General features: G+C 45.2%; 2 protein-coding genes across 2 annotated transcripts; one reads left to right on the forward strand and one right to left on the reverse strand.

Moving 5' to 3' along the window:
- Positions 1-2,948: 2,948 nt before the first annotated feature.
- Positions 2,949-34,173, reverse strand: TACR2 (tachykinin receptor 2). The gene is made up of 7 exons (XM_048506872.1): positions 33,797-34,173; positions 26,074-26,268; positions 12,217-12,373; positions 10,764-10,960; positions 8,292-8,430; positions 3,090-3,221; positions 2,949-3,002 (listed from the first exon to the last, which is right to left on the reverse strand). Exons 1-7 carry the CDS (start codon positions 34,171-34,173, stop codon positions 2,949-2,951), a joined length of 1,251 nt encoding a protein of 416 aa, XP_048362829.1.
- Positions 34,174-44,577: 10,404 nt separating this feature from the next.
- TSPAN15 (tetraspanin 15) lies at positions 44,578-74,805 on the forward strand. Its single transcript, XM_048507072.1, has 8 exons — positions 44,578-44,803; positions 55,005-55,190; positions 59,523-59,597; positions 62,120-62,215; positions 67,070-67,186; positions 70,157-70,204; positions 71,959-72,075; positions 72,738-74,805. Exons 1-8 carry the CDS (start codon positions 44,708-44,710, stop codon positions 72,888-72,890), a joined length of 888 nt encoding a protein of 295 aa, XP_048363029.1. The 5' UTR covers positions 44,578-44,707; the 3' UTR covers positions 72,891-74,805.
- Positions 74,806-144,179: the final 69,374 nt, after the last annotated feature.

The following is a 144,179-nucleotide window of genomic DNA, read 5'->3' on the forward strand; positions in this document are numbered from 1 at the left end:
AATTTGATTTCTTTGAACAACCTGAATTGTCTTCTGTTCATATTCAGTCATGGGGTATGTGTGTGGGGAGACTCTTCCTGTACATCTGATATCACTGGCATTTCCCACAGCTCTGGTGACTGATGTCATTTCCATGCAAGACAGGCATTGTTTCAAAGAGAAGTCTTCACTATACAATCAAGTGAATGCTTGGCTCTAGGATAATCCAAATCTCTACCCATGAAAAACACATGTGTTTCTATGTCTTGATCTAGGTTTGGGTATATTCTATACAGTTTGGGTTAGGGTGGGATTATCCCAAATTCTAACTTTATCTTATTAAAAGTCACTTGTAGCATAACATCGTTAGCTCTTGGACAGACTTCATGAAACAATCCAGTGAGCCCATGGAGATAGAAATGGGATATGGTGACTGTTACATTTCACTTGATGTATTTGAATACTGGATCCTTGATTTCTATTGGGTCCAATTCATGGATGTGTTTTCTGGAAAAATGGTTTCAATGGCTAAACCTCATGTAAGGCTTTCAAATGGTGATGGTCACTTGACAAGGCTTTTAATACACTCTTGGCAACACTGAATCTGTGGCTAGACTGGCAGAGAAGAACAAAATAAGATATTCCATTAACAGCAGTAGATTCTACTGGGTGCAAACCCACTGTGATTTTAATGGCACCAGATTATATCCATGATATTCTGGAAATGAACACTCATCTAAAGTGGCATCACTTTAGAACTACATGATCAGTGCAGTATAGTAATTTCTAGCTTAAAGGAACAGTTTTGGGTTCAGTCCTACCCATGGTATAGAAAAGATGGAAGTTGTTTGGGGAAGCAGTCTGAGATAGTAATACCAAACAGACCAGGAGCATAAACCAAATACATCAGATTGCACACTTAAGTTGAGCTAGCCAATGAAAGTAGCTACCTTATATACTCATGTATAAATCTACTTTTTCAGCACATTTTTGTGCTGAAAAAAGCCCCCCCCCCCCGACTTATACGCGAGTGAGGGTCCCACTTAATTCTTGTGTGGCATTCCCCTTCTCCCGTCTTCGCTCTCTCCTGCCTTTTTCTCTGCCTTCCCCCTTTCAGCCGCTTTCTCTGCCTCCTTCTCTGCTTCGCTCTCCTCTGCCTTCTTCTCTGCCTCTCCCCTTTCAGCCGCTTTCTCTGCCTCCTTCTCTGCTTCGCTCTCTCCTGCCTTCTCTGCCTTCCCCCTTTCAGCCGCTTTCTCTGCCTCTGCTTCGCTCTCCTCTGCCTTCTTCTCTGCCTTCCCCCTTTCAGCCGCTTTCTCTGCCTCTGCCTTCTTCTCGGCGGTGGCCAGCCCCTGGCTCTCGGCGGATGACAGCCAGCCGACCTGGGGGAGCTGGACGAGCTGCGGAATGGAGAAGTCGGTGGCAGAGATGTTGGGATTGGTGAGATGGGGGGTCAGTGGCAGAGACCCCCAAATAGCCCCCGACCATATCTATTTTTATTTTTGAAATTTACCAGTAGCTGCTTCATTTCCCACCCTAGACTTATACTCAAGTCAATAAGTTTTCTGAGTTTTTGGTGGTAAAATTAGATGCCTCGACTTATATTCGGGTCGACTTATACACGAGTATATACGGTATGTGGCAGTCAGTTTCTCTTGGGAGAAGCTGTTTGACCTGTGTTAGGCCGTGAATGTGAGTCCCAGACAATAACAGCCATTGCCTGCTGCAGTCGTGGTTTCTTTTTCTGTTCTCTGAGGCATGAATTGATGCTGTTTGCAAGGCCCTAACCTCTGCAATTGGCAAAGGGGGGATTTGTGTGTCCTGTTCCTTATTTCCTGCTCCTGAAGATTTGGATTGCCCTAGCTACGGATAAACATTTCAATATGCATTATGGTGCACTGTGATCGGATGTTGTATGGTAATGTGAGTCACAAGCAGTAATCTCAGCTTTAAGTGTGTGTGCGCGTGTGCGTGTCTATCTGAAGAATTGCATGATTATTTGGTTTTTTGCAACGCTAGAAAGTCTTTTTACATTGCCCACTAGTAGCAGTGATGCTAGTGCAAAATGGATATTTGTGACATTATTAAACTTTTTTTGATGTGTGTTTATTCGTGTCTGGTGATTCTTTCTGGAAAGAAGTTGATTAGTTCTTTTTTTGGGGGGGAAGGCATTGATGCCCTGCAAAAAAAGCAGCAGAAGCAAAATAGTTAAATTTAAAATGTAATTTCCTGGGCCATTCTACACTACAAAGCAGCATGGAGGTGTATCAAAACCGTGTATGTTTATGAAACTGTTATGTCTCACCATGTTTCAGGCAATGGCTTGAATCCACTGGAGCGTTTCTGGGGACAGAAGGGTTTCCATCCATGCAGCGCAACTTTCTTGCCTCTCTCACAGCAGCTCAGAGGGGGGGCAGTTTGTGCTTCCGGGGGGGGGAGTTATTCTACATAGGCAGAAATCCCCCCCCCCCCCCCCGATCTAAATCATTGATATAAAATTGCAAATAGATAGGTATCAACTGAGACAAAAAAGATTGTTGTGGTCTATATGTGTTGTTGTGTGAAGTTTCTGATCTTCCCCTTTGTACCAGTTGGTTGGGGAGAAGTCGTGGGTCAGGGGAGGGGCTGTCTCAGTGGCAGAACGTCTAATTGACATACAGAAGGTCCCAGGTTCAATCCCTGGCATCTCCAGTTAGAAGAATGAGGTAGGAGATGATGTGAAAGAACTTCAGCTGAGACCCTGGAGAGCAGCTGCTAGTCTGAGTAGACAAGACTGGTGACGAGGGATGTACCGCCCACAGGAACATGTAGTGTCACATGTCTTTGGGTGCATGCCATCTAATCCTGGGGGGGAGGGCACTGGCCGCTGGCCGGGTTCTTGCGCGTGGCCTCTCCTGCAGCGACCGGCAGCTCCCTCTGTGCCCGGGCTGTGCTTGCTGGCTTCAGGCGTTAGACTGGGCGCCATCGCCAACCTAGGGCTCCTCCGTGAGATCGACAGACAGCTCGATGTCTCTCTTCCCCCATATCTAGGGAAAATGGAGCCGAGGGGGCGGGGGGCTCAGATTTTGTCCTGGGCTCCATTTACCCTTGATACTGCTCTGCTGGTGACTGACAGTGATCTGATGTAGTAGAAGGCAGCTGCATGTGTGATCAGCATAATTCACCATCTCTTTGTGGCTGCCCACGGGGTCAGTGCTTGTGCCACTTGTGATGCCAATGGGGAGGTGAACAGTGTCAAGAGGAGCCTTTTAAAAAACCAAAATGAGGTACAAATGATATATTTCATCATTTGAATCTTGAGGGAGCTTGAGATGAAATCATGCTTACTTTCTTTTGTAAGATGTGTAATAAATAGAAGGGGGTGTGAAATTCATGCCTAAAACTTAGCATTTTGAAATTGTGATTTGGGTGCCTTCACAGAGTGTATAGAGATGAACATGGAGGTGAGTTCACACTTGTAAATGGAGCGGAAGACTTGTTAGGTACAATAAGCACTTCAAGGTCTGCCACTTTCTATTCCTCATTAGACATGTATTTGGGGTAAAACAGAAAATTTGACTGTTTTTAAAATGCCTGAAGTTCCCTGTTGAAGTGCAGGCAACTGATACATCTGGGGTGGGGAGAGATGTCGCACTGATTTATAATATACAGTAAAGATCCCTTAGTTAGGCAAAGTTTATATTTTCCCAGGGAAAACTGCCATAAAACTATCTGTGTGTGTGTGCGCGCGCATGCGCGCGCGCGCACACACACACACACACACAGATTACTGTGTCCTGCCTGTCTTTGAAGGGTCTCCTGAACATTTCTTCTAGTATGCTATTATAATGTTTTGAAATTAAAAAAAAATGTATTGTCAAAGGTTTTCACAGCCAGAATCAACTGGCTGTTGTAGGTTATCCAGGCTGTGTGGCCACGGTGTGGTGATTTTAGCTCCTCATGTTTCACCTGAATTGCTGGCTGGCATCATGGTAATATGTTTTCTCTTCATGGTACACACATGCCTCTGAAGAGGCCAGCCACAGATGCAGCTGGAATGGTGGGAGCTAAAACCAGTGGCCTCACAGCCCAGAAAACTCTCAACAGCTAGTGTTTTTTTAAAAAATTAAGCACCAGAGGGGAAAGATAAATTTCCTAACCATTGAAACTTTTTTGTCCTCTTCCTATTTTCTTTTTGCTGGAAGAATGGGAGTATCTGAAAATTATTTCCAGAAGACAGAGATGCTTCACTTCTATTTATATGTAAAGAGATCAGTAACTGTTTATTTTTAGAATATAAACTGATAGCCAAGAATTTTATTTTGGTAATATTATACTTTCTTAAGTAAAATGTTCTTGTTACCTCGAATAACAATAAATATTTGAAATATCTGTATATTTGAAACATCTGCACAATGTTTTATTAATAGGTCTACTGAAAGTTTTCATTCTGATAAATTGGGATCCCATTTTTGAGAGAAATTTAGATGCAGTTCAACAAGGCAGCTCTTCTCCCATTGTCACAACTGGGCCTATATAGTGCTTGTCAGTGAATTAATGCTGGCAATTCACATGTCACAATGTTCCAGTTTCTCCTTTGTGTCCTCCATGGGACCCATCATCCAGATGCACTATGGGAATTCTGTGCTCAGAACGAAACCGTGAGCCGCATGAGGGCCTGATTGAACTTGGTTCTCCCATAAGCTTCCTACCCATGTGCCATTTTCATTTCCATTTTTTAAAAACATAAATGCGAAATAAATTTGCATGATGAATCTTTGTATACTGCATCTTGGGATTTGGTTTGCCTCACGTGTCTCTTTCTAGTGTAGGTAACTGTATTAGAGATCCATCACTTGGCATATGGCAGGGGTCTGAAACCTGCGGCTCCCCAGATGTTCATGGACTACAGTTCCCAACACCCCTGCCAATTGGTCAGGGTGGCAGGGACTGATGGGAATTGTAGTCCATGAACATCTGGAGAGCCACAGGTTGCAGACTCCTGGCGTATGGCAACAGGAACAGTAACTAGAAGGAATGACCGACAATGGAAGAGTTGAATGAGCAAAGAAGGCACAAGGGAAAGGGGGGCTCCATGTTTCTTATCTGAAACCCAAAAGAAAGCCTGACAGGACCCCATGGAAATGGGAAGCTGGGGAGCAGCAGCATAACAATAGCTGAGAAAAGGAACTGCCGTGAGATGACCAGGCCTATTTGGCTAAGAGTAAGTGAAATGAAGGGTCAAGGCAAGGCTACATTCTCATCCTCCCCACCGAAAGTTCACATTTCATTTCCCAACAACAAGATAAATCTTCAGGCTTCTGCATGTAGAGATATTGTATCACGAAAAACCGTATGCATTGATTTTATTTAATAAATTAATCACATCAGCTACAAAAACATCATCCCCTTTTCCTGCAGGTACTGCTCTGGGCAGGAATTTTGGTGAGAGGGATAGAGGAATGATTATATAGGGAGTAACAACTGGCTTGCAATAGTCTGTCTGAAGAGGGATGGAAGGGGGCTGGGGTGTCATTCAGTGGTGGAGCATCTGCTTAGCATGTAGAAGGTCTCGTGTTCTGTTACTGGCATCCCCAGCTAAAAGGCTCTGGTGGTAGATAGAAATGCCAACTCAATCCAGACCGAGCTAGGAGATCTGGAATGACAACTGATCTCTAGAGTATGGTGTTCAGTTCCCCTGGAGAAAACGGCTGCTTTGATAGGTGGAGTCTATGGCATTATACACAACTGAGGTTCTCCCCTCACCAAACTCCACCTCCAATCTCCAACAGAGGTGGTGACAATGCTAGTAGCAAGTGATGTGAAAAATTTCTGCCTGAGAGCCTCTGCCAATCAGGTGCAGACTAGACCGAAGGTCCAACCCAGCAGAAAGCAGCCTCTTGTACTGAGCTGAAGGCTAAACATTCCCAAAGGGTAGAGCTGAAAGTGGAAAAGGGATCACACATCCACTATACTTTTAGAGGTTTTCAACAACCTGTATTTATATTTATATTTTTTGCAGGACCAATGATGCCCCTCTGTACCCTTAGGCCAGTGATGGCGAACCTATGGCACGGGTGCCAGAGGTGGCACTCAGAGCCCTCTCTGTGGGTACGCGCACACAGAGTTCGTCATGTGGGGTGCAGAAAATCACCCCCCCCACACACACACACATCTAGGTCGGCCTGGGCTACTGAGCACGACATGCGCGCACTGCGGTGAGGGGGGTCGCAGAGGAGGCAGAGATGCTAGAGAGGCACAGAGCGGTGTGCACGGGACTTGCTGGAGGCTAGAGCAGGCTGGCCCCTGTTCGAGCAGGTGGGCAGGGGAAGAGGGAGCCAACCGTTTTTTTTCTAAACTAAAACCTCAGCATTCAGGTTAAATTGCCGGGTTGGCACTTTGCGATAAATAAGTGGGGTTTGGGTTGCAATTTGGGCACTCGGTCTCAAAAAGGTTCGCCATCACTGCCTTAGGCCTACCTGACACAAATCTGGGGACTGGCAGGGTCTTGTACTTCTATTACTGAGTCAAGATCTGCGCTGGCCTTTGGGTACCCTGAGATTAGAATGCTGATTTTTCATCACCACTACCCCCTTGTGTGGTTCTCTTTTAAAGTCTTTAAGCAATTAGCCCATTTTTTTAAAAAAAATAACAAGATCATTATAAAAACCAAAGCCACAAAAATGTGTCACATCGAATTATTTAGTTACAAATTGGCTCATAGGTATTTGACAAATAGATAAGGAAAAAGTGAAATGGAAACCATTGTCTGAAGCAGAGTGCTGGTGCAGCCATGTCTGTGCTGAAGAATGGAAAAGGAAGAGTATATCTATGGGGGCCAAAGATTTTTAATTTTGTTAACCACTCAGAGCCTCAGTAGCAGCCAGTAACCTTTTCCTGCTTTCAGTTCAGATGAAAAATATAAAGGTGAGTGGAACCTAGAGAACAACAGCAACAACAACCAAAATTACCACTATTTTCTAGCTAAGAGGGGTTGTTTGCTATCTATATATATAAAAATCTATCAGTGCGTTTTTCTGCTGACAGGTAATCTCCCAAACTACTGGACCGATTGCTTTGAAATTTTCATACAACGTCACATTCGCGTGCGGCCAGGTTTCCATGCTGTTTCCACATCTCCTGTTGTGTACATGTCACAACTGTGCCAGTTATTGTGTACATGCCACACATGTGACAGTTGAAACCACAGTTCTGTTCCACAACAGCGCCATCTGCTGGCCGTCAAAGCAACACCCTCTGATACAAGGGAAACAACCATGCCTTCCTTGAAAACCACTTCCATCTGGAGTGAAAGGGATGGGGCGGGCCATCTGCACATGGCCCACCCATCCTAGCGGAGGAAGGGGAAGGTGAGGGAGGGACGGGGCGGGGTGCCATGCAAGGGAACGGGAGAGAGGGAGGGGAGCGAGGGGCCCCTTGCCCCTCCCCTCCCTTGCAATCATTGTGCAATGAAACATGTTCGAACTGTTCGCTTCCCCTTTTCTTTCTTTTCCACTTCACCAGACTCAGCCACAGCAACGCGTGGCCGGGCCCACTAGTTAATACTAAAAAACTTATTCAACAAAATATAATATCACCTCAGATACAGATTACAAATAATACAAAGCGTATATCTGTGTTCACAAATTAGTAGTTCTTAAATAAATGGTTTCGTAAATATCCGCTGATTGTACTCTCACTGTATTATTTGTGACTGTATCTGAGATGACATAAGGATTATGTTTTGTTGAATATATTTTTCAGTATTAACAGTAGGCAGTCATTCTTAGCTATGAAACAGTGGCACTTGTTGCTGCTGCTGTTCTTTCAGTTCAGAGCTGAATTACTCAGTCTCAAATGTACTTTGGACTGTTAGGATTTAAAACAATTGTTTATACACTAAACAGTGCAACAATAACTGCCAAGGAATGGACTTTGTTTGATGAGGCAAACCCAATACATATTTTCTGTTGTATGGGTGATTTGGCCACATGAACGTTTTTAGAGGCTTGTGCTTTTCAGAACTCATTTGAGAGTTGTAAATATTCAGAATCTGAAGAGGTGGACATTATAGGGAAACGCATGAAGTTGTTGATAAAATCAAGGCACCTTTACTCTGTGGTATGAAAAGTGAGCTGGAAAATGACTATTTCAATTGTCCCCTAGTGTTGCTGGCATCAAGCATAGGAAAAGATCACCCCAAATATGCCACAAGCTTCAGCAGTCATTTTAAACCCACAACAAAGGAATATCCTTAGAAGCAATTCAAACTATTCGCACAAAAATCAAAATAGTAAATTCATCAATACGTATGATACTTTGTCATTACTAGTTACATTTGTTCCAGAGCTTGTCCGAAAGTTGGAAATATGTTCCTTGTGTAGGGGTAAGGGGTAGGTCAGGTTAAGTCTGTCTGCGGGAGTTGCTTTGATGAACGGGCACCATTGAAAAGCTATCCGGAAACCGGAGCGGAACCTGTACATAGACACAAACAGGAGCCATTTATTACATGATAGATGTGGACCAAAATGGGCTCTGTTTCCCAAATAATTAAAAACACGAAGGGTTTCCAAAAGACTTCAGAGCAAAGCAGGTTTGGAAGGGTCAGAGAAAAGTTGGGGAAACCATGGGAGGTAAATGAAGGCACCATGATGCTGTGGGAAAAACCCACTTTTCATCCCTTGGAATTACAGTTTCTCTCCAGACGACAAAGATCCATTCCCCTGTGGGAAAAATTATGCTTTGGAGGGTGGACCCTATGGCACTGTACCCCCAAGCTCTTTAGTTTGGAGAGGAGACGTCTGAGGGGAGATATGATTGAAGTCTATAAATTTGTGCATGGGGTAGAAAATGTTGACAGAGAGATATTTTTCTCACAATACTAGAACCAGGGGGCATTCATTGAAAATGCTGGGGGGAAGAATTAGGACTAATAAAAGGAAACACTTCTTCATGCAACGTGTGATTGGTGTTTGGAATATGCTGCCACAGGAGGTGGTGATGGCCACTAACCTGGATAGCTTTAAAAAGGGTTTGGACAGATTTATGAAGGAGAAGTCGATCTATGGCTACCAATCTTGATCCTCCTTGATCTCAGATTGCAAATGCCTTAACAGTCCAGGTGCTCAGGAGCAACAGCCACAGAAGGCCATTGCTTTCACATCCTGCATGTGAGCTCCCAAAGGCACCTGGTGGGCCACTGCGAGTAGCAGAGTGCTGGACTAGATGGACTCTGGTCTGATCCAGCAGGCTAGTTCTTATGTTCTTATCTCCAAGCTCTACCTCCCAATCTCCATGAGTTTCTCAACCTGAGGCTGGCAACCCCCATTCTCAACAGTAGCCAGGGAAAACCTGAAACCCTACTGGAACTTGTAATGTCTGCCATATTTCTTTATTTACTAGTACACTGATATAGGCAAGACAACGGTAGGTAATTGAAGGCGGTGCATTTCATAAATATATCAAACCACAGCAGTGAACATGGCCTTTCAGTCCTCCTCTGAAGCTTACTTGGAAAGAAGAAGAAGAAGAAGAAGAAGAAGAAGGAGTAGTAGTAGTAGTAGTAGTTTGGATTTATACCCTGCCTTTCTCTCCTGTAAGGAGACTCAGAGAGGCTTACAAACTTTGTTCCCTTCGTCTCCCCACAACAGACACCTTGTGAGGTAAGTGGGGCTGAGACAGTTCCAAAGAACTGTTCCAATTCACCAGATAAAAAAGCCCACCTCTCATGTGGAGGAGTGGGGAATCAAACCCAGTTCTCCAGGTTAGAGTCTACCTGCTTTCAACCACTACACCATGCTAGCCCTCAATTATAAATGCTCACAAGTATTTTTCCTTTCAATATGACTACCCTATGTCAAGAATTGCTCAGCATTGGCCTGCCCCTCAGACTTCTTGAGCCCGTCCCCCTTCCGCCAGAAAGCCCAGGCTGCTCAATGGCTTCTGTTCTGAGCTGCTTAGTCATGCCTCCTCTTTCTGCAGTGTCTTGGTTTGCTCCGCTCTGGCCCTCCCTGAAGCTTATCTCTTCTCTGTCTCCCCAGGCCTGTTTACTTTCCCCCAGTCTGTTTGCCTTTGTTATGGTATTGCATCATAAGAACATAAGAAGAACATAAGAACATAAGAACTAGCCTGCTGGATCAGACCAGAGTCCATCTAGTCCAGCATTCTGCTACTCGCAGTGGCCCACCAGGTGCCTTTGGGAGCTCACATGCAGGAGGTGAAAGCAATGGCCTGCTGCTGCTGCTGCTGCTGCTCCTGAGCACCTGGTCTGCTAAGGCATTTGCAATCTGAGATCAAGGAGGATCAAGATTGGTAGCCATAGATTGACTTCTCCTCCATAAATCTGTCCAAGCCCTTTTTAAAGCTATCCAGGTTAGTGGCCATCACCACCTCCTGTGGCAGCATATTCCAAACACCAATCACACGTTGCGTGAAGAAGTATTTCCTTTTATTAGTCCTAATTCCCCCCCCCCCCCCAGCATTTTCAATGTATGCCCCCTGGTTCTAGTATTGTGAGAAAGAGAGAAAAATTTCTCTCTGTCCACATTTTCTACCCCATGCATAATTTTATAGACTTCAATCATATCCCCCCTCAGACGTCTCCTCTCCAAACATCTCCTGATTTAGTTATACCACCCATGTCTGGGTTTGTCCCTGAGTGTTTCGTTTTCTGAAACATAATGTTGGAAACATGTAAAATAATTCAGGAGGCTTTAGTCTGTGGTATAGCGAATGTGCAGAGAAAAGTCTTTGTATAAATGGCTGTACTTTCATTTAATGCGCACCCCTTCCGTGCATTTATTACTAACCTTTGATTTAGACAGCAATAAATAATTGGGTTGTACATCGAAGAGCTCATGGCAAGCAAAAAGACTGCTAGATACACTTGTTGAATGTACTTTTGCTCATAGATGTCCTTCCAGAAACAATTCAAGATGAAGAAGATGTGATAAGGAAACCAAGATATCGCAAATGTTATCACAACAGCAACCATCGTTCTGACAAACTGGAAAAGGAGAGGAATATTTTATTGCCGTGTCATGCTAGCCGTCTGATTTGTGGGGTTTTTTGCATATGCCATGGAGATAATCTAAGAAGCTGTCAGTCTGTGATAGTATACCACTACTGCTGTTTGAGGAATATATTGGATGGATTAACATGGTAATTTACAGTCATGGAATGCATATATACAATGCTGGATATTTCGCTATCATTATGATACAGAAATCATTTGTAACTGAGGTTCCCCTTGTGGACAAGCCAATCCAGAAGATGAATGATTAAATAAATGCAACATAAAACATCCAGTGATGTATAGAAGCTACCTTCATATTTGGAAAATGAAGGGTAGTTTTATGATGGCTCAGTGGGATGGGGGTAAATTTTAATTTCCCCATTCATCCTCTTCACTTACTGCAGCTTCCCTTCTCCTGGCACCAGTCTGGACACCCCACCCCCTCCATACGTGTAGGCTCTCCTTCTTCCACTTGCCTGTCCCTCCGCATTGGCTCTTACCCTACCCCCCCGCACCGCCCTGCTCTGCCTCTTCCCTTTGCACTGCCTGGTCGTTGTTATGATTTTGCACCATTTTGGGCTGCTATGGCAACCCAAAATGTGCTATGGCAATCCAAAATGTTCCTGATCTGTGGCCCTTAGTCATTGTTCTTGTTGTGATGCAGAAATCACTAACATTTTTAAGCCTCCACTAACCCTTTAGTGTGAATTTGGAAAGACTACTCAGGAAGCACTGGGCAGGTTTGCCTAAAGGGAAGTCCGATTTAGCCATTAAAAAGACTGATTCTGTACAAAATGTCCAGCATTTCTCAGGACAAGAGAATTATGCGTGAGTGGAAATGAACTTGTCAACACTGCACCTCTGCAAAAGTATGAAATCTCTCTTGTCTATGATGCCCTTGTGCCCATAAATGCAAGCAGATGTGTGACCTACACTATATTAGACCAGTAGTCACAATCCCATAAGAATCAAGGTCCAATATTTGCGTCCCCCTTTCTTGCAGACAGAGCACTAAAACCTGTTTCCTTGCCACAAATGCTACGTTGGTTACAAGGGATATTCCTGTGATGCCCATCAGAGGCACAAGAGGGAAGCGACTAAAGAGAGAATGAAAAAAAAAGGGCCTCTGACACTACTATTTTGTCATCCTTTCTGGGAATGGAAATGGAAATGGAACCACACAGTACTACAGTCCTCAGTCCACAATCATTAAGTGCAGTTGTAATTAGTTCATAGTAACTACTAACCTTTTTTTTGGCCAGAATCTGATGCTGGTAGTAGACTCTGTTAGTGTGTTCTCCAGGAACAGAATTATTCCACAGAGTAATTCCTATTATACTGTATGTGGCAAACATCACCATGAGAGGAATCAGGTAAGCCAAAACAATCACTGTAATTTGATACCTGAAAAAGAAAGAGGAGAGTGAATTATCAAGGAGCTTAAAGCCCCCACAAATAGTTGGATTGTTTTCTGTGGTAGGAAACAGATGTCTGGGCAAAGCAGCTGATTTACCAGTGATATTTCTGCAGCAGTTCCTGGAGTCATTATTCCCAACATGGTATCCTTGAGCAACTTTTTCACTGATATGTTCCTGGCACTCATTTTGCTCCCCCCGCAAGTAGAGCCAGTCCTGGCCTTTCTCTCAATCATTGGAGGAGCAAGAGTCTTCATACTTTTTGAGTTCATAAAGAGCATCCATTCAGAAATCATAGATTGATGCTTGATTTTCCAAGCATTTTATGTTTTCTCCTCCATCTTGCTCAATTCTTCACTTCCCTGCAGCCCCCATCTCACACGGCTTTTGTTCATCCTGGCCCTGTGATCCATGGTCAAAAGGAGCCCCTCCTCTCCCTTTGTCATCAGTAAAGCTGGTAGGATCCAACTGTCTGATCTGCGTGCCACCCCCTCCAATGGCAGCCATTTTGTGTCTGGTCTCGCTTGCCATAGGAACTGTCATGAGCCAGCCCTTGGGTACTGACCAGGGCACTGAGGACTCTGATGTGGAGCCTGAAGACACTGTGCATTCAGGGTTGGCTCCTCGCAAGGAAATGCAGGTAGCAGAGCCAGTTCCAAGCTCTTCCTTGCAAGCTCAGGCAGAGCCTGATGCCCTGCAGCTGGGAGAGCCTTCAGACATCTCAGAAGAGCCAAGTAAGGGAGCAAAGACAGAGGCTACAGTGGCAGCATCAAAGGAGTAGTGCTCGCATTGCTGCAAGGTATGGTAGAAGGCTCTGTGAAATGGAGACATCTGTATCTGAGGAAGTTTGAGTTCTTGCAGGATCCCAGCCTCATTACCCAGGACTTCCTGTATAAACCCTCTGCCTGGATACAGTGAGTGTACTTTTTGGAAAGCTCCATATGCTTGGTCTTCTGTTCAACAGAGCTGCAGACATTAAAACATTTATTGCTTACCCCCCACAGTTAAAAAACAATAATCTCTTGGAATGTAGAAAACTGGGCTTCAGTGTGGAGGCTTCTTTTTAATGACATGCTGGATTTCTTTCTGCAGGGACTTCCTTTTTCTGTGGGGAAGCAGTGAATCCCCAATTGTAATCTAAAGTGATTCAGTCCAAGATAACTTTTAACCATACACTTTTTTTACTGTTTATATAAACTTGTCCTGAAATGCAGGATATGCTTTTTTGGTGCCGTTTCCATTGATGGAACACAGACCTAAATCCTGGGTAGTACTCTGTAAACTCCACGGGGACTATAAACTGTAGCTGAGAGGTGTGGGAAGAAAAATAATCGCTTCACTAAAAGTGTTATATGCAAATATTATGGGCAACTGCATTAGCCCATTTTAAACAAATTCAAAACCACCAATCATAATTACTTTCATTAGGGTAAACCAAAAAGTCATAACCTACTGAGCAAAGTTGTTACAAGCTAACCAGTATCTTGTTTTCATAACCCCTCACCAAGTGAGATGTTAAGCAGAAGAAAAGAGGAGAGTGTAGTCGACCCACGCGGTCAGCGTAAGAACGAGACGAGACGCGGAGATAACATCTGGTGGAGATCGCCAGCAGCGGGAGACCGGAGGTCCGTGTTCCTAGCGAGTCTCCCGTCTGCCGGTTCCTGGCACCTTTTATTGTTATTCTATTGGGGGCGTGTAGGAGGGAGAACCCGGGGGAGTTCCGGGAGAGCGGGGAAGTCCGGGGAAGATCATCATGTGATGCATGATCTCATCTGGCTACGTGCGGAGAGGAGCGTAAGCGTCTGAGCCTAATCCTCACCTGGGGGCAAGACCATTGTCCCTGCGCCCGGTGATTGAGCCAGGCAGTTCATGACCTGTGACTCATGGGGGGATGAGAGGTAGAAGTGCAGTGCGACCAGCAAGGCCCGTGGAGTCCGTTAGCATCCCAACGTTCTACCACCCAGTGCTGCTGGGTCCAGCAGTCACATTACTACATCTCCTCCCTTTTCCTGACCCCAGAAAGGAGGGGCCGAAACGCTAAGAGGCGATTTAAAGGGGCGGCTTGTCTCCTCCGCCCGTCTGGTCAAGCTGACCAAGCTGCTTGTGTAACATTAGGGCAGCTGCTTGGGGTAAGGGAAATTCGAGGGGCTTCTTACACATGTTACAGGCAATATTGAACCCGCGTGGAGCAGAGCAAGATCCGATAATGGAGGCACACAATTAAACCAATGCAGAGCTGTACAATAGCACTCAACCATCCTCCCGGCAGCCAGCTCCAGAGGGCTGACCACCAATTGGGAACCAAGACATCGCTACTTCAGATTAGATACAACTATGCAGCTCCACGCACTTTCCTTGTGGATCAACTGGGAATTATCAGAAAGATTAAAACAACACATATTATGTACATTCTCACAACCTTGGTGGTGTAACAACAACAAGTAATCAGCCATGACACACGATTGTCTAGGGTAGAAGCAGCGGGGACCCTGCTGCTTTCCCGGAGGCCAGAGGCGTCCAGAAGCGGTGGAGGTGGAGTTGATGGACTTACGCAAAGGGGGCACAGGCCAGCCTTGACCAATAGTCTTAGCATTGTAGGAAGAGTAGTCCGGGGACTCCCACCTAGGGAAGTTAGAGGGAGACGAACTCTGCCCGGAGGGAACAGCAGCGTCAGCTCCGACAGGAGGGGTCGAAAGGCAGAGCTGTGAGCCTTGTGGCGATCGAGCTCCCGGGGTGGAGCCTGGGGTAGAGACGATGGTGAAGCTGACTGAGGCAACAAAGAGTTCCGGCAGAGAGTCGGGTGGGAATATAGTCGCGTTCTCTCCCCGCGGGTCCCAGAACCAACCCCTGGGGAGCAGGATGTTTCCGAACATGGGGGGAATGTCCTCCGTGTGTGCAGTTCCAATTGGCCGAGCCGATGAATGGGCAGGTCGGTTCCAGCTTAGCTGCGCCGGTGATGCTGGCGCAGGTGTTAGGTTCATGGTTAGCAGCAGTCTTGGTGACAAAGGAGAGAGCTTCGGCCGGGAAGGGTTGGGCGACAGGTCCCCAGTCGGCGCTCATAAATTTACCTGATGGATGAGGCATTCCTTGAAGGGGCTTAGCCCAGACTCCGCTGGGAAGTCTCCGAGCGCTTTGCAGGCGGGGAGCAGGCAGGAGCTTAGCAGGCTCTCCCGACTCCCTAGGAAATACTAGCCCAAGGCAGAAGGATGAAGGCGTTGGCAAAAGCGGCAGCAAACTGCTCCCAGATGTTGGTCTGAGTGAAAGCTTCGTCAGAGGGGGTGGCCCGGTCGCCATCGGCAGGAGAACATGCAGAGCGAACAAGGGACGGTGGCCGCCCGAGTTGGCTGATGATGATATAAAGAAGGCGGCACAGAGGTTCTCGGGTGTCTCGGGGTGGTCTTGCTGGCGCAGCGACTCTAGGAGCTTGGCTGGTGAGTGCGCCTTGGCGTCTCCCCAGGTCATTCGGGTCTTTGGGCATTGGCAACTGGCGTTCCTGTTGAGATTGCTGGGCGGGATCCTCTTAGAGAGATGCGTTCCATCTCCGGGATGGGGTTGGTTTCCTCCTGGCGCCATTCCATGGGTTGGCCTGTCATGTGATCCGGAGTCCACAGGAACCTGTGGGAAGAGGGACTGAAACACACACCCCTTTTCCCAGGTTACGGAGACTTGAGTCCCGCCAGGCTCAAAAGCGGATGGCGGGAGATAAAGGGATCGAGTTTAGTGTTTAGAATTCAGTATAAGCAGGTAGAAGGATCGTTTTGCAGCCTGTGAAGGTTGCTTTTACTGCACTCCTCCTGGGGGCCGCCTACCTCTCTTTCTTTAGTTGTTGCTTGGCAGGAGAGGGCAGGAGGTAGAAGAAGCGACCCTGGTGGGGAGTGGCTTCAGAGCGTCATCAGGAGTGCGTCAGGCCGAGGAGTCTGAGCCTCGAGGGGAGGAGGGAGCAGGCCCGGGTCCTAGGGGGATTGTGGGTATGCATGCTTAATCAGCAGCTCAAGAGGGGGAGCTTTGGAGGCGCCTTTTGGGGGGATAGGCGCATCGAGGGAATGAAGCAATAAAGGCGATTAGAGGCAGATTTCTCGCATTTCACACAAAAGGAAAGAGAAAAAGGGGGGGAGTTCTTTGCAAGTGGATTTGCACTTACCGTGGACCTTGGTGGCTAAGCAATGCAGGAAGCTGGATGGTGCTAAAATTTTGTGATCGAATGATCTTGGGGAATTGCCGTCCCCATTGGGGCCATGCTCCTTAAGAGGCGGCTTGACCGAAGCCAGCCTGGCCTTGCACAGCCAGCCAGAGCACTGGGGTAAAACACCCACCCACCCAAATCATGAGTGGATCTGTGTTTGCAGCAACCCCTTAGAAAGCTGGGGCCCTGTCCCACAGACAGTGCTGGGCTTGGGTATCGTGGGACGGGCCCAGATTTTAATCCAGGAGGAGCCAGTCCAGCCAATTGGCCCTCCCGCCTCTACTGGTTGAAAAAACAGAAAGAGAAAAAGGGGAGGGGAGAGAGGGAAACAGTTTCCTTACGGAGATAGAGAGTGAACTTCTGAGGTCACAATTGGGATCAATGATCCCGTGATGGCCTTACTCCATCCCAGACCAGAGTCGTTTTGACCCTGACTCCATGAGGTCCCTTCCCCAGAGATTGACGTGGATGTCTAAGACGACATGGGCCCGGACTGTGAGCTGCCACGCTTTCGAGCTCCTGGGCTGTCCCCGGACCGTGGGAGCGGGCGGATGCTTCCGTCTCTGCGGTTTGTCTCCCCCCCCCACCCCCCCCAGATGTGCTGGGCAAGCCTCGGTCGGTGCCACTGGTCGGACCACTTCCGGCTGCGCTCTGATGTACGGTAACATCAGCGCGGGTGTCCACCGAGGCTCCCTTTGAACTTACATCCCTTCTATGGCGCAGCTCCAGGTATGGGCGGGAGCTCCCGGATAGGGCGTTTCCACTGCTGCGACGGGTGGTGTGGGCTGCGCCATGTTGGCTGCTGGGGCTCCGTGGCCTTTATTGGGTCGGCAGCGGGCAGCGCTATGGGCAAGAGGATCAGCTGAGCGCAGCTGGCTCCGGCAGGCAACTCCTGTGGGATGTTTGTCCAGACCTGGAGATGGATGGGTCCTTGGTGCGTGGAGTCGATCACTCCGGGGACGATGAACAGTCCCTGTTCAGCTGCAGAGGCCTTTGGCAGCCCTAAGCCCAATAGTCCCGGTAGGGATAGGCTGGAATTGGCATACTGGGTTGGGGTGACAAGAACCTCGTGGGGAACTTAAAGGAGATGGGCTGGGTGCATGCTGTGAGATGCCACGCAGAGGGGGGGGGTGGGGTGGTTTTGGCAGGGGGGCCTTGGTGTTTGGGTCTGCTCTGGTACTCTCCTCCTTGGTCCTGGGCTGGGGAGACGCCCGGGCGGGAGTTTCCCGACGGGCAGTCAAGTTTCTCCCAGTGGGAAGCCTTTCTGGCAACGTGGGCACCCGGTTTTAGGGTGGCCTCACTCCTGGGGGAGGACCACTCCTCCCATCCCGGGGTTGTAGAGCCCCCCGCCCACTGGCTGCCTACACTCCTCTTCGGAAGTGTCCGGATCTGCCGCAGTTAAAGCAGTCATCCCTGAGACTGCCTCCCGCCGATGGAGAAAGTGCTGCGGCGAGGAGGCTAGGGCGAATGGTGGGCTGGAGGATCCGGGATGTCCTAACAAGCCTTAAGCATGTCGGACCAGTTCAGGATTTTTTTGCCCAGGCCCGTGATCGCCCTGCTGCACTCCGTGGAGGCGCTTCTCCCTTTGGCAGGCGCGTGAGGAGCCTAGATTTTGGGCCTCCCTCGGCTATCTACACCTGCCCTCTTGAGCGCTTCCTGGAGCCTGTTCACAAGCTTCGGCACTTAGGGCTCTTGGGGTTTCCTTTTGCCGGATGGAGGAGAAACTCTGGGTTGGCTGGCCCGGCGTTGGGGACCTTAACAAATGCCTTATAGGCTTAATCTCCAGAGAGGCGGAGCCGTGGCAAGGGGTAGCCTCAGGCAGGACAATCTGATCGTTGGGGTTTGGCCGAGCTGCATCGAAGCCCGCAAAGCTGCTTAGCTGGCGGTGTAGGCGCCGCCGGAGGTGGCTGCTCTGTTGAAGCACTGCTGGCGGAACTCACTTTCCCAGACCACAAATTGTGCAGGGCTCAGGAGGCATGCGAAGGTGGTCTTCCAGTCGTCCTGGAACCATTAGGTGGTTCCCTTGCGATGGCCTCCAGCATGCCTCCTCTCACGTAGGGGCTGAAGTGGACTCCCATGTCCCGCATTGCTTCTATGGAGCTCCAGTGAGGGGATGTTTATAGCTTAAAGAGGCAGGTACTCGACAACCTCGCCCGAATGACGCCACCCTCCCCTCAGTATCTGTGAAGTGGACGGGGCACAATGCAAGAATCTCGGCATGATCTTCCGCCAGGGTTTCTTTCTTCTGCCAGATCGCATTGGGCTAATACGTTCTCTGCGAGAGTTTTGAAACCAGCCATTACGCATTGGCATTGACGGGAGGAATGCAGTGGCTTCGGAAAATGAAGGCGTGAACAAGGGGAGGGGCGGCTGAGCCGCTGAGGAGAAGTTTGAATTGGGTGAAGGAGCTGAGGGGCAGAAGGAGGGACAGGCGTCCCAATTTAGTGGGATAGAGAAAATTCCGGGGTTGAAATTGGAAGGTGAAAGATCGAAAGGAGGGCGGCCTACAGCAAAGGGCAACCATAGGTCTGCACCAGGCTGATGATGCGACAAAACATTGTCTCCCGCGTCAGTAGCAGAGACATCGGCGCGCGAGGCTCTGTGCGAAGAGTGCGCCCGATGTTTTCCCAGTCCTTAAGATTCAATGTCCCCCCCTCTGGGTACCCATGCGGACACCTCGAGCTTCAATCTCCTCAACCAATTTGCGCGAGCTCCCTTCTCCTAGCAGGGGACCTCTGGCCGCATTTCGATTAATCAGCTTTCAGTTAGATCCAACGTGCTTGTCATAAGCCCTGCTTTCTTTGCAAGCTCCCATACTCACCGATTGTTCCGTCCGGACGAGAGAGAGTGTCCTAGGACGCGTGAAACCTCTGGATGCGCCGATCCAGAGGACAGGCGATACCCGAAACGGGTGGTCCCTGGATGCGCTCCGATCCAGCCCGGACTTCGGTATCGCGGCCCTTCCCCAGGCTGCACAGTGAGCAGGGTGGAGGTCTCCCGAGGATTCCCGGGTTTCGGCACCAGCTTGTAGTGGACTCCACGCGGTCAGCGTAAGAAGCGGTCCAGATCGAGACGCAGAGATAACATCTGGTGGAGGGGGTCGCCAGCAGCGGGAGACCCGAGGAGGTCCGATGTGGTTCTAGCGAAGTCTCCCGTCTGCCCGGGTTCCTGGCACCTTTTATTGTTATTCTATTGGGAAGCGTGTAGGAGGGAGGACCCGGGGGGAGTTCCGGGAGAGCGGGAGGTCGGGAGATCATCATGTGATGCATGATCTCATCTGGCTACGTGCGGAGAGGAGCGTAAGCGTCTGAGCCTAATCCTCACCTGGGGGCAAGACCATTGTCCCTGCGCCCGGTGATTGAGCCAGGCAGTTCATGACCTGTGACTCATGGGGGGATGAGGAGTGGGGGTGCGGTGCGACCAGCAAGGCCGTAGGTCCGTTGGCGTCCCAACGTTCTACCACGGTGCTGCTGGGTCAGCAGTGCATTACTACATCGAGGAAAAGATATTTGGGCCGTGACCCAGAAGCCTCTCAGAGGGCTGGAAAAACTGCCCCTGCAGTGGCGGCAGCAGCTAGTGAGGTGGAGGGTGGTTGAGGATGAACTTTGCACTCCCTGCTGCTACACTACTTGCTGTTGTCCATGCCCCGCCCCCCACTGTTCCATTGTCATGTTGGCATAAAATGCCAACGCACCAATCCACCTGGCAACCCTTTTCTTCCTTCACAGCTGAGAGCCAAACGAGATGCAAAGATGACCTCATGGCTGCCATGAAAATGCTGCTGCCATTTAAAACTGGCTTAAAAATGCCACAGAGGCTTGATAGGTCTGGGGCAAGTGCTAAAGCATGGGCTCAGCAGGACCCTCGCACCAGCTATCTACCAGTCTCCCCCTTTTCCTGCTGCTTGCCACACCATGCTTGGCAGTCTGGGGTGGGGTGCAGGGAAAGTTAACAACTTGAAGGCGGAGTTCAGCTTCAGCCCCTCTCTCCAGATTGGCTGTGAGGGGACCCTCCACACGGACCTTCCGTCTGCGTGCACACGCGCACCCACCCACGTTTACTCCTTTGAGCAAAGGAGTTCTTCCTTGGGCTCAAAGGCAAAAACCCAGGGAGCCCCATGTGTTGTGCCTGGAAGGAGGAGTACAATATCATGTGGAAGCCCTCCCCGCACTCTGAATATGTGGGCATGCCCTGTCTGGGAGTACCTTCAGTCTGCCAATTATTACAAGCTTCAGATACAGCCTGTTGTGCGGCCTATTAAATTAAGCTATTCTATGTGCATGAAAAAAAGAAGAGTTGGATTTATATCCCCCCTTTCTCTCCTGCAGGAGACTCAAAGGGGCTTACAATCTCCTTGCCCTTCCCCCCTCACAACAAACACCCTGTGAGGTAGGTGGGGTTGAGAGAGCTCCGAGAAGCTGTGACTAGCCCAAGGTCACCCAGCTGGCGTGTGTGGGAGTGCACAGGCTGATCTGAATTCCCCAGATAAGCCTCCAAAGCTCATGCGGCAGAGCAGGGAATCAAACCTGGTTCCTCCAGATCAGAATACACCTGGGAAAGGGGTTTTTAAAGCTTCCACCTGCATCAATTCCCCAATCAGAAATACACCCCAGATCTGATTTGAGTTCCACCTTTTTTCTCTTGTGGGGCTTAAAGCAGCTTTATAAGGGAAGGAGATTTCCAGTTAGGGAATCATGTGGAGGATATGCTAACCTCCTTGCACCTGCTCTGGCATATCCATATAATCTCTCCCCCCCCCCCCCACCCCCCGCTTTTTGCAGTTCTCTCATACATCTGGAAGTATGAATATGGGTTCCTAGTGTTGCATGTAGTTGGGCCCAGTATTGTTAAAAGGGTGTTGTGTTTATCTAAAACTGGCTGCAAGTTTTCAGCAAACCTGATCTCTGTTTATAGATTTAAGTACTTTTGGAGGAAGATAAATCTAGCTATTAAATAACTGCATTCCATCTCTCAGAGGAGCTAAGATTTCTCCTGAAATCCATAGAAAGTTTCTGTCCCTTGACTCTGCAAGCCCCAGTTTACTAAACAGGACAAAGGGCTGTGTTCTTTGTTAGCTCAAGCTTTGGCTTTCCTTGAACTAGAAGGGAAAAGGGGTGTGACAGATTCTGGAAGACATGACCCTGCTTGCACCCGCCAAAAAGATTTCCGAGGCTTCCCTTTGCCACAAATAACAAAGTGACCGATCACAAGGTTTTGAGAAATTCTGTATTTCCTCCTCCTTACCTAAAGGACCAGGAGCAAGAGTTATGACCGGAAACAAGTCTTGATTTGCATTTTGCATAGTTCCCACTTCTCCTTTTGCATTCACACATTCCCAATTGCTGCATTTTCTCTGGCTATTTTTTCATCACCACTTTTTAAAATCATGGTATTAGAGGTGGCGATGTGAGTCGCGTACTCTGCCTTTTTATATTCTTTGTTAGTGTAAAGACTGAGAACTACCTGCACCAGGATTTTTGCCGGGGGTGTGTGCGGGTTGTTTGTTTTTTTGTTTTCCTGGTATTTTTTTGTCTGTACTTTTTTCCCCATTTTCTCTGCCTGCTTTTGCACCTAAAATGAGGCTGGAATCAGACATAACATCAGGTAAAGGCCTGCTGCTGTAAACGACGGACCTGTGTCTTTTTTTCCCCATTGTTTCCTTGTAATGTCTAGGGATATTCTGCATAATAGAGATGTCAACCTCCAGGTGAGACCTGGGGATCCCCTGGAATTACAGCTCAACTCCAGACTTCAGAGAAAAGTTCCCCTGAAGAAACTGATGTTTTGGAAGGTAGTCTCAATGGCATTGTCCTCCTCTGAAGTCCCTTTTGTCTGGAGGATCCATCCCCAAATCTCCAGGAGTCTCTCAACCCAGATCTGAAAATACTTCCCCATCCACCACCAGTGGCCAAGGGGACCTGGCAAACCTACTGTATAATTTATTTTATTTATTTATTTATTTGATTTATTATACCGCCCTATCCCCGTAGGGCTCTGGGCGGTGTACAATACAATGCATATATACAGAATAAAAATGCACGTATACAAGTAAAATAACTAAAACCATTAAAAGCAGCAGTAAAGTGAAAACTAGTATAAAGATTAAGACTAACACGCAGTGGCGTCTGACAAATCCAGTTCTAAACCCTCTTTCAGAGGGAAGATCAGCAAACCCCAGATGGCAAAGGCACAGATGTATGAGGAGGCCATGGAGACACCATCAGCGGCTGGATCCTCCAAAGGCCCGAAGGCGGAACAACCTCCGTCTCTACAGGCCCCCCCCTCACGGAATTCAGTAAGGTCCCGGGTGCAGGGGCCCGAGGACAGCTGGTGGAAGGGTGTTCCCACCAGGCTGGGGAGCCCAAGAGCCGTAAAAGCCCTGGCCCGTGTGGAGGCCAGGCCCATTATCCGTATTCGAGGGAGCCAGGGGACCACCAATAGATTGGCCTCCATGAAGCCAAGAGGCCGCGACAGGGACATATGGGGCGTCATGCGGTCCGAAGATACCGAGGAGTCCCAGGTCAGCCAGTGAAGGTCTTAAAGGGTCAGCACCAACACCTTGAAAAATGATTCCGGAACTCTACTGGGGAGCCAATGCCGAAGCTGGCTGCAGCACAGGCTGGATATGATCCCAAGGTGAAGCTTGCCTGTGCTAGCAGGCGCGCAGCTGCATTTTGGACCAGTTTCAGCCTCCGAATCAGACGCAAGGGAAGGCCAGCGTAGAGCGAGGGGTTTAAGCAATAGTCTAGTCTAGGAGATGACCGTTGCGTGGGATCACTGTGGCCCAGGTCGGGTCTGGGAGAGAAAGGGGTAGCCAGCCACTGGGCCTGGCGAAAGGTGGAAGAAAGCAACCAGGTTATATGAGGCCACCTGGGTCTCCATTGGATAGAGACGAATCCAGGTGGACCCCCCAGGAGGAATTAACGTATCGGAGGGGGGGGTCGGTGCCAATGCTTGTGACCCCCCTCCCACACCGGTGGCTGAAACATCCCCTCTCCCCTCACATGGCCCAGCCAAGAAGGGATCTCTCCGTCTTCGATGGATTCAGTTTTCAACCTACTCTGTCGCAAATCCAACCAGCTGACCGGGCCTCCAAACATAATGCTGTAGAGGCTGCAGGGGCGGTGGCTGTTCCCTACCCCCCCTCCATCAACAAGAGATGAGCTAGGGAGTGTCATCCGTGATACTTGATGACAGGACAGCCCAAAACTCCATTACCAGCTGAGCAAAGGGGGTCGCATGTAGATGTTAAACAACAAGCCCGGGGATAATGAAAATGCCCCTGGGGTACCCCCAATCAGTAATCAAGCGGGGCACTTCCGAGGCCTCATCCCCGCACCTCACTTGCTTGATGCCGCACTTCCGGAGGAAGCAGAGGCAATCCATTGAAGGACAGTGCCCTGCACTCCAGAGGCAGCCAGGGCGGTGGGTCAAAAAAGGGTCGCATGATCGACCAAGCATCAAACGCTGCGGTAAGATCTAACCAATACCAGCAGCGCCGGATCCGCCTTTGGTCAAGCTGCATGCAGAGTGTATCTGTGGACGAAGCGACGAGAACAGTCTCCGTCCCCATGCTCCAAAGTAACGGGAAAAGCCTTTTGGGACTGGAAGGGGTCCAAAAGCCGATGTGTCATCCAGGGGAAACCTTGAAGCTGCTCCAGCACCACTTCTCTCAATTACCTTCCCCAGAAGCGAAAGATTCCGACAAACGGAGGCAGGTAATTGGCCAGATCCCCAGGGATCTAAATGATGGAGGTCTTTTTAAGAGTGGGTGGACCACTGCCTCCATTCAAGCTCCACATCTGGGAAAAAAAACTCCTTGCTCCAAAGGGGAGTTATTGATGATACTCAACAGATGGGGTCAGTAGCTCCGCCTCGGCAGGCTTTTCACTACAGCCAAGACGAGGTACACGGATCCAGAAGGACAGGTAGTAGGTCTAACAGCAGCTAAAGGTCCTGTCTACAAGCTGGACTTCACAGAGTAGGGAAAAACTAGGGCCAAACCACCGGGCCAGAAGAGCGGCAAGGGAGTCTCCAGTTAAGCTAATTGTAGCCAATGTGGGATGGAAGGTCACGGCGGAGTGCAGCCACGCGACCTTATCCATAAGCAAAAAAAGCCTCATAAATGCTACTCTACAGCTGATATCCAATTGAGAGTTTGATGACCTCTCCTGACTTAAAGGGAGGTCAATGACCGAATCTATACTGAAACAATTGAGCTGGGCGAGCCTAGCCAGGATTTCGGGAATGGATGGAGGAGAAGAAAGCCCTCTTCAGCTTCCTTTGTACCGCCATCTCATAGGCTTTCATAAGCGTCCTATGCCAAGATGTTACCTTCGCCTTGGCCATTCGTGCGTTAGAGATTTCCTCCACACCATCCCCGCCTCTCTTAAGAAGCGTCTAAGACCCTCGCTTCATCTGACGCAACTCACTCCAGATACCATGGGCCAGCTACCGAGGCAACGGGGGCGTAGAGGACGCCGGGGAACAACAACATCGATGGCATCGGAGAGCCGGGCATTCCAGTCCTCCCACCTGCTCATCCCGAGGTGTATGCCGGTGGAGTTCTAGGGTCCGAAGAAGCGTTCAGGAAAGCCAGAAGTGGATCCATAAGTCTCCGCGGGCGAAGACAAAAAATGCGGCCCGGGTCGCCTGGAGGCCAGGAGTGTCTGCGGACAAGTCCATCCAGGACCTTCAAGGCATAGTGAGGGTCGGACCATGGCACTCTATACCCGATAGAGGATACGCACCAGGTTCATCCCTGACCGAAGACCAAATCCATGCGTGTAGACCCGGCCTCTTCATGGGTGGGAGCCAAGAGTTAATTAGAGGAGAGCCCTGGGCATGTTAAGCCATGGATGACGCACTCCAAGAGTCCGTTAGCCGCCGTACATGAGGCGTTTCTTGGGATAGGTGTTTCTTGGGATAATGCTGTTCAGTGCAATGCTATGGCCAGGTACGTGAGTGTACTGGCTTCTTGGAGGTTTGCTGAATGTGTATTTGGGGACTATGGCATGCTTTTTGAAGTGATAGACTGTTCTCTTCCAGATGTTTTCTGACATGTGCATCCATGCTGTGACAAGTAAAATAAGAAGATACTATTAATTACACTTGGGGAAGCTTAAAGGTCTTTTAATTGGTTTTCTGAGGGATGCCTGACCAAAGTATGAGAACCTTGGTCCTTTCTGGATGCCTTCTTATTTCAAGGATGCTTTCCTATTGCAAAATATCACAGTCTTAGGAAAAAGCATAGACCTCTCTCGTTTTAGAAATCTGCCAAGGTAATAAATCCTAAAAAACAAAGACAATGAATTTGTAGTGTCTCTTGTTATTGAACGTCGTGACCCATTCCATTCTATAATCTACAAAAAAGTGCAGACCTGTTACCAGTTCTTCTAACAGGTACTACTGACAGTAGATATTTTCAATGACACCACTCTTTCTTGAAATAAGGAGTATCAATTAGCACAACAGATTTCTGGTTAAATTTTTTGGGAAATACTTACGTCTTCTTACACTTTTGCTCAACACCATCTGGCCAGGCAACCATACATTTAGCAGTTCCATTATCGATGATAACTTTTGAATAAAAGAACGGTGGGAAGGCAAGTCCAAAAGCAATCAGCCATATTGCCCCTATAATCATTTTGATGTTCCCAGCAGAAAGCTTTCGCTTGAAGGGATAAATTATTGCCATGTACCTAAGAGTTTTTAAAAAGGAATTCAGTCAATACGCAGAAAAAAACCACACCAATTTACAATATCACGAAAACAAATTCAATCTGTGTCAAAAATTTTTTGCATTCATTAACATTAGTGAAGTTTTATGCTTAACTTACACAAAAATAAGTATTGGCGTTTGCATTGTTGTGTGGCCAAACCTTTTCAAACTGTTTCTGAAACATTAAGAAGTTGCTGCTTACTACTTGCGTTTAATAATAATTCCCAGAAACCGTTGCTTGAGGCAGAAACCTGTCTCTACTGCTACCAAACATTCCAGAGAGAAACACGGAGATAAATGAGGTAGGGTGTATGTATTGGGGCTAACTTTCTGTAGGGGACCTAGAATGGCTTGCTGTACTCAGCAGCTACTACAGGGAGGCCATCTCCAATAGCCTTCATATACAAGTTCTATTGAGTAAAGAAACGGTCAATGAAACTGGACAGCATTCACTGAAATTAATTCAGAACCTTGGCCGCTCAAATCACTTTGACGTTTTCCAGACTCTTTTAAAAGTATGCCCCATACAGTTTCTCATTCGATTTATAGCTTAATGCTATCTCTGCAGGCTCAGAAGAGTGGACTAAACTGCAATTTGGATGGCCTTCAAAGCTTGTTTTCCTGTCTGTTCCTAACAGGCCTGGTTTATGTATTTAGCCATGGAAATGTTATGAGTCACTTTCCCCTTTCCAGCTCTCTAGCACTTATGCCCCGGCAGTTGCAGTGACACACTAATACTATGCTTTTTTCTCTCTCACACCTGTTCTGAACAGTCGTAGTAGACTGCTGACTGATACATTACCCAGAGGGCAACGTCCACTTGTATAAATGTACTCTGCAAAAGTTGTAGCGCCTACTGTTTTGCAACCCACAGGGAGCAAGCCTAAGCAGGTCTATTCAGAAATAAGTCTTATTTTAATCAAGGAGCCTTACTCCCAGGAAAGTGTTCCCCCCCGCCCCAGGGGATTTTGTTTATCAAAAATGCAGTTGAATTATTGGCGCTGATAACTCTCCCTAGACGCTTTCACTAAAGCTTTTGCTTTGCTGCCAATGCTTTTGTGCTTTGTGCACTCACAATGGGGGAAGAGCATTCTGCACCTACTGGGGAAAAGAAATAGGCTACCATAATCAAAACAAAAATAAGTTATTGTGCATTTTTGTAAAATGCTCCAACAAAGAACCAATGGCTTCCTATTTTCTTCAAGTGGGTTGACAGCTGTAAAAAGGCAGAAAATAGCCAGTGCAGCTTTCCAGGTATTATTAATGTAATGGCTCTGGAATGTTTTGACATTCACAGGTTAATTCTCTAGTTACTGCTGTGTTACTGCTATATCTGTGCCTCTACACATAGGTGTGTTTGCATTAATCAGATTTTTTTTATTTATACACACACACCCTGCAGGGCGACAGCAGATTTTAGTGTGATCCCACACCGCAAAATGAGATATGTGAGAATAATGGACCGGGCCAGTCTTTCCCACCTGATCTGCATCTACCTTCTCAGTTGGACGAGAAAGGCCTATGTGATTTGTCCTGGTCACATGTGTGCCTTTGCCGCATGGGATTGCAGCATGCAGATGCAGCTCTTGTAATGCAAAAAGTGCAAATGAACGATATCTCAGAGCGGGCTTCGTCAGCAAGCTCTGCATTGTACAATATGATAAGAAAAATATTTTGTCTAATGATTATCCACACACAGTTTAGTGCTACGTTATTACAAAAGCGACAGGGAGAAAATGCTTTTGTGTGGGAATTATTAACCAGAAGAACTATGAATTTAAGTATTCAGCGTTTTAGGATTTCTCATCAAATTAGATATTAACACAGGAGATGTGTGAATAGGATCTCCCTGCCCCCGCCCCCCGCTCCTTATGGAGGCTGTGACTGTGAGCAGAAAAGTGGCATTAGGGAGGGTGCTTAACCATTTTTATTCTTGTACCTTCCTCCTCCTTAAAGCTGCTTCCTCCCCTCCAGGAGCTTCTCTCCCATCCACAAGTAAGAGTTCCCTTTGTTTATTTTTTTCTTTTCCATGTTGGGAGAGACCAGCTAGAACTGGGAGGCAGAATGGGATTTTGAGAGGAGAGAGGGTTGCCATCCGCATTGCCATTCTCTGTTCCAACTAAAAACATCACAATCTTCATTCATCTCCTACAAAAAGTGCTTCCTAGTAGACCTGCTTAGTGTGTGTGTAAAGGGTCATCGACTCTGGTTTCTCTTCAGATCGTGTAAACTCAGTAGCGTATCTGCAATGGAGACATGGGGAGTCAAATGTCCCTGAATGCCTCCTTGTGGGGACGCAAAAAAATGTGTTTGAGGGTCTTTTTGTATTTTTAGTGTTTTTTCAGTTTGTGGTCTGCAGGGGCTGCTGTTTTTAGGCTAGCAGCACCAAAATTTCAGGGATTTTTCGGGAGACTCCTGATGATATCACCCAGGTTTGGTGAGGCTTGATTCAGGGGGTCAAAAGCTATGGACTCCCAAAGGGGGTGCCCCATCCCCCGTTGTTTCCAATGGGAGCTAATAGGAGATGGGGGCTACACCTTTGAGTGTCCATAACTTTGGACCTCCTGAACCAAACTTCACCAAACCTGGGTGGTATCATCAGGAGGGTCTCCTGAAGATACTCTGAAATTGTGGTGCTGCTATCTTAATAATGGCACACCTGACAGCAGGCACCCCCCAAATTTTTCCAGGTTCTCCTTTTAAATCCACCCCCTTTGGCATGGATTTAAAGGGAGACTCTGAGGTCCCCAGTTTAAACATTGAAAGTGATGCTGTTTCAGGGTGGGGGAGAATCCACCCCAAAACAGCATCACTTTCAATGTTGTTTAAACTGGGGATCCCAGATTCTCCCTTTAAGGTGGATTTAAAAGGAGAATCTGGACTCCCTAGTTTACACACCATTGAAAATGATGCTGTTTGGGGGTGGATTCCAGCATCACTTGTTTAAACTAGGGAGCCCAGATTCTCCTTTTAAATCCAACTTATGGGCCCTCAAAGTGGGGGGCAAAACTCAGATTTTGTCCTCGGGCTCCATTTTCCCTAGATACACCTCTGTGTAAACTAATTGCAAGCCAAGCCTGGCTCCACTGAAGGCACATTTCAAATGATAGATGAAAAAATGTTCATTTTTTCAGATTTTTGTAGCAGATTGTCAGCCCAGTTTATTTTGTTGTGAAAGCAATTCTTGTGGAGCAGTAATACGTTGGGCATTTTCCAAAGGGGATTTTTAAGTGCAGGATGTTTGGGCAGAAATTGGCAGGATATTTCTAAACTATCCTTTCCTGATGAAGGACAAAGGTTAGTAATTAGTATTGTTCTGTTATTCTTGCAATGTAGGCCATGACTCACTGAAATGAAATCTGGAATCAGATGAAGAGAACTTTGACTTTTGAAAGCATACACCCTGGAAATCTTGTTGGTCTTCAAGGGGCTACTCATCTTGAATATTATAAATAAATGATTTACATGTGATCAAAGACTCAAAAATTCTAAAAGTGGAAAACTCAACGATATTTTAATGCCTGGTGAAGGTTAAAGGAGCTGTGGTGTTTAATAGAATTTTCTGTGGAAAATATTAAAAATGTTGATATGCTGGAGTTATATCTACAGTATAGCAGTCCTGTCAAATTTCTGTTAGTGCCACCTTTTTCATTATTGATTTCTGAAAAACCATTTGCATTGAAGTTATGTTAAAGACATAAATTTATGTTGATAATAATTTCACTTTATAGATCTCTGAAACTGAGAATTCAAACACAGGGACTCCTCAAAGCCCAACTGATCATCTTTGGGTGCCCCTGCCATCTGAGGCTAGATGGGTGGCAATATGAGAAAGGACTTTCCCAGTCATGGTGACAAAACTTTGGAACTCTCTCCCATTATGCTGGCAGGGGCTGATGGGAATCGTAGTCCGTGAACATCCGGAGGGCCAGAGTTGGACACCCCTGCTCTATTGTTTTCCGCCAGCATACTCTATTGTTTGTTGGTTTCCAGCATACTCCCAATAACTGTTATTGGCCCTTCTGCCTGTTTGTGTGGTGTGTGTTTTTTTATTAGGTGTGTTTAAATGTTGAATTATTTCTCTCTCTCTCTCTCTCTCTCTCTCTGTGTGTGTATACACTTTATTTTAAATGTTTTTAATGCTGAAATGTTTTACTGTTTGGTATTTTCCACTTTGGGAACACTATTTGGAGGGAAAGGTGGCATAGAAATGTTTTAAACAGCCATATAAATAGTACATCTTGTCCCCCGTGCTATTAAACATCTACACGATACTGCTGGGTTGCAGGGCTTGGGGCAAGGTGCTATCGATATATGAACAAAATCAGCTCTGTTTCTTTTTGAGTTGTGAGCCTGTAGAAGTCCTGAACAAATGCTTGGAGATGAGGGGCAGTACTGAGACTGAAGTGCTGTTGGGCCATGATAAAGAAGCTTAATCCCCCTGAAGCAACAGTTCTGGAATGTTCCTGAATCCTGGTCTACAATGGAGCATATCACCTTTTTTCAGTTTCAGCTGATATATTAGCTTATTAAGCCGGTTTCTTGCACATGCAGAGCCCCTGTAGGTTTGCATCGGTGGCATGATTGAGTGCCGATGATTACAGAGCCCCTGGGGCCGCTTTGCAATGAACGGGCCCACAGGCTGCGTGAAGTTGGCAGACATACTCCGCTTTACAGCCCCCCCCGGCGTGTACAATGACCTACCTTTTCCCTGCCTTTTGTTGCTCTCAGGAGGGAAGGGGACATGCTCCCTGGCCAGAGCGACGGCTGAAGCGACGGAGGTAAGGAGGCATGCCCCCCTTCCCTCCTCAGAGCGACGAAAGGCAGGGAAAAGGTAGGCAGCTGTTCGGGAGCCTCACGGGAATACGCCGGCTTCCACCAGCTGCTGTTCGCTCGGCAACGGGTGGCAACTGGTGTATTCAAAAAAACTCGCCCCCCCAAGCGAGTTTCGGAAGTGGTGGCTTCACGCCACTTCAAGGGAGCCAGGATGACGCTGCTGCAATGCCCCAGTGACCATTTTTTTCCTGCCCCTGGAGCGCTGTTGTTTCCCCATGCGTAAACCACCCATGCCAGTTCTTTGAAAAATCGTGATTTGGTCATGCTCCATGTGCTGATTATCTACAGGTTATATTACTGTAATGTACTTTGTGTGGAGTTACCTTTAAAAACTGTTCAGAAATTTCAGTTAGGCAAAATACATTACAGAATACTCTTGGGGGGGGGGGGGGGTTAATTAAAGGGATCTTACTATCCCTGTGCTGAAAGATGTGGAGTTGCTGCCTAGTTGTTTCTGGACCAGACCCCAAGCGTTGGTCTTTAAGGCTGTAAACAGTTTGGGCTCAGGGGACATGGAAGGATGTCCTCTCCCATATTTTCTGGACTGCCAGTTAAGATTCTCCTCACAAACTCTGCTTTCTGTGCTTCTGCTGCCCAGAGATAAAACAGGCTGTGATTAGGTTTTTCTCAGAGGTAACACTCCTTGTTCAGTTTGCCAGGTTGTTTGCCATGTGCCTATCCTATTTTTGTTTATGCACCAGATGTTTCATCGTATCTGTGGTTTTAATTGTTTGATGTTTTAAGATTTTCTGCTGAAATTGCCTGTCTTACTATTGGGTTTTATGTTCTGCATTGCTTTATGATTAAACAGTTTTTACTTTGTTAGCCACCTTAATCAGGTTCATAGAGAAATGTACATTTTCTAAATAAACTGATTTTTTAAACAGAGGCTGGATGAACATATTAACATATGTCAGGAGTGCTTTGATTGTGTGTTCCTGCATTGCAGGGGGTTGGACGATGGCCCTTGGGGTCTCTCCCAACTCTATGCTTCTAATTCAGGATCAGCATGCCATTTCTTCTACATTTCTTAGCACAAGTTCAGATTCCTAAACAAACTGAAGAGTTTCTGTATTGCACACAGAAATTACATTATTGTATGAATAATCTTATTCATTACAAGAATGACATTTAAATTTTCTCATGCAAACTAGAGGCAAAGCTACCGGGGGGCGGGGGGGGGGGGCATGTTGCACAGCGCACCCCCTTGTGGGGGGTGCAAAAATTGCAGGTTCGTTTGTGTTTTTTGGTATTTTTTAGTGTTTTGTCAGTTTGTGGCCTGCAGGGGGAGCAGTTTTTAGGATAGCAGCACCATAATTTCAGAGATTTTTTGGGAGACTCTCCTGATGATACCACCCAAATTAGGTGAGGTTTGGGTCAGGGGTCCAAAGTTATGGACTTCCAAAGGGGTGCCCCATCACCCATTGTTTCCAAGAATCTGAGGTCCCCAGTTTAAACATTGAAAGTGATGCTGTTTCAGGGTGGGGGAGAATCCACCCCAAAACAGCATCACTTTCAATGTTGCTTTAACTGGGGACCCCAGATTCTCCCTTTAAGGTGGATTTAAAAGGAGAATCTGGGCTCCCTAGCTTAAACACCATTAAAAGTGATGCTGTTTGGGGGTGGATTCCAGCATCACAGCGACTGTCCATGCGGGGGTGGGGGGAGAAGGGGCACGCACAACACTCAGATTTTGCACCAGGCTCCATTTTCCCTAGCTACGCCTCTGATGCAAACTGATCCACTTGATTAAAATGTGTCAAACCAGTTGCTTTAGCTCCGTTATTTTATTTCCCATGTACAATACTCATGGGTCACTTTATCTAAAAGTATAAGAAGTTCCAATAACTTAACCTGAATCAGAATTAAATAACTTTGTTCACACCTGAAATATACTCCTGAGTTTAGACCTGTTCAGGATTACACTTTTGGTATGGTACCATTTGTGGGATGGTAGGTAAGAATCTCATTTCTCCAAAAAGAGCCTGCCAACTAGCCTACAATTCCTTCCATGGTTCTCTTTCACTTCTGCAACGGAGGGTAAGAGTAGGCTGAACTATTCTAGAGGTCTGATCTGGTAGAGGAGGGGGTTCCTGTGGCTGACTTCCTTGGGTATGTTCTTGTACATGGACAGAGTTTGTTTCTGGGCTAAAAATTCAGCATCTTAGAGATCTCAGTGCACTTGGTTGTAGGCAGCAAAGTTCTAGCCACTGTGGCTCCCATACAGGCTGGGAACAGAAGATTGTGTAGCCAGGGTACAGCAAGTCTGCAGTGCTCTTAAGGCTGGTCACCTCCCAGTATGACTAATGAAATAAACTATTCAAAAATAAGAAGGTATACATAATATGTACTAGGAACATAATTTAAATTACGCTGGAACAGACTGATGTATCTACAACTATGGATAGGAAAGGTTTCATAAGATACAAACTTTAGGATAAAGTAATTTTTTTGTTTTAGCTTACACATTCTAAAAAAAGGTCTCTATCTCAAACAATCTGCATATGTAAATACTTGACTGCTAAAAATATTAGTTAACATTTATCTTTCTAAGAACAATATTGATAAAAATTATCCAGTTCCTTAGCCCAGCCTTTTTAGTATAAAAGAATCCTGGGAGAGAAATGATAATAATAAAAATGTAGCTCAAATATAAAACTTGTAATTCTTACCTCTCAGCAGCGACAGCAGTCATAGAATAAATGCTCACAAACATTGCTGTAATAGGAACTAAGTTAATAAACCGACAGAATCCCTCATCAAAATACCAAACATTATGGCAGGCGTAAATGAAATTGAACACTGTGTTCAAAGCAGCATTGAGCAGGTCAGAAAGAGCCAAATTAACAATAAAGTAGTTGGTGACAGTCCTCATCCGTCGATGAGAGAGGATAATCCAAATGACTATGCTGTTGCCCACAATTGACGCAATGACTGTGGAGAAGTAGGCGATAGCCCAAAGTGCTATTTGCCAGCCAGGCTGAAAAAATGTTGTCTGATTCCCATCCAAGGAAAAATTTGCAGTGTCCAAGGAGGAATCTTTCTTCATATCTTTCTTCAGCTCTGTGTTAAAAAGCTGCTCCAAAGTTGAATAACTTTCCTTCCACAATCATAACACTACAGCTATGAACTCCTGGATCAAGTTAATACATCACACGCCGAGTTCCAAACATGAAATGAAGTTCCAGAGAGCACTGATTAGAGCTCTTCTCTACCCAGTCACATCACGGATCCTCCAATATAAATCATGACATGTATTTGGCAATAATGATAATTAGTATCTCTGATGGGGAAAGCCTTCATAAAAATCAAAGCATCAATTTATTGGAGCTCTAGAAAAAACTATAAACGTTCTTTTTTAAACAGTTTTTGAAGGTATCAAGGACAGCCACTGCGGCTTTGAATGAGAGGTTAGCTGCCTCTTCTGTAAATACTAAAACCTGAAATAAGCAGCCAAACAGAATAAATTTCCCAGAGGCTTATAGGATTCTAAAGAGGTTGGCAACGCCTCTTTATAAAGCTAGCCACATCATGCTTGACCCTAGCAATGGAATCAGTATTTCTGCCCGTTTCCCCCACACCCCATCTTTCAGCAATCTTCATAATTCAATTGCTCTCAGGTTTTTAGCGAACATGGTAGTAAATATGCCCCTATTGGGAATAAAATCTTGATTCTTTCTAAATTCACATGTCACAGTTGACTTCAGTGGGAGTTTCAGTAAGTAAAGAAATCAGAACTTGGACTGTAGAATGCCATAAATTTTATGAAGAACTGAGAAGGCACCACTAAAGCAACTATAAAGAAGGCACCATGATGATTTAGTAGCAAAAAAGGAACAGTGTTTTTAAAAAACCTGTCGAGTTCTCTGTGTTCTACACAGAAAGGTAGTGCATATGTCAAAAAGTTTACACACTGTACTAGGAACGACGGCTGGGATCCCGATCATGGTACACAATGTTCCACTCACATACTATGACTCTATAGTTCCCCTTCAGCAACAGCCCAGTGTCCCTAAAAGCTTTCCCATCAGGGCCCCTCTAAAATAACCCTACAAGCAACACTGGGAATTGTCCCCTCTCCCATGCACAAGGAAAAGCACTTTCTGTTCAAACATGGGGTGGGGTGGAAGTACATCTTATGCAACACTTTGTCTTAATAACTTGGTCTTATGCTGATGTACTAAATGTATTTCAAAGCATTTGACATATACACTTTTTATTCCTGTCTCTATAATCTAAATTTTATAATCTGCTTTTTAAAGTAAACTATTATTCAGAGTACCAGCCCTTTTGTGACTGATCTCCTCACTTGGTTTCACTTATTCCAAATGTTCTGGATAATTCTGATCAGGCCCGATTTAAGTACAGGCATGCAATTAAGAAACCCTAGGGATCTAGTTAGCTTTCCTGTACCAGATCATTGAACTCCTAGCTGACCTCAAACATGCTATAGGGTTGTTTTGCGTATAGTACACAAGTAAAGATTATTAGAGTCTCTACTTCCGTTCTAAATTTGTTTATTAAAACCTAATTATTGCATTCATAATATAAACTAAATACACAAAGCATTATACCATCCATCTGGTTCGCCACCACTTTCTAGCATTACATAGACAATTAAAGGACAGCAGTTACATGAGTCCATAGGACTTTCTCACCCCAAAAGTAAGCAGGTCACACGCAAAAAGCCCTGCAGAGAAGAAACTTACAATCAAAACAACGTCCCCTATTTACAGGATTTAAAAATCGCCTCCTAACAATAGCTCACAGCCCAATCCGTGGGGTGGGGGGCTGAAGGGACTCCTGGAGATGATGTGACCTGCGCAGGCAGAAATGCCCTTCCTGGGGCACTCACCTCAGTGGGGGGACAAATCCACCAGTAGGCAGCCGTTGCAGCCTCCTGGGATACTGAAATGAGGCACTGAGAACTACGTCAGTGCACTTGCACTGCGGCTGGTGTACTGGGGCATTCCAGAGGCAAAGCTGACATTAGTTGGCTTCCACCCTGGTTTCCCTCTGAATGTGCCACAGCCCCACAGGTCCATGAATCCCTATAGAGGGCTTTCTGGGGGCAGGGATATATTTTCTGTGTTTTTCTTCTCTATGACGCCAAAAAGCCCTCTGGAGATGGCACAGTGGCGCGGCAGCAGCGCTTTTCTCGCCTGCACAGGCCTCTTGATTAGGCTGCCCCTGTCCCACTTGATAAGGATGAATATTCGAGGCTATTCTTATTAGTTATTACCTTTAAACTGCGAACACCATACAAGGTTATTTTTCTTAAAATAATTTGTTAAAATATATCAAAATATGTCCGTTCATTCTAGCTACTTTTTATCATCAACAAAACTTACTTAAAAATGATTATACATTTCTCATGCCTATGAATATTTTTTGTCCCTAAACCAGTGTTCCCATAGTTGAATCATACCTTCACTTCTATGAAGTTGGACATACTTGCAATTCTCAGGTGCTTCTGCACCTGAGCCTCAATGATTTGTATCTACTGATGATGGGTTAAGATAGGCTCTAACCTACACAAGGCCACATGATTGTTACTACTCTGCATTCTTCTTTCTGATCTTCAAGGCTGGGGCCCTAGTCTCCTTTGTTGGAGACCACTCTGCATTCTTCTTCCTGATCTTCAAGGCTGTGGCACTATTCTCCCTTGTTGGCAGACTTCCCTGAGAAACCACATTTGTTCTATGTATGCCACAACATCCTCTGTGACTTTTTTGGTCATCCAACAACTGTTCCCCTATATTTCTGGACTTATCCGTGACACAAGATTATCCCTAACGCCCAGTGGATGACTGTTTTTAACAACACTGACTTAACAGCACAATGTATTGATCTCTTGTTGTTTTGACTCTTCATTTAGCTGTGTAGAGATTTCTGCAGGAGCAGCAGCATGACATCTTTTAAAAATATCTGATAAGTATCCAATGACAGAAAAGCTAAAGTATGTATAAGAAAGCCACCTCAAATGTAGTTATTTGAGTGTGTATCAGGTGCTATAAAACCTTAATCTTAATGAAATAGTGTCCAGCTGTCAGTCAACATATCACTCCAGTTTCCCATATGCTAATTTATATCTGCATTCTATACATTTGGTTTGATGCTGTAGTCACTGTACATTTTCTAAAGACTCCACTTACAGAAAAGTTAGATTTGAGTCCAGTAGCATTTTAGAGACCAACAAGGTTTTTTGGGGGAATAAGCTTTTGAGAAAGCTCCCGTCATTGGAATCTCAAAAGTTTATGCCTCCCAAATCTTGCTGGTCTCTAAGGTGCTACTGGACTGGAATCTAGCTTTTCTACTGCAGACCAACACAGCTGCCTTCTGAAACCACTTAAACAAAAAGACAGGCAACCTCATAGCTCAGCAAAAATTTGGCCTGTCAAATGTGGAAGCACCAGGGAATTACTTACTGATACAATAACTGAGGTGAAAAAAGAGATTTCCATTATTGGACCACTTGAGAACTTCCTCCCTCATTTTAGGTTTGTTTGAAACCTTGGATGTATTCCAAAGCACAGTTAATGCTGAAGAGCTTTAAAGGGCTGTCATCTCAGAAGTAATTCATGTAAATACATTCTTAATAGATAAACAACTTTACAAATGCAACACTTACATTTTAATTCCTGGAATATTAGTGTGGATCATAATACTGCAAACAGCCTTTGAACTCCTTCATACCTAATCAAACCTTCCTTTATGGCTGCATATGAAAAATTCAGCATAGGAAAAAAGAAGAGACCAAAAGCATTTGATATTCTTTATGTGACCAAAGATAATGCTTAATTAGGAAAAGTTATTTAATGATGATTTTAATATTTCTACATTCATGAAGAAAAACACTTTCCTTTAATATGGTGGATGTATGCAGTTGCGTTCTTGGTATGCTAGTTTTACAACTAGAATTCTTGGTGCTTTATAAGCTGAACAAATGTTTATTTAAAAGAGTATTTATAAAAGAGATTTTTATGCATATGATTTAGATCCTTATAAGGGGCTGTGCTCTTCTTTGGATAGCAGGAAGGTTCTGTTCTCTTCCTAGAAACAAGCACAAAAGGTCATTTGTAGGAAGACCACAAAATTCCGGGTAGGACACTGTAACTTCACACAATGAAACAATTTATAAAAATGCACAACAATTCAACTAGTGAGTCTATGGTTTTAAGAAACTATTATTTACTGTCTATATATAAGTAAAAGCAAAATAACTACATTGGTAACATAGGCTATTTCCCCCAAAGCACAGGACTGCAAAAACTGTTAGTTCACAAAGTTTGATGGAGAAAGGAAGCAAAGACAAAAACCCTTGGAACTTTTTAATATCAGACACTGAAACGGTTCACAGCTTGCGCGTTGTGAGTCATTTATTCTCAGTTGTTTCATTTATTTGCTGCTGGCAAACGAGCAAGAACAAATTTGGCACTTGCTGGCAGTGTCAATGAACTATTCTCTCTCAAGAAAATAGCTTTCTTGTGTAGCACTTGGAGCATGCATTTTCACTCGGCTAGGTTAATGTCAACTGCCCAGGGATTGTAGACAGGACAGAGAAGAAATTTTGACTTCTACTGCCAGCCATAGTTCCAGGAGCAACTGGGAGTTTGCATCTCCTGTCCCCAGTAGCACAGTGAAGGAAAGAGGAAGACCTACCTGGCTCATGCATCGGTGAGAAAGAAACCTTACTTCTCCTTGCCCTGCCAGAAAGAGCAGTGTTTTAACTGTCAGCTGGGCAGGAACTGCAAGATGTAAGAGGAAGGACATTGTATGGTTTCAATCTTTTGTAAACTGGTTTGACAAACATTTGGTCAAAAGGCAAGTTCAGGTTTAAAATGAACAAAATCAATATACTCCCCACTTGCAAACAATAATAATTCACATTTTCCTTAGTGTCTTAAGAAAAGTTATTTCAATTAAGAGAGGGTCCATGATATCACTTTATAATTTTTATGCCATGCAACAGAACTAGAACATCTACAAACTACAATTTGTTGACTTTTGAAATTTTCAGTTTGATCCCAGGTTTCTAGGTGCAAGCATATTACATGTACTACAATCATGATTATATAGTACTCTTAGTTATTTACTTGTTATGTATGCATCATCATCCCATATTGCCTGTGGAGGATGCTTTGGTCCTCCAATACAAATCTCCTGGTAATTCCCGGCCCTTGGCCTCTGTCATGACCTGGTCTTGTTCTGCCCTGATCCTGTCATTTCTCCTGACCAGGATGTGGGAACCTTATATTGGGATGCTTCTCTTTACTGGCTTGTTACTTTTGCTTTAGACATGGGTCAAACAGTTGGGTACATATCTGCTTGCTTTGCACTGCAAAGTGCTGAGGGGGTATGGATTATTTTGACTTGGTGAAGGTAGCAGGTGAAGGTCTTCCTTCCCCTGGGAACGATGGAGCACGTGACCCCCCTTGAGAACTGACACCAATGTGGTATTTTGGTGAAGGTAGCACCTCTGCCTTCCCCTGGGAACGATGGAGCACCTGATCCCCCTTGAGAACTGTTACCAATGTGGTATCTGATGTGGAACTTGGGCTTTGAGGAAAGGGGGGAAGGAATAGGGGCTAGGGACTAATGGAAGTTCCATTGCTGCACAAATGCTAGTTCGGTCAATGGACATCTAAATGCTTAATTCTGATACTGTTTTCAATAAAGGAAATCATTTGAACACGATGTCTTGTTCCTGAACAGTCCAGGGACATGACAGGCCTTGACCTTCTCTGTCCTGGCCCCAGCCTGGTGAAACTCTTTGTCAACTGACACCAGGGCCCTGCAGGATCTTAAACAGTTCCGCAGGGCCTTCAAAACAGAAATGTTCCACCGGGCCTTTGGTTGAGGTCACTCATATGTCCTGATGTCACCTGCGAGCCTCCCTATACCACCATCAACACAACTGCCACTCGGTGTTACCCCTCTCTGGATTTTGCCCATGCTTGGTCTGTGTTCAAGCTGGGCTGGGTTGTCCTTCGTGGGCTCAAATTTTTCTTACTAACTAAAGTTTTTAATGATGTTTATACATACTGAGTTTCTATATATTGGCATAATTGTTTTAAAGATGTCTGCATGGCCGGAGAAGGTGAGATATAAATTTAATAAAATAAATAAAATAAATTGAAAGATCACATATCATTGACATTATCCGACAGATGACTATGATATGTGTGACAATATTTCTCCATGGGGAAAGACAGGCCAGATTTACTGATCACAGAACATAAGAACATAAGAACAAGCCAGCTGGATCAGACCAAAGTCCATCCAGTCCAGCTCTCTGCTACTCGCAGTGGCCCACCAGGTGCCTTTGGGAGCTCACATGTAGGATGTGAACGCAATGGCCTTCTGTGGCTGTTGCTCCCGATCACCTGGTCTGTTAAGGTATTTGCAAACTCAGATCAAGGAGGATCAAGATTGGTAGCCATAGATCGACTTCTCCTCCATAAATCTGTCCAAGCCCCTTTTAAAGCTATCCAGGTTAGTGGCCATCACCACCTCCTGTGGCAGCATATTCCAAACACCAATCACACGTTGCGTGAAGAAGTGTTTCCTTTATTAGGTCCTAATTCTTCCCTCCCCAACATTTCCAATGAATGCCCCTGGTTTTCCTAGTATTGTGAGAAAGAGAGAAAAAGATTCTCTCTGTCCAAGCATTTTCTACTCCCATGCATAATTTTGTAGAGCTTCAATCATATCCCCCCTCAGCCGCCTCTCCTCTCCAAACTAAAAGAGTCCCAAAACGCTGCAGCCCCTCTCTCCTCATTAGGGATAGGTGCTCCAGTCCCCTCAATCATCCTTTTTTGTTGCCCTTTCTCTGCACTTCTTTTTTTCTATCTCCCTCAATATCTTTTTTTTGCAGGATGCGGCTGACTCAGAACTGGACACGAGTGTACTCCAAGTCGCAGTCAGCACCACTGCCATTTTGTATATAAAGGGCATGACAATCTTTTGCAGTTTTATTCTCAATTCCTTTCCTAATTATCCCCAGCATAGAGTTTGCCTTTTTCACAGCTGCCATGCATTGAAGTTGACATTCCCATGGAACTACTCTAACTAAGACTTAAATCCCTTTCCCTTGGTTCTGTGACTGATAGGCACTGACCCCTGTAGCGTGTATGTGAAGTTTGGATTTTTTGCCTTCCTATGTGCATCACATTTTGCTACATTGAACTGTGCATTTGCCATGTTTCTGGAGCCCACTCACCTAATTTATCAAGGTCCGCTTGGAGCTCTTCTGCGAATCCTTTGTGGTTCTCACCCACTTGCTACATAATTTGGTATCATCTGCAAACTTGGCCACCACGTCTACCCACCTACCTACTTCCAGGTCATTTATGAATAGGAAGCCCAAAGAGCACTGGTCCCAAAAGGCAGATCCTTGGGAGGACACCCACTCTCCACATCTCTCCCATTGTGAGAACTTCCCATTTTACACTCCACTCTTTTGTTTCCTTGTTTCTCAACCAGTTTTTTAATCCATAGGACTTCCCCTCTTATTCCTTCTTCATTGCTGGAAAGTTTTCTCAACGTGAGTCTCCTGGTGAGGAACTTGTTGTCAAAACTGCCTTTTGGAAATCCAAGAGTAGACAATGTCCACCGGTTCACCCCTGTCCACATGCCTGTTTACACCCTCAAAAGAACTCTAGTAAGTTTGTAAGACAGGATTTGCCTCCTGCAAAAGCCACATTGCTGACTCTCTTTCTCAGCAGAGTCTTGCTTTTCTTACGATGTTTTATAATTTTATCTTTTAATGATAGATTCTTTCACTAATTTACCAGGAACAGATGTCAAAACTGACTGGCCTTGTATAATTTCCTCGGTCCCCCCTAGATCCTTTCTTAAAGATTGGTGTGACATTGGCCATACCTTCCAGTCTTCAGGGATGGAGCCTGATTTCAGGGATAAGTTGCATATTAAAGTGAGAAGATCAGCAATTTCATGCTTGAGCTCTTTAAGAACTCTTGGGTGAATGCAATCTGGGCCAGGGGATTTGGTAACATTTAGTTTATCAACGGCTGCCAGAACTTCTTCCTTGTCTACCACTATCTTCGCTAGTTCCTCGGATTCGCCTCCTAAGAAGCTTGGTTCAGGTGCAGGAATGTTCCTCACCTCCTCTTGGGTGAAGACAGATGCAAAGAATTCATTCAGCTTCTCTGCAATCTCCCTGCCATCTTTTAGCACACCCTTTGTTCCTTTGTCATCTAACGGGCCTACCGCTTCCCTTAGAACTCAGTCAATTTACAATGAACTCAGTCAATTTACAATGAGGACAAATGTAACATTTTGACTGCATTCAGACTTCAAAGTATACAAGCATTAAACCATGATGAGCACAAATCCAGCTTATTTGCCAAGCTAGGATGTATGCCTCTTTCCTTTGTTTCTTTCAGAGAGAACCCATTAGAAACTCAACTGATTACCCAAAACGTACAAGTACAAGAGCACAGGTTAATCTATAATTACACTTTAGTTCAGAATCCCAGTTTGTGGGGAGAAAACGAACTCCACCTAACTCATGCACTTATACATTATGGGTAATCACAGTTAGCATCCAATCAGGATAAGAAGGAAGGCACCCTCACTGTACACTGTGTGGGCTGAGAGAGTTCTGAGAGAACTATGAATGGTCCAAGATAACACAGCAGGCTTCATGTGAAGGACTGGGGAATCACACCCAGTTTCTGTCACTTAACCACTACAGCGCAGTGAATATGTATTCAGACAATTTCCCATCACATGCAGCATGTCAGCAGGCACTCACCATGATTTGAAAGCTGCCGGTATACTGCAGTTTCTCTTTCATAGGAGTGGTTCAGCCTCAACCTTGGTAGGTATTCTGTTAAAACAATGGTATCTGTGCGGGCCTTCAGTTGAATTTTCTTCATAGAGCTACTTTGAAAATAACTGTGATGAAAATGCTGTCTCTGGTAAATTATGGAAGAACTCAATTGTTTGGATATTTTTGTTTTGTAGGTTAAAAACTGCCATGTACACATTCACGTACAACGTAAGTGTTGTTGTGTATGTTCTACCATGACTGTAATATGTGCACAGATAACACCTTGAGCACAGGTTTTTGTATTTTGCCATCGATATGCTGCTGTAATACTATTTCCTGTATATCTTCCCCAATAGACGTGAGGCATTACTTTTGTTCATTTCTAAAAAAATGAGTGCAGAGAAGCGAAATGTCAGAAATAGTTAATTTACCTAAGAATATTTCCGCAAGAGATGCTATGAATATCTTGTGAACCATTATGGGACATTCATGATTTTTAACTTTCCCATCTATGGGCAAAATGTTTCAACTGTGGTTTTAAATGAGATATAGAAGGGACCTGATCTTAGCATCCAATATGCATCTGCTCCATGTGCACTTTTAAAAAGTCAAGTGTACAGGCAGCAGGTGCAGGGGTATTCTATTCTAACCCTAACCCAGAGCCCTTCGGGGGAGGTGTATACAAAACTAAATAATAATAATAATAATAATAATAATAATAATAATAATAATAATAATAGCATCCAGTAGCACCTTGAAGACTAACAAAATGTAGTCAATGCATCTCATTAAAGGCATGAAACATCAATTTCAGCATCGTTTACATTAACGACTTCTTCCCATTCCCCCTCAGTGCCATATTTTTTTCCAGTTTGAATCCTGAGCCATAAATTGCTACCCAGAAGTTCCCATTTCCAGACAAGTCTGAAACCCACTTAACAAACTTGCACAGGCGACTGGGCTGTGTGTTGCTGACTGGCTGAAAACTTAGTGGAAGCGGATTCTGTAGGTCTAGGACAGTGGTGGCGAACCTATGGCACGGGTGCCAGAGGGGGCACTCAGAGCACTCTCTGTGGGCACGTGCAAACAGTGCCCCCCTCCCCCACATCTAGGCTGGCTTGGGCCGCTGGGCTCAATTATTAGCATTAAACCTAAGACCTACTTTTGGGGAAGCAGTGTAGGTAACCCTGTTAAGCTCTGTTAAACCCCACTGATTTTCATGCAACGAACTAAAGCGTGATCCTTTACCTGGGAGTAAGCTCAGTTGCTGGCAATGGGGCTTGCTTCTGAGTAAACCCTCCTAGGGTCGTGATTCACCTGTTGGAAGAGTTGCACAGTTGCTTCAAAGCAAAGCCACTGACTACCACCAAGCTTACTCCTGAGTAATGCACGCCTTGGAGCCAACCGTTTTTCTAAACTAAAACCTCAATATTCAGGTTAAATTGCTGTGTTGGCACTTTGCAATAAATAAGTGGGTTTTGAGTTGCAATTTGGGCACTCGGTCTCGAAAAGGTTCACCATCCCTGGTCTAGGAGATCTGTTTTAGTGCCAGGAGACCTATTTTAGCGCCTTGAGGCCCTCGAGCTCCACGGCCCCGGCAGAAACTGCAGCGAGGCCGCGCGTCTGCCTCTCAGGCCCCGCCTGCCTACTGTGGCGCAGGCGAGCCGTTCCCAGAGAAGTCGAGTCGCCGCTGCCTGTGGCCTGGCGCGGGTAACGGCAGGTGGCTGCAGGATCGGCGGCTGTGAGGAGGCGCCAGGGCCGCCTCCGGCGTCGCTAGGGGAGAAGGATGGCGACCGGCGACTCGGAGCAGATTCGCTATTGCGCGCGCTTCTCGTACTTGTGCCTCAAGTTCACCCTCATCACTTACTCCACCGTGTTTTGGGTAAGCGCGAGACGGGCCAGGCGCGCCCGGAGTGGGCGGGGCTGGGGGCACGGAGCGGGTGCGAGGACGTGGGACTGGGAAGGAAGGGTTTGCGGCCGCGACGGGCTAGGCGGCGACCCGCCTTCTCCGTCGCCAGCCGAGTTAGGGATGCTTCTCTCCTCGAGGGGCTGTTAAAACTCTTTCTTAGGGGCGCTCGGAGGAGGGCGTCGTGTCGTGCTGCCGTCTATCCCTGAGCAACCTGCTAGTAGCCAGTGGGCTTCTGGACGGCGTAGCCAAGGAAGGTGAAAAGTTGTTGGAAGGAACACGCCCAGGATGGCTGGCGCGACTAAGCCTGTGGTTTGTAAGGATAGGTGTTCCAGGTTTTAGCCGCACGCTTACTCATGCCCGGTAGCCCATTTCACTACGGACTTCAAGGAAATGAAATAAAGAAAACAAGTCCAAAACAAACAGATAACTGGATACGGGGAATTTTGAAGGAAAAGACTGCTGTAATTCTGTGCTAAAAACAAAAAAATAATTTTGATTTACAGAAACGGTAGAACAGCCGTCCTGGGGTGGAACAGTCCTGAGAGTGCCTGTCTTGATTGTGTCCGCAGTAACTTCTGTCTGCCCCTGGGCAGAAGCAGGACAAGGGCAAATGTTATTAGTCAATTACAACTGCAATTTGGTGTTGTGTTCCAATTGAAGAACAAAGCGCTGCAGGTTGGTTTTGAACTGGTTTGAAGGAAAGGTGTTCACCATACATTGCTAATTTGGGTATAATAACTATTGTTAGCAAATACCAAGCAGGAGAGGAAGGAATTGATGAGAAGGGAGCCTGTCAGAGTGCTCTTGATTGGCCAGTTGATTACAGTCTCTATGTGCGCGCGCCATCAACTCACAGCTAATATATGGTAACCCGCTAGGGTTTTCAAAGAAAAATGTGGCCACCTTCTAGGGTTTTCAAGGAAAAAAATGTTTTGGAGGTGGGTTGCATTGCCTGCCTCTGTGTGGACTGAGAGACTTCTGAGAGAACTGTGAATGACCCAAGGTAACCCAGCAGGCTTCATGTGAAGGAGTGGGGAATCAAACCCAGTTCTCCAGGTTAGAGTCTGTCACTCTTAACCACAGTACCACGTTGGCTACCCCCTTCTATTCCTGTTTTGGGAAAAAACCTCAATTCAGATGTAATGCCAAGTCAGTTTTCGATTTCTGATGGATGTCCTACTGGTAATTAGGATTCTTGCAAAACTCTGGCTAAGGTAGATTTTGATCTGATGCTGCAAATGACTTCTTTGGTTCATGAAGAATTTTTTTAAAGGAACAAAATGTTTTCTGTAATTGTACTTTCCAGTAATAATAATCAGTTTAATAAACATTCTTTTAAATAATTTGTTCACGCTTCAAGGAGCTCCAAGTGTCGTACTTTTATCTGTATTTTATTTCTCAATCTTTTTTCCACCTCTCTTTATAGAAGTTTAGGGGAATATATGTGTTTCTTTATACCTCACCAACAATTCTTGTAGGAGGAGGGAGTGACTGTTCCAGGATCATGTAGCAAACATTATGACTGACTGTGGATTTGAACTTGGTTCTTCTCCATCCCACTCCAACTGATATACTTAATTGGTTCTCAGTATACACTTCCTCTTTCTCTTATCCTTACAGCAATCCTGTAAAGCAGGTTAAGGTGAGGACTGGCTTGTGTGGCAGAATGAGGAATCACCAGACGGGTGTAGTTTGTTGTTTTCACAGAGCCATAATGAACTGGTTTGGCAGTGAGTAAGCAGCACAAACTGAAAGGTTACGTATCAATTACATTGTAAAAAATTGCCATGTTTCATAGTCCATGACAGCTTGTTTGTTTATATACCATTCTTTTGTGGTATTGTCTGAGATACATATGGAAACTCTACAAGAACATTATAGCTATAAGGCCCTCCTTGCTACCCTTCTAAAACGTTTATGTGAAGTGTTTCCTTCCAAACATCATGCAAATATTGAGACAGTGCAATTATAATCCTGTTCTGAGTATATTTGTTGTCCAATGGTACTCCCATGGTATCCAGCAGCTGCTATTGGGGTTACTGGGAGTATGCAAGAAAACCTGCATATTGTGATAATGTAAGTCATTGCTTCAATAACTTAATTCTTTGTTTGGCATGTGGGAAAATGACTACTGCTAAAACAATTAGACCAGTGGTGGGATTCAGCTGGTTTGCACTGGTTCGGCAGAACCGGAAGCTGATTTTTTGCTGAGTTTGCCAAACCGGCTGAATCCCACCACTCCAGGGGAGGGGGAGCAAGGGAGCAGCTGGGTGTCTTACCCCCAACTGCCCCGTGGCACTAAAAACCCCATTGCCCCCTCTCCCAGGGGAGGTGGAGCGAGGGGGCTTCTAGAGCCCTGGAGTAGCCAGACGCAAGCAGGCCTCCTCCAGCAGCTACTACCCACCCAGGCCTCCCGGCCAATGCTGAAGAAAGGCCCCCTAGACTGTGCAACCGGCCCACAGGTGTGCAGCCCGCTTCGAACAGCTGGCCAGTGAAAGAAGCTCAGCCTCTTTGGTGTCCGGGCAGGCAGCCTGGCAGCATGCGGGCCAAGCTGCAGCAGCCGCCTTCCCTCGCCTCCCCCCGGCAGCCCAACATCGAGAAGGTGGAGGAAAAGGCCCCAGCTGGGCCAGCCATGTTCCTCTGCAGCTGCAGGGTAAGTGGGCGGCGAGGGGGTGCATGGTGGGGGGCACAGCAGGGGCACACGTGTGTGTGTGTGTGTGTGGGTGAACTGGTAGATAAATTAATAGAATCCCACCACTGAATTAGACCCAGTCAATATAATATCTCATTTGTGATTTCTATTGGTAGCTAACAAAAATACCACTGTAAAAAAAAAAAGCTGTTGCAACAATTCAGCACAAACCAAGACAAATGTAAGAAAAATCATATGGAAGATGATTCTTGATGGAAACTTGGAAGATCTATATTTGGTCTTTCTGGGTAACTGTCAAAAGACATCAGCAGTGCTGGAAAACAGAGTGAAGGATTTTGCTCACTCCCTCTGCTGATGGTAGTCATTTGTAGTAGTAGCAGTTAAAGGAAGTTGAAGGTTGGCTTTCAGAAGTTAAAACCGAGGAGAGGAGAATCCCCTTTGGGTCTCCACTGGGGAGAAAGGGAAAGTTCCAATGAGGTAAGTAAGTAAATAAAAGTCTCTTCACTGTGATCACTAGAGTAAAAACAGGTAGTTGAGCTTTAATTCTACTGTTTTTCTAGCAATAAAACCCTTCTCTTGGTTGGCCCCCATAACTTTATACTTTGTAGCTATATTTCACTACATTTGAAACGGGTTTTAAATGATTTAGTTTTAATAATAGTTTTGAGAAGCTAGTTTTTTACATGTGGAAGCCATCACAGTATTACCGTTTTTTAGAAGATCCTTAGGTCATTGGTATGAATGTAATTAAGTGTGGGTAGTGTAGTAACAATTTGAGATACGCAAATACACCACATTACAGGCAGAAAATAGTGAAAACTTGAAAGGACTACTGATGAAGGTTAAAGCAGAAAATCCTAAAGCAGGATTGTAGCTGAACATCAAGAAGACAAAAGTAATAACTACAGGGGAATTATACAACTTTAAGATTAATGATGAAGAGAAGAAGACGAGTTTGGATTTATACTCAAGGTGGCTTACAAACTCCTTTCCCTTCCTCTCCCCACAACAGACACATTGTGAGGTAGGTGGAGTTGATAAAATTCCGAAGAACTGTGACTTAACCCAATGTCACCCAGCAGGCATTGTGTGGGAGCAAGGAAACAAATCCAGTTCACCAGATAAGAGTCTGGTGCTCACATGAAGGAGTGGGGAATCAAGCCTGGTTCTCCAGATCAGAGTGCACCACTCTTAACCACTATACTACGCTGAAGAAATTGAAGCTGATAAAGATTTTCTATTCCTGGACTTCATCATCAACCAAAAGGGAGACTTCAGTCAAGAAATCAGAATGAGAATTAGACTGGAAACAGCAGCCATGAAAGAGACAAAATTCTTTAGAGTAAGGATATGTTATAAACAGTCAAAATTATTTATTCCATCAAATTCCCCATTATTTTATATATATATATATATATAGGTATATATATATATAGGTGTGAAAGTTGGACAATGAAGGAAGCTGAGAGGAAGGAAGTAGATTAATTTGAAATGTGATGTTGGAGGAGAATTTTACAGGTATCATGGCCTTCCCCCGCCAAAGAAAAATAAGTGGTCTCCAGACCAAATTGAACCTGTGGCACAGAGTGGTAAGCTGCAGAACTGCAGTCAAAGCTCTGCTTAAGACATGAGTTTTTTGATCCCAACAGAATTTGCTTTCGAGGTTGACTCAGCCTTTCATCCTTCCAAGGTCAGTAAAATGAATATCTGGGGAGGACAATGGGGAGGACAATGCCAACTGGGGAGGACAATGCCAAACCATTCTGTAAACATAGTCCACCTAGTAAATGTTGTGATGTGACATCACCCCATGGATCGGTAATGACCTGGTATTTACACAGGGGACTACTATTACCTTTAGATGAAATCAAAGCCTGAACTCTCCCTAGAAGCGAAAATGAATAAACTGAGGCTATCGTATTTTGGTTGAATTATGAGAAGACAAGAGTTCCTGGAAAAGACAATAATGCCAGGAGAAGTTGAAGGCAGCAGGAAAAGCAGAAGATTACCATGAGATGGATTAATTCAATAAAGGAAGCCATTGCCCTCAGTTTGCAAGACCCAAGCTAGAATGTTAAGGATAGGACTTTTGAAAGTCATTAGTGCATGGGGTTGCCATAGGTCAGAAGCGACTTGACAACACTTAACACACACTAGTGTGAGCATTTTACTTAAAATATATGAAAAATATATATGGGATATCAAGTGAAGCGACCCTGTGGAAAGAAAGGTTTGTATACTATTTAATGCTGTGGTTGGCAAAGCAGAACCATGACCTGTACTATACAACTACTGCGATCTTATAACAAAAGTATTTTCTTGTTCTTATAACAAAAGTATTTTCTTGTTCTTCTTGTCCTCTTGGCAACCCAAATCTTTTATCAACTAAGATGCAACTATTGGTCTCTTATACCTTTAAAATGCTTTCTCAATCAATCGCAGGCTATAATTCACCAAGTTTCTTTTCCTATCTGGATCATGTTGGGTCACTTAGGTAACTAAATGATCTTAAAAACCCAAAGGGAAATGCCTCTTCCAGATAATATCTTTTGTTGTACCTAGGCAGTAGATCCTGGAAGGTTGGTATTTGTGTGTGTGTGTTCCTTCCTCAGTTGAAAATAAATCATGTATTTGGCAGTCAGACTTTTCTTTGTCAGATAAACTTTTATTGAGGTGAAAGTGACCTTTTAAATATTCTGTATATTTAACATGTTTATTACCTCAAAGTATCACGAAGAATAACTTGTCCCCAAATAATTTTGGAATTGCTTTTTAAAAAAGGGATTTCCTGTTAACCCCCTCCCCTCCTGCTTATTTACAAGAGGGTAATATAGGAAAAAGGGGGAGAACTTGAGCCCAGGTATGTTGATAATTCTAGAAGGGTTCAGCTAACTCCAGTGCTTTATAATCCATATACCGTATATACTCGAGTATAAGCTGACTTTTTCAGCACATTTTTTATTCTGGAAAAGTCCCCCTCATCTTATACTCGAGTATATACAGTAATTCCAAGATGGCAGCCAGAACAGGGGCTGCTGTGGGGATCTGGTAAGCATGTTGCTGCTTTTTTTCCTAACTCACCAGAAAGCCGTAAAACAGGCTGTTGTGTGTGTGTGTATTAAAAGAAACTGAGGCATTTCTCTCCTAAGGGTAATTGATGTGTTGCATTCTAGGTGAATACAATTCTTCATACAGTAGTTTACTGCCAAATACTGATGCTGCTGAAGACTATGGCCGTTTCCGCACGAAGGCGGAAGCGGCCGGGTCGGTGTTTCCGATGCCGACCCGACGACGCTGGGACCGTCCGCACGGACGGTCCTGGAAACAGCTGGGCAGCCGGCGCCACGGAACGTCGGCGCCCGGCCGACCTGGCATGTCCCCGGGCCTCCGGCGCGTCGCCGAGGCCTGGGGACACGCCCGCAGCGCCTGCTCCAGCCCCGGCGCCAGGGCGAAGAGTGTCCCCAGAAACCTCGGCGCGCACGCCGGAGGCCCGGGGACAAGATAAGTGCCCGGTGGGGGAGGCGTCGTGAAGCTGCTGCTGTTCACTTGGCAGCAGCTTCACGGCAGCGTTTCCCCAACAAGAGCGCTTCCAAGCGCTCTGGGGAAACGCCGGCTTCGCGGCGGGCGGCGCAGCTGCGATGCAGCTGCGCCCCCTGTGCGAATGGTGGCCTGGAGACGGCGTTTTTGCCGTCTCCAGGCCGCCATTAATTGCCCATGCGGAAACGGCCAAATACTTTCTTTGGAGCAAAGTTTAGGCTGGCATGGCTATGACCCCCAGAATTATTCTACATTTGGAGGAAAACAGTGGTTCATTTGTGTTCCTAGAGTGCTGGAAAGCTGCTCATCCCTAATGCAAACTCTGTTAAGCAACTCTATCTCATCTTGCTCCCAAATCTTCTGTTTTTAGCTGCTACTGAGTCAAGTTCGAAGGCTTATACTCGAGTCAGTAAGTTTCCCAGTTCAACAGTTAGTGTAAAAATCCAAACTGGGAGTTGCTTTTTCATCTGTTGTGCAATTGATAGTTTTAAGAAATGAGCCTAAAATTTTCTTCTGTGTTAAATATGCACATTCAGAGATACCAATAATCTAATACCAGATTTAAAATAACTTTGATGATGTGAAACAAGAATAGAAGAAGGCCTTCTTAAATCTTTATCCCAACAATAAGTGGGGAAAAATGGGGTTGCTCTACCTACCATCCTAGTAACAAGGGTGGCTTGGCCTCCCTGGTTTTAAACATTTGAATAGACCCCGCAAGATCAGGTTTATAATTTATGCTTGGACCCAGTTTATGTGAATGTTTTTCTTTGGGCAGCAGAAGGTAATACTATTATGGAGGATATCTTTGCAGACTGACCCTACTGCACATGCAGAATAATGCACTTTTAGTCCACTTTCACAATTGTTTGCAAGTGGATTTTGCTATTCTGCACAGTAAAATCCAGCGGCAAAGTGCATTGATAGAGAACACAAATTCAGCAGTTGGTGTAAAGCAGTGGTTCTCAACCTTCCTAATGCCACGACCCTTTAATACAGTTCCTCATGTTGTGGTGACCCCCAACCCTAACATTTGTCCATTTTACAGATGGAGAATACTGATGCAGAGAGTCTTAGGTGACCCCTGTGAAAGGGTCGTTCGACCCCCTGTCAGTGAAAGCATAGCTGGGGCACTGTTTTAAAAGCTTTTCTGCTTTTCTGAAACTCAGATTTTCATTCACTCTCTTAAGTAAATACTTGAGTCAAGGTCTTTTTTCTTGGACTAAGCCTTATGTTTTATTAGATCACATTACTTATTAACTTGCCGGAGATTAGTCTGACAAGTACTTTTTGTGTTTGAGCTAATATAACCATGAAGTGGTTGAAAAGGAACTGGAGTGGGGGAATTGCTGTCCCCCTCCTTTTAAGTGCATGTAATTAAACTTCTAAGGATTGAAAAGGGATAATTCCTGTGAGCTTTTGCTTGTAGAGGACTCTGTTAGAATGCGAGAGCATTCCCCTTTTTTGATAATCTATACTTTAAGTTTATTCTATCAAATGTATACCCATACTCTCTCAAATTCCCATATGGGTTCCCTTTGTGTGTGTGTGTGTGTGTGTGTGTGTGTGTGTGTGTGGCAAATATTAGATCAGACTAATGTTGTGAGATGAGGGGTTTTTTAAGCCCCTCTACTATACCACTGTATCAATTAAGAATAGCTCCAAGGGATTATTTGCCCTGTTGTGAAAACACACAATGTCCTGGTACCATCTCTTTTGTTGTTTAAGTGGCACATTAAAAACATTTTATTAGTCTTGGCTCTTGATAAAGGATGTCCATTTTGCTGCATTTATTTTCCATTGTTCGAACTCATTGTTTGCTACCTTAGTAAATTTAGCTAGTTAAATTTAGCTTGTTTCCTTATCAGTGTAATCAAAGTACAATGAGAAATGCCTCTAGCATCATAGCAAGTTTTGAGTAAAAAGCATGGCAAATAAAACATGAGACAGTTACTTCGTATAAGTTCTTGGTATACTGGAATAAATACGTTGGAGTTTGTAAATGCAATACAATTGACAGGATACAGGTTTGTACGTTTAAGAATACATATAAGATGAATGTTTAATTATAGTACACCTTTCCACTCCAATATCATAACATTCACAGCATTTACCTAGAGTACAAGAAGAAGAAAAGCTAAATTGCTCAGCACATCTGTATTTTCAAATATAATGTGGTTTATACTGGTTATTGTAGACTAAAATGATCACATAGCTGAAATGATCACATAGCAACAATAAAAATTATCTCTTTCAAAATGATTTCTTGATATGAATGCTCAGTTTTCGTTAGAACTTGACAAATGCCACACGGGCCAATCCACTGGATTAGCTCAGCAGTGTACTTGTGTTCTTGTCCAGTCTCAAACTGGGCAAAATTAATTTGCAGAGGTCAAAATAATCAAAATAACCTTGCTGTTCAAGTGTAGCTGGGACACTGGAGCCGCAGTTAGTAGGAGGTTGCAGGAACACATGTAGAAGCAGAAGTTTAGTGGCCCAAAAGAGACTGAGGCAGTTGTTCATCACTATATTCTGTCTCAGAAAAAGTTGTTCAGTACCGTCAGTTAAGGTGCAGCAATCGTGAAAATTGTATGCTTCCGCATTAGCATATAGTCCAGAATAAATATGAGAATTATCATTCTTTTTTATGGGCTGCCTTTGTTAAAACCATTATTTTGTGCATTACTGAACATGGTATTTTGATACAAGAGTATTTATAGTTAATTGACTGACTATCACCAATACTTACCTTTTGTAAATGGCGTCATACTTTTTCTTGGCAAAATAACTGATGGAGTGGGAGCAGGCTTATCTATTTCTGGAGAGAATTCTCCTCAGGGTTATTTTAAATCTAACCACAAAGGGCGATTGGCACACGGGGAAGGCCAGGCAGGTGTGTGACTGAGTTGGGTGCCAATGTTGTATAATGTTATATAATTAAATTGAATGCCAAAATGTATTTTTGCTTTCAAACTTCAAAATGGATGGTAAGGGGGAGGAGGACTAGGCTAGGCACTTGGTCACGGGCAGAGTATTCTACAACCAAAAGGACTCATATGTTAAGTTCTGTGGGGGAGGAATATACAGCCCTATTGACATCTTTTTCTGAGATAGACTATGCCCTCTGTCATCTTCATAGCAGAAATGAGTAGCTCTACACTGAACTAGTTGGAATTACTGCCAAGTCCTTTAGTATATTCACCAATCATTGAAGCTATATTGAAGCGTCATCGTTGAAGCTGAGGGTTGTGATTGTCCCAATTGCATAGAACAGTGGTTCTCAACTGGTGGTGAGGGTTACCATTGGTGGGTACTGTTAGTGGGACTTAGGGCTTTCATAATAGTTACTAAGGATTCACTCTCCCTCAATTTCCTCATCTACCTGCAAGTGTGACACAATATCCTGTGCTGACCCTGTCGATCACAAATAATCTCTCTTGCTTTGGGCATGCTGCTACCTTGGACACTTGACATTTCTCATAACCTCCTGTTTCCTTGCCAGCCAGCAAATGTGTTTGATGTGCCACTTCCTGTGGATGAGTTGCCAGGGGTTATTCATAGTATTTTTGCAATTGGAAAAAGTGGGCTTTCTAGAGAGGCAAAGTGGACGAGTGCTGGACGCAGAGCACTTCTTTGTGGGGAAAAATGCAGTTCGTGTCTCAGTTGCTGTTCACATTTGCCAGTTTTGCATGTGGCCAGATGCAGATTTGGCAGATTGACTCGGTGCTGATTTTTGATCAGAAAAAAAAAAGCAAATGTGACATGTATGTTCTCTGTGACCTACTGATTGCCTATACCTGTTGCAGAGAGAATTGCTAAATGGCTGGAAGGAAAAAAAGCATCTTGTCCTTTCTATTTAATAGAAGCTTAATGGGATAGTATTTAAAGGGCTACTGTGTGAAGAAAAAGTGCTGTGCAAATGCTAAATGTTCTAATGTATTGTTAGAAAAAGGCAGTAACACAAACTCTCTTTTTGTGTTACAGTTGCTGGGAGGATTTGTTCTAGCTGTTGGTATTTATGCAGAAGTTGAAAGACAGATGTACAGGACCCTGGAAAGTGCCTTTTTAGCACCAGCAATTATTCTAATACTCTTGGGCATTATAATGTTCCTTGTGTCCTTTGTGGGTGTACTGGCATCTTTAAGGGACAACTTATGCCTTCTTCAAGCTGTAAGTACTTCCATATGATTAACTCTGTCTGTAACTTGAATGTTTATAAGACTGTTTTAAGTTCTGTAAACAGTTTAAAAGTAGCTCTGCTCGTATATTCTTTCAGTAGACAGCAGTGGGTGCATTATTTAATAGTGCAAATGGTGCTGTTATTTATTTTTATTTAGAAGAAGAAGAGTTTGGATTTATATCCCCCCTTTCTCTCCTGCAGGAGACTCAAAGGGGCTTACAGTCTCCTTGCCCTTCCCCCCTCACAACAAACACCCTGTGAGAGCTCTGAAAAGCTGTGACTAGCCCAGCTGGCATGTGTGGGAGTGCACAGGCTAATCTGAATTCCCAGATAAGCCTCCATAGCTCAGGCGGCAGAGCTGGGAATCAAATCCGGTTCCTCCAGATTAGATACACGAGCTCTTAACCTCTTACGCCACTGCTGCTCCTTTTATTTATTTATTAAAACATTTCTATCCTGCCTTTCTATCATCTATATCTAAGAGGGTTTACAAAAATCCCAATAAAATTACAATAAACATATGTAGCAAAATGAAAATATTAAAAAGCATATTAGCAAAACAACTATTAAGAGTTTAACATTTTAACAATGAAACGATTATTAGCAACAAATAGTAATAACCCATATTCACAATAATAACATAAAATAACTCTGAGTGGTTAAAATGATCAGATGTTAAAAGCTGCCTGGAATAAAAAAGGCCTTGGCCAGGTGACAAAAGGCGATCAAAGAGGGGGCAAACCAAGCTTTTCTTGAGAGGGCATTTCAGACACCAAAAAGACTCTCACTTGAGTCCTTACCAAACATACAAGTGGGATGGAGAGGAAACCCTCCCCAGATGACTTTGAAGGTTTGTATGGGAGTAGGTGGAGTTTCAGATAATCTTTCACAATGCCGTAAAGAGCTTTATAGGTCCTAACCAGCACTTTCAATTTGGCTTGGAAGCACACTGGAAGCACAGTGTAATGGTTGCAATAGAGGGGCCACATGGTCCCTGTAATTAGGTCCTGTTAGCTCCTTGCTGATGCGTTTTCTACTAGTTGAAGCTTCCAGAAACTCCTCAAAGGCAGCACATTACAATAGTTCAAACGAGATTTGACTAAGGCCTGTGTCCCAGTAGCCAGTTCTAACAACTCCAGGAAGGGATGTAGTTGGTGCACAAGGCAAAGATGAGCAAAGACGCTCCTGGCCACCAGAGAAAACTGGTTATCCAGACTCAGCAATGGATCCAGGAGCACCCCCAAGCTATGAATCTGTGCACTGGAGGGAACGTCAGCCCATCCAACAGTTGAGCTCCCTATCCACGGGTTTATTTATGTATTGTCTTGATTAAACTTCATCTTGTTGGCCTGCGTCCAATCCATTACAGATCCCAGCGACTGGTTCAAGGTCTTCACAGCCTCCCTAGCGTGTGAAGGAAATGAAAGGTAAAGCTGGGTAACATCTGCATATTGATGACACCACACCCCATTCCTCTCCCCCTCCCAGCAGTTTCATATAGATGTGTTAAATTGCATTGGGTGCGGTGTTAAGTTTAGTTAAATTTGTTAAATTTGCATAGTTAAATTTGCATAGAACTCAGAGGGACACCATAGGCTAATGGCCAAGGAATCAAACAGGGATCCCCCAGCACCACCTTCAGAAAAGACCAAAACCACTGTAATACATTGTCCTCAAAGTGTAATCCAGTCCGGAGGTCCAGGAGGATACCATGAGTGATGGTATCAAAAGCCACTGAATGGTCCAGCAGAACCAGCTGGGATATATTCCCTCTGTGGAGCTCCCAGTGCTGGACATCCACTAGGGCCACTGAGTCTGTTCCTGTCCTGTATCCCGGCCTAAAGCCAGACTGAAATGGATTCAGAACATCTGCAACATCCAGAAGCTCCTGGAGTTGGGTGGCTCAAGTACCTTACTCAAATATGGAATATTGGAAACTAGCCCCTAATTTTCTAAGGTTTCTTCAGCAGAGGTCTTACGGCTGCTTCCTTAAAGGCAGTGGGAACAACACCCTGTCCCAAGGATGCATTTACCATGGCCTCTACTCAGTCAGTCCCCTTCCGGCTGTTTTTACCAGCCATGATTGGCAAGGATCCAATCTGCCTGCAAAGGTCTCACTTCTCCAAGGATTCTCTCCTCATCCTCAGGCCATACAAGCTGAAAATTATCCATCAAAATTGGACAAGCAGGAGGTGCAGTCACATTAATTGGATTTGTATTAACTGTGGCACCCAAGTTGAAACGAATGTAACTCACAAGATCATGGGATGGTCTTTTGAGACACACGCAGACTAGTCTTAATGCTCTTAATTTTACTGGGAGCACAACCAGGCAATTACTGAATAAAGTCATGTTCTCTGCATTAGGGTGTTTTTGGGGACCCTCATGTTTGTTACTCTGAGAATTTCACATATATGCCAGTGAGATTTGAGTGTGGGTTGCAGCTAACACCCAACTTTTTTCTTCAGTTTGTGGGTGGATCTGTAAACCAAAGTAAAACTAGCTTAAGTGTAGGACACCTTTCTTAATTACCTCAGATGGCTTTCCAATCTACTGTTCAAATCTTCTCTGTAGTATAAAAGGAGTATTGTGCTTCAAGTGTTTAATAAGGCTTCTGGTTTGGCGAGAGCTTTGAAAATAGTTGAACAAAAATACAGTTTGTGTTAGAAACCGTAATGTAAATTCAGGCACACAAAAAGGCAGGGCATTTAATATTGAAGTTGCATGCTTGCGTAGCTCATGTGAAATGTCAGCGTCAAGACATAATAATTGCTGTCTCAAAAGTCCATTGATTTATTGCCGTAAGTTAGAAAACAAAGCCTGAACAGAGGAGAACAAGATTCTCTCATAGCATGTATGCCAGAACCTTGTGTGTCTACTTGGCACACAGTAGTACTTTGATTAATGCTTTAATTAAAAAACCCTACTTCCTTATTAATGAAAGCCACCCTTTGATTCTAGAGTGATGCTACACTCTGGTTTGGGGAAGGACCAATCAGCATTCTGTTTGACAATTTCAAGTTGACAGTAAAGCATGCCAGTTGGATAGGCAGAGCCAGAGGTGGGAGGGGCTAGAGTTGAGAAGTGAAGAGGAATGCATAAATATAGCCCAGTTTCAAAGGATATTTGACACTGTGTTTGGGAGACTAGATTTAGAATCAAAAGGAAAAAAGTGGAATAGTGTTGCCCCAATGTACATTTTGTCCTGATGGAGGTGTAGCCAGCCGAAATATGCAACTGAAATGCCTTAAATGTTTGTTACAAATTTTCCCTGTAATTAGTTTATGTATGTTCACACAACACTGTTTTGCTTTGTAATTATATTTAAACTTGTATTAATGAATTCCTGTGTACAAAACATCACTTTCCTCATTAGAAAATCAAGCCAAGTATTGACCCCTTAAATATGTTTTAATGTTATTTTGCAAATATCTTTCACTGTGTGATCCTTAGTAGTCATACTGTTCTAAGTCTCTTGAAGTTGATGAGCTTACAGAAGATTGTAACCTACTTAGGTCTGCACTGCAAAATATTTTACAAGTGTTTTATAATACGTTCTACCCCCATACAAATATCCTAGAATATACATCTCCTGATATAATGTAACATTGTTCTGAGCTCTCTCTGTCTCTCTTTCCAAATGTTCCATTCTCCCAATTTGGCTTACTTTGAATGAGTGTTGTTGATGCAGCAGGAAGAGTCTGCTGCTTTTACGTTCTTTAAAAGAAATCATTTCATTGCCAAGAAATTCAAATCCAACAAATAAGCTCTATCTCTTCAGGAAATGTAAAACAGAATGTTCTGGAAGTATTCTGTAGATGTTCATGAATATGCTGTTCTAAGAGCTATGCTGCTAAGGGAGAGGGGGAGTGAGGGAGAGCTAATACAAGCAACATTATGAATTTAATGTGTGTTATACATATTAGAGGAGCCGCGTGGCGTAGTGGTTAAGTGTTTGCACTGCCACTCACACGGTTAGGAGTTCGAGCCCCCTGTGGGTCAGATATTCTGGCAGCTGGCTCATGGTCAACTCAGCCATCCATCAATTTCTTGGTCAGTAAATGAGTACCTAGCTCATAGCTAGGGTGTAAAGAATAGCCAGGGAAAGCAATGGCAAACTACCCCACAAAAATGGCTTGCCTGTAAAATCACTGCTTGCAGTGGTACCCCAGGGTCGGATACAACTGAAGGGGAAACTTTACCTTTTTATACATATTAAAAGTCATATTCATTTCATTAATTATTCAAAAATTAAGAATTTTACAAGTTTTTCTAGAATAATGTTAAGTTTTCAAAGAATTGTTTTTGAACCTGTTTTGCAGTTCATGTACATCTTGGGCATTTGTTTGCTGATTGAATTAATTGGTGGAGTGATGGCCTTGCTCTTTAGGAATAAGGTAAGAAAATTAAAATGTTAAAAAGAATATTTAAATTAAAAACTTATCCCATTTGGTATGAAAACAAGGGCTCATGATCTAGTTGAAAATAATTTGTGTAACTTTGGTATGATGATTGATTATGGCAAAGCTACAGATCATGCCAATGATGAGAATTGAACGTAATTCAGACTACATGAACTCTTCTCTCCAAAAAAAATTAGTGTGTGGGAAAATCTGAATGCTGTGCAAGAAAAGCTGGGTTTAGCAAACTTTCTATGTGAAGCAAATTGGCATAATTTGCCATTTTGCCAGATTTATTTGCAGATTTTACTGTTTTGCAGAGCTTTGTTATGCTGTGAAGCTCAGCAAAATTTACAAAAATCTTGTTCAGCTGTCAGCCAGGATGCTGACTGGAGTGGGTTCATAGGGACCGTTCAGCTTGCCTACACTGGTTTCCAGTTTGTTTCTGGGCACAGTTCAAGGTGCTAGTCTTGTCCTTCAAAGCCCTGAATGGCTTGGGAGCAACATACCTGATCCCTTTGAACCCACTCAACCATTATGCTTACCTTCAGAGACCTTGGTTCAGGTGCCTCTGCCTTCTGAGATTAGGCAGGTGGCAATCCAGAAGAGGATCTTCTGCCATGGCACCCAAGCTCTGGAACTCTCTCTCCCCAGAGAGATTTCATCTGACCCTTCCTGTCCGTGCAAACTTTGTTTCATTTGGCATTCCCTCAATTATTCCTCTTTCCTAACCAATATTTTTTTATTTTAACTGCTTTATATTTTAACTCTGTTTTTAACTCTTTTATAAATTGTGTTAATGAGATATGTTTGGAAGGGTTTTTTAATATATGTTCCAGCTGGCAGAGGCTGGAACATCTGGAGGGCCAGTGTTGGACACCCCTGCATTAAATTGTTAGCAGCCTTGGTGACTCATGTAAAGGCAAAAAGGCAGGATATAAAATCTGCAGATAAAAATAAAGAAGATCCCAATGGGGCAAATGCTTCTCCTCACAGGTGTTGCTTCCAGTCAGGAAAGCGATGCAGCAGGTAGGACAGTGAACCCCTTCTCTCCTGTGTTGGGTTCTCGAGCCCAGTTGGGTCTCCACACACTTGGGAACAAGTTCTCAGCTGCGTGATGTGTGGTCAATCATGTGAGAATTAAGTTGAGGGGACCCAGACCTACCTCTCAAAAATTCAGACGCTAGTCTGTGTAGCCCAAGCTATTCCTATTTATATTGTTCTGTGTGTTTATATCCCAATACTTCTTCCAAGGAACTTGGCTTCCAAGGTATACCTTGGCTGTCCATTCCTCATTTTATCCCCACAACAGCCCACTGAAATAGGTCAGGCTGCAAAAGAGTGACTGGCCTAAGGTCATCCACAGAATCCGTGAGCATTTTGAACTTTGCCCCTGTGCCATTTCAGAGTAAAAAACTGGGAGGCTGTCCAGATATAGAAATGATACTTGTAGCTCTGTATGTGCTCTGTATGTGTGTTGTACCTGTGAGACCATATAGGGTGGAGTTGGAAAACACTTTTATTTCCCCCAAGAATCTCATTTTAGAACCAGGCTCCAGGTCTAAAGATTCTGGAACATTATTTTGAAAGAGATTTAAAAAAGCAAAATGTTCATGTGGTATTTGTGGAGGATGGAGGGAAGGCAGTTTTGCTGATGAGGGGCAACGTGGGTGGGGGAAAAGCCTTCTGTCTTCCCCAAATCTTTTCTCTAAGCCTAAAGAACCCCCAGTAGAAAGTCCACTTGAATATTGTAGATATTTGAGCATTCAGACTACTCTCCCTGCAGTTGCAAAGCTATGCAAATAACTTCCCTGTTCTTTAGTCTCAGGAAAAGGTTGGGAAAACTGTTGCCCAGTAAAACCAGCCAGGGGCGGAGCGAGGAGAAACTGCACCCGGGGCGTGTGTGCACCGTACGCCCCCGTTACACCCCCTCCATAGCTCAGCCATGCCTCTGCCACTGTTCCACCTGGGGTGTCGCTCCCCACCTGGCCTCTGACACCAGCTGCCTAGGCTCATAAAAGCTTCAGCTATCTGAGATGCTGATCAAAGTGGTGAACCTTGAGACAACATGTGAACAAACATGTGAACAAACATGTATATAGTTTAGCCTTCAGAGAAACAGAAACGTGGCGATCTGAGGTTACTTGCTGGAAGGGATTGCTTTTTAGCAGTGATAAGGACAGCCGTGATATCACTTCCTATCAGACTTGCAATTCAGTGAGTTCTATGCTGCCTGTGGGAAGAGAGGTTAAATTTGGGCTCCAAAACTGGGAAGTTGTCAATCACTAAATTATTCCTGGTTACTGAAGCTACATCCTTCAGTTCACAAGACCTGGTCAAGGCTGTAAACAACAGGACATTTTGGAGGACATTCATTCCTAGGGTCACCATGAGTTTGGAGCAACCTAGTGACATAGAACACACACAGTACATTAATCTATAGTGTAGTTACAGTTATTATAGGAATGCTTTACTTTTCTTTCCTATTATGCCTATAACTTTACTGTTCTCTTTTAAAGACAATTGAACTTTTAAATGAAAACATTGGAAAAGGAATCGAGCATTACTACGATGACTTGGACTTCAAAAACATAATGGATTTTGTTCAAAAGCAGGTTTGTTTTTTGCACATCAAATTTAAAAAATAGCTAGATATTTACTAATTCTGTTTTTCTTAATTATTTGTTCTTCCTGCTAGTGTGTATGTGTGTGTAGGCTCTCCAGTTTGAATTGGTGCACTGGACTCCATTAGTGGAATAATAGAATTATAGGGTTGGAAGGTATTTAACACAATGCATTAAAGTCAAGATTCTGCACACCTAAACCCTTCTCCCAATAATTTTGTACAGTTATGTTGTGTCATCAAAATGTATTTGTATACAAGTTTTAACCCATGTGTCTCCTTTCCGCTAGCAGTTTCATGTATAGCCACTGAGGTTAAAACTGGAAATGCCTGGTTTTATTTTTTCTCAGAAGAATAAAGTTGCTAGTTCTTATGGCTGTAAGAATTTTGAAAATTTAGGATGTTTGTTACTATTGGTGGGCAGAACCATTGTCACTTGGAATTTTTAGCCTCTTACTTCCCAGCCCTTTAATATACAGGGTTTTGCAGCTAAATTGCATAATAGTGTTTAGGCTGAAGAAAGTCTGCAGCCCCAGGCCCACTTATTTGTAAACACATGTGGAATAAGGGTTTGTGCTGTCCCATAGCATCATGCCTTTGGCTGCAGTCTTTCCTTCTTGTTTCGGGTGTCAAGGCCAACGGAGAGTTTTGAATGACATCTGATACACCCGGGCGGGGGACTTGGTGATTAGAAGAATGATCTGCAGAGCATGAGGTGTGGGTTCAAGTCCTCCTCCTTCCTTCTATTTTTTCTGCTGATCAATCAGCTTGTTGCTGTCCAGAAGGTGAAATTCACCTTATTCCCACACTTCCCCTCAGTTCTGTTTCTCACATGGTGTCTTTCTGCCCGTGAGCTGCATATGACACGAATGCCTTCTCTGAAAATTCTGCTTTGTGCTCTCTTACTCCTGCTGTAGAGTCTAAACTATCTTTACCTTGCAAGAAACTGCTTCTCAGGGCATTATTCTGCCCCAACTCCTGATCTCTTTTTCAGAGGGGCCAAAGCTTTTCAGTGGAGGTCTGGGTGATATCATAGGGTGGGCCATGTTGCATTCCCTGTGTATCCACCTCTCTAAATGGAATGCGTTTGGATGAGGGGATTCAAACCCCCACTTTCATATCTCCCAGGAGTTTTGTTGTCAAGGCGAGCAGCAAGCAAAGGCACAGTCAGACAATCTGGAGTCAAGGTGCAGGCAGGAAGTCAGTCAGACAGACTGACAGCTGGAGTTCAGAGGAAGACCAGGAAGTACAGCTGTTGCACCCAGGCAGAGCCAAGCCCCAGACTGGGCTTCAGTAGAATGCCCCTGCTAATGGGGCCAGGCTCCTGCAGAGGTTTAGTCCTCTTCAGATGCCAATGAGTCTAGCTTGCAGAGCCTCCTGCAATACTGAGCAACAAGATGGGCACCTATCCTTTTAGACTGAAGCTGCAGCCTCTGTTTTTGTCTTCTTCATGCAGCTGACTGTGGCTCCCGTTAGCTCTCCCAGCTGCACGGCATCAGGCTCTGTCTTGGCTGGCAGGGAAAGGCTTGGAACTGGCTCTGTTGCCTGCATCTGTTTGTATGGAGTCAGTTTTGGATGCAACGTGTCTTCAGGCTCTATGTCAGAGTCCTTATCATCCAGGGACTGGCTCATGACATTAGTAGACCCAGGGCCCCTGCTGGGCCCTTCCGTAAAGGCTGTTGCATTCCCTTTGATCTTTCCTTGTTTTGATCTGTGGGTGAGTGGGAGCAAGTGAGGGAGGCATGGGGGCATTGTCACACATTGGTCTTTCCTTTGCTAAGAGCCTATAGGCCAGGGGTGGCCAACCTATGTTGTTCCAGATGTTCATGGACTACAATTCCCATCAGCATCTGCCAACATGGCCAATTGGCTGGCAGAAGCTGATGGGAATTGTAGTCCATGAATATCTGGAATGATATAGGTTGGCCACCTCTGGCCTATAGGATGCCGACTACCTGTGTTGGTGCATTTCGGCATCCAGGACTTAAAACTGAGCTGTCTCCTTGCTAGTTTAGGTATCTGTACACTGCTAGTCGGCTTTCCCAGAACTTCAAACTTCCTTCCTGCTGTGGAACTTCCCTTTTTTAGTTATGAATGAGAGTGTTTAGTTTGTCATAGTGACCTTATGCTGATTACTATGTCCTAAAACCCTGATCCATGACATATTACAGGTTTTAAAAGGTATTTGTTTCATCAGCATCAAAGGAGGGGAAAATTATGACATAGCTTGCTTATGTAAATTCAGTCAGTAAGAAATTTGTTGAAACTTGACATCTGTTTTACAGGAAATATGTTGTTATAATGTGAACATTGGTTTGAATCACAGCTGAGTTTTACTTAATTGGCTTGTGTTGATATATATGTTGGGATTTTTTTTCTGCCTTCAGACTTGTTATATGAAATGGAAAAGTTGTATGTTTGTTAAAAGAGAGAGAGAGAGAGAGAGAGAGAGAGAGAGCACATTTGCACAGGTGTGAAACTCCAGGTATTCTAAAATGAAAGTTGACTGATAGTAAATATTTATTTATCAAAATAAAAGGCACATGTGTTTGACTGAAAGCAAGGAGAAAACTTAGCATTCCAGGGTTCAGTAAATATTATCTAGCTGTTTACAGAAGTAGTTGATTGAGATTTTTCAGTTTTGCTTTTATAAGAATTCGCATTAGTGAGAAGAGTCACTTCAAAACCCTTTTATACTGATCTGTGGGTGGGTGTGGCTGCTCTGGCTTCTGTTGCTCAGGAGATTGAATTGAGTGCTCTCCTGAGCAAGCTCAATTGAAATGAATAGAAATTGAAGTGCATGAGAATGTGGCTGTACGTCTCAGTGGGGTTTGCATCAGAAAGTCCTGGAGGATCCTGTGAGATAACTTAAAAATGGCACCCCCATTAAAAAAACTGAAGAAAGACACATGCAAAAGCTGGCAGGGTTTGCTTTAAACTTTTACAAGTTCATAGCTTTCTCAGTTTTCCATCCGTAGTGTGCCTACACAAGGATTCGGAGTTCTTCTTGTAAGTTTTAGTTTATCCCTTGTTTGACTTTATGTCAAGTAGATGTTTAGTTAATTGGATTAATGCTTGATCAGCACTGTTTAGTTTCCCGGATCAAGTCCCTTTTTCTGGCAATTAAATTAATGTTAACTGACATTAAGTGCAGTCCATTGCTCTTTTATTCTAGAGTGGTTTTGATTAAAATCTCTGAGACAGCTGTGTAGTGAGTGGCCACAGCTGAGCAAATTTAAATGAAGGAAATCAACATCATACATGTATTTTTTTTTTTGCTAAATGTCGTAAATTTCGAATTAAAAACATGTTTTGAGCTTGATTTTTCAAGGATGTTGTTCCTGGCTAGTTTCAAGTTTTGATTTTAATTCTTTTCCCTGCAGAAGATGACACTCACGAAACACACCAGTATTTTAATGAGATGTTTCTGCAGGAGATAAATGAGATTTTATATAATTATGCTTGAGTGATTTTTTGGGGGGGTCTCTTTAGATTGATTGGTGGTGTTCTTTACATTGCAAATCAACTAGCTCTTCAGTTTAGTTTGTCCATCTTGCCAATTATACTGGACATCTTCTCATAGTTTAATGTAATGAATACAACATTCTGTTTACATCATAACCCACAGAGCTGATGAAGACTGGAATAGCTTTGGCAGTCAATTCAGGAAGTAGGGTCAGTTCAGCCTCTTTCCTGCCTTTTAAAGATCTGTACAAGTTTTTATTACCTCTGCAAGGCATTTAAATTCTAGGTTTTTAATGGCTGAGTTCTTTTACAGCTTGGTTTTAAAAGTTAATTTAAATGATTTCATCCTGTTTTACTTGGTGAGAGACCTTAAACCAGTCTGAAGCAGCGGCATGTACATTTTCAAAACAAATAGAATGAAAACATTCTTGTTCTGTTTCAGAATTACAGATAATTCATTTCAGATTTTCTTTTGTGTATGTTTATCAGGTCGTAGGATTTGTGTGCTCCTTGTCCTAAGACAGTGGTGGCGAACCTTTGGCACTCCAGATGTTATGGACTACAATTCCCATCAGCCCCTGCCAGTATGGCCAATTGGGGCTGATGGGAATTGTAGTCCATAACATCTGGAGTGCCAAAGGTTCGCCACCACTGTCCTAAGACATAAACTGCTTACATCGTTTGTCAAATGGCAGGCTTTAGCTTATGGGTCCATCACATTCTGGCTGAATGTATCTCATAGCTATTATCCATGTAACAGGATAAAATCTGCTGGCACCGTTGCCAGTTTTAAATTATTCAGACAGCCATTTTCAAGAACACTTACATGCTTCTACATGTTTGTGGAAGCTCATGGACAATCCTATGTGTTCAGACATAGTCTACAGTTTGCATACATGTATATCTCCATACCTTTGACTTTCTCCTCTATAGTTGGTTCCTTTGTTGGAAATGGTATCCAGCGTTAGTATGATGGGATTCTTTCTTTCTCTGTTCTTTGTTCCTTTTACAAGGTGCGTGTGTGTACATACCCTCTCCAGTTCTGGAATTTCCTCCATCAACAGATTCATGTGACACCTACATTTTAATTTCGTTTATATTCTAAGCGAAGACCTATTTATTTTGCGGAGAATTGTATGGATTGATTTATTTTTCTCTATTGGGATTTTTATTTGGTGCTGTCTGCTTTTATGGCAGATTGATTTTATCTATTTAAGTCTGATTTTTGAATTTTAACCCACTTAAATAATTACTACTTTTGTTGTCTTTCTGATATTAATGTTTCTGATATTAATGTAATGATATTACGATGAATAATTCTAACATTCTACACCAAGGATCAGAATGCTTTCTAATTATTTAACTTTTTTGCCCCTTAAAGTTTAAATGCTGCGGCGGAAACGATTATACAGATTGGGCCCAAAATCAGTACCATAACTGTGCCGCACCGGGACCTTTAGCCTGTGGAGTTCCTTACAGCTGTTGTGTCGCAAATAAGGTAAAGATACTCCGGGGTTTTTTTTGTGACCTCTCACGACACTTCATGACATGTTGCTTTGGCAAACTAAAATGGTTTCTAGCAAGGATGATCTGAGCATGGAAACATGATTCCTCACATTGATTGCTTTGCTGCTTGTGACCTGTGCAGGCACAGATTGTGAGAAACAGCTAGGAAACACTTGCTAATTTGTTGTATAAAAGACCAGCAACAACTGATTGCGCAGAAAAGACCTTGGACTATGTATAAATATTTTTATAATACAAATACCATTCAACATCTTTCTGACATAAACTAATTTATTTGGCTTGTGCGTTCCATTTCCTAAAATATTTAAGCAGTGTGTACTTTCTTCCCAACTGAATGTTTTTGGGATGGATAAATTAATTTGAATGAAAGCGGAATTTCTTTTAACTAATTTATGAAATCAACCATGTTTCTGATGAATTGCAAATAAGCAGTGTAAAATGGCTTTCTGAAAACACCTGACACACACATCCAGTAGTAAATTCCTATTGATGATATAGAATAAAATATCCACCAGCATGTCAGATTAATGAAAAATAATACAAATTCCATTGAGATTTTGGGAAAGAAAAGAGAAGAATAATACCTTTTTGGGTAAAGTTATTTTTATTTCTCTGTCATGATTATAAACTCTGAGGAAAATTTGCAACCTTTTAATTATCAAAAGGAACCAATAAAGTTCTAAAAATTACTTTGGATTTTTTTAAGTTATAAAAGAGCCCAGTTTTTACACACACACTGTTTAAACAATAGTCCATTAAATCTTGCAGCACTGTCTCATTATAATAATTTGTCTAGAAGATGCCTACACTAGCAGTCTTTGAAACTGAATCGAGCTGAATAAATCATTGCTGTTTTGACAAATGTTTCCAAAAGCAGCTTGGAAAAGTGGAGATGTGAGCTGCGATTAGTCATTTTACTCTGTGGTCATGGAAAAAATAGGTAATGTACGATGGCCATTTCTTTATCTTTGAGCAAGTTTCATGAAATGCATCAGAACCAAATACTGGGCTCTGATCTTTCAGGATAAATCTGCAGGGATTTTGTCAGTTGTTGGCTGATCCAGTATTTGATAACCTGCTATGCAGTATGATATGCAGTTTGTGATACTAGGTAGGAACAGGGCTAACTTTGCAAGTGAAGAACTTGCTGCCCTGGCACATTAAATAGTATGCTTCTCCTCCCCCCGCCCATACTGTCCTGCTGGATTCTGTACAACAGTTGGTTGATGCCAACACTGTCCTATAAAATATGATACCATGCAAGGGCAGCTGTTGAAAGAAGCCTGCAAGTTATGCCCCTTCCTGTGCCAGCATGAAAGTGCTGCCCATGACTTCATTGCCAAATGGTCATCTGTTTCATAGTGTCAGGTTCAAAGGCTATGCTTAAATCCTCTTGTGGGGGAGGGGCTAGAGGGTATCCTTTCAAAGTGGTGTTGGGAATGACTTAGGACAGTTGTTCTCGAGTTGTGCTGTCTCCAAAATGGCACCGGACAGCAACACTTGCAAGGTACGTGCTTTGTGCCATCCTGGAGGGACTTATCCCCTATTTATGCCCCCATCCCCTCAAAAGAAATGAGTGAGATCAGGACCAGGACAGCCGCATTTTTAGATTTGCCAGCTAGACAAGGGCCTTCACACTGGTTCTGCCTCCACGGGCCAATTGACAAATAATGTAGAGGATCTGTGATCCCTGGATGGCTAGCTTATCTGTAACAATGCTGAAAATTCGCTAACTGGTGTCAGAGGGATCAAAAGATTGGGCTGTGAGCCTGGGAAAAATGATTTTCTCTCTCACCCTGTCCTTTTCCCCCCGTTTGAAACAATACCTGTACAATGTACACCTCCCCCTTCCTGGGCTGTCCAGTCAGGGAAATGACGTGGAATAAAGATCCACCCTTCCTCTCCTTAGTGTCATTGTTCATATCTCCTTCTCCCCCTGGTGCTTTTGGGAAAACACGTTTAGGAATCTGTTTGCAAGTCCACAGTACTGATATATAGTTTGGTTTTCAGCCACAAATTTAAAAAGGCAGAGTCTTGCAGGGCCTTTATGATGTCAGATATCTTTGTGAACTGAGCTCACTTTGCCAACTGTGTGTACATTCTGCATTTATTTGCATTTGTATTTGCATTTGTATAGAAATTTTTGGGAGACTTTAAGGCTGTTTCATTTGTTAGTGCTTTTAAAGGGATTTGAGCTGCAGGCTCTTTGGGGTTTCTTTTGGGTGGGTAGGAGGTACCAGAGTTGTGTTAGTAGCAGTTTGTGGCTTAAGGCAGTTTACTTTGTGGCTCAAGGCAGTTGATGATTCTAAAATAAAAGGCAGGGCAAAAACATTCCAATAAATAAATTCACAAGAGAAATTGTGATCAAGTGAAGGAGAGACGAGTATTATATGCCACTTTAGGTTTCTGCAAGAAGAAAAGCAGAGTAGAAATATCTAAACCAATCAATAGAGGAGTGAACACTGGTTTACTCATTACTATGAAACAGCAGACAGGGTTGTAATGTTTGAACAACTGCTGTGGCTGAGTATGAAATCTGTCATTGGGAGATTTTAATAATTATGGTAGGTGGCTTACTTGTTTGTATCCGCAAACCTCAAATAGAGATTTTGTTTAGCCTGATAGTGCCCAGGAACATTTATTTTAATAAAAACAGAAAGTGTCTTCCTTGTATAAGTGGAAAATTTTGGTCGTAATAAAAGCAATAACAATTGGAATTTTTGATGCATACAGTGGCTTAATTTCTCTGACTTCATTTACTCCCTCAGGTCATATTTTTAAGAAGATAGATATGCATTTGAATGATCATCTGCAAGCTGAAGCCTAGTTTAACAAGCTTATTTTATTGTTTTCAGTATTCAGTTACCTTTAACAGTACAAATTACGCATTTTATACTATACTTGAATTTTGAAATCTCTGTGAATCTTTTCCCCCCACCAGACTGCAGTCATCAATACCATGTGTGGATATAAAACTATTGATCAACAGGTAGGGTTTTACATATTTGTGTGTATTCTTGTTGGTCTCAGATTGAGATACTCTGTGCTTCAGCTTCCAAACTGGCATGTGATTTTTTTTAGCATCCATACAATGATGTGCTCTAAGCCTCTGCCAAGTGTCCTTTCCTCGTCCTCAGTACACTCTTTATCAAACCTGCCGTTCCCCCACCCTTCTGGGAAGAGGGCAGTTCAAGTACATGGTTGTGCCCTCTGGAGGGGAGAATGCAGATTTTCAAAGGTCTTCCCCACATGGGTGTCACGTCATTCCCATCAGCACGTCACAGCCACCATTTCCCCTGCTGCACCATTAGAGGGCGCTTTCACAGTGTGGTGGTTTTTTTTCTTTTTTCTGAAAACTGATAATTACTATGGCACTATAACAATTACTGTTTTTTTAAAAGCCCTCCAGTGGTGCAGTGGGGGAAAATTGCAACTGACAGAGGGTAGTGCACAGAAAACTCCTGTGTGGAAGGTCTGTTGCCAATATGAATGCTTCTGCATTCACTGCCTCACTGTATCCCTGTATTCAAGCTGATATTACCATTGAGTCAATTGCTTGAATACAGGGTCCTCACCATATGGATTCAGGCTGAGTAGGGAGCTGATGTTCTTTCTACCTTTGCAATTTACATGTGCAAACAACGGCATGGGAATGGGTGGCAAGTAAATTCCCTGATTTCCTGAATGTCATAGGCTGCAGTCATATGAACAGATCTGTCTTTCAGTCAGTGTCCCAGACTGACTGTTTCAAGGACTCTTCAGACTACTGATTGGAAGCACTCTGAGCGACCTGATCTTCTTGCAAAAGCCCTCTAGCCTTCTTTTCCAGCAGTAGGATTTTGTGGAAGAGTGGTGCAGTTTCTGTACAGTGTGTACTTTTTCAGTGAGCTACCAACCTGTTGAACACATAGACATGTGAGAAGGCCCTAACTGGGTAATCTTGTATGTGCCAGGCTGCATTCATTGCAAACTGCACTGTCTGTTTCTGAGAACAGCTGGCACAGAAGCACCTTTGCATTCAGCAGTCTCTTGCAATTTAGGAGTTTGTTACATGAAGGATCATATTTTGCAATTGCCTCGATGGTAATATCAGCTTGAATACAGGGATGAATTACACGCTATCTCTGTAGTCTCTTTGTGGTTTAAATTTGGGGTCAGATGTATTCACCAAAGTGTAAATACAGCTTCTGTTAGAAAATATCTCTTTATTTGAAACCACAGCCTTTCTGGATCTATATGAAGCGCTAATAACACTATACAACAAAAATGAAAACAGTATTGACCCAATATTGAATTCAGCCATTCATATAATCAACAGCAGCAGCAAAACAAGATATTAACAACGTGGTAAATTCAGAAAACAGCCTATACCATCAACAAGGCCTCATTGGTTGGGCCTAGAAGGATGTGGCTAGCCTTCTGTAAGTAGAAACAGAGTTGGCTTGATGGTGCCTCTTTGAGGAGGAAACTTCATAAGAAGAGTGCTGCTACCAAAAAGGCTGTGCTTCCGGTCATTCACTTGCTCTCCATTCCAGCTTTGCCAGAGCTAAAAGTCCCTCAGACAGGGAGAAGACCTTCTTTCTTTAATTAAAATGCTTTGCCAAATAAACCACTTGACATCTGGTAACAGGCTCTCCGTAAAGTGCAGTGCAGAAGGCAGCATTTGAGGTCAGGACACCAGTTGCTTCAATGAATTACAACAGATTAGGGGGGTTACTTTTGTTTGTGTTTATTACTTCACAGCGTCTGACCGTTCAGCATATTATATACGTCAGAGGATGCACCAATGCAGTACTCATTTGGTTGATGGACAACTATGCTGTCATGGCTGGCATCCTGCTTGGCATATTGTTTCCTCAGGTAAGGAATGTTCAGATGTAAACTTTTTGGAATTCATGTGATGATTTACATTTTCTGTAGAAGAGGATATTTGTAGGGTATTCCTTTCTGGGTTTTGTGGTGGGATGGCACTGGATCAGTATTTGCCTGGGTTTTTTTTTTTACCTGCCACAGAAGGGATTAAGGTTTGCAGAGGTTCAACTTCCTGAAAATGCTGTGTGCTTTTCTATTTTCTGTTCCCCAAGTAATCATCTGTGCACAAGTACTGTGTCTTGTAGGCTTGACTTACCCTGTTTACGGGCTATATTTTCTATAATAATCCCAGCAATTTGCTTACTGGGCTGCAGTGTACTCATCCATCTCTTGGACTGTGTTGTACATAATCACCACCAAATAATGCTGTTCATTTTCCAAGGGGAAACATTGGTCTGATGACTGATGGTTACACTACATTTTGGACTTGGACACCGATACCAGAATTTAAAAACCCATGCACCTTTCTTAAAGTGTTGAAGAAGAGCATTTTAAAGGGGCGTGTGTCAGTTGTTATGTGAGCCCTCCACGCTCACTGAACAGAGAATGTATGTGAGTGTTGTCCCAGATTGAAATGATGTTAACCATAAAAAATGTTTAATGCACAAAACGTTTCACCTTCCAGTGATTGCTTCCTCTTTATTTTGCAGTTCCTTGGAGTGCTGTTATCTTTGCTTTATATCACCCGAGTAGAGGATATAATTACTGAGCACAAGCTTAGCGACTCTCTGCTTGATGGAGAGCGGCAGAAGACTGACATGGAATTCACTGGCACAGGGTGCTGTATGTGTTACCCTGGGTAATGCTGGGCATCCCTCTGGGCCAGGCAGATAGATCACTAACGCTCTTTTGTTATGGTGCCTTGAATGCAGTCAGACTGTAAAGCATAATGTGAATTGAGTAAAGAGTAGTTCTTAGAAGTGAAGCCTCTATAATTTATTAACATTCAGTATTTCATCTCTGGAGCATTCTATTGGAGCATCAGGGATCTTATATTGAAAGTGTGACAGATTCCTTTTTGTTGTAAAGAGTACAACTAATCAAAGAGAAGAATCTACGATGAATAATTACTATAGCTAAAACTTATCATTGGGCAAGGGCTGTCTAACTTACCTGTGCAATGGTACTGCTAACATGGTAAACTCAGTTTATTTCTGGTCGTTTTCAGAGCATGGTAATTTACCATCTGCATTCACAAAACGATCGCATTGGGATGCTTTCTGATTGTTCAGACTGGGCTCAGCTGTTCACTAGTGTTATCACTGAGTACTGGCTACTGTGTTTTCTTGCTGGCTAAATTCTGATTTGTTTTCCCCTCTCCAGTTTACGTCACTCCTGCATGCTAGTTTGTTTTTAATAACTGACAATAGCTTTGGTCCGACCACTGGATAGATTTTTTTCAAAGCTACTGTAGAGTTTTTTTCCAGACCAGGAAATGCTTCTGTGGTTTTCCGATTTCTACTGCAGCTGCCAATATAGCATAGTGGCAATGGGATTTCAGTACAGCAGAGTTCCTTATAGTTTCTCTGCCAACAGCTATTCCTCACTCTCTCTCCTCCCCGCCCCCCCGCCCCGCTACAAGGGCTTTTTCCATTTTTGCCAAACTCTGCAATTGAATGTTATTATATTATTGTTAAATGTTTTAACAGTCTGTGTTAATGGTAATGAAAAGCCTTCAGTTGAGCTCAGTGGACTTACGGCACCAAAAGGATGACATAAGTCCATGGCCCAGGCCGCCATGTACCTGGAGGCAATGCGGGGTGAAAACAACTATTTCGACTCCGCCCCCGGCTGCACCTCTGGAATGCCCCTGCTATGCCAGCGGGGCTGTGGCTCAGGATTGGGCTGTAAAGACTTAAAAACAACAACAACTGGAAATTCAGAAAAACGAAAAAAAAAAAACCCCAGTTCAGGAATTCGGAAAATCTGAAACACAGATTGCTACAACAATATTCTGTTGCTGATGTTAAAAAATAGCTATATGGACAGAGTTGTGGAAAATGGATGCCGCATGAGTAGGAGCTGGAAAATATGAATTTCCCACCTGTGTGGCAGCCATCCAGATAGCTATAATGTTTCTCAAAACTTTGTAGCAAAAAATGTTTTGGGAGAAAAATTGGAGAAAAGCTGGGGAAACCTGTGAATTGCATAAACATACCACAAGGCTTGGTGGAAGTGAGGGGCGGGGTGGGCAGGCGGGAGGAGAATTCTTCCCAACAGCATTGAACCCCAGGTGCAAATAACCTGTGCACAAAACCTGTCCAGTAATAATTATTTTGCAGAAATGCCCAGATGTAAACTTGAATGAATTTGTGCACCATATACTGTAACGTTTTTGAAATCGTGCCTTCCTATGGATTCTTAAACAATGAAGCATTTTTATATATTTTAAGAAAATTATTTCCTATATTTGTTCAATCGTATTTTTATGGTGCTTCTAATGGTTTACTGAAAACACTTTTAGAGGGCTTGTGTCTTTCCTGACTCAAAGTAGCTAATGAATCTTTGCTTTTGAAAAAGTGCCTTTTAAATCTATGCAGATTTTTGTATATTTTATTTGGTAATTCCTAATGAATCTGAATCTTGTATTTTTCCTTTTCCTGACAGACTGGAATTCTTGTGTACCCACTATGTTTACCTATGCCTAATTTTTATATGAAAAGTAATTTTTTATGATTTTGTAAAAAAAACAAAAGTAAATCTTTATATTACTAAAAAGTGTTTGGAGATGAATTTTGAAGGACCACATATATAAAAAGAAAGATCCTTTCCTTCTGTTGCACTTTTCTCTTGTTTCTCTTAATTGTTGTAGATAAATGGTTATAGTTTAAGGCTGTCAAGAGTTAGAAAACAACACTGCACACCAAACACAACCACAATAGTATCACATTTATGTATGCTTGTATAAATATCTGTTACGTGAACTAACACCAGTCATTAGCTTATAACATATCTAGTTCTTAACAATTATCCTAATATAAATATCTATATTATTCATATAAAGGATATGATACCACTCATATGTTTAGTTCACAGGAAAGGATCAGTCCTTATATTCAGTGCAATGATCCTGTATGAGCAGTCAAAAGTCCACCTTTACACTGTCCTGTGGATCAGGTTGCAACTGATCCTCTCCTGTGAACTAAACATATGAGTGGTATCATATCCTTTATATGCATGACATTTTGTTTCGATATAGTTGAAGGCTAACAGGTCAATCCAGATTTTGGGGGGATGGGGCTGAACACTTGCGGGGAGCAGTGGTGCTGCATCTGTCCCCTCTGCTGCAGAAGGGGCACCCCAGGCAGAGTCACTGGTGGCCGGCTACCCCTCAGCTCTGCAGTGGTGAAACCTGGAAGTCTGGACTGCTGCAGAGAAGCGAGGGCATGCACTCAGATTCAGCCATTTGGGGCTGGGACCGGGGCAGGTCTTCCACCAGTGTTCCAGCCTGGGCATGCAGGCCCTTAACTCTTTGGAATTACACTGCTGTGATGGCAATGTGGTGGTGGGAGGAATTTTGAATTTCTCTCCCTTCTGTGCTGCCCAAAGCCCCTTTGGAGGTAGCACGGCACTGCCTTTGAAGAAGAAGAAGAGGAGTAGGAGGAGAAGTTGTTGCTTGGATTTATACCCCACCTTTCTCTCCTGTAAGGAGTCTCAAAGTGGCTTGCAAACTCCTTTCCCTTCCTCTCCCCACAACAGACATCTTGTGAGGTAGGTGGGGCTGACAGAATTCCGAAGAACTGTGACTAGACGAAGGTAATCCAGCAGGAGTGTGGAAACACATCTGGTTCACCAGATAAGCCTCTGCCACTTAGGTGGAGGAGTGGGGAGTCAAACCTGGTTCTCCAGATTAGAATCCACCTGCTCTTAACCACTACACCATGCCGGCTCCCTTTGCTACGCCGCTTCTGGCTGCCACAGTGCTCCCCTCCCTCCCTCCCCCCCCTCCCCGAATTGTATTGTACTCTTGGACATTTTATTTGCTTTCTATTTTGCTGTAGATTTTATTCTGGCCACTGCCACAATATATTTAATTATATATTCTCTGGATATTACTTAGTATATATTTAGTAACATAGTCTTGGCGTCTAACATATGGCTCACTTTTTTTAAAAATGGGGAAAGATGCATATGTGCATTTTTCTGCACAAACGTCACTGGTCACGATATTGAAGTGAATGGGCATCCTGCACACAGGAAATGAATTCTGCAACAGAATAAACTGTCACTGCACAGATTAGTTCCTTTGCAAAAGAAAACTGAGGCTGAACCCTTTTGCCTGCTTATCAGGGGAACAGACCCAGCTGGCACCCATCAGACTACAATATAAATGGAGCCTCATTCTCAGAACAAGACTTTGACTTATCTGGTTCCAATTCATTTTGGAATTACACATTTTGTCATGTCAAGTGCACCACTATTTTCTTCTTCTGTTAGCTGTCTTGAGCAGGTATCTGGCAAGGAGGGGTATAAAGTAAGTAGGTAAGTAGACGGTTGTACTTGAGCCCCCTTGGGAAGCAGCAGCAGGAGGTTGATATTTCAATAGTCCCTCAAGGCAATATGAAGAGACAGGTAACACAGTGGCTATTTGCTGTTCAACAAATAGGAAAACCTTTTTCCTCAAGAAAGGGCTTGCCTCTGATGAAGACTCTGTAGCTGCTGAAAGTACTTCATGAAATAGTATTAAAAAGAAGCCTAACATCTCAATCTAGATTGGTGGGGCGGGGTGGGGAGGGGGCAAATCGCCCATGGAGACGGAGAAGGCCTCCTGAGTGCCCTTACCTTGGATGAGGGGCAAGCAGGCTGATGAGCGGCTGCCGCCCCCTTCTGGGATGCCCGGACACAGCACTGAGCACCATGCCAGCTCTGCCCTATTGGTGCAGCAGTGGCATGGTGGGTGCAGAAGACGTTAGTTGGCTTCTACCCTGGGTTTGCAGGGAATTGTGCAGCCTCCTGGGGCGTCGCAACACTTTTTTGGGGTGCATAAGTCCAATGAGCCCTCTGGAGTGCTTTCTGGCAGCAGGGAGGTTTTTGGGGTTTTCCTCCCTCCCCGCATCATTGGAAAGCCCTCTGGAGGTGGTGGGACAGTATCACAGGGCATTTCCCCACTTGCCATGCCCCCCGTATGCCCCACGCTGCTCTCAGCGCGTGTCATTTCAGGCGCATGCCCGGGCTTCCCCACGCCCCCGTGCTCTGCATGGGGTCATCTAAAGGTGCCGTTTGGAAGAGCGCCAGGAATGACGCGCGCTGAGGGGGCGTGGCAGTGGCAGCGTCAGGGCGGCTGTGTTGTTGCCGCCCCTGTAGTGGGGAGTGCCGGGGGACCCCGCGCTACTTGCCTACAGTAGCGCGGAGCAGAAGGTAAGTGGGAAAACGGCCACAGAAGTGCTGTCCTTGGCCATCTGGGGATCTGGATTGGGGTGCCCAGGGACAAAACCTGGAGGCAAATACCGGTAGCTTAGAGCACTATAACTCACAAACACTTCAAAAATATGTGAACTGGCTTCATAGGACAACATTGCACATGATGAGACACAATTGTTATCTTTACCCTGATGGCTGTGATGACTTATTCACACATTTGATATTATGCTCACTGAGGAGGAAGCAAGCCTGCATGAACCAATCTCTGGCCCTCTGGGCTTCTTAGAGGAATTAGTTTAGTATTAAAGTTTAAAAAACATACCCCTCGAAGATGCATTCCAAAAACTATGTGGAGATTCTGAAAATGTATGAAATGTAATCTCAGACTGGAGCAATCTATGCAGAACTTTGGAAGATCACAAGGGAAGATCTATCACATATATGCATCCCCTCTACCCCATTACTAAATAGCATGTTGTTTGTTCCATATAGAACTGGATATATTTCTATTTTTGCTGCATTTTATGTTTTTGTGGTCTTTGGGCGCTAGAGCATTTGTCAATAAATCTAACCTAACTGTCTTTTTTCTTTAATCAGTTCATTTTTGGAAACTACTCACTTTAGTTATTCCTAGACTGAGACTGCATGAAATATTGGCTGATAACATCCATTAAAAATCCCAAGGGACTGTTAGATGGCTCACGCTGGCAGTCTGGAATTGAAAGAGAAACACCTCATTTTATTTCACATTGTATACTGGCATAAATATTTATTGAAATTATTCCTAGCCTGCCTTCATAAAAAATACTGAAGTTTATTTGACTTGTTTTATTAAAATATTGGCTTAGATCCCATGGCCGTGCCATGCTAATGGCAGGCATTTTCATATGGAGTGTGAACTTTCTTGCTTCACTCTTCTGCTTCAGTCTGAAAAATCCTCCCTGCAAAGGGGATCTTCAGGAACAGCATGGACAAAACACAAATCTTCAGATGTATGTATGTATGTATGTATGTATGTGTGTGTGGGGGGGGGGGGGGGGGAAGTCAGCAAACAATTGCCATCCTCCCTTTCTGCTAGTGGAAATTTACTTTAGGATTCAAGTCTCTGCTTTAAAAGATGATTGTAAGCCATCTCAGGGACCCTGGTCAAAAATGGGGACAAAAATAAAATCTAAATAAATACATCCATGGTGGCCCTCAATACATTTATAGAATCATAGAGTTGGGAGAGACCACAAGGGCCATCAAGTCCAACCCCCTGCAATGCAGGACCACATAATCAAAACAGATGACCATTTATCCTGGGAATTACGAATGACAAAATAATTTTTAAAAATGTTGCTTTTTTATATTTAATAACAGCGGCAAGACTAGAAATAAATCAAAACTGGAAAAATGTAATGTCTATAAAATATGCGAAATGGGAAAAAAGAATCTACGAAATAATGAATTGTGATAAATTAACATAGATTTTGAGAGACAACCTGGAAAAATATAACGAAATCTGGCAACCGTATCTTTTGTATTTGGATGGGAAGATTAGATAGAGATGTATATATATATATATACATATATATATATATGAATACTGTATTATATTAAGAGATATATAGGTGAAAATTATGGTAAGTTAAGATAGGAAGACATATAAGGGATATTCGAGGAGGTTATTTTTCTTTTTTAGAGATAGAAGCCATAAGTATATGATTGTTTTTCTGTCAAAATTTAGAACGACAGATAACAACAACAACGTATTGGACGAAGATAAAGTCAACAGAGTTCACTTGTGAAGTCACTTTAGTTTAACGAGATAAGAATCATTTAATTAGGAATCGTGTTGGACTGCAGGAACGATGTTAGACAATAAGACTCTTTTTTTTCTTTTCTTGCTTTTTATTGTTATTTACTGTAATACGTTTATACAATATGTATTTATTTTAACTTTAATAAAATTTTAAAAACAACAACAACAGATGACCATTCAGCCTCTGTTAAAAAACCTCCAAAGAAGGAGACTCCACCGTACCACGAGGTAGTGCATTCCACTACCTTTATGCTTTTCTGGTCTTTTCACAGAGGATAAATCTACCGATGGCTCTTAGCCATGGTAATGAAATGTAACCTCCACATATACAGGCAGTATATTTCTTAATATGAATTGCTGGAAGACTGGGAGAATTCATGTGTCTTCCTGGATGCTGGAGTAAGCGGGCCCTTTGTGTGAAGGGCCAAAAGGGTTTATATGCGCCTGTCAAAGAACACAGCATCCCTGAGACAACCATGGCTTAGGGCTACCAGCTTCAGCATTTTTCCGCCCCTGCACATCCACACATCATTTGGGTCTCATGGTGTGCCAATAATCCTTTTTTCCATTTTCAGTATGTTCTTTCTCAAACCTGCTTTTCCAGCTTTTGGGGAAGAGCGCAGTCCAAGCACATTTTCAGGTAGACTGGATGGGAACACTTTACCAAAGGGAAGCGTTTCTTTCCATTATTGTCTCATAGCTGCCATTTTCCTTGCTGCTCCTTGAGAAGACTATTTCAGGATTTTTTTAAAGAGCAATTGGTCAGTCACTTTGATATTGAAATGAGCTACGCTGTGATCCACTAGTGCCTCTGAATTCCCTGCTTTTTAAAATTCTCCAGCCTTTTCTGTTGCAGAGATACACCTTTCCCTTGATATCCCTGCAACAAAACAGCTAGAGAGTTACTTTAAAAAAAATGGTTGTCCCCTTCATCATAAAATGGGGCCAATCAAAGGATGACGGGGAGTCCACAAAATGTTGGATGATTCCAGGCTAAGTGTCTTCTTGTGACAGAGGCCAACAGACAAGACTTCCTGACTTCTAGAAACCTCAGAGTTCTGCAAGTTTGTAAAGAGTAAACTGAAGCTCCTTGTTTTTCCTTCTTGTTCCATTCAACACCCTTTGGATTTTATCTCCAAGATGGAAGAATAAGTGTGCACCAGGACGTGCATGAGATGGGGGTGGGGGTGGGGGATCTTTGCACTCCTAGGCACTGCATTGGAGACCACCACTTCAGAGTGCTCAAAGTATTTGCCACCTGAAGGCGGGACTGGTATTGCTCAGAGTCCCCAAATCACAATAACGACACTCTTGTCTATGGGGTAAAATTTCTGGCCATAGCTAAACTGTTTTATTGACAAAGGATGAAAAGAAGCAGGAGGTGCAGCCTGGGATCTGAGCTGAACACTGGGCAGCCTGAGTGCTGTCTCCCAGTGAAACCTTCCTCCAACCGGCCTGTTGGAGGAAGCCGTTAACATTGTGCAGCCATCGTGGAACTCAGCTGGGTGGAAGGCCTCTTGCTGAAGAACTGTGCTACTGCTAAGGGGCGCAAACCTCTGTAGCCTCCGCCTGCATGTCCTGACTCGTGGCTTGCTCCACCCCAAAACCCTTAAGGAGGTACCACCAAAGAGGGTAGCTCCCCAGCTCCCCTCACCATCAGATCAGTTCCCATGTGCAACCCACTGGCCTGGCTATGACCGCAAACATGTGCATCAACATTGTCCAAAGGAGTGTGGTAGGTGGGCCACCGTTACCGCCAAACATGAAAAGGAGGGGCCCTGGGCCAGACGAACCCTTATAAAGGCTCCCACCAGCCCCTCTTGTTGACGTCATGGTGCCGTGCTGGCATCATGACGTCTTTGCCCATAATGGGCATGGCCGCCGCCTGCCTTCTGCCTTTCTAAGGGCAGATGCGGTGGTGTCTCCTTGCCGTGCTCTTTTCTGGGCCTCAATTGCTGCTGCACTAAATTGCGGCTGCTCTTTCTTGTTGTCACCTTCAAAGCAGCCCAGTAAGGAAGATCAATATCCTTTTCATCTCCATATTGTGGGTGATGGTAATGCTTGAGGATCAGTCCAAACAACTTTCCAAAGGCCATTCTCTCTCTCTCATGCATAAGGAGACATTTGAACCAAGGACTTCCTCAGTAATCGCTCCATCTAGATGGGGATGCCCATATTGAACATGGGACAGGCCTCCATTTCTTGGCCTTGGAAGGGCCTCAGTCACTTGGCCAACCATCTTGGGAGAACTGGGTAGGCTTTGATTGGAGAGCAGCTTTGGCCCATTCCGCACAACACAAATGTCTTTAGGATGTTTAAAAGGTGTTTTGGAGTGGAATTCTGGACAGTCCCCCCCCCCCCCCCCAGTTTGGAAGATATTTTATTTTTTCACAAAGTGCTGTATTTTAAAAATGCAACTGTGTTTCTTTTCCGAGACGCTTCCAAACATTCCCTGCTTGCAGGAAATGTTTTGTTTTTCCTGTTTTTGCTGCCCAAGTGCTGCTTCAGAGATCCTCTGTGCAGCAGGCCATTTGCTGAAGATTTCCCACAGAGTTTTCCTCTGTTTGCATCTCATCCATATGTGATTTTGCTGTATAAAGTACATGAAGTTAATTTTTCCTGGGGATCCCACGCACGTGTCAATTCCCCCCCCCCCTTTTTGTTTTCAACTAGACACGTTCAAAATTACGATGACACAATATAACTGTGGTGGCGAACCTATGGCACTCCAGATGTTCATGGACTACAATTCCCATCAGCCCATGCCAGCATGGCCAATTGGCCATGCTGGCAGGGGCTGATGGGAATTGTAGTCCATGAACATCTGGAGTGCCATAGGTTCGCCACCACTGCAATATAAAAATCACAGCTGATTCTTACATCAAGTCATTGTAGCTTTGAAGATGTCTAATTGTAAATAACAACCAAAAGAGAGAGAGAGAGAAACAACACGTGGAGGATCATCTGGGAAAACTAACTTTATTCATGTACTTTATGCAGTGAAATTGTGCGTGGATGAGCTGCAAGCAGAAGAAACCTCCGTGGGAAACCTTTAGTGACTGGCTGGCTGTACGGCGGATCTCTGCAGCAGCACAAAATGGCGGACGCAACTTTAAAACCAAAATTGAAAGTTTTAGTCAGGCAGCAGGTAGGCAAAAAGAACCCTTTTGGCCTGAAATGCTTTTAAATGGTCTGTGCAGAATAGGTCATAGCCAGTATTGTCAAGGATGCCTCAGTTTGTAGCTGCCGGCTGTGGTCTGAATAGTTTCACAGCTCACTGAAGAGATGACTGAATTTAATTCAAGATGAATGGGCACCTCCCTCCATCAGGATGACACTTTCATTGCAAATTAGCAAAGGGAGAAATCCAATTACACCCCAAAGGGGGTCCCAAAATAGGTCATTTAGCTTGGAGAGTGTGTGTTGGGAGGGTTAAGACGCATGGAATGGCTGTCTGGTGCAAAATCTAGGATGGGTCCCTTGGGCTATAGTATAACAGGCACACAGCCTACGAGGGGATTGCCTGCTAAAGCTATAACACTGGATTGAAGCCAGACTAGGGATGCCCTGATTTTGCCAAAGGCATGTTTGACAACCAAACATCCTGTGTTTGACTGTGACATGATTATCTAGTCTGTTAAGTTTGCCCCAAATGACTCGGAATTTTTTTGAAGTTGAGAGCATTGGATAATAAATATGGAATAAGTATAACTTTGAGGTATGGAAGAAATTAAAAATGTGTACTGGACTCACCGTGGAGCGCTTTGGTTAACAAAGTAAGGATTGGAAGAAAACTAAGAAATGTCATGACAATATATGGACAGTAGATGGCACTGCTTGATCATAGGAAATCTCTTAATTTGCTTTCACTAACAGGGACTAGTGTAGCCTGTGAAGGAGGAGGAGGAGGTGGCGGCAGCGGCAAATCACCTGCAAAGGGACAAATCTTGATGTTTTTGAACATTTCAACCATTGGCATCCTCTCAGCATTTTATAATTGTTGATAGAAGCTGTGTGTGGGAACTTTTGAGAAGGGAGATTAACTTTTCTACACTCTTGAGCTCTTATTAGTCCTTCCATTTTAAAAGGATAGAAGTGAAGATATGAAAAAGTTGCAGTAGGATTTGTCTTTTGTGTCTTTTGATAAGGGGCATGGGCAGCCCTGTCCAAACTAGAGGTGATGGGCTGTGGTGCTGTTGTGCTGATGCGCCACCGCTGCTCCCATAGACGCTTCCTGGTTGCTTGGGGAGGCTCGTGAAGTGCAGAATTCTTCCTGCTGCCAAGGAGCGTGTGTGGGCTGCAATGGACCTCTGCCACCCAAAAGGATGACTTAAGTCCGAACAGCGGCCCACCCCGCGTAAACCTGGCAAAGGCTGGGAGGGATCCCCCCCTGGCCATGGTTTTATCCCACCAGTGATACACTGGCAGTGGCAGTAGGGGCCCTGAGACACTATTGCACTGTCCAGCACTGCATTCCAGCATTGGGGTGGGGGACGGGACCGGTAGTAGCCACCTGCTAGTGGGATCACCCCTCCGCTGGGGTAAGTACCCTGGGGAGGGTGAATCTGGTGACACGAAAGCAGATTCACCCCTCTGGTTTTGGATGGGACTCATAGATTTCATTGTCCTTATAGAATTCCTTGATCAGAAGCCCTAAGAAAAAAGTAGTTTCCCTTTCCTTAACCTGCTCTGTGATGACTTTTCATTCTTTTGTGCTGGCAATGTCTGGCTGTTGTGACAGATAACTTTTGTAACGTGATTCAAAGGAAAGCACTTTGCAGTCCGCATGGGATTATCTATCTTTTCAATAATTTGTTGATATCTGCAAATATAGCTAATGCAGTGGACACACCAGAAGCTGCTACAATCAATTGGGAAAGTGCTAAATGTTAAAATGAAACAGATATAAAACAGGCAGGTCTTACTTCACTCCAATTCAGAAAAAAAGCTGAACTCGGTTTTTTAAAATCATAATTTGGCCAAGAAAATCTGCACTTCTGCAATACAAATTTACTAAAAAAAATTACTTCTTGAATGAACACAAACCATAAAACAACCCAGTATATTTATGCTTTGGTTCTCCAACCCCGGCTTTCCAGAGAGGCTTTGCCTTTGTTACCAAAATTCAGGACATCTTCTTGCATGTGTTAGTCTTTATCCTTTGGTCTTCCTCACTGTGGATTTAGATTGCAGAGTCCAGGGACCAGTCATGGAAAGAACCACATACACAGTCTCCAAGATCCTAGTCTGATTCACTAAGCACTGCACCAGGTTAATGAGCCGGTACTGCCACTTCTGTGCATACCTCGTGCATACCTGTGCACTTTTCGGGGCAGCCTGGTTGACTGGACCATAGACTGGACCATAGATGCAGAAGACTTCGAGCGACTTGTCAAGCCAGTGCTGTTAGTGTCTTCTTGATTATTTTTCCCATCCTCTACTTCTACTTTTTTTTGAGTGGGGAAACCTTTTCCTCTTGAATCAGGATTAATTAGTTTCAGCTGCCACCCTGAGCTTACATAATCCTCTCCAGCTGCTTTTCCCAGAGGTTTAACCACTTCGTAACCACTAACTTCTGCTTCTTTGGGTGGCTACAGATTCTGTTGGGGGTAGATGTGTTAGTCCACTGCAGGAAAAAACCCCATGAACAATTATGCTTCGTCACATCAGATGCAACCAGATTCCCTTTTGAGGTTTTCTTTTCTTTTTGAATTCATCCTGTAGGGTCCTCAACCAAGCAACAGTTATAGAGATAAGGGTGAGATAAAAGTCCTTTAAAAACATCTAGTTTTGGAATGGAATAACAAATCTTCAGAAAATGGTCAGGGGCATAGAATTCTTGTGTATTTACAATTATTTCTCCCCTGTGAGGGCGTTGCCAACTGTGGAACAGGCTCTGTGTAGCTGTGTATTCGATCGGCATTAGGTATTCAGCGCTAAGTATTCAGACTTAATGCCCGTGTTGTGAAAAGCCTTTCCTGCTGATTTCTGTAGGGCACAGCCACTGTTTGAGACACAAGAGCAAGTCTTAACAGTTGACAGGTCTACAACCCTAAATGGTAAATACAAGAGTTCAGAACTGGTAAACACCATAAAACATTAGTCAGAAACAAGTCTAACAGCCCAATTGGGGGGGGGGGGGGATTCACTTTTGGAGATGGTGGGGACCTGCGCTGGCAGATTTGTCCTCTCTGGGGCACTTACCTTGATAGAGGGGTAAACACACTAGCAGGCAGATGCCGTGGCCCTCTGGAAGGCCCTGCGTCACGCCAACATTCCCATGCCGCCACCAGCCCCATCAGCACAGCAGGAGTATGCTGGAGGTGAGTCTGGTCAGCTTCTGCTCTGGGTTTTGTGGCCAGTTGTGCCACAGTCCAAGGCATGGATTTACACCACCCCTTTTGGGTGGTGGGGTGGTGTAAGTCCATTAAACCCCATGGAGGATTTTCCAGCAGCGGTGTGTGTGTGTGTGTGTGATTCTTCTGCCTCCCCACACCATCAGAAAGTTCTCTGGAGGGAGTGGGGCAGCATGGAAATAGTGCTCGCCCCATTTGCCAGGGGCTCTGGATTGGACTGTTAGTACATTTTCTTTCTGATTGCTACATTCAGACTCCTGCATACCTTTAAAAAATTTCTTTTAGTTTGCAAGATTTGAATAAGGCTGCTAATGATAGGAAGTTTTGAAGGTCATTACTTCATGTGTGTGTATGAAGTGACCCAGCAAGGGCTTTCAAGGCAAGTGAGAAGCAGAGGTGGTTTGCCATTGCCTTCCTCTACAGAGTCTTCCTTGGTGGTCTCCCTTCCCAAGTACTCACCCTGCTTAGTTTCCGAGATCTGATAAGACTGGGCTATATCATGCTGCCTTCCCCTCAATAATTCATAAGGTCACCATGAGTCAGTAGCAACTTGATGGCATTTCTCTCTCTCTCTCTCTCTCTCTCTCTCTCTGCTTAGAAGTTCTACTGTGTGTGATTTCTCTTGTCTCAGCCACACTGCTAGCTGCAGATAGTAAAATTCTTTCTTCTCTGCGACTCTTAGGAGTATAGGAGGTATTTGTTCACAAAGCAACAACCTTTATTAGGCATTTAAAATAGGCTCTAGAGCGTTACGAGACATTTATAAAGTACAAATCAAGAGTGCATTCAAAATGCAGACAGAAAGACTGTATATAGCAGCATACATTACTTAGAAAGTTCTGTCACTTGTAAAAGAAATGTTGCTACTTTTTCTAAGAGCATGACATCTGCATTGTTTAACAGAAGCTCCACAACAGAACTGTCAGAGTCTCTTTCAGGTTTGTCTAGGGCCAGCCTGGGAGAGAAATTCCTAATGCCCACATATCTCTGGTTTCTCTTCAGATCGTATACATCTTTCGCCTTTATAGGAGGTATTTTATAGATTAATGAGTGAGCAAACTGGGGTTGGCTGATGAACATACACACCTGAAATGGCCAATCCAGGCTCCCTAACAAATATAATTCAAGCTTTCAGAAGAATGAATTCATTCTTTACATATTGAGGTGCACATTGATAGCATTTTAGTAGACCTGTGTGAAGCATAGGGTTGCCAACTCTGGGTTGGGAGACCCCTGGAGATTTGGGGGTGGGATTTGGGGAGGGGAGAGATCTCAGCAGCATTTAAGACTGAACAATCCACCTTCCAAAACAGGCATTTTCTTCTGCAAACTGAACTCTGTGGACTGGAGATCAGTTATAATTCTGTTCACTTTCCAGAGCCCAACAGTACGCTGGCTACAGTTAAGAGGCCTTCAAGTCTGGGTCCTGACAACCCATCCTAGGAGTGACTCTTTTACACGTTGGGATAAAAACATACATTTTGCATCTATTTAGTATCGCTTTTGGGGGAGAGGTCAATACAGGGTATTTGGTATGCACATATAAGGCTCCTAATATGATCTTATGGTTGAAAGCCCCTCTGACCCCTCTGCTCAGAGCAGAAGCAGGAGAAAATAAAATTAAAAAATGTTCATTTGTTGACAGTGTTACATCACCAGAAAGGGATTTCTTTAAAAACATTCAGGGTTGGTTATGAGACCTGCAATCAGGCAGGGGGTTACAAAATCAAGGCCCTCATTCATCTGCCAGCCTGAAATTGCATGAGGCTATTTCGAATATCCTTCACGAAAGGATCACTGCCTCTGGTGGGACAGAACATTGAAGGAATTGTTCAGAAGACAGTGGAACCTCCAGTCAGCTGCATATTTTTTCCTGTGGAAATCAGCCGAAAATGTGTGGAGTCCTAAGCACTTTGAAGCTCAATACCAGTCCAAAAACTCTTCATTTAATATGAATAATGTGACATCTCCTCCGGCTCACAAGTCATGGCCCAGCATTGCATGGATCAATTTCTTTTTTTCCCCAGGCTATACCAATTTCTGGTTCTGCCAGATCTCAGGAACTGTCCGCTTGTATTGCCTTCATCCCATCAAATATGGCCATGGGGCTTCTTTTGGCAGAGACCCAATACAATTCAGAGCGTGGCAGTGAGAGGCAAGTAACACAGCATTTGGGTGCTCCGGGATGCCATCTTTTGGGTTGTACTCTGATAATGGAGTACTGGCCCGAGTTTTGGTGGGAAAACTGCTGGTTGGCTGCTTTTTGGATCTTGTCATTAATATAACAACAGCTGCAGCCAGTTTTTTCCTCCTTCACCTGTGGGCCACACCTAGGGTTGCCAGCGCCAGGTTGGTGAAATACCTGGAAATTTTGAGATGGAACCTGAGGAGGGCAAGGTTGGGTTAGGGGCAGTGGTGGGATTCAGCAGGTTCACACTGCTTTGGCAGAACCGGTTATTAAAATGGTGCTTGTAAACAGACAGTTGTTAACTTATTTGAATCTCACCATCGGAACCGGTTGTTAAATTATTTGAATCTCACCGCTGGTTAGAGGGTATAATACCATAGAATCCACTGTCCAAAGTGACCATTTTGTGACCATTTTGTGACAAAAGTGACCATTTACTTTGATGGGTATAATACCATAGAATCCACTGTTCAAAGTGACTATTTTTTCCAGGTGAACTGATCTCTGTTGTCTGGAGATCAGTTGTAATCCCAGATCTTCAGCCACCCCCTGGAGATTAGCGACCTAGCCATGCTACACATTCCACAGTAACAAACCCAGGTGTCTACTCAAAATAGAATTGTGGGTAATCCCAGTTCCCTGACAAGTACAGGGAGCAGCAGTGGCGTAGGAGGTTAAGAGCTTGTGTATCTAATCTGGAGGAACTGGGTTTGATTCCCCGCTCTGCCGCCTGAGTTGTGGAGGCTTATCTGGGGAATTCAGATTAGCCTGTATACTCCCACACACGCCAGCTGGGTGACCTTGGGCTAGTCACAGCTTCTCGGAGCTCTCTCAGCCCCACCTACCTCACAGGGTGTTTGTTGTGAGGGGGGAAGGGCAAGGAGATTGTAAGCCCCTTTGAGTCTCCTATAGGAGAGAAAGGGGGGACATAAATCCAAACTCTTCATCTGTGAGTTTGGAAACATGATTTTGTCATTCTGTGCTTTGCCTTTTCAGGCGTATGCCTTCAAAAAGGTAGATGTACACCCTCCCAAATGTAATGTATGCATCAGGCCTTATGATTCAAATCACAGGAATCACTGGGAGCTTTCGTCTCTCCACCCTCCCTCTCAGTGAAGCAACAGATGAGAACAGCAGGCCAGCATCAGTTATTGTTGGGTGTTGACAAGAATCAATGGAAAGAAAAAGAAGGAGTTGTGAAGAGGTCACTTTAGTGGCTCTTTCATTTTTCCTCAGAGAAGGAAGTTAGCAAAGCAGAGCCTCAAAGGAGCATTGAAAAAAAGGGCAGAGGCAGCCCGAACCACAGTGTCTTAATTATCTGTCGACAATTACTCCTTTCAGTGTGGAACATATGGCGGATGGTTTGCTTAAGAAAGAAAACAAAAATACTTTAGAAACTTAAATGTTGTTGGAAAAACAGTAGAAATTGTTTTCAAGGGATGGCGGAAAGGGGGGGGAAGGGGGAGTGATGCTTGAGACACGCTTCTCGCAGGAGTCAGCTGGGTTTGGTTTTCTCTGACAGGGTTGCTCCCATCGCAGGTTGCCAAGATCCACACGCTCTCTGTCCTGACAGGCCGCTTTTGAGAGAAGGTTCTGCGCTCATGGGCAGAGTTTAAGCGTGATGATGGGAGCGCCTCCGTGTGGAAAAGTAAAGTGAGAACTGCTGGCAACAGTTCTGGGATGCATTCCATTAATGGGTACATGGATTGCAAACGACGACAGTGGCTTTGGATGCGGACACCGTTGGCAAAGTCCTGTTGCATCATGGGAGTTCGGTGGACAGACAGGAAATCATTTAAGTCACCTTTTGCTATTAAAATAACTGAGGAAAGAGATTCTGTTTAATTAGACCTTGGCTGAATTCATGAAAATGAGGGCAAAAAGTCTTATGTATACCTGTAGGAAAATGGAAGATTTTAATGCCTAACTGGCAACACTGATCACACATATATGTAGGGCACTTTCAAACTGGCAAATACTAGAGATGTGGATTCAGCTTTAATGAATGTGCCATTCCATGTCGTACTCATTTTCTCTGCAATGTACCAACAAAATGGTCAAATGGTTTAGTATCTTTCAGTTGGCTCACGGGAGTACCAGAGGGGAGCACAATTATTTTAGTTTGGTAAATTTTGGGTTCGGATTTCAAAAACCCAGAAATTTTCAGTAAAGCTGAATGAAGCTGATACATATTAGTTTTATTTGGCTTTTAAAAAAACCCAAACCTGAAATTTACCGGTTCTCCCTGCCATGGCCTCTCAAGCCCATGTGGACTTGAGAGGCCCCTGCAGGAGAACTTCAACTGAATGCTCAGCTTGGTGGTGCTGAGCTCAGCATTCAGTCCTCTTCTCTCCCACCGCTTCCCAACTCCATGAGGACTTGAGAAGTGGTGGCAGTGGGGGAGAACTGAAAGTTTGGCCCGGCCGTGCCAAACTGAGCATTTAGTTCTCCTCCTGTCCTTGCTGGTGTTTCCCACGTCCCCAACGCTGGCGGAGTGTGAGGGAGGAACTTCAACTGAATGTTTGACGCCACAGCAGTCGTTGCCAACGTTGCAGTGGCATATCTTGACTTTAACCACGATGACTAAAAACAATACAAGACAATTAAAAATTCTTAATTGAGAAATTGGGTGGGAAGGCAGCATGAACATTTCCTTAACAAATAAACAAGCAACCAAATTGTTTTCGAATGTGTTTTCCCACACATTAAGAACATCAGATTTGCAGGAATTTGACAGGAGTTTCCTACTCATTTGTATCATAAGGGGTCTTGCCATGGTAAAACTAGCTTACCTCAGGCGCGTTCATTTGTGGATAGGTATGCCAGCATCATGTAGGTGTTAGAGTGTTGACTAGGACTTGGGAGGCCAAGGTTCACTCTGCCATAGAAGCTCACTGGGTGATTTTGAGCTACCCACTATCTCTTGTGGTGGTGGAAAGTGTTATAGTAGAAACTGGCTTAAGGCAACCCTGGATTAGCAAGGCAAGAGACAGTCAGAGATCGTTTGCCATTGCCTGCCTTTGTGTTGCAACCTTCTTTAGTGGCGTAGGAGGAGCAGTGGCATAGGAGGTTAAGAGCTCATGTATCTAATCTGGAGGAACCGGGTTTGATTCCCAGCTCTGCCGCCTGAGCTGTGGAGGCTTATCTGGGGAATTCAGATTAGCCTGGGCACTCCCACACACGCCAGCTGGGTGACCTTGGGCTAGTCACAGCTTCTTGGAGCTCTCTCAGCCCCACCTACCTCACAGGGTGTTTGTTGTGAGGGGGGAAGGGCAAGGAGATTGTAAGCCCCTTTGAGTCTCCTACAGGAGAGAAACGGGGGATATAAATCCAAACTCCTCCTCCTCCTCCTCCTCCTCCTCCTCCTCCTCCTCCTCCTCCTCCTCCTCCTCCTCCTCCTCCTCCTCTTCCTATCTCTTATTCACTATCTGTTACCCTAACCTATATCAGACAGTTGTTGTGAGGATAAAAAGGAAATGAGTGGGAAGAAGACTACTTACATACCCTCAAAGACAATTTAGCACTCTGCTAGAATATTGTTTGGATATAATTTTAAGTCATTTAGGCCTCTTGTTTTAAAAATCTCTGGTGGTAGCCTTGTGGGACCCAACAGGACAATCAGAGAATATATTGGGTTGTTCTGGTAGGTGGAAGCCCCATATTTCTCACAAATGGTAGTTGCATGAAGAACTGAAAATGAAAATGGCACTTGTGGAAAAGGGCAGCGGAGAAACTTATCAAGAATAACAGTACAAAAGTGAACTAAGAACTGGAGGGGAGCTCTCTTGGTGATGCTCCAGGCACCAGTTAATTTCTGCTTGATGTATTTTTTCAAACTCTGCTATGCACACCAATCTTCTGTAATTCTGCAACCCTAATGCAAACAAAGAACATTGGGGAAAGTGCTCCATGCATAATGGGCCAAAGTTTCATTGTTGATAACAGCTAGCATAATGGATCCAAAGCTACAAAGAGCACTGCATAATGTTTAATGAAGCAATAAGTAATGACTGACTTCCAGAGGCAGACTGGCTCTTTAGCTTCCAAGAAAGAACTTGGTGGGTCGCTGCTCTGGATGATGCTGGCAACTGACCCACATGGGTCAGAGCCAAGCCACCCTAGCATAGGGGCCAGCACCACCAGGGCTGTTCAGATGACTGAATAAGACCATTGGTCTACTAAGGTCAGTACAGTTTACTCTGGTGGGGGCTCTCCAGGGTCTCAGATGGGTTTTTCATGTCAGCCACTGCTGGATCCTTTTAAGCAGAGATGTCTCCTGTTTACAAAGCCCATGTTCTTCTACCCCTGAGCCACACCCCTTAAGTGTGTACCAGAATGGCTTCATTCAACAAACCTGTTGATTTCAGTGAGTTTAGACTAGAACAGTTTTGCAACAGACAATGCTATAAATCAGTGACATGAGTCTATGGCCAGTTAAGATAATCAGCTACCAGGTGGTTTCCTGTTAAAATTATTTTTGCTTCAAACAGAACTTCCCAGATCACTTGAACAATGGTCTGAAACAGAGCAGTTCTTACTGTAGGAGCTCACTCCAAACTCAGAGTGGCAGGGAACTTCCTGTTGTCTCAATAAACAAGAACTTAGCGCTTGCAAAAGAATGTGTGAGCCTGGACTCGTCTTGCGGCAGCTGCTGCTGCTCTCCCAAAGTGACACCCAAGACACTGGAAGTAAAATTGAGATCCAATGATGCTACCTGAAATAGACAAATATAAAAGGCCAAGGAGCAGGCAATTTGGAAACACTGGCCAGCTTAGAAGGATACGCACACCCGATTAGGACAGGTGAAGTGTCAAAGAGACAGTGTGAGGAGAGATCAGAGGAAGTACCTGACCTGTCACCTTCTTTTCAGAATTTTTGCATGGGGTGGGGGGGGGGGGAGAAAGCAAAGGGCAGGACGGTCTGGTCCTCTCACCCCCTTGGTTGTAAAGGAATTATTTGAGACAGATAGAAGCTCATCTATTGACAGAAGGGAGGGGCAGTGAAACTGGCGATCCAGGTAAGGGCCCTACATCATCTCCTCAGAGAGTTCGAATGGAAATTGAAGGTGGAAGAAGGCTTACTTCGCTCTCAGCTCAGCTTTCGACTTCTTCCTTTTCACTTCATTTTTGCTTGCCACCACTAAGGCCTGCAATGTTGGGTGGCTACCAAACTCATCATGTTTACTGTTTTTAAAAAATGTCTCCATCCTGCCACCATTTTATCCCTTCCTTCTCAGTGGTGCCTCCCAATCTGCTCCATCCAGGGAGTGCCAGACCTGCCACAGCCCTGCCCGGATGAAGGAGAAGGGGGAGGCAGCACCCTGCCTACTTTGGTGCCAGAATCTCGGGCCACGCATGCCTCTGAGGAAGTGCCCAATCCTCGCTGCCTCACCTCCTGGGCTAGACTTCATGCTCCTCCCAGAAGAAGGAAGAGGTGGTGCTTAGCCTGCCTCATCTTGCTGCCAGTGTCTTGTCTCCTGGGCCAGGCCAGACCTCGTGTACTTCCCCAGTCAAGCAGTAGCACTTGGTAGAGTGAGCCCTCCCTCCCTCACCCAGCACAAGGGTCACACTTCAGCCTTCTTCCTTGCCTGCCACCCTGGGGAGGAACCCTCCATGGCTCAGTGCATTGCACTCACTGCTGGAGACTGGCATGCCTGGATCTCACACCTTGGAAAATGGTGGCCAGGGCGCCCCAGTCAAGTTGCACCTGGGCACATGCCCTGGCTTACTCCCCCCCTTGATATGTGCCTGCAACCGACTCTTGTTGAGGAAGGAAGAATGGTATTGCCTGTGTAACCCCCATGCTCAGAATGGGTTGACCCAGTAAGGGGTGAAGACTCAAAGCAGCAGGAGGCTGCAGACCTCATGTAGTTTGGAGGAGACAAGGCTACCAGACTCGGACCTTGATTTCTATAAGCCCTTAACACCTTGTTAAGGTAACTGCAATGTTGTTGGGAACTACTGGGAAGGTAGTTGTTTATTTTTGCTATGTTGTAAATGTTGGAGTTTATTGTTTCAGGGTTTTTTGTGGTTGTAATGGGTGAGAGTTCTCCTGGAAACCTTCATCATGTTGAATCCCTGTTCATCCAAGCCCTAGAGTCTTCAGGAGCCAAACCCACTTGGGTAATAGCAAGAATTGGACTTGGCAGTATCAGTAGACTGTAAATATAAGGACTTGAAAATGCAACCTGAACAGGACCTTGAAGTGTGATGTTAAATGTTGATGTTATATATTATATGTTAAGAAAGTAAACTATTTTGTTTTTTTAAATTTGTTGTTGCAAACTCATTCCAAGTTCTGCCCCACAGAACCCACAAGCTGAGGTTACACATGCAACAGCAAGCTCACCAGTAACCTTTGAAGCTACTTGGAGGAGCATTGATGGGTGGAGCCTCTAGAAATGTTCACGTAGCACAAACACTTTGCATCTCTTTTTTTGGTAAAAATACCAGCCCCTTTATTGTCCCTTTCCCACTTTTTTTTGCATAAGCAGTCCAGACATCTCCTGTGCCCATTCACACAGCTGCTTTATCCTCCTTACATACATATAGTCTTCCACATCTTTCACTTCTAAGACAGAGAACAATGTTTTGAAGAGCGAGAGGGAGAGAAAATCTGCGCACCACAAAATCACCTTCTGATCTCTGAAGAATGGAGGAGGCCTGAAAGAGCCCAGATGTCGGCCATCTTGCTTCCAGAGGCCTCACACTTCCCTATGTGAAAGGCGAGTGAGAAGGAGAAACCCAGAGCAGATGCTGCTGCGCTGCGCAGATCTGTGCTACCATTGACAATTTGGTTGTGGGAACAGGTCCTGAGTCTCGACTTGCAAACCAAAAATAATTTAAGTGGACTCCTCCTTTCCCTGATAAAATATTTACAGAGGTGATTCTAAGGGCTGTTGGAGAAAGAGGCTCTCGCTCTAAGCAGTCAATAGTGCTAGTCAGAAAACCCAACTTACACAGTAGGGTGGACTGGGAGATTGTCTGTTGCTAGCTAACCCCCAGGCATGTGTGTATGTTGCTGAGGAAGACCCCAGAGACCTTTCTCTGTGTAGACAGCACAGCTTTCTCTTGTGCTGTCTTTGGACTGTACACACAAAGGACACCATTAAAAAGGGGAGAAGATTTACTGTGCCAGAAAGCAACTGGCCGGGTTTTTATAACAGCCCGTTGCTGCTTCTCCTATTCATTGAATTAGTGACTGATTATTCCAAAGCATTTTAAAGTTAGCTGAGTAATTCATTATTTCCCCTTTTAAAAAATCCACCATAGATCTTCCTAATTCAGTTTGTGTGTGTATACAACCTGGGAGATGGGAGAAAAAGAGAGTCGGATAGGGACAGATATATTTTCAACCAGCCTTTCAGAGGCAAACTACATTGTTTTACTTTGCGTCAATTAGGCTGAAAATGAAATTTTTGAATATCTTGAGTCTCGGCATCGGTTGCATTGGAAACAAATGGACAAACTTTCTTGGGGTGAATGTAAAAAGCAGACATTGCTTTTCTTCGTTGGTGTGACTTCCCTGGGCTGGAAGAGCCACAAACTTTCTTAACAGAAGACATTGTTATGAGAGCTCCTTTAGGGTTATCAGGCCTTGTTGAACAAACATTCAGAGTGCACAGAAAGCATGGCAGAGCAGTAATCTGTTTTTGCTGTTCAGAGACTCATGAACAGTTTTTGCATCCTACATTTCTCAAGCCACACCAGAGCAGACAGAGAGTGTGGTGTTTTGGCTAACATATTGGATTAGGGCTGGGAAGACTCGGGTTCCTTGCAGGATTGTTGTGAGGACAAAATACAGGAGAGGACAACCTGAGGGAAGGTGAGATAAAAATGTGACGGATAGAAAGTTCCACTGGCTTAAATCATTAACAGATCAAGCAGTGTGCAAATGGTTCCCTTAATGGACAAAAGTAGCTGTGATTGGGGCATGGTTATTATACTATATCTGCAGGACCCCAGTTTTCCAAATGAACTTTCCAAATGATTTATCTTGCCCAGTACTGGTAGCCAACAATCACGAAACCAAGTAGAGTGTAGTGTAAAGGACAGTTTTTTCCTGCATTGGTTACTTATGGTTGGTTTGTAGCAAGTGTAATTAAGATCAAGTGTGATATATCTACAGTATTCCACTGGAGAAAGGTCTATATGCCAGCGTTTACCATGGAGCATGCTTCAGAATTTTGAATACTGATTACTTAAATGTAAATTTGGAATTCTTTGACTGCTTGATATTTCCTGTTGTGCCGGAGAGTTACCTCAGAATCTCCTTTGGAGAACGTATGCACATGGAAATTGTTTGACAGTGTGCTCTAGGAACATAACCAGACAATTGCAGAACGGCAGCGTTTGTAACTGTTGCAAGTGGTTTTCCACTGATTTTTCATGTATTAAGTATTTTCATTGCTGCTGTTCTGTATATCATAGAGGAATTTATAAGCGGTATTTGCACTTTCTATTCTCTCTTTTGTACTTTGTTCTTGATTACATTGCACTGTTCTTTCTATAGTGCTGGGTCAGTGGCCAGGAATGTGGTGATTCTTCTCTAGCACTGATAGTTCCCGTCTATCCAAAGGTCTTTCCTGGTTCGATAGGATTGTTATTGCTTCTCTTCAGCCACATTAAGGCATCTGATGGGCAGGTTGTGTTGTCAGTGGTGTAAAGACTACAGTAACTGTGATCAATAACTCATGGGTATCATTAAAAGACTTTGCCACCCCCACTATTGTTGATGTTCAAGAAGATCTTTTAACAGTAAACACCTTTCTCAGTTTCACTAGACCTCATAACAGATTGCAGCAGGCCTGCCACAAATCCCAGGATAGAAGCTCACTTATGTCAGCTCCACCCCTGTGAATGCCACCAGCAAGCCCCCACTGTGCTGACAGGGCTGGCAGTGGTGCGGGACTGCTGAGACAGTGCCCAGCACTGCATCCAGACAGCTTAGAGGGCTGTGGCAGCTGCCCACTGGTGTGTTTGTCCTTTACTGGGGTAAATGCCTTGGGCAGGGCAAATCCACCAGTGTGGACCCGCACCACCTCCACAGGATGATTCAGCCCCGCATCTGGACTGGGCGAAAAATCATCTGGTTTTAGAATTAACCCTCTTTTTCAATGATTTTGCAAAACTAGGTGAATTACAATCAAAATATGAGTTAGTGTCGACAGAAAACCCAGTTCAGGCTAACAGCACAGAAAAGTCCATTAATGTTGAGAACAAAACATTAGATGCATTTTTAATATACATTGGATGCATTTTTAATACAAGTTACTGTTCAGACCCTCATAGTTTGTTCATGTTTTGGAAGCCCCACCTTTAACATGCAGGAAAAATACAAAGGACAACATTTGTCTCGGTTTGGTAAAGTTGCCAATCTCCAGGCAAAATCTCCCAGAATTTGCAATCTCCAGGCAACAGAGATCAATTACCCTGGAGAAAATGGCTGCTTTGGAGGGTGGAGCCTATGGCATGTACCCCACTGAAGTGGGTGGAGCCTATGGCATGTACCCCACTGAAGTGTTGCACCTCCCCCAAACCCTCCTTCCCCAGACTCATTCCCCAAAATCTCCAGGTATCTCCCAACCCAGAATCGGCGACCCTACATTTTGATGAAAATAGAATTGTATGATTGAACAAACTTCTACCAATCTTTCCTTTTTAATGTATGACTGAGGAAAAGAAGCAGCAGAGAAAAAAGCAGCAGAGAAAAAAGAAGGGGTGAACATGAGATACGCAGCAGAAATATAACGCACCATGGTGTTATTTTTGAACACCATGTCTACTCTGAAAAGTAATTTTGCCATGCAAACTATTAGGTGTCTAACAGGGGTCTGCAACCTGTGGCTCTCCAGATGTCCATGGACTACATCTGGAGAGCCTCAGGTTGCAGACCCCATGACCACGAACCATGAATGGCCATTTCTCTTCTCTAAATTAAGGGCAACATTTGATGTATTTTATTGAGATATTCATATTTTCATCAGAATCTATGCATAAACCTGCCTTATACTGAATCACACCACTGACTCCTCATCGGTATTGTCTATTCAAACAGGCATTTTGGAATGCTCTGCCATAATGGGATGGGGAAATTCCTGTCAACAGAGTTCAAGAATATCTAGAAATCACCTCAGAGATGTAAATGTGTGGAACTTTTGAGACCCTGGGGTGGGGGGACTTTTCCTGATTGGGAGGGAACAAACAGAAATTGGGGGGGGGGGAATGAAATATATGCAATATTTACTTGCCTATCAAAACTAAACCCTTTTACTGACTGAATAACATAGAATGCATCATTCATAATTTACAGTCCAATCCTAGTCAGAGTGCTGTCTTTCTAAGTCAATTTAAGTCAATGAGCTTAGAAGAGTATAACTGTGCTTGGGATTGCACTTAGTTAGTTAGCATATAAAATTGTACTATTTGGAATATTATTCAACTGAAAAGTAGAAATACCTTCATATTTTGTAAGAAAAATAGCAAGAATACCCAATACTTGAAAAAGGCTTGCAAAGTGCTGCATCCTATGCTACCATAGCACGTGTATCTTTAATTCTTGCTGTTTTGGAAATAGGAAAAAATAATTTGGGATTTGTTCATACTGTACATTTTGTGGGTGAAAGATTCTGCCTTAAGAAGCATTTTACTCATTCTAAAACCAAAAATATTTTATAAGAAGGTTTTTCAGTTTCCCCCCCAAAAATTCATTGGAAAAAATTATAACAAAAGTCCTTAGGGAAAAAAGCAAAAAAACCTCCCCCAAGATCTCTCTTCTATAGACCATGAGATGCTAATTTCCTTTGTAGAGGGCTATGGGGCAGGCCTTTGAAACTGTGGCCTTTTCTGAATGCATCCGTTACTCCTCATATTACACATTGTTGATCTCAGCAGCTTAGAATCATATTCCAAAAATTTTATCCCATACCTCCTTTTGCAATAATTGTGTCCTTTTCCCATATTTACTTTAATTAGTTTCATCTTGTCAACACTGGAAGCAATTAGTTCGGTGAGGGGCATCACGTCATTCGTGACATTGTGGATGATTGTGCTGGACATGCCCCGCTTCACCCTCATTTTAAAGGTATTTTTGTGCATGTTCTCTAGCAGTTATATACTTAATCAGTGAAGGAGGGTCATGCTTGCAGGTTAGTGTGCATTTACGTAAAGTCTGCTCTGCTCTGATTAGTCACTGTGGCTGGGATTTTCTTCTTGAAAAGCTGCCTCTCTTGTTTCCCAAGATTCTCTGATCTGAACTTCCAGCCAAGCACCATTTTTATTTCATGTTGGAGAATCCCTGTGTTGGTGGAGCCACAGTATTTCTTAGCCATAGCAGCAATGCAAAGTTCTGCACCTGATCTGCATCTGTCAAAGGTAGATCCTCAGAAGAATCTGAAGATTCACCTGAAGCAGAAGCGTCAGATGAATCTTCAGATTATTCTGAGGATTTATCTTTGCCAGATGCAGATCAGGTGCAGAGCTTTGCATGCCATGACCATTCTGACAACACCAAGAGCAAGATGGGCAGTGCTGATACAGTGGTATGCTCTTGCTTGTGTGTTTGTCCTGCATCGTTATTGGATTTACCCCAGCTGCAGGGATTGGTGAGAGTATTACATGCTTCTGCAATGGAGTGATGTGTAAAGGCTGTACAACTTTTGTATGACACACCAAACCTTCACTGAAATTGTGGAAGCCTTGTGAGGACCCTTACAGCAGCAGAGGACAACCATGCACAAACTGATTGCAGTGGAAGAGCATGTAGCCTTCGCCTTGTGATATCTGGCAAATGTGAACATGTAGAGGGAGGTCCCAGAGCAGTTTGGCATTGGACTGTCTGTTTTTGCAGATATAGTTATGCAGGTTTTCTTCACAGTAGAGACAGTGCTGTGCAAAAGACTGTTTGCCTGAGCAGAGATGTGGCAAAATTATTATTTTTTACTTCCTTGATCCCATTGTTGTTAATGCATTCATGCCTTGATCCAAGACAGCAAAGTATGTTTGAAATTAAAATAGTGCATCATGGTGCATAAAGCACCAACACAGGAAGGCAAAAAAGAAAAGAAAAAGGTGTTTTCTGCAAACTGAGAACAATAAAGACCCCTGAACTTTCATCACTGGTTGCTCACAATGATCTATGCCCTTGGGAAAGATTTAGACTGCTCATCTCAGGGGTCCCCTGCCATCAGTGGGAATTTGTATTTGTGTGGAAGCCGAATCACAATGGAAACCAGTGAGTGTAATTTATTTCCCTCATGCTGCATTCTCATAGCAACCTCCAGGAGAGCAGCACCCCCTTCCCGGTGTCATCAGGTGGCTCAGGAGAAGGGAGAGGGCAGAGAGGATGTGGAGTCAGGGGGCCATGTGGATGATGTCCTGGAGGAGCTGGGAGAGGAGGAAGACACCCCCAGCCCATGGAGTGAGCCTCTCCAGAATCAGATTGGGTTAATGGATAAAACTATTGCAATCTTATCTATGAGCTTTTCCCCACTTACCATGAGCCCCCTATGCCGCGCGCTACTCTCAGCGTGCGTCATTTCTGACACGCGCCCGGGCTTCCCCACGAACCCGTGCTCTGCGCGGGGTCATCAAAAGGCACCGTTTTGAAGAGCTCCAGGAATGACGTGCACTGAGGGGGTGCAACAGCAGCAGTGTCAGGGCAGCTGCATTGTCACCGCCCCTGTAGTGGGGAGTGCCGGGGGACACTGCGCTACTTGGCTACAGTAGCGCGCAGCAGAAGGTAAGTGGGAAAACGCCCTATGTAAAGGATAGCTGTTGACTCATTTTTGCAACACTGTGAGCTATGCGCAAATAAAGAGTTGCTGTTAACATTGGGACTGTGCCCCCCCCCCCAATTTCCAAGCACAACAGATATTGACCTGTCTGATCACTGTTGTGGTATTGCAGATGAAAGGCCCTTCTGCGGTCTCTGTGTTCGATGCTTGTCATCGTATCTGCTAAATGCTTCCACTGTTGTTTTACTGCACCTTATAGGTCCTTCTGGGGAGAACCACTCAGGAAGAGGGCCCGTTGGAGGAACTGCCCATGCTGTACGCCCTGGAGTGAGTTCTGCAGGCCATCCAGGCCCTGAGAGACAGTACCTCAGCATCATCAGTACTTCTATTGACTGATGCAAAAAAAGAAATATCTGCCATTGTTAACTTTGATTACAATTACCACGGCCCTGAGTGGAGTCTGGCTGGCCTCAAACAGGACCATCCCTTTTTTGGCACTGGCCCCTGCCTGGTGAATGTTCTGTCTGGTGGGACCAGGGCCCTGCAGTATCTAATGCAGTTCCTCAGGGCCTGTAAGATGGAGCTATTCCACCAGGCATTTGGTTGAGGCACCAATGGTTACTATCTAAGGCCTCCCCCTTGCCATCTCCCACCACCTGCCAATCCCTCTAGTAGGTGGTAACTCTTTTTCCACCCTCCCACTCTTTGTAGGATTTTATGAGCTCACTGTTAATGGGAGGGTTTTGCCATCTTAGCTACTTGGGAAGTATAGATTTCTAACTTGAATTTATTGTTTTATAGTTCACTGTATTTTATCTTGTCTTTATGAATTGTTGTGACCTGCCCTGAGACTGAAAGGAAAGAGGTGGAATAGAAATGTAATCAATCAATCAAAATAAATTCCAAACACAGAGTGCAAATGTTTGAACATTAGCTCTGCAGCCTGGAGAGGAGCATGTGGAGGATCAATGTGTACCTCCAGCTGAATTAGAGGGAGGTCACCCATCTCCATCCACGGACCTCAGAGCAATGGTGGGATTCAGCAGGTTCGCACCACTTCGGGAGAACTGGTTATTAAAATGGTGCTTGTAAACAACCAGTTGTTAAAGTATTTGAATCCCACCACTGCCTCAGAGGGTATAGAAGGGTTGTTTTTTTCCTGTTATTGATTCAGTTTTTGTTGGAGTTCATTGAAAAAAATAGTTTTTTAATTTAAAAGTAAAAACATTTTTTTTAATCCGAGGGTGTCTCTTGATTAAACACTGCAATGAAATGCACACATTAAAATGATACATATCAAAATTTAGGGAATGCTACTATAAGCAGAATATGGGACATGCCTGATCACCCAAACAGCAGTAGTGGTGCACATTAATTTAGAAACCCACAACTCAACCTACAGGTCTAGCCAAGGCACTTTGCATCTCATACATGATTGTTCCTGGGGCACAGGTGCAGAATAGGTATCCCAAAACTGGCAGACACAGATTAAGTCACCCCTGAATTACTTATAACATTTTCCTGGCAATGATTCTTGACTGTGATGCCTCCACTGTTGGCCTGGACAGCAGCATCCCATTCATGGATTTGATAGCATTTATTTTCTCTAGTAAACCCATGCATGAGTGTTTTTTTCCTTTTTTTTTTTTTTTTGGTAGCTATGCAGCCACCATCTGAGAGTTGCAGCTGCTCAGAGGATTGGTCTACCTCCCATTAAGAAGCATTGGGTACCTGTCATACACAGAGGGCAGGTCTACCCATTACTTTCAATTGTGGGAAGACCAGCCCTCCAGAGGATAAATCTACTCTGAGTGGCTGTGTTTCTGAGATGGTGTCTGTTTAGCTACAAATACAACTCCTTCTAAATGAAAAAAATAGAAAAGAAACTTTATTCATTAAATTACTACAAGGATATAGCAGTTGGATGAGTTACAAGCAGAGGAAACCTCTACTGGAAATAAATGCAGCAAACAGTGGCAGCATGGACTCTCAAACTGCAGAAAATGGCCAGCACAAGCTGCTGCAAAAATTAAAGTAAGTGCTCTAACAGGGGGTTGGGGGCGGAAGGTAGGAAAAATAAAACGTTCACAATGCAGGTAAAAAAGCCAAGAGGGTTCTTTTTAAAAGGCCCTGAGGACACCTTATTTGTGCCGTGCATAATCGAACAATCTGTTTCCCATTGAAACCAAGCAAATGTCACCCAAATACAATCACAACCACGAAAACAAACAAATATGCACAAAATGTTTGTACGCAGTCCTGGGCTTCATGTATCACTCGTATAAAAAGTGAATTCATGGTTTTGCATGATCACGTGGAATGCCCTCATGCCAGCATTAGTGCCCCATAGGAGAGCATGGGCTGGACTGGGGACATTCCATGTGACAATAAACAATTGCATGATTCATTGAAGGGAAAATTCCTTGATGTCTTCTGTATTTTTATCTATCTGTATCTGTAATCTGATTGGTAAAGATGTTACCCAAAGTGGCGGGAGTCCCGCCCTTTTAGAGTGGGGAATTAGTGAGAGCAGACTCTTGATTTAGCAAAAGGTTGGGCAAGCTCGAGACCTTGATTGTCTATTTACATAGAAGTCATCTTTTGCAAGAAATTTGCAGGAGGGTGAACAAAGTTAAACCATGTATTGTCGAAGGCTTTCACGACTGGATTCAACTGGTTCTGGTGGGTTTTCCGGGCTGTGTGTCCGTGGTCTGGTGGGTCTTGTTCCTAACATTTCGCCTGCATGTGTGGCTGGCATCTTCAGAGGTGTATCACAGAGAAAAGCACATTAATATATCCATTGTCTTCACAGGAATGTAAAATTTAGGGATGGAGATGGGAACCCTTTCTTGGTCAAGAGGCATTGTGTTCACTTAATTCTGTCAGAAAGGGTGTGTGAGAGTCATTATGCAAGGCTGATTTGGAGGGAGACAAGTCCAGACACAGTTCTTTTTCCTTGTGGGTGCACTGAGCCAATGCAAAAAATTGGGCTCCCCATTTTGGCACTGCATTGCTAGGCACCCCAAAACTTGGCTGAGATGGGTAAAGACTCCATTGTCCTCCAAACATGGTTCCCTTAGCCCACCATAGGGTTGGTCTGGCAACAAAGAGATGGATAATCCTTGCTCTCTTTTGTCTCTGGAGGCAGGGGAGATGGTTAACATCAGTGGTGGGTCATGATGGCTGGGTTCTTTGAGGGATACATTGCCACTAGAATCCCTCATTCTCACTGCCCAGGTAGACTGCAGCTGCCAGCTTTGCAGTGAGCTATTTGGCTTTGTATTTACAGATGACTTTATAGTCAGGTGGATCACAATGTTGAGGCCCATCCTCCACTCAAATGTGGAGGCCTTGAGGGGAATGTGACAGTAGAGGAACTGTGCTGGGGGTGGGGGTAGTTCTGAATAAAACCAAAATTCTGAAAAATGGACAAATCCAAGTTCAATTCTTTGTCCAAGGAAGAATTTCTCTACTTTGACTTGCAAATTTCTTAAGCTTTATTTGTCATCTCTGCTTTGACATCCTGCATTATGCTGCCCTTGATGCCTGCCTCGCTTCTCTTCACAAGATAAATAGACCCAGCGGCAGTCATTTGAATGGGAAGTGTTTATAATAAAATATTTGCAGAATCAGAGAATTGAAAGGGTGCTCACTTAGCTCACTTTGAAAGGGTGCTCACTTAGCTAAGTGCCCTCTCCTGGGGGAGAATATTCAGTCCTGCCCCTGATTTCCTGCAACTACTTAAACATTAGCTAATGGCATCGAAGTTATATTTTATCATGAGGACAGGAAATAAGTATAGTACCCAGCCACAATAATTAAACGAATTGGATGGTAGCAACTTGAGCTAGAATGTTGTCTCCTTTAAAAGATTGGAACTATTATTGTGTGCCTCCAACATGATGGGGTGACCCCCAACATGTTTATTTGTGAAAACTGTGGAGTGAGGATCTCTGGCTACCAAACTGAATTTTTAATCTGAGTAATTAATTTGGGATTAGGTCTGTTCCTGGGGCCTTTCCTGAGTCCTCAACTTGAGAAGGGGTCAGACCAGTCCAGAAGAGGGTCAACTGGTTCAAATATGTGGGGAGTAGAAAGTTCCCTAGGAAAAGCAAAATGGTTTTCAAAGTATGACTCCCAGACTTCTGACTCAATGAGAAAGGGAGTACTGCCATGTGTTCTAGCGCTTATATTGACAATTGGCCCAAATGTCAAGTTGTTGATTTTATTACCCAAATTAAGCATCCCCAGGTCCTTATGTAGGCTCTCTTTCTTCTTATACTTTATTAGGTCTCTGTGGTATATCTTAAGAATCAAAAAGTCTCTCAGAACAAGTAAGGCATTTTTGCTCTTTAGCACTCCAATTGCATTTTTTGCTAGGTTACTGGATTAATCTGTGCTCATATAATCTGCGTTCTGAGCTTTCTTGCTGGGCTTCCATGCAGATCCCTAAACAATCTGCCATGTTCACTCCTGAATTCTTCAGCACACACTGAAAGAACCACCTAGGCAGTAGCCAGTCACAATTGCTTGGTTCTGACAATGCCGATATTTTGGGATGGTGCCCAAAAAGTTGGTGCCTTAATGTAAATACCTCAGAGGTCTTCCTGGTAGTGGGCACATGCAGTGAGGGCGCTGTGCATAAGGCTGAGCAGGTGTGCCCTCAGCACCAGAAACACATCCAGCAGCTGTGCCACCTCCGGATCCATGCTCAATAGATTCAGCAGAGAATTTCCCTGCTCACAAAATGTGCTCCTGTCTGAGAATCGCAGAGCAGGTTTGATGGCGGGCACCAGCAAATCAAAAGGCAGGGTGGAAGCAATCATTCAAGCTGCTGCCCAGAAAGAACAACCAGGACGCAGGACACTGGGGATGTTCGTGCACGTGTGGTTATGCTTGCAGTGTCAATACAAAAAACCCAGGCTCGTGCGAAACAAATTGGAGTATTTCCTCTGATCTTAACTCAATTGCTTCATGGAAACGGGCACCCATGTGAAGGGAGAAACAGGGATAAAATAGAACCAGTTTTTAAAATACGGAATGTAACCCGATATAATTATGCTGTACGGAATCGACCTGGGCTGCCAGGCACTACATAAACTAATCCATTATAAATCATATATGTACCACTAATTGCTTAAACTTACAAAATGTAAAATTCAAGTACTTTAGTTGTATATTGCAATCATATATATATATATGATTGTATATTGCATATACATATATAACAACTTATGTATATATAACAACTTATATATATATAACAACTTTATATATATATATATATATATATATATATATATATATATATATATATATATATATATATATATATATATATATATATATATAACAACTTATATTCAATCTATGTAATTTCAAAATATATTGAATAACTATATTTCCTTATAATATCTTCCTGCAGAAATTTGAAATGCTCATTAGAAGTCCTTAAAGATATTTTATGGTTAGAAGTCACCTGTTGACATGTAGATATCTGAAACCTTTGAAGTTATTTTATGTTTAAAAGTCACCCATTGACCTGACAAGTTGCTGGTTCACTCTTGCTTCTCTTGAACATCTTTAGAAGTTGGGGGCCTAACTACATAAAGACACAGTCCCGCATTTCACATCCAACAGCTGGACCTGCCCTCAAGTGCATCATGTTTACCTCTCACTGACAGTGCACTGGTGGCAACCTGATGATATTCTGGGTGGGGAGACTAACATTAGGCAGGGTGAGGGAAGACTATTACGAGGCACTGCTCCACTCTGAGATTCTTGGTGAGGCACACATGTTGGACAACATCTCTGCCACCACTGACAGATAGCAGGCTGAGTAGGTAGGGGCTTCATGGTGAGCAATGGGAATGTACACATTAGGACAGCAATAAATGCATTAGACCTGAAGAGCATTTACTGTGAGACTCACCTTGGCCACATAGGGTCTGAGTTCTGTAGAGAATCCTAGACTAGAAGCTGGAACTTGTGCCTTTCATCATCTCCTCCAGAAATGCTGGCTTCTCACAGGTCACTTCTCATGCAGTGTGAAGGACACCCATCTGCTGCGTGAGAAGCAGGTGTCAACAGGCATGCCAAAGCACTGCCTATTTGGTGATGTCAGCACTTGTTGTCACTCCACTGGTGCTATGTTTGAGCATTTGGTGGGGCAGAAGGAAGCCCTCACTGCCTTGTTCCATGAGACTAAGGTGGTACAGTAAGAGAGCCAACTCCACTCAGATGAGTGCTTGACTATCTCAGACAGTGGAGGTCCTAAAGCCCTTCAAGGTTTTAACACAGTTGTTGTTGTTGTTGTTGTTGTTGTTGTTATTATTATTAATTAGATTTTTATACCGCCCAAATGGGTTGTGAGAATGTGTCCGCTTTTCTGGAATCAGCTCAAGGACATGCAGTCTTGCTTCCATCAGTGCATATGTTAGGGCAGAGGCTGTGAGATGCTGTGGCATCCTGCCTTCTGCCTCTCACCCAGCAGAAGGTTTACCTGTTGGTGACCATGTGTGACCTGCGCATCAGTGGCAGGATCGCTGAACAGACCATGAAGCTTGTGCACTGGAAAGACAACGTCTCCTGGTGTGTTGAGCATATGAAAGCCCAAAGGGGCACATTGCTGGGAGAAGAGGACCTGGGGCCAAAATCAGCCCCACCTCCCCTGCTAGGCTGCATCCAACCTAGAGCAACCACTGAGATGACCTTGGAGATGGAGCTTATTGGCCCCTCTGTGAGGATGGGGTACATGAGAGAGGATACAGAGGATACAGTAGCGAGGGAGTACTTTGGGGAGCCCTATGAGTTGCAGTCAATTAATCTGCTGAGCTACTGGGCCATGGAGGAATGAGTCTGACCGGGCTACTCTCTTGTGGCCCAGAGGCTCCTCTCGTGCTCTCTGACAAGTGTGTTTTTCCCCATCTGGGCAATTCATGTGTGCTCCCCTGGAATTCTGAGTGTTTTGGTCTTCCTCAAGGTCAACGTGGCTCTATCCAACTCTATTCAACTGGATTTTGGGGTTGGCTGAAGAGAGAAGGTGCTTGAGCCCAAATCCCCTCAGTCTGTCTTGGGCAGTCGGGGCAAAACACTTCCTCGAAAATAAACACGTCAGAAGAAAGAAGCAGCAGGGCAGTTTCCCAGCTTGATTGCGAGTCCCCTCCCCAATCCCTGGTACCTTTCTAAATCTACCTGCACCCAAAAGCATTCACCAGACCCTCGTAGCTGTGTGGCACAAGGGGATGTTGGAGGGAAAGCTTGACTCATTCAGTCCTTGGCCAGCTCCCCCCCCCCTCAAAACAAAACTGCATGCTGAGAATAATGCAGCTGCACTAAAACTGTTCTTCATCTTGTCAGAGAAGGAAGGGAAGCAATAAGAGAGGGATGAGTGTGTCAAGCAGGAGCCATCAGAACCCACAGGATGCCACCAGTTATGAAGTTAACCCAGAGGTGTTTCTGTCTAACATTTTTGTTAGGGGTGGGAGGTGGGGAAGGGAGTGCCAGGGATGAAAGGCGGCATCATCATCAAAGGTTCAACCTCTGAGGCTGCAATGGTGTGCGAGGCTGCAGAGAGAGGAGGACCTGGCGCACACAGAACCCCCTTTCCTTTCTGAGGCCTTCCTCCCCTGGGAAAATGAAAGCATCTTTGTCGCAAGTGTGTCTGGGTTTTGCTGGGCACCAACATGTTGGATTGGTTTGCGGCTTCATCTGGTCTGGCAGAAGTGCCATCTGTTTTGATTGTCTTGTGCTGTGTTTCCATGGGGTTTTTTTTACATTGGTTCTGTTGGGTTTCCTGATGCATTGGTTTGTAGTTCCACTGGATTGAATTCTGGGATGGTTCTGTTGGGTTTGTGTTGGGGCAGGAGACATTGGCCTGTGGTTGCTCACAGGCATGTCTCTTTGCTTTTCCCCGGAGGAAAAAAGTCTGGGTTTTTTCCCCCTCCAATGGAAGCAATGGGAGGCTGAGGGCCTGGATTGCTGTTTTTCTCCGACTGCATTCAATTGGAGAATTTTGTAAGGCTGGTTGGGGTGTGTGTGTTTTTTTCAATGCAGAGGTGACAAATTTGCAGCGTGGCTGCTGGTGACTCAGAATAATCCCCTCAAATCTGGTGAAGTATGAATCAAGGGGTCCAATTCTTTGAGCACCCAAATTCAGGAAAACTGAGTGCTTATAGAATTGGACCCCCCCCCCCCCAATCCAAACATCACCAAACTTGGTGATTCTTCTGAGGAAAGTCATTAGCAGCTGTGTTGCAAATTTGGTGCCTCTACATTGAAAAGCAGCCTTCCAAAATACCACAAAATACCCACTGAATGCAATTGGAGCAAACCTCCCCCCATTGAAGTTAATGGTGGGAACTTGTCCCACAAAATGCTTGGGTATGATGTTGGCCGATTAAATACCTTTTCAAGGTAGAGGGACCAAATTTGCAGCATAGCAGCAAGGGACTCTCCTTATCAGAACCGCCAAGTTTGGTTAAGTTTAGGTCAGGGGGTCCAATTTAATAGCCCCCAGATGGCGTGCCCCACCTTACATTGGAAACAATTGAAACTCCTTTCGGGGCTCCATAAATTTGGATTCTCTGACCCAAATTTCATAAAGGTGTATTCAGATGCAACGCTTATTCAGATGCAATAAAACAGGGAGATGATCCATGTCAATAAACAGAGGTCAGGAGAGACAATAGAATAATCAATAACACTTGAAGTCCAAGAAGATATAATCCCCATTTGGATGAATTCACTGGTGGCTATTCAGGATGACTAAATTCCTTTGGATAACAAAACCTGAAGCTGCTGTTGGCATTTATTACCACGTCTTTCAGTGATCATCAAACCCAACAGGGACTAAGAAGATGTTCAGTGTTGGGACCATTCAGTTTTTTGATAAAATAGTCATTATCAGCCCCCATTCTTGTATTACAATTGCCTGCCAAGAGAAATGAGCTGTTCAGAAAATAAACAGGATTTATTTCAATATTACATAAGAACATAAGAACATAAGAACAAGCCAGCTGGATCAGACCAGAGTCCATCTAGTCCAGCTCTCTGCTACTCGCAGTGGCCCACCAGGTGCCTTTGGGAGTTCACATGTAGGATGTGAAAGCAATGGCCTTCTGTGGCTGTTGCTCCCGAGCACCTGGACTGTTAAGGCATTTGCAATCTCAGATCAAAGAGGATCAAGATTGGTAGCCATAAATCGACTTCTCCTCCATAAATCTGTCCAAGCCCCTTTTAAAGCTATCCAGGTTAGTGGCCATCACCACCTCCTGTGGCAGCATATTCCAAACACCAATCACACGTTGCGTGAAGAAGTGTTTCCTTTTATTAGTTCTAATTCTTCCCCCCAGGATTTTCAATGAATGCCCCCTGGTTCTAGTATTGTGAGAAAGAGAGAAAAATTTCTCTCTGTCAACATTTTCTACCCCATGCATGAATTTTATAGACTTCAATCATATCCCCTCAAGACGTCTTCCTCTCCAAACTAAAAGGAGTCCCAAAGCGCTGCAGCCTTTCTCTCATAAGGAAGGTGCTGCAGTCCCTCAATCATCCTCATTCGCCTCTTTCTTTCTGCACTTTTTTCTATCTCTTCCAATATCCTTTTTTTGAGATGTGGCGACCAAGGAATCCTCGAGCACTACAGTACTCAAGGGCAAAGGTCGCGACCACAGCTTTATATAAGGGGCATGACAATCTTTGCAGTTTTAATTCTCAATTCCTTTCCTAATTATCCCAGCATAGAGAGTTTGCCTTTTTTTCACAGCTGCCATACATTGAGTGCTGACATTTCCCATGGAACTATCAACTAAGACGCCCAAATCCCTTTCCTGGTCTGTGACTGATAGCACTGGACCCCTGCTTAGCATGTATGTTGAAGTTTGGATTTTTTGGTTGCCCCTATGTGCATCACTTTTGCATTTTTTTTACTACATTGAACTGCATTTGCCATTTCTTAGCCCTCCACCTAATTTATCCAAGGTCCGCCATTGGAGCTCCTGCGCAATCCTTTTGTGGTTCTCACCACACCCTACATAATTTGTGGTATCATCTGCAAACTTGGCCACCACGCTACCCACCCCTACTTCCAGGTCATTTATGAATAGGTTAAAGAGCACTGAGGTCCCAATGTCTATCCGGATCCCTTAGCCAGGGACACCACTCCCTACATCTCTCCATTGTTGAGAATTTCCCATTTACACCCACTTCCTTTGCTTCCTGTTTCTCAACCAGTTTTTAATCCATGAGGAGGACTTCCCCTCTTATTCCTTCATTGCTGAGTTTTTCTCTCAATAGTCTCTCTGGTGAGGAACTTCTGTCAAAAGCCTTTTGGAAATCCAAGAAGTAGACAATGTCCACTGGTTCCCTTATCCACATGCCTGTTTACATCCTCCAAAGAAACTCTAGTAAGTTTTGTAAGACAGGATTTGCCTCTGCAAAAGCCATGCTGACTCTCTTTCTCAAGCAGGTCTTGCTTTTCTACATGTTTTATAATTTTTATCTTTAATGACAGATTCTACTAATTTACCAGGAACAGATGTCAAACTGACTGGCCTGTAATTTCCTCGAGTCCCCCCTAGATCCTTTCTTAAAAGATTGGTGTGACATTGGCCATCTTCCAGTCTTCAGGGATGGAGCCTGATTTCAAGGATAAAGTTGCATATTAAAAGTGAAGAAGATCAGCAATTTCATGCTTGAGCTCTTTAAGAACTCTTGGGTGAATGAAATCTGGGCCAGGGGATTTGGTAACATTTAGTTTATCAATGGCTGCCAGAACTTCTTCCTTGTCTACCACTATCTTTGTTAGTTCACCAGTTAAGCCTCCTAAGAAGCTTGGTTCAGGTGCAGGAATTTTCCTCACCTCCTCTTGGAAGTGAATTGAACAGATGCAAAGAATTCATTCAGCACTTTTCTGCAATCTCCCTGTCATCTTTTAGCACACACCCTTTGTTCCTTTGTCATCCTAACTTGGGCCTACCGCTTCCCTTGCTGGCTTCCTGCTTTTGATGTACTTGAAGAACTGTTTGTTGCTGGTTTTGATGTTCACAGCCATGTGTTCCTCATAATCCTTTTTTGCCTCCCTTACAGCTAACTTGCTTCTCTTTTGCCACCATTTGTGTTCTCTCTGGTATTCTTTATCAGTTAAGTTGGACTTCCATTTTCCTAAAAGACATCTTTTTTCCTAATAATTTCCTCAAGCGTCCCTTGTTAACCACTGGTGGCTTTCTTTTTTGGACTGGGCTGCCTTTCTAACCTGCGGAACACATTCCAGCTGAGCTTTTGTGACTGTGTTTTTAAATAACCTCCAAGCATCTTGGACATTTTTGACTCTCTTGATTTTCCCTTTCAGCTTCCTGCGCACTATCCCCCTCATCTTTGAGAAATTTCCCTTTCTGAAGGCAAATGTAACTACATTAGTAGTTGTCACTTGTTCGCATGCAAAATATTAGCTTTGGCCATTTCCCCACTGAGAAATTAAAGCTGGATACAACCAGGTTTCAAAAGAAATTGCACCTTTTAATCGTGGTTTCACCCTCCCGACTGCAGCATGTGTGTGATGAGGACATCGATGTCTATCACGGTTTCAAACAGTGCAGCACTTCCCACAATCACGTGATCAAACGCGTGATCTGCTCAGCGGCTCTTTCTTTTTTGTCCTGATTGGCCGTTGCACTGTGTTGGGGCGGGATTTTTTAAAAACTTTTTTTGTGCAGCTATGTCACCATGCACATGCGTAGATAGAACTGAAGCTGTTTTTTGCGCTAAGCTATGTTCATGCGCGGCTTCGGCACTCTTTACCCACGCAGCTGCGCTGGCGCAAAAGTCTAATTTTAGTTTACAGTTGGCACAGAAATCACGTTCCATGCAGCCATGTTTCAACGTAGCCTCTGCCAGTGCAAAACAAAACAAAAAAAGGTCTGTGCGTGCTTTGCGCCCAGCCCACTGCACTCTGATTGGCTGGAAGGGTCCACGTCACTCCCAACAGTGGGAAAACAAACCTACATTCAACCCCTGAACCTCCCTACTTTGGTGCGTGTTTTTTAAAAAGGTGCACTTCCACGCAGGTTCTTTAAAACACGTGATAAGGGGGAGAGGGAGTTTCCTTTGGATAACAAATGGATAACCCTAACCCTAACCTGTGGGGAGGGATGAATCTGTGTTCGGCAGTTGAATTTGTATTCAGCAGTTAAGCAATGGGGAGTTCTTGCTGAAACCTTGATATTTCACGTGAGTATCACACAAATAATTGACCGTGGGGAATCGACCTTTAGTAAGTCACAAAAGCTCACATAGGCCATTTCTACACTGCACAATTATATTAGGTTACAATTGGTATCTTACAATCTGAGTCTATTTTATCCCAGTTTCTCTCTTCGCATGGCTGCCCATTTCTGTGAAGGAATGGAGTGAAGACCGGGAGGAAATGCTCCAGTTTGTTTTGCACAAACCCAGATCTTTTGTATTTATACTGCAAGCATATCTGCCAGTGGCATATCTACCTATCCCCAGGCGCCACTGTTCTGGTCACATGGAGGGCACAAAATCACCCCCCCCGACCAGGAAGTCCTGTTGCCTCGTCATTTTCGCGTGCCTTGACCCTGTCCATGTGTCACCAACGGGAGCAGGGCACTCGAAGACCATGAGGCAGCAGGAAGCATGAACATGACGAGGCACCAGGAAGTCATCCAAGCGCCCTTAACCCCGCCCATGTTACCATGAACTCCCCCTCCCTTCCTTCCCCCCTGCCAGCTGGACTCCCAGCCAGCAGCCTTCAGTCTCTTCTGACCTCACCTCTGGGCAGGCCAGAAGAGACTGCAGTCCCCTGCCTCGGAGACCTGCTTGTATAAGCACTGAGGCCAGGGGTGGGGCTTGGGGAGCAGGAAATCCCAATCCAGAGGGGAGGTCAGAAGAGACTGCAGGCTGCCAGCTGGGAGCCCAGTTGGCAGGGGGAGTCTGGGGGGGAGTTGGGCACCCTAGACCTTGCCCATATCCATGGTGACATGGGCGGGGTCAAGGGCACTCAACAGCAGTGGGGGCGGAGCCTGGGGGCATGGGGGCAGAGCCTGAGGGCGTGGGGGGACAGAGCCTGGGGCGTCCCATTTACCCCAGTATGCCTCTGGTATCCGCACATGCACAAACATCCCCAGTGTCCTGTGTTCTGATTGGCTGTTGTTTTGGGGCTGTTGACCCCTCCTTAACACTGAACTCAAATTGGCTGTTTCCCACCCAAAGTCCATTTTGGGCTGTTGCCACCTGCACAAAAAGGCTGCACTTTTGATTGGTTGACCCACAGCGAGCAGAGGGAAATGAAGCCCCCCCTTTCCAGTTCTGGATAGGGTCCCCCCTGCCTCAACATGGCAAGCGGCAGCGAAAAACCATGGGGTCCAGCATCACATCACATTCCCACTCACATTCTCATATTTTTGTGGAAACTGAGAGATTCCCCCCACCCCCCATGATATGCCCACTAACATTCGGCCCATAGTGCACATCTCCCTCGCTATGCACTCCAAGTACATGTACAGAAAAGAAAACTGGGACATTTACTCCACTCCTGATTAACCCAGGCAAAATGGCACCCAATCGATACCATGAGCAGAAAACGTGCTTGGGGGAACATTCCGGGAAGGGTGGGCTGCAACGGTCGGCGGCGGCTCAGCAGAGTTGAAAACTGACATGACATCAGGTGGGGAGATCAGGGGACAGGCTGTGAGGCTGGGAGATCAAGCGGCTGTGCGGGAAAAATAAACTGGTTCTGCTCCCGTGGTGTTTGCATGGTAGCAGGTTCAACATGGGACTTTTAAAAAAGAACCACCAAATTAGCGATGTTTGAAAATCCCGGGATGAGGGAAATATTGCGGGACAAACCCACTTTAGGACTGGGAACTGTGTGAACTTGGCCACGCCGGGCTATTTCCCTTCCTCAACCTGGGATATTTGGACAGTGCAGAAATGACCACTGAAGGAGATGCTGTTAGTCTTTAAGGTGCTGCTGGGCTTCTTTTTGCCCCAGCAGACTGCCAGGATTCTTGCCGCTGAGCTTCTATAGCCCCACGGGCAGGGGAGTAGCTAGGGGAAATGGAGCCCGGGGAAGACTCTGAGTTTTCTGCCCCACCCAGGGGTCCTTGTGCCCCACCCCCATGCCCCCTGTCCTCACTTAGCTGGCGGCAGCACCTGGTGAGGCAGGGCAGGGTGCGCGCAGCAGCCTCTGTAGGGCCTGGTGGGGTGTGGTGAGGGGGGAAGGAGGAGGGGTGTGGGGTGATTTTCCACCCCCCACATGATTCCAACAGCGTCTGCCCGGGGCACCTGTCCCCACCCTTCCCTGTGGCAGCTACACCACTGTCCATGGGATCTGAACCCGGGACTCCCACATCTTCCTGTGACGCTGCTCTGGCTGAACTGAACTAATTTGATTGAATTGGAAAGAGAAGAGATTTGGGGGAGCTCCAAGTACACAGCATCGGCACTTTTTGCACGACTATCATAATTTCCACCACACCCTTTCATAAAAGCATATGCAAAGTGCACCTTCGCCTGCAAATGTCTATGCCCAGGGACTAGCGCCATGCATGCACACAGCTGGTGGCTCCCGGAGAGAAAGAAGTGCATGTCCAGAACTGTGTTGTGCATGTTCTTTGACCACTGCCTGCCTCATCCACAGATGACTCCCCTGTGTGAATCAGCCATCCGGAGACAGGACTCCCCGGGCGTCTGACTCTGTTTCCAACGTCATAGATTGGTGCTGTGGTGATTGATTTCCCAGACACGTGTTTGGTCCCAGGCTTGGCTCCTTTTCCCAAAGGGGGACTCTCAAGGGTTCTGGTCCCCTCACCTCCTTCTCTTGTCCTAGCAAACAAGTCTCCAAACGTCCCTTGAGAAGGACTAGATGCCACAGATGCCTGCGCCAAAGGAAAACGCTGGCTCCTCAGCGCTAAGATCATCTTCCAAGCGAACCAACTGGGCGCTCAGATTTCCTGTACAGAGGCGGGGATGCCAGCCGACCCCTTCCCCTTGGCTTTGGGGGTCCCCGCGGCGAGGGCCCCCTCCCTTCCAGAATGTTGCAACCGGCCACTTCTGACGCCAGGGAACTCTGTGCCCCGCGCGCCTGGCTCCCAGGCCCCGTCCTACAGAGAGGGAGGAGGAAAGGAGTGAAGAGAGAGGGTCTGTGGGACGTGCTAGTCCAGTCTCCCCCACTGCCCAAGGGTGTTTTGTTCACCCTCCAAATTAGCGGGGCTCTCGTTTCTACACTGCTGCGTGCATGAGAGGAGGGAGAAGCTGGTTCAGCCGCTGGGCGCGCCGAGGAGGTCTGTGTGCCGCAGCAGCTGTTCCTTCTGTGCGCTCCTGAAGGGCTTCCACGCGGAGCCGCCCGGCATATGGCCCCACAAATCACGGCCCCTGGCTAATGGCTCCCCCCTCCCCCCCACAAGCTCCCGGGGAGAAAAGGCTGCGGTGAGCCGGGCGCTGAGAAGCCCGGACGGGCGCCACAGGTGTTGCGCTGCGCGCTGGCACCTTGCACGCATTGAGCGCATTCAGCCCCCCTCGGAGGTCCGCTTGTCGGGGGCTGAATGGCCGGGCCCGAGTGGGCTGGGTGGGGGGTTGTGTGTCAATAGAAGCGTGCCGGCTTTGGGCTCCCTCGCCTCCTTGGGGTGGGGGTGGGCCGCTTCCTTTCCCGAGCGCTCCACGTGCGCCTTGGGGAACCCCAGAAGGTGCCATATGGCGTGGCTCTCGCCTCTCCCCGAAGAATAAGCCAACCGCCTGGGAGGGCCGGCGGGGCTTTCAGAAGCCCCGACGGCTGGATGGATTTCTGTTTGATGGAGACGCGGCGGGCCCTGCCTTCTAGTGCTGTTGACACTGGGAGCTCGGGTGGGGAGAGGCCGACCCGGGCCGCCCTGTTATCTCCGCGGGCCTTCCTCAAACTAAACAGAACCAGTTGGTGGCTGCAGCCGGCGAGCCGAGGCCCAGAGTGCACGAACCCTTCCCCGACGCCTGGCAGGCGCAAGGTGGGATGCTGGGCTCCTCTGGCTACCATATGGTTTCAATAAAAGAAGACAAATAGGACGGGGCGCGAGGGATTGCAGTAAACCTGTTATAAAGTAGCAGAAGGGAGGCCAATGTAAACGCCAGAAGGGCCCCTCCTGGAAGGGCCATGCGATGCCAGCCAGGCGTTCAAGCTGCCCGGACAGGTGTGAGGAAGAAGCCAAAGCAGCCCCCCCCCCCGCCACACACCCCGGTCGATTTTTATCACGTCCGTGGTAATATTGTGCTTGTTATGCTAACTATGAGTAAACAGAAGCCACCAGCCAATTGTGGTGACCGGAGGGAAGTTATCAGGAATGGCACAAAGAGGAAAGGGTTGGGTTGGTGGAGGGAGGGGGGGGCAGAGAAGGTGATCGAACAATAAAAGTGGCCTTGTTTTTTTCGGAGCAGGTGATGGCTGCCCCCAGCCCCATGATTAATGTTTCCCCAAAGCACTCCACTTTACAATCTCTTGTCATTATTTATTAAACGAAATCTATTTATTATTATTTTCGCAAACAGGGCGACCAGGTGGGACTTTCTATTCCCTCTTCAGCTTTTGTTTGAAGGGCGTTTGAAGTGGGCAGCCGAACTCGCTCGCCAGATTTTTGTCACCCATTTGTGTGCAAGCGGAAAAATCTGCCGGGGCTATTCAGGTCCCCCCCCCTCCCCCCTCCCTTGTTGCAAATCTAAAAGAGCAGACACAAATCGAGAAGGGCGGAAAAGTCTCCCTCGCTCTCTCCCCCGCCCCAGTCTTCCTTGGGAAAAGGAGAGCAAGGCTTTCATGCCCGCTTTTGAAGGAAAGCGAGAGGGAGAGCGAAGGGAACCGAGCGGCCGTTGCCAGATGCACAAGGCTCGGGTTGAAACGGCGCCTCTCCAGTTGGAGACAGCCGTGCGTAAAAGGGGCGTCTGGGGCCCCCCAAGATACCTGTCGACTAAAGACGGCTGCGGAGGGCCTGAGATCCCCACGCCAGCTCTGCCGAAGGAGCTGTTTCAGCACCACCGCTTTCCACAGGGGGATCTTTGACAGATCCCACCGGGCCTTCTTCTGGCCGAATCCGACGGCTGCTGGGAAAGGGTTTGGTGAAGGGAAGTGGAACCCAGAAAGCCCCCCAATGGGACCTTTGTGCTCGACAAAGGCTCCAGCTTCCCCGCACAGTAAAGATATCTAAACCGGGCCAGGACTCCCAGTGCGTCTGCAGCCTTTTGAGCCAGGAAAAGGCACTTGCGGAGAGGAGGTGCCCGGGGCCCTGAAGAGCAATTGCGCAAACTTCCAAGGCACTTTTTGCGCACCGAAGTCCCCCTTCCTTGCCCCTTACCCCGGGGCATTTTTTCGAACCAGAAGGATGTTTGCACAGGGGAGTTCCCAGCCCGGGCTCTCCCTGAGGGTCCCGGCCCCCTCTGTGCTCCGAATCCTTTAAATGGAGAGCTGGGAGAATTTATACTTGTTCCTTTTGGAAAGGAGCACCGAGCGTGTCGCCTTCGATTCCCTGGCGAGCTGGAACGGGAGAGGCTTCCGAGCAGAATTCCTTTCCTCGACGGGACCCAAATTGGCACCCTTGATTCTTGGTCCCCAGGGAGGGTGTCCAGACAGGGTGGACTCCGAGGCAGCCTTGCAACCGCCCCTCTTCTCTACCTGATGAAGGGAACGGAGGTCCCCTCCTGAGCGCAGGCTGGGCCAGGTGCGCGCAAAGGGAACCCCACCTGGGGTTTCCCATCGCCACCAGGGCTTTCCTGGTGGGTGTCTGGTTGGATCTCTCTCCACATGGCACTGGGCCAAAGCCTTTGTTCCGCGCTTGGCTATGTGTAAAGTTAAACACTCCCTCACGGTTTTTTTCAAAGCACGCAGCCTATGCAAAACTCGAACTAGCGGTTGCGTTTACGAGTCCGAAGGACGGGGATGCAGCTGAGGAACGCCAGCTGAGGAAAACCGGAGGGGAAGGGAGTCAGCCCCTTCTCTGCTTTGGAAAGCTGCTGCCTGCCTTAGAGCCAAACGAGGATGGGAAAAACACTCCCGGGCTGCTGGCAGGTGGTTTAGATAGAAACAGGACCCCAGAAGGCAGATTCTGTGCCTCATTTCTCGTGTTTCTATCTGTCTAGCACAGGGGCGTCCAACCTTGGCCCTCTAGATGTGCATGGACTACAAGTCCCATCAACCACTGTCAGCATTGCTGATGGGACTCGTAGTCCATGAACATCTGGAGGGTCAAGGTTGGAAGACGCCCCTGCCCTGGTGCATTAAAAAACAAGACAAAGCTCTGGCCCTTTCTCCACTCACCCTTTTTCCTCACAACAACCCCTGGAGGTGTCTGGCCGTCCCATGGATTTGGGTTGCTGAGCAATGATTTGAACCCACATCTGCCAGGCTGTATTCTAAGAAGATGCTAATTCTCCTAAAAGCAGCCATCTTGATACCTCTAGGAAATTGGGACCCAAAGCAACAACCCTCTTTGGCAAGGGATATTTGAAGGGATCCTGCATCTGGACATGGAGGCTCCATTGAGCTATTACTTCAAGAAACCATGAAGAAGCCTCTCCTTGGCAAATCCGCCCAATGAATGCCACCCTGCTATTATTAATTGTATTTCCTTTTGTCAGATCTGAGCTTACAACCACCTGGTTTTATTGAAGGACTCTCCCTCTCCAATTCCAGCATGGAGAAAGCTTCTCTTTACTCTCTCCAAAACTGTCTGAACCCCACCGGTCTTTTCTGGATCAAAGAACCCCCAAATCTCCACCCCCCCCTTCCTGGGAAAGAGACAAGATCAGTTTCATTTGGTACAGTCCAGCCAAACCATCTCTGTCTCTGTCTCTGTCTCTCTGTCTCTGTCTCTCTGTCTCTGTCTCTCTCCAGAAGTTGTGCCTCTCTGTGGCAAAATCCCCTCTTCCAGTCGGGGGTAGGTGGGCTTGGGACTGGGACTGGGAGAGCATGGCTGATGGCTGCCCTGGAAAAAAGCAGGCCCTGGCTAAGGCCCTGAAAAATACCAGCCAGCCCACCACCCTGAACAGCCTTGGTCCCTGAACACAATTAAGAAAAAAAAGTAGGAGTGGTGGGGGGAGGGGGAGGATGCCATTAAATTCAACACAGGGAATAAAATATGCAGTGGAGCATTTCTCTTTCCTGCAAACCAAGTGTGTTCAGCCAGGTTCTGCATTGCAGCGTAGCATTCCCACCATGGGCTGTGCTGGGGACCTGTATAACCTTGTGGACATGGAACTTACATCTCTTTTCAGACTCCCCTGTGGACTTGTCAATATCGGGAGCAGATCTCTCCAAAAAAGAGCACATGGAAATGGGATGCGATTGCGCTTGATGACCACTTGGCATCTGCAGAGGGTACGGGGAAGTCTCCTGATTTCAGCACAAATGCAATTCTGCCCTAGGAACATGCACAAAAGGGCATTTGCAAATCATGGACGTTTGCAAATCTAGACCCACAACAAATCTTCTGGACATCTGATACTAAAATTTATACAGAGAAGGACAGAACATGCCCATACTTTTTTTGGGAGAACTTAAAAAAATGAAAAAAAAAATGAACCCACTGATCTTTTGCAGATGCCAAGGCTTCCATGCTCACACAGAACTCCCTTCCCACATGAACTTTCAGTTTTCTTCAACAGTGGGAACATGAAAAAGAATGCAGTGATCAAGCTGTCTCACCCATGAGGGGGATGAGACCTGAATACACTGGAGATCATTGTATCCGCTGGAGCACATATGAGTCTCTGGACTAGATCAGTGGTTTTCAAATAGATCTTAGGTAATATATTCTTCAAAAGTATATCTTAAAACTCTATACATGAACAGAATGAAAAACGGGAGATGCCACACAGATGCAGACAAAACATCAGGAGAAAATGCTACTAGAACATGGTCATACAGCCCGGAAACCCCACAACACCCCAGTGATTCCGGCCGTGAAAGCCTTCCTCAATACATAGAACAAAAACATATTAAATGGTTGCTTATTTATTTCCTTTATACCCCACCTTTCTCCCTAATGAGAGTCCAAAGTGACTTACACTATTGCTCTTCTACGATTATATCTTCACAAGAACTCCTGAGAGTAGGCTGGGCTGAGATTGTGTGTGACCAGTCCAAGGTCACTCAGAAGGGTCACTTCCATTGCAGAGGGAGATCAAAACTGTTTGCAAGACAAATAATTGACAAATGTTCCATTCTTGCATTTAGTGTTTTTTTTTGGTGGGTTTTTTTGCCATTACATCCCTGAACAGTATTATGGACTTTGAATTTTCCAAATCGCGCAGATTCGCAGGATAGCGTGGACAGATGGTTGGCCTCTAGCCCCCATTCCCCTTTTCCAAAATAGGAATAGGAGGGTTGGTATAGGAATCACAGGATCAACATGTGCTGCACATCAGCTACGCTAATACTGGCTCAGAGGTATGAATTATCTTGAAACAAATTATTTTCATCCCTTACCAATTTGCGGGGCAAACATGGGGACCCAGAGATCTGTCTGAGCCTGGGAAGAAAACTGTTGTTGATCTTTAAAGTACTACTGGACACAAAGTTAACCCCTTTAAGTTAATCCGTCCATAACAATAAGATCAGAATGGTCTTTGGCACCTGCAGATGTGCTGCCCGACCTAGAAATGATCTACAATGAAGGAACTTTGTTTTGTGCAGCATACAGCTAATGGCCAGCTTGAATGTCACGTAAACTTTTGTCCTGGGACATGGTATTAGCTACTCATCTGTTGAAGGCACTTTGAAGCTCTTCAATGACTTGCTGCCTACATAGTCCCAGCCTGACTCTCCCTCTACCAACTGGTCGGCAGTTCCTATTGATGGGTGTCCTTATAGGGGGTCTGTAGGGTTGGCAGCAAGACTTCCTTTCCAATAGCCTCCTGTTTGTGAAATGGTCTCCCAAAGGAGGGGGTGGTGGTCAGGTGGTCTGCCCTCTCATTGGTGATTCAAAGGCCATACAAGACAAGAAGTTTCTGGGGAGGGGTTGGGTTGTGGATTGAACAGGCTGATTTTATTTCAGGGGATGTTGGAATATTCCACTGCAGTCCCAGTGCAGGAGATACATTATGAAACCAAATGACCAAGCAAATGTAGAAGAAGAAGAAGAAGAGTTTGGACTTATATCCCCCCTTTCTCTCCTGTAGGAGACTCAAAGGGGCTTACAATCTCCTTGCCCTTCCCCCCTCACAACAAACACCCTGTGAGGTAGGTGGGGCTGAGAGAGCTCCAAGAAACTGTGACTAGCCCAAGGTCACCCAGCTGCTGTGTGTGGGAGTGCACAGGCTAATCTGAATTCCCTAGATAAGCCTCCACAACCCAAGCGGCAGAGCAGGGAATCAAACCCGGTTCCTCCAGATTAGAATGCACCTGCTCTTAACCACTACGCCACATCTACATGGCAGATGTTCTATGAAGCCTTTGGTGTGTCCTGGCTAGCCACCTACTTGCCTGTATTGCCTTCACACACTGTTCCAGGGGATGCCATAGCTCAATAGTAGAGGACAGCTTTGCATTCAGAAGGTCTTTGGTTCCATCCATGGCATCTGCAAGAGCAGGGACTGGGACAGTCTCCACAAAGGACAGGAGACTGTATGGAACCAGTTCCAACTCACTATAAGGCAGCTTCAGATGTTCTGAGGTAGCGCATGTGAAATGGCTGGCAAAGCAGACAGAGCTCAAGAGAGAGAATTGGTAGCAACAAGGTCTGTTATTGGAATAATGACTGAAAATGGTCAAATTTCACGCGCTCTTCAGGCAGAATATGAGAACACTCATTCTCTGTCATGTGCAGTGTGAAGCAAAGCAGAAGCATGGCTCGTCTACTCCTATGTGGGCATGCAAACAAGTATTTGATTCAGCACTGACTCGTGTGCTGAGAATGTTGATCTGGTATGGACAGATGGGTGGTCCTTTGCCACCATTTAGAACATGAGCTCCTAAATGAGTGGAGATGGGCTATTTGCAGTAGTTAGAAGACCAATACAATCTTGAGAATACTCTCCTGGGAGTAAGCCCCACAGAGCAGGCCTGCTTGGAATCACACTGACCGTACAGAGCGTGCCTGCCTCCTTTCCACAATTGCTAGTTTGGGAAACAGGCCTGATCCTTTCAAAAGGCACCCCCTGCCCCCACAAATTGATTATTGAATTGTTAAGGCAGGCAGGGGTTTTTTTTTTGAAAAGAGCGAGTGTTAATGTACTAGGTTGGAGACTTATATACAATCCTTCCTACTGGTTTGGTTATTTTTACACGGTTGTAATATATGATTAGTAATTCTGGGTACATATAAATGTTGACCAGTAGGTCAAAAATGTGTCAGGTTAGTCTTGGCATCAATGTGTGTGCTGTTATTTTTATGGCATTATTGGAGAAGCAACTTCTGGATTTATCATTTCACTCAAATTTCCACAATTTTAAATGGATGTAAATGCTTTAATTATAATTCTTGTGAGCACAACGTAATAAAATTATGTTGCATACACTTAGGATTTTTAATTCCCCCTCAGTTTTTCTCAGCCCTTTGGTTGCAAGAGTACCACCCTGGGCCTAAGAGATTCCTTTTAAGGGTACTGTGGCTGAAAACCAAACTTCTTCAAGCACAAGACTGTCCTTGGTTTATACAGAACACACTTGCCCGGTGCTGGTTTTAATACAGCAACCACACCTTTGCCAACGTAACACATCTCATGGGTCTGTTTTAATGTGACTGGTTGCAGGTGCATAGACAATAAGCCAGGGGCCACTTCACCTGGCTTGCTGCTCTCACTAAGCCTCCAAGGAAACTGCTGCCTTCTTCTTAACTTGTAGAATTCATTGTCATCTACAGCACAATCCTGAGAAAACTCCCCTGGGAGTAAGCCCCACAGAACAGGCCTGCTTGGGATCACACTGACCGTATGGAATGTATCTGGCTGCTTACCACAATCACTAGTTTGGGAAACAGGCCTGATCCTTTCAAAAGTCCAAAGGCACCCCCTGCGCCCACAAATTGATTGTTGACTTGTTAAGGCAGGCAGGGGGTATTTGAAAAGAGCGAGTGTAATGTAGTAGTCTATCTATCTATCTATCTATCTATCTATCTATCTATCTATCTATCTATCTATCTATCTATCTATCTATCTATCTATCTATCTATCTATCTATCTATCTATCTATCTATCTATCTATCTATCTATCTATCTATCTATCTATCTATCTATCTATCTATCTATCTATCTATCCCTCCATCCCTCCTAGGATCTGCAACCTGTGGCTCTCCAGATGTTCATGATGGGAATTGTAGTCTATGACCAACAGGCTGATGGGAATTGTGGTCCATGAACATCTGGAGAGTCACAGGTTGCAGACCCCTGATCTATACCCTCCCCTACCTCCAAAGGGCTCAGGGCCACTTACATTGGCATGAAGCCTAAAATCATATATGCCAAGAAAGGTCTTGAATCTGAATTTGATGGGGTGGTTCGTTTGAAAGCTGGACCAGCATCTTGTAAGACCCGGGTTCAGTTCCCCACTTGGGCTCAGCATGCTTGATGGTGTCCGCTCTTTCAGCACTTCACTGAGTTGCTGGGCGCCAAGGAGGACTAAGCCCCGACTCGAAATCCACTAACGCCTTCGCTTGAGCGGCTGCTGGGATGTTTCCCTCCAGCCCCTTCCAAGACTTGACGCCAGGCAGGCTCCCCTTCCTTGCAGCGGCAGCGCCACTAAAGGGACGTGCGCTCTTGGCGCGCGGGCTTCTTCGGGGGTGGGCGAGCGAGCCGCGGCCCGGCGGGCCTTTGTGGGGCGGCCAGCTGGGCGAGAGGCTCGCGTGGCTCAGCCGGGCGGCGCGCTGATTGGCCTCTTGCGGGCGGTAAGGAGCCAGGCACGCTCCCAGCCGGCCCGAGAAGACCAAGCGTGCCAAACTGCGTGCGCGGAACGGGCGGGGTGCCCGGGCGCGGGCAGGGGGGGGGGGCAGGGGAGAGTCCCACACGCCGCCCGGAGCAGGGAATCCCGCATTGTCTCCAGGCGCTATATATAGGGGCTCAAAGGCGGTCGTGTGCCCGACCTGCAGCCGCCACTCTCCTGCCGTCGGGGAAGGCTCCCCCCCGTCCCGTTCCCAGCTGCTCTGCCCCCCAAGCCGGGCTCTCCGCTAGCAGCTCGGTCCCTCAGGTAAGACGACCACCCCTTCCTCGCCCTCCGGGCGTCCTGCTCACGGGACAGGGGCCGGGGCTCAAAGCAGTCCCGTCCCCACTCCTGGGCTTTCGACGACTTGTCCCGTTTCTCTCCACGCGTTCAGTTCACGTGCTGCAAAGAGGTCCCGGGGCTTAGCTGACAGCTCCTAAAGGGGAGTGGGGAAGAAGGGGGACTCTGCTCAGGGAACTTCTAAACTCCCCTTCCCCAGAGACGCAGCGCCCACGGGACCCCCTAGAAGGAGCAGCGTTTCCCTGCAGCGTTTCCCCCACTCCTCGCAGCCGCCCCCGGGGGCTTGCTTTGCGCCCGATCCTGGCGCCCACTGACGCGCGCTCGGCTCTCTCCGCAGGATGTCGCCCCAGACGGCCTCTCCGCCCGCCTCGCAGCAGGGCAGCTCCCCGGGCGCCTCGGACGCCGCCTTCAGCTCGCCGGCCTCGCGGCCCTCGTCCCCCCGCGCCTGCCTGCCCGGGCTGGGCGCCCGCGGATCGCCTCCGCCCGGCGGCGCCAAGGCGGCCAAGGGGAGCCGTCGGGGCCGCGGCAAGAGCAGAGGCGACGGGCCGGGGCCGGGCAAGGCCAAGCGCAGCCGGCGCATGAAGGCCAACGACCGCGAGCGGAACCGCATGCACAACCTCAACTCGGCCCTCGACGCCCTGCGCGGCGTCCTGCCCACCTTCCCCGACGACGCCAAGCTGACCAAGATCGAGACGCTGCGCTTCGCCCACAACTACATCTGGGCGCTCACCGAGACCCTCCGCCTGGCCGACCACAGCCTGCCCTCCGCCGGCCCCGACGGCCAGCCCGCCTGGCCCGGCCCCTGGGACGCGCCCTACTCGCCCGCCTCTCTAGAGGGCAGCCTCAGCCCCGCGGACTCGCCGGACGACGGGCGCCCCTGGCAGACCCCCGCGGGCCCGCTCAGCCTCAGGCACGCGCCGCGCGCCCCCTTCCCGGGCTTGGTCTGAGCGCCCGCCCGGCCCGCCACTTGCCTGGGGGGTCTCCTCCAGTGGGAAGCCCCCCCAACTCGGCTGTGCACTTTTCGGGACTGGGACTCCCTTGCTGGAGACAGGATCCCGCCCCAAGTCCAGGAGGGATCGGCTTCCAATGGCCCCACTCCCGAGGGGTTCCCAGGGAGAAATCGGGCAGGATGGAGCAAAGCAGCCTGATTCTCAAAAGTGGTCGTTTGCCAGTCAATCCGACCCCAATTCTGAAGGGGGGCGGAGGGGAGGAGAAACAGTTTTGGAACTCAGTTCTGTGTCCCAGGTGGATAGCACAGGGGTCCCCCAAGTGGTGCCTGTGGGCGGCTGGCACCTGCCAACACAGTTCCTGGCGACCACCAGGTGCTTTTAGAAAGTGGGTGGGGCGAGGTGAGGCTTTTGACCCTCAAGGGACCTGGAGATTTGATTGGCTGTGCAGATTTTCAGAACTGTTGCTTTGGCAGCAGATGCCACCGCAGCACGAACGTCTCCACTGTGTGACCGAAGGTAAAAGAAAAGGTTTTTGTGGCTGACTCTGCCTCCTGTGGCAGCCGTTTTGTACCTGTGCCCATCACGCTGTGTCAGAATTCCAGAAGTGCCCGTGGGCTCGAAAAGGTTGGGGTTGGTGGCCAAGCACTACTTGTTGCTGTAAAAACCCAGCCAGGAGTATTCTTATCAGGTGAGAGGCCAGCCAGACCCCGGTCTCTCCTGCCATGGAGCTGCCCCCTTTCCATGCCCCTCTTATGCTGTCTTTGGGGCGGGGGGGGGGGGAGAGGAGTATAAATTGCGCTCTATTTAGGTTTCCAGCCTGAAAAGGCCGCTTGAAGTAATGGGTGAGGACAGCATCCAGTGTTTGCCTTTGGAAATCAGTGGGTCTCCAAAGTGCTTTCCAGCACAATCCTAAACAGATCTATTTGGAATCCTAGTCAGTTGCATCCAGTGGTGGGATTCAAATGATTTAACAACTGGTTCTTTACAAGCACAATTTTAACAACCACCTGCTGAATCCTACCACTGGTTACATCCCCCCCTCCCATGGATCAGGACTGTGGTGTCCCAGAAAGGATTTTTTTAATTCCCCCATGCTACCCCCAATTGCCATTGGCTTGATCAGAAAGGCTCCCCGGGCTACTTTGAGTCACAAAGAAGAAAAGTACACAAACTTTAAGTATGGTGTACCCCAAGGAACGTGTTCTCGGGATCCCATTGTATTTGTCTGGATTGTGCTTTGAAAAATTATCTGGACACAGCCAAACCCTCCCCACTGAATGCAGTTCTTAGAACAGAGGCAGAGGTCACTTTGGGTTTTAAACCTCTGCCTTCTGTGAGCTTTTGGCTGTAGATCCCCAGTTTTGCTCTGATACTGTGAATCTGGAGTCTCTCCCCCCCTTTCTCTGTCACTGTCACAGAGCCTTAAACTTGTCTTGAAGGGTGTATGAATCTGCTCTGGTCCACGGTCACAGTTGAGAGATCCAGGAGCACTGAATGTGAAGCAGTTATCCCTTGTGCCCTTTGGCCCCCCTGTGATGAGGACTGCAATTCTGTTGTCACTTGCTGAAGGGCCAAAGCCCATGCGATGCTGGGGAGATGCGCTTGAATGTGAGAGTGGATACACAAAGCAGCAACAATTCCCACCTCTCACGAATCAGGACTGGGGTGACCCAGAAAGGATTTTTAATCCCTGCCCCCTTGCAATTGGCTTGATCAGAAGGGCTCCCCTGGGCTGCTTTGAGTCACAAAGAGGAAACATACTGATACTTTCTCCCTCCCAGCATTTACAGGAGGATGGGTGGGGATTTTTCCAATCAGGGAAATGGCATAGGCTGATGTGTTAACACTCCCTTTTCTACTACAGTGCCCCTCTCATTAAGATCAGGATCCTTATAACTCCCTCATACAATCTGAATATAGATGCTCCCCCAGGATAGCAGGGCATATAGTGGCAGACATAACTTCAGATTATGTGTGGGGTGTGCGGGGCAGAGGTAGGATTCCCTCTTTTTAGTGCAAGCCAGTGGCGAGATTCAGCAGGCTCGCACCACTTCGGCAGAACTGGTTGTTAAAATGGTGCTTGTAAACTACCAGTTGCTAAATGATTTGAATCCCACCACCAGAACCGGTTGTTAAATTATTTGAATCCCACCGCTAGCGCAAGCTGTGGATAAAATGGGGAGTCTAATTTGTGTTAGCCCCTGAAGGCACAAAACTGTCCAGGCGGTTCTGAGTTCAGAACTCGACCATCAGTAGTTTTCCTGGGTTAACCAAGCAGAGTTGTACGTTGCCATGCTAAGTTGCCACGCCACATGGATGTTGTTAATTCGGTTGGGACAGACCCAGGAAAACCACCACTTGTCAGCATAGACCCTGAGGTCCCTTCTGCCCATGCAGAATAATGCATTTTCAGTCCACTTTCACAGTTGTTTGCAAGTTGGTTTTACTATTCCGCACAGCTGCAAAGTGCACTGAAAGTGGATTGAGAGCATTATTCTGCATGTGCAGAGGGGACCATAGTTAGAGGGCTCATTCAGCGTAAGACAGCTTCAGGTGTTCTGATGCTGCTCAGGAAAAGAGAAACACAAATTCTAAACAAACTTATCTGCAATTAAAAATTGCAGGGAAGTCTGTGGGACTCACTCTGAAAGGAATGGTGTGAAGCTGAAGGGAAAGAGGGAGAATTCTTAATTCATCCTCAAACACTCTTCTGACTCTGGAAGCTTCTGGGCTACCTGTGTGTGTGTAATCAAAAATATTTACACCTTTTGGTAAATTTCAGATTAAGCTCTTATTTTCTTGTGAAATGGTCGTGTGTCTGCGAGAATGATGGATCCTTCTATTTTGTATTGGGAAATGGTAATTTATAATAATTTGTCACTATTTTGTATTTATTGATTATATTTCAGAACAAGTATATATATATTATATATATATGTTTGGTACATAAGATTATTTTGTGACTGTTTACTGGTGATGGGAATTAATGTTTTTTAATAAAACGGGAGTTGTCTTCTTCATACTTAACAGATACAACCCCTGCTTGTGCAAGCGCACGGACATCATTGCGAGGGCAGCTTCACATGCCACTTTTAAGATGGCGAAATTCTGTTGATTTGGGATGCCCCTGGCACTCTGTTCTATATTTAAATGTGCACTTTGAAAGTGCCTCTTTCTGGCAGTACGAGGGGTGTTGTTTAATGTAGGATGCATATTAAAAATATGTTAACCAGGAAGCTGACACCACTGAATATGTCTTAAGTGAAATAGTTTCAAAAAGCACACATGGGGGAGCATGGTATGAAGAGGAGTTTGGAAAGAAATAATCTGTTCTGCCTTACTGCCATGCAGAGGCGTAGCTCCAAAGGGCCGGGGGGCGCGTGATGCACCGGGCGTGTCTCTCTGAGAGGGTGTGGCTGGGCAAGGTGTGGGTGTGGGTGTGGTGGGGGCATGGTGGGACGGAACAGGATGGGGGCAGAGGACACACCAGTGCACTGGGCGCTTTCCCCCTTTGCTACGCCTCTGCTGCCATGCCATCCTGTGCCTTGAAGAAGAAGAGTTTGGATTTATACCCTGCTTTTTTCAATGATAAGCCATTTCAAAGCGGCTTACAAACTCCTTCCCTTCCTCTCCCCACAACAGACACCTTGAGAGACCGGTGGGGCTGAGAGAGTTCGCAGAGAGAACTGTGACTAGCCCAAAGTCACCCAGCAGGCTTCATGTGTAGGAGTGTGGAAACAAATCCAGCCCACCAGATAAGAGTCCACTGCTCATGTAGTGGGGAATCACACCTGGTTCTTCAGATTAGAGTCCACTGTTCTGAATCACTAAACCATGCTGCCTCTCTTTTTGGGCACAAAGTGTACTTGGGCAGGATAAATACTTGAATGGAATAGTCCTTATGCACTCTTGTATCCTAATGGGCACAACTGAAGTCATGCCCGTGAGGGTCGCAAGGAAGAGGCGAGACGCGGAGATACCATCTGGTGGAGAGAGCCAGCAACAGGAAGCGCGGGATCCCGTGATCCTGGCAACTCTGCTGTGTGCTCGGCCCTGGCACCTTTTATTAGGGTTTACAATAGGGGCGGCAATGGGGGCGTACCGGGAGGCGGGAGAGCTGGAGAGCGGGAGAGTATCATATGATACATGACATCATGGAGTTGCCTACGTGCGGGAGGAAGCGTCCGTGTCTGGGTCTAATCCACACCTGGGGGCAAGAGCCCCTTTGTCCCTTTGTCTGGGACACCTGGTGACCGTGAGTCAGGCATCTCATGACCTGTGACTCACGGGGGAACGGGGGGTGGGGGAGCGTGTGCGCCCAGAAGGCCGCAGCTGGCACCGGCATTCCAAGCGCTCTATCTGCGGTTCTGCTGGGTCCCCGGGCCCATCCCTACACACAACTCTGCTTCTAAGATCACTGAAGTAACTGAAGGTTTACACTTTGTTGAGGACAGCCCTGTTTGTCCCATTCATTTCAGTGACATGTAACTTTCATATTAGTGTTCTCACTGGCACAGTGGAAATTGAGCTGATAACAAATATATGCTATTTGAAGGTGACTGCATTTGCAGCGGTAAGAGTAAGTAAAGTAAAGAGTAAGTAAAGGACTGCGGGTGCCCTCCATTGGTAAGACGAGTGTGTTTTCACTCTTTCCTCTACATTACACATGGCAGAATCTTCCATTTAAATGAACATGTGAAGCAAACATTCAGATAAATGAAGATAACATCACCTGTTCCATGGGGTGTGCATGGTGCCCCTGAAAAGGCAGTGTGCAGGCCTTTATGAAGTTGCAAACATAAGCACATGTACAAGGGAGCGCATCGCACTGAACACACTGAAACTGACCTGTGGGAACGGGCAGTCTCCACATGTGGCACATGCATCTCAAAACACATGTGGACATCACATTGTCATGGGACCACATGAAATGTTTACATGAAGTCATCAAAAGTGTAATGTTGGTGGCAGCTCCCCGCTTTCCTGACGTATATAAATTTAAAGACCTTTCTTTGAAATAAAGATGGATCACAATTTGAGTTATTTAAACTAGAGGAATCAGTGCACTGCAGTTGTCAAGGGGCTGGACTAGGATCTGGGACATCCAGGAGCGAATCCCCATTCACACCACGGAAACTAGTTGGGTGACCTTGGGCCAGTCACACACTGTTGGCCTCCCTGGTAAATATTTGAATGGGAGATCTCCAAGGAATGAGGACATGGAGGCAGGCAATGGCAAACCATGTCCGAAAGTTCTCTTGCCTTGAAAAGCCTCTGGGTTCACTGTAAGTCAGCTGTGACTTGACAGCAAAAAACAAAAACAGAACAAAAAATAACTGTTCTTGATGCTCAGAAAACTACATCACTGCAGAGGCGTAGCGCCAATGGGAACATCCAGGGCAGCTTGTCCCAGGTGCTGCGGGAGGTGGAGATGCTGGGCAGGGGAAACCCCCTCTGCCCTGCAGAGCAGGCAGCCGCCTGCTTTGGCTGGTGGCGGGGAATGGTGGCTGTGGTCGGTGGCACTGGGCAGGAAAAAACCCTGTGCCCGACTGAGCAGGCAGCCTCCTGCTCCATCAGGGGGTGGGGAAATGGTGGCTGTGGCCTGCCCGGTGCCACCACCTCTCATGTTGCAGGAGGCAGCGATGCCGGGCAGGGAAACCCCCTCTGCCTGATGGAGCAAGCAGCCACCTGCTCTGTGGGGAAGAGGGGAGATGGTGGCTACGGCCTGTCTGGTGCTGCCGCATCTCGCACTGCAGGAGGCAGCGGTGCTGGGCAGGGAAACCCCCTCTGCCTGACGGAGCAGGTGGTCTGTGGGGCAGAGGGGGGAGGGCGGCCTCCAAATTTTCTCCCCTCCTGTGGATCCTCGTGCTGCACCATCATACCTGGAAGGTAAGGTAAGTCATGGGGGGGGGGGGGCGGGAAACTCGCAGGCTGCCCCAGGTGCAGCTTTGCCCAGCTACGCCTCTGCATCACCGTGTTCTTTCATGGCTCCTTAGCTATGAAATAGAGTTTTACTTGGGATGACAAGTGGCTTCAGAAAATGTCTTGTATGATGCTTTGGCAAACTGGGATAGGCAATCTTTTAATAAATGATATCGTCTGGAATGAGCAGCTATCAGAGTACCAAAGACAAAGGAGAGATAGTGGTGGGTAACTTGTCTGCAGCACCTTGTGCACTTTTACACTTGCGTGTGTGCTGGAGAATTCCGTTAGTCTGTATAACCAGAATCCTCTCTCTTGCCACACACTAGAAGCAATCCAGCTCCCCTAAAATGCAAAGCAGTTTCCCCTCCAGTTTCAGTGGCCCTCGGATTAATTGAGTGAATGCAGGAATAGATGACAAGTTAGGACCTCTTGCCGTGCAGGTTGGTCTTCTTAGGTACCTCCCCTCCCAAAGAACAGTAATTACCCATTTGTTGACACCTCTCATCTTGCAAGCAAATTGTGTGGCTGTTCTGTGAAAGGTTCCCAGTTTACTTCAAAGATGATATATGGCACTAATCAAAACCCGGATGAAGGTTAAACAGCAAACACGCAGATGAAGGACGGTGTTGTTTAATGCCCGGGGATTTGATTGAATTGCTGGAGATTAATGGGTTCTTGGGGGTTTGCAAAGCTCAGATGTGAGCAGGAAGAGCAGGACATGCACCTGGAGCCTGCAGGCCGAGTGACTGATGGTTACAGGAGAAAGTCTGGGCGGCAGAGAAGAACTGAGCTACTGCAAAAACAAAATAAAAGTCCCACTTCGGGCTTTGATCTGGGTGGCTGGACCTTGTCAGATCTCAGACGCTGAACAGGGCTGGCCCTGATCTGTACTTGGATGGGAGACCATCAAGCAAGTCCGGGGTTGTTATGCAGAGGCAGGCAATGGCAAACAATCTCTTGCCTTGAACATCCCATAAGGATGTTCATTTTTGCCTTGAACATCCCATAACGAATCACCCTAGGAGCAGCAGTGGCTTAGTGGTTAAGAGCAGGTTCACTCTAATCTGGAGAACTGGATTTGATTCTCCGCTCTGCCACTTAAGCTGTGGAGGCTTATCTGAGGAACTAGATTAGCCTGTGCGCTCCAACACATGCCAGCTTGGTGACCTTGGGCTAGTCACAGTTCTTCTGAGCTCTCTCAGCCTCACCCACTTCACAGGGTGTTTGTTGGGGGAAGGGAAAGGAGATTGTAAGTCCCTTTGAGTCTCCTTACAGGAGAGAAAGGGGGGATATAAATCCAAACCCCACCTCCTCCTCCTCTTCCTTCATCATATCCTGCAACTTAAGGGCACTTTCCACTACCAGTACCTTGCCTCTTGACAGATTAACTTGTTACCAGATGGACCTATGGTGTGTGAGTAGGAACCCTGTTTTTAAGACTACAGTGCCCCTACCTATTCTGCCAACCTTGTGATGTGGCCTAGGAATGGGGTGACAAGATGGAATGCCATCCTCTCCATTGGCTCAGTGTCACCCAGAAGGACAGAAATCTACGTGGACTAGCTTCCCACCAACATCAACTTGCAAAACAACTTTCTCACACTCCCCCCTCCCCCAGGTCAGAGAATCCTTGTGACTGTCCCTTTCCAGCCAATCTCCTGCTCTCCCAGTCTGTTTCTCCCACTCTTTCTGTTCTGCGACTGCCACCGCCTGCTTTCTCACTGTTGCTTTCCAGCTCTGATGAACTCTTGAATAAGAATCTGGGATTGTTTGGACCAGACACTGCAAGAGCGAATGAGATGTCTCTTGTGGCCTCTGTGCTTAGCTTTGTAGGGGGGGCGGGCACATAAAACAGCATTTCCGAAGAAGGCCTTAACAATCTGGGGAGGAGGGGAAGTGAGGAGAGCATTCCTGCAAAAAACACAGTTCCTTCTCTCCAGCGCACAAATCCTCATGAATAGCAGTGGGATGCATGCAATTGTTTGTATGCTTGAATCCTTGAACTTTCACCACCTGACTGGGAGAGATTCACATTTTCTTGCCCTGCTTGCCAACTTTTCAATGACATATGAAAATTTAGCATCCTGTTTCATGTAGCAGCTGACCAGTTTCCCTGAAGGGCTAACGAACAGGACACAGAGACCAAGGCCTCGCCTTGAAGTTGCCTCATAGCCCTGAGTGTCAGACATTTACTGCTTCTGAACATGGACATTCCCTTTACTCATCATGGCCAGTAGATATTGATGGACCTATCTGCCGCCTGGACAACCATTTATGGTTGATAGAAAGCAGGCTGAAGAATAGACCATTTGGTAGTCAGAAGTATCAGATCCACTGTGGCAATTCATGCCACCCACCCAAGTCAAAGTTTGGCCAGCATTTGCACAGCATAGACACCTAAAAGAGGAAACTCCACTTTGACATGTTAATTGGTGATGTTCTTCTTCTTACAGATGTTTAGGTTGCTTCAAGGTTCAGATGCAGTGAGCGAAACATTGTGGCCATTCATTTATATATATTAAGTCTTAGAGGGAATTCTCCTGCACAAACCCCTTTGAAAACGGAAGAAGAAAAGTACTGCTTGTACAGTTCTGCGTTATTCCAACAAGGTCTGCATAGGCCAATTTAATAACAAATTAACCAGTTTATTTATTAAACATCTCAGTCTGTAAGGGTTCAGAGTGAGGCCCAAGAACATTGCATGGTACAGTGTTTTAGTGTGTTGTCTTTAAAAACTATAGATGCTCCATACGGATAGAAGCATCTACTTCAGTCACCTGCTGAAAGATTTAGAATCTAAGTATAATTCCCTTTGGCAGGATGGCTGTCGTAAAATTTGTCACACAACATGTGTAAACATATGAAAAACAAACCACTGCTGAATGATTGATACGGAATATAATAATTTTCTTTCTTTAAAAGATGATGGTGGATTTTCAGTTCCCAGCTCCAATTTGTTTATAAAAATGTTGAATGCAATCTGCATTTAGGATATTTTTTTAAAGGCAGAAACAAGTACAGTGGAACCTCGGTTTTCGTTGGTAATCCGTCTGAAAAGAATCGATGAAAACGGAAACCGATGAAAACCGAGGCAAACTTTTCCATAGGAATCAATGTAAATTCAATTAATCCGTTCTAGGCACTCCAAACAACATACCAAAAAACACATTTTTTGGTGAATAAACATAGTGTTTAATGCTGAAAACAGTAACAAACAATAACACTAGGACCAGCTTCAGAGCCAGTGGACCAATGCCGCACCAGAAAGCTGTCCAAAGAGGTCTGTTTCTGACTCCCCTTTAAGATTTGTCTGAAATGGGGCAAGACATTGTCATTAAACAAGTTGCAGACACGGCCTGCAACAGCTTTGTCCAGGTGATTTTTCTCCACAAACCCCTGCACCTTACTGCAAATCAATGAAAACCGAGACAAATTTTTCACTGAAAAAATCGATGAAAACCAAAACCAAGGAAAACTGAAGGCAATGAAAACCGAGGTTCCACTGTATGTACAGCATTTATAGTCTTTAAGTTTAAAGCAGGCCTTTGAGAGAAAGCCTTAACTGGCTTGGACACCCTGATAGAAACCAGTCTGCTTTGAAGAAGCTTGTGTCTCAACCAGAGTTGGTGCCTCCAGTACAGTCAGTTCTGTAATTGAATCTGCCCAACTCACGGTCCCAATCTCCAGGTCTCCCTTCTTCACAGCATAGTGCTTCAGAGCCACCTCCAAAGAAAGCATGTAGTCAAGCCGTCTCATCTAAAAGAGATGGAGCCCAGACTGTTGGTTCCGGCTGATACTGAGGATCTGGTAGTTCTGGAGGAGGATCTGGTTCTGTTGCCCCTGCGTCATACTCCTTCTCCTCATTTGCAGGATCCAGAGGAGTCTTCCTGAGAGCGAGATATCTCCAACTCAGCCAGCGTCACGCCTGGTGTTGAACAAATTGCTCTTGCTTCTAATTCAACTGAATCTTCAGAGTATGCCTTGGCCAGTTCCATTTCCTTTGATTCTGCAGCAACTGTACCCAATTACTTGGATTTAACTATAAGTATCTGGGAAAACTCTGCAACGATTCCACCAACTTCCCACAAGATGGAAAATATGTATAAAGTACGAGATGAAGATTGTGTCTTCTGATTTACCCATCTTGCTCCTTCTTAGTTGGTGGCTGGTGAGGCACAAGCCAGGGCCCGACAAGGCTCACACTGCACTCATAAATAAAGAAGGCCACGAGCTGGATGCTTTTGGTTGTAGAGGTTATCATCATACTGGGATTTTCATCCATTATTCATTTGAACCCATTCAGCCAGAGCCCAGGTGCCTTCCTGACACTGCCTTGCTACGTGGAGTCTCATTGCAAGACATATGCCCGGCTCTGACATGATCCCCATCAGAGACTTTCATTCACCACTACGCTGCTGATACGTTGTTAATCACCTTGTATTGTTTCGTTGGTAATCCGTCCGAAGCCAGTTGTAGGAAAAGCAGTCCTGCACTCACACCCACCTCCTGGTGAGTAGTTTGCTATTCCCCCAAAATAGGACTGCACAGATGACTGAAGGGGAAAAAAGGTTGCACTTACTTGTAGCTGTTGTTCATTGAGTATGTTACGTGCAGGCACACATTCCCTCCCTTCTCCCTGCAGTGAGTGATCTTGCTAGATTCCAGCAGTCTGTGGTGGTTCAGGAGAACGGAGGGGAAAAGGCACTCATTCCTTGTGAAGGGTGTCAATTTAAGCAGGAAAAGCTGCATCACACTTTTCAGTAATTTGAGACTAGCGAGTTCTTTCTCCATGACCTGCCTTGCGAATGCGGTACTGTTGTGTGCCTGAAAGGTCAAGAAATCATCTAAGGGGCCACTAAATATAAAACTGCTAAATATCAAAAACACATGTGTATGTACTACAAATTAAAATTAAAATCAAATTAAAATAACTTGTAAAAGGCCCATAATAGTCTACCTTATGCACACAATATAACAATTACAATACCCAGAAGAGTGGAAGTTTTATACAACAACAACAACAACCTTTATTTGGCATTTAAAAATAGGTTCTAGAGCATTGCCAGACATTTTTGAAATACAAATCAAGAGTACATTCAAAAAGTTTTATATTTAGTGGCCTCTTAAACAATTTCTTGACTTTTTAGGTATTTAATTCTAGTTTTGTAGGGTTGTTTGTTCCCCCCTTTTTTGTTTGTGTATTGTGTGCCTGCCCAGAAGAGACTCAACAAACAACAGTTACAGGTAAGAGGAATCCTGTTTTGTTGGACAGATGACATCACCAGTCATCTGGGACTGAGTATGTCCACCCAGCTCATCATCTCCTGTAGCACCTCTTCTGATTGGCTCCATAGAGAGCAGGCACTGTTGCTGGACAGAAGAGGCAATCCAAACCTGAGAGCAAATATGCATCCACCATTGCCACAATACTTGAGACTATGAGCTCTGATCCCCAGATGTATATTAAATCATAATATATTATTTCAATTGTGAATCCTTTGGGGGCAGAAATGCATTTGGGAGGAGTGTAAGCTACATGGCATCGCATAAGTCAATCAAACCATGGGATAGACTGGGTTATAAAACAAATACATAGGAGAGATTGAATACACAGGGAGCAGTTAATCCGGAAGGAATATGTGGCCATGTGACAGAGGACATAGCTATAGTTGAACAGAATGTTTCACAGGCTTTTGATGGGCTACAGTTTATTTTTTTTTTTTGGAGTGTAATTCATGCTGTGTATGATTTAGTGTAGTAAGTATATTTTGCAAGTTGCAGATTCCAGTGAGTTGCCATTAATTTTCCCCATCCTCTTTTTCTATTGAACTGACTCAGTTTTGTCCAATGTCTTAAAAAAAAAACCCAAACCAATTTCTGCCTGCTCTGTGGCAATTCCCCCTTCTCCAACCCCAGGGGCTTTGTCTGGGTGAAAGAATGCACAGCCTCAAACCCATGAATCTTGGATTTTTATTCTGTCCTCCTCCTCCTCCAGAACATTCCACTTGCAATAAGTAGATTTATGGCACTCCCCCTTTTCTCTGCATTCTCCCACTTTCCCCCTTGGACAAAAGGAGGTTTCTGGGCCAGAAGACAATTGTCATGCTAACTAATGTCAGTAAGGTGGGGGGGGGGGGGGGGGCGCATTAGCCAGCCAGCAAAGAGATGCTATTGAGGCAATTTGTAGAACAAAAGAAATTTGGTTATTTGGAAACAAAAGACCACATACATTTTCTCTCTCCCCTCTCAAGAAAAGGCAACCTTGTGAAACAATGGGCCAAGCTGGGCTCCATGTCTGCCCGGGATTGTTTCGGACCCTCCCGATGGAGTGACTTTCACTTCTCAGCCTGCAGCGTTATTCTCCCTGCCCCAAGGGTCATGTTAAATGAGGTTCCCTGCTTCCTGAGGGTGGCTGGGGCCTCTTGCTTGAGGGAAGAAAGGGTGGGCCCAGTCTCTGAAGCTAGGAACTCAGCCAAACATTAATGAAGAGACTGAGCGCTATTACAGGGAACTCACGACTGAACTCATCCACAGGATCAGACCCTCCCAATGGGTGGCATCATTTGCCTCCACTCCCCATCACTGGCTCATAGCTTAGGGGAAAGAAGGAAGTGAATGGGAGGGGGCTGTTCCCTTAGACCAGGGGTAGGGAACCTGCGGCTCTCCAGATGTTCAGGAACTACAATTCCCATCAGCCTCTGTCAGCATGGCCAATTGGCCATGCTGGTAGGGGCTGATGGGAATTGTAGTTCCTGAACATCTGGAGAGCCGCAGGTTCCCTACCCCTGCCTTAGACTCTGGCAATGCCCCCTTTTCACAGTTTCTCTTTAAATTACTTGCTAACCTTTAGACACAGTTGCTGTGAACTAAATCCCATTGAGCATATTTCCATGGGACTCAATTGTCATATGTAAACCAGCCAGAGTGTTTGGTTAATGGACGTAGCCAATGGTAGCTAGTGAACTGAAATAAAATGGTGCTGTTGCTATTTACCCACCAGAATAGCCCCCTCCCAGAGAGCCAGCACAGTGTTGCAGCTAAGGCGTCAGACTAGAATCTGGAAACCCAGGTTTGAATCTCTGCTCTGCCATGCAAATGTGTTGAGTGACCGAGGGCCAGTCATACACTGGCGGCCTTGACTCTGGCAAGTATTCGGATGGGAGGCCTCCAAGGGACATCAGGGTTGTGAGACAGAGGCTGTCAATGACAAACCACCTCTAAGAACATAAGAACTAGCCTGCTGAATCAGACCAGAGTCCATCTAGTCCAACACTCTGCTACTCGCAGTGGCCCACCAGGTGCCTTTGGGAGCTCACATGCAGGATGTGAAAGCAATGGCCTTCTGCTGCTGCTGCTCCCGAGCACCTGGTCTGCTAAGGCATTTGCAATCTGAGATCAAGGAGGATCAAGATTGGTAGCCAGAGATCGACTTCTCCTCCATAAATCTGTCCAAGCCCTTTTTAAAGCTATCCAGGTTAGTGGCCATCACCACCTCCTGTGGCAGCATATTCCAAACACCAATCACACGTTGCGTGAAGAAGTGTTTCCTTTTATTAGTCCTAATTCTCTCTCTCTCCCCCCCCCCCCAGCATTTTCAATGAATGCCCCCTGGTTCTAGTATTCTGAGAAAGAGAGAAAATTTTATCTCTGTCAACATTTTCTACCCCATGCACAATTTTATAGACTTCAATCATATCCGCCCTCAGACGTCTCCTCTCCAAACTAAACCTTTGACCATCTCTAGCCTTGAAAACCCTGAGGGGGGGGGGGGATAAATCAGCTGTGATTTGATGGCAAAAAAATCCCTCCTAAACTAATTCCAAACCCCTCCTCTGATTTACTCAGCGATCCTAAGCAGAATTATATCCTTTCTAAGTCCACTGCAGTAAATGGTCTTAAAAGGGACTTGCTTAGGATTGCTCTGTTAACCTCATAGCAGTTGTCATCTCATCTCACGTCTTGAGATGATGTTTGCTTCTCTTTCATGTCAGCACCTACTTTCTGGACTCCTCTTGTTCTCCAGCAACTAGTCTATATCATTAGCCTCTAGGATACTACCATTCCTTATCTCTTTGTCAGCTATAATAATCCTTCCTGTTTTCATTTTGCAATCTATTACTTGTTCAAATAAGAATGTCTTAAATCTAGACACTGGCAGAAACAAGCAGCAGAGACTGAGAATCATTCTCCTGGTTTTTGATACATGCATGGAGGGGTATTGTCACGAGACTACACTCAGCCATCATGGGAGGCAGGAATAATTCAGACATAAAATGGTCCCTATATGTTTGCTTTGTTACATGTATGCACTGTTGTGGTGAGCTCCCAGACTGGCCACATTAATATGGAAGAAACATGTCTGTGGATTGGTTGGTGATTGCCCCAGTTTCCTTGATGGTGGTGACATTTTTTTGACCTGGCCCCATTGTGAGAATGTCATTCAGATGGTGTCACTTACAAAGTCCAGATCCATGTGCTTAGTGAAAGTGTTTCATTTTGGTTAGAAATTAGTCCTGTTTTTCCTGTAGTAAATGAAGGAAGGATGGAAGGAAGGATCTCCTAAGGGATTATTTCCCTACTGTCACTAAGCCTGCACATTCTCCTTTCCAATAGATATCTTATCTGTGCACTGAGAAATGTTGGCAAAGATGCAACTAGGGGGAGACTATTAGAGGAACTTCTGTGTTGCTTGGTGACAGACATTTTTCTATTTAATTTGTACAAAAAAGAGGCATTTTTGCAGTTTTTGCTAGTTTTTGTGCTTTTGATTAGTAACATTCACACTGATAATTGGTAATGTGTTTTGCTTTTCATGGCTATAAAACATCTTTGTAACAACATCAAATATGTATCATTAAAGAATTCATGCAGGAGCAAAGTGAATGTCCCTATGATAGATCTCTATTATGGGATCTAGTCTGTATATCAGGTGTTGGTTTGGAGTTGCTTTTTCCATTCACTGTTTATGTATCAACGCAATATTTTGGCAGTGCTTGCAGTATACCATTCCCTTATCCCAAATGACAGCATGATTATGTAAACTCTTCCTTCTACAGACCTTTCTTTCCTTCCCATTAAATAATCTTTGGCCACTTATTCTAGTAATGAGCAGAAGAATTAAACCAGGAGGTGCAGAGAAGGAATAAATTTTGTGTAACCTACTTGGATCCATCAGGTTGATATGAGAAGTTGTTTCCCCCCTGGTTGGCCATTATACACTTGTGGCCTGGAGAGATTCTGTTCATGAAGAAGAAAAAAAATCAATGGAGCAAAGGCAGCTAGAAGGGGAAACAAGCCACTGACCATGGTGCTGAAAGAGGAGAGCTAGTATAGAAAGACTCGGGGAGATTTCACTCACCAGTGATACAGAACAACTTTGGATATGGCAAATGCAAACTGCAAGCTGCCAGTAGAGCTTGGCCATCATCTGATTGTGCATGTTGGTAGTGTCTAGAAGGGATCTGATACTCCAGTTGTATTTACATCTATAGGCTGTGCAGGTTTTTTTTTTAAGAGGATCCTTTTGGCCGTTGTAAGCATTAAGCCCCCAAGCCAAACATGGCAGTGATTGTGCATGGCAAAGCATCAGGGTGTGCTTTTTAAAAGTGGGGACACTTTGCCAATAAAAGAACTTGCTAATGCTGTGTAGAAAGCAAGAAGGAGTAATTTTCAAATGGGAGTCTGTAGCACCTTAAACAAAATGGAATTCCGACATAAGTTTCCATGAGTCAGAGTTCACTGCATCACATGAAGTGAGTTGTGATTCACAAAAGATTATGCTGCAACAGTTAGACGCCAATCTCTGCTTTAGCCCCTTTGAATTTAGCCCCAACAAATCACGTTTCCTTTTTCTTATGAAGAGCATTCTGAAGAATCTCATTTCTCCTTTGTCTGTTAGAAGTAGAGACTTTTCCACTTCTGAGTTCAAAACTGTATGCTGTCATTTTTAAATAAAGAGCTGGTCCCTTTCCAATATTGCAGAGAAATTCAAATGATAATGCCTGGTTCACATTAAATTGAAGCGTTAGTTTTATTGTATCACTTTCCCAAATCCAGAGGTACTTGATAAAGTATTAGATAAAGTATTAGAATTCTAACCTCTTGGGAAATTGCTTTTTTTTTTTTAAAAAAAACACATTTCTTTTAAAAATTTTTTATAAACGTTTGCACATTTAAGAAGCTTTGTACCTCTTGAAACCAGCCCTTTTGTTACAATGTTAAAAGGTTTAAGGGACCACAATTCCATCTCCTCTTTCTATTGTGGCTATATGCTTGACTGAGAAGAATTGCCTGGACTTTAGCTCTATATTGCTTTGCTTTTTGCAATCCGCAGAAGCTGCAACTCTCTCTTCAATTGGCTGCCTGTCCTCCCCTCTCCCTCATACCTCTAGTTTGATCAGACAATCTATCCTGCTGGTTAGTCTCTTCCTTCCCCACCCCTGACCCTACAGAGTCTACTGCATGCACTGGTTGAGGGAAATTTCTAAATCAAGGGGACTGTGCCTCACTAACAGTTTGAAAACATTCCTTATATTTTGGGACAATGTCCAGATCCAAAAGAACCCAGTGTATATCCTTGAACTCCAGTAGTTTGATAACCAGCAGAAGTGGGGGGGGGGGGGGGCATCCAATTCCAATAGCCATTAGGAACCACACCAACGAGGACTGGGCTTTGTGTATCTGGCCAAATTTCTGATTTAGAAAAATAGATAAATTACCTTCTGGCATTGAATGGGTGGCAGGAGGATAGATTTCAGTCTAGAACAAGACAAGGGGGCTGCAAAAGTTGTTTTGTCACAGTGTGAAGATGGAACCGTGCAGAGATTTCACTGGCCAAGAAGTTGATGAGTAAAAGAAGTAATCTGTCATACCTCACTGTTTATGCCATCTACCTTAGAAGAATAACAGTTTGGGTTTATACCCTGCCTTTCTCAACTGTAAGTAGTCTTAAAGCTGCTTACGAACTCCTTCCCTTCCTCTCCCCACACTTTGTGAGGTATGTGGGGCTGAGAAAGTTCTGAATGAACTGTAACCAGATCAGGTCACCCATCAGGCATCATCTGTAGGAGAGGAAGGGGGGACAAATCTAGATGAGTGACTGCTGCTCATGTGGAGGAGTGGGGAATCCAACGCAGTTCTCCAGATTAGAGTCCACTGCTCTTAACCAGTGCACCACACTGGTTTTCCTAGATCTTAATGGGCATCTATTCCCTGAGGAATCTTTGGTGGGTAATTGCAGCATTCGAGCTATTTTATTTTCTGCACTCCAGACTTTCACATGCACAGTAAGTGCACATGGGGTTACAGCTGCGGGTCTGGGGTTTGCTCTCAATGAAATAGACTTTGTTTTCTCATGTCGATTATTAAAAGCTGGAGCAGGAAGCTGCTGGTTTCAGAACACTTTGTAATCTGACTAAAAGACGGCATAAAATGGCAATACACAAACATGTACATTTTTGCTTCTTTACAATCAATAATTCAAATTCTTGCCACATAAATTCTTTTCAAAAGTTCAGAGATTTTGCTGCATTTTAGTCAGCTGAAATGTGCAAATTCTGTAACTACAATTTTTAACATTTAGCATTTTTCCAGCTGGAATGTCCCATGTGAAAATTGGTTTGGCAAAGTGTGGAGACACAAACAAATTATCCAAAGGACAGAAAATCTCAAGCTGACTGCAAAGTGCTTTCATTTATACCAAATATTTGCAAGTGATTAACTCTTTATAGTCTGGAACTCTTTATTTCCTAGTGTACAATCATTTAGTAAATATCTGCCTGACCTCAGCATAATAAAAGCATGGTCAGTTGGTAGAGATGAGTTTAGGGGAACAAAGCTCCTTATCCCCAAACCCCGAACAAACAGAAATCAATATTGCTATTTTGTCCATTAGATTTCATCTACAAATCTGTCAGGTTTGGAAAGCAAAATTTATCCTTCAGCATAAAAGAATCCACTGAACCCTCAAACTTTGTGTCAAACCACTAAATGTGAGAATTTTAAAAATATTCCCATGTAAGATTCTTAAGCATTTTCCTGACTGTTGTTTATATGCTCTTACAATCCTGGCTCACAATGACCCAAGAATTCAGAGAATAATTTCTACAGCACCCTTTAGGAATAAAACTGGGGGTGTGACTTATAAGGTCTAATAAGGAGGCCTAAACTTAGGACAATCAAGGGTTAGGTCCTGTGAATTTTATTAACAATCCTTCTACCTTCCCCTGGCCATCTGAATACTGATCAAAACTTCAGTAAGATTCCTGTAAAGCAGAAAATAATTAATCCTCAAAAGCTCTGGAGAATAATAAGACTTGGAAGTTAAATACGTCATCACAAGTGGCTCCTGGATCAGTCTGAGGAAGAGATTCTAAAATGTGATTTTTCCAGCTCATTTGAGTTGGGCATTCCTATTCAAACACACATGCTAGAAATGAAGTGACTTCAGAGTAGGTAAGGGGAGTGGGATTTTTCCTTACAGTTTATAGGACCTTTACCATAAATAAAGACCTTGGGCTACTCACCCCATTAGCATCCTCCTCTGTATTAATGGATGGCCAATAGTATGTAGATTCTCTCCCAAGA

Source organism: Sphaerodactylus townsendi, linkage group LG08 (genome assembly GCF_021028975.2).
Source record: "Sphaerodactylus townsendi isolate TG3544 linkage group LG08, MPM_Stown_v2.3, whole genome shotgun sequence".
Taxonomy (NCBI): domain Eukaryota; kingdom Metazoa; phylum Chordata; class Lepidosauria; order Squamata; family Sphaerodactylidae; genus Sphaerodactylus; species Sphaerodactylus townsendi.

Coding starts and splice junctions, on each gene's coding strand:
- TSPAN15 (XM_048507072.1), top strand. CDS start 44,708: ATGGCGACCGGCGACTCGGAGCAGATTCGCTATTGCGCGCGCTTCTCG. Junction 55,191..59,522: donor ACTTATGCCTTCTTCAAGCT/GTAAGTACTTCC, acceptor CCTGTTTTGCAG/TTCATGTACATCTTGGGCAT. Junction 67,187..70,156: donor GCTGTTGTGTCGCAAATAAG/GTAAAGATACTC, acceptor TCCCCCCACCAG/ACTGCAGTCATCAATACCAT.
- TACR2 (XM_048506872.1), bottom strand. CDS start 34,173: ATGAAGAAAGATTCCTCCTTGGACACTGCAAATTTTTCCTTGGATGGG. Junction 8,431..10,763: donor TATTGCTGTCTAAATCAAAG/GTTAGTAATAAA, acceptor GTCTATGTACAG/GTTCCGCTCCGGTTTCCGGA. Junction 3,222..8,291: donor GGACAAGCTCTGGAACAAAT/GTAACTAGTAAT, acceptor GTTTTTTAAAAG/GCTCCTCTTGACACTGTTCA.